The 115,236-nt window shown below is 37.1% G+C and overlaps 5 protein-coding genes across 6 annotated transcripts; 3 read left to right on the top strand and 2 right to left on the bottom strand.

Annotated features, from left to right (window-relative positions):
• Nucleotides 1-14,964: 14,964 nt before the first annotated feature.
• Nucleotides 14,965-41,177, top strand: LOC121427494 (beta,beta-carotene 15,15'-dioxygenase-like). The gene is made up of 8 exons (XM_041623916.1): nt 14,965-15,456; nt 29,540-29,943; nt 30,369-30,513; nt 32,953-33,497; nt 36,566-36,674; nt 37,455-37,552; nt 38,090-38,201; nt 38,468-41,177. Exons 1-8 carry the CDS (start codon nt 15,372-15,374, stop codon nt 38,614-38,616), a joined length of 1,647 nt encoding a protein of 548 aa, XP_041479850.1. The 5' UTR covers nt 14,965-15,371; the 3' UTR covers nt 38,617-41,177.
• A 1,732-nt stretch (nt 41,178-42,909) lies between these two features.
• Nucleotides 42,910-43,338, top strand: LOC121427917. Its single transcript, XM_041624494.1, has one exon. It carries the CDS (start codon nt 42,910-42,912, stop codon nt 43,336-43,338), a length of 429 nt encoding a protein of 142 aa, XP_041480428.1.
• Nucleotides 43,339-49,722: 6,384 nt separating this feature from the next.
• Nucleotides 49,723-74,307, top strand: LOC121427332 (solute carrier family 12 member 9-like). Its single transcript, XM_041623675.1, has 12 exons — nt 49,723-50,190; nt 53,818-53,952; nt 54,746-54,880; nt 61,048-61,350; nt 62,143-62,250; nt 66,934-67,045; nt 68,772-68,929; nt 69,976-70,061; nt 70,467-70,591; nt 71,550-71,742; nt 72,176-72,500; nt 72,978-74,307. The coding sequence occupies exons 1-12, from the start codon at nt 49,854-49,856 to the stop codon at nt 73,808-73,810; spliced, it is 2,850 nt and encodes a 949-aa protein (XP_041479609.1). The 5' UTR covers nt 49,723-49,853; the 3' UTR covers nt 73,811-74,307.
• Nucleotides 74,308-79,211: 4,904 nt separating this feature from the next.
• On the bottom strand, nt 79,212-88,018 carry LOC121427649 (signal recognition particle receptor subunit beta-like). The gene is made up of 5 exons (XM_041624157.1): nt 87,858-88,018; nt 84,182-84,276; nt 83,707-83,867; nt 82,741-82,932; nt 79,212-80,662 (listed from the first exon to the last, which is right to left on the bottom strand). Exons 1-5 carry the CDS (start codon nt 87,982-87,984, stop codon nt 80,449-80,451), a joined length of 789 nt encoding a protein of 262 aa, XP_041480091.1. The 5' UTR covers nt 87,985-88,018; the 3' UTR covers nt 79,212-80,448.
• A 5,283-nt stretch (nt 88,019-93,301) lies between these two features.
• Nucleotides 93,302-109,590, bottom strand: LOC121427540 (protein transport protein SFT2-like). Of its 2 annotated transcripts, none has more exons than XM_041623986.1 (6): nt 109,392-109,590; nt 100,316-100,598; nt 99,295-99,446; nt 98,128-98,245; nt 94,916-94,974; nt 93,302-94,497 (listed from the first exon to the last, which is right to left on the bottom strand). In XM_041623986.1, exons 2-6 carry the CDS (start codon nt 100,577-100,579, stop codon nt 94,392-94,394), a joined length of 699 nt encoding a protein of 232 aa, XP_041479920.1. In that variant the 5' UTR covers nt 100,580-100,598; nt 109,392-109,590; the 3' UTR covers nt 93,302-94,391. The 2 variants fall into 2 exon arrangements, with proteins under 2 accessions (XP_041479920.1, XP_041479919.1); XM_041623985.1 differs by having other exon boundaries at nt 109,467-109,588.
• Nucleotides 109,591-115,236: the final 5,646 nt, after the last annotated feature.

Consider the following 115,236-nt stretch of genomic DNA (forward strand, 5'->3'; position numbering starts at 1 on the left):
TCTTCTTCATCATTTCTTTACTGCGTTAAAATGCGAAAGCCGCTTAAAATGGTCATGCGGCTTTTGCCAAAATCCATATTACGCCCAGAGGAAACATTTGATGCATGTGGTACATGAGGTTTTATAAGTTGTATAAGATAACCCAGCCCCAAATGCTACATTTAATTCTGATTTTCACTTTTGGGGGCGGAAACAGCCGACCGGTTCGCTTGCAAAAACGCGATAAATCCAAAATGTTTAGAAAATAGCATTGCAGAATTGCATCTACATTTTCAATCTTCTTTTTAAAGATATTGGAGGGAAAGATAAAAAGAACGATTATTTATGCATGACGCATTTTCTAATCAATGTTTTATATTCAACTGCTGGTTTCCGAAGCATGAAAAGCCTCCATGTTATAGTCATTTGGGATATAGTTTTTAATAGAGCATGTATAAAGAGGTGTTTCTAATTGATGTCAATCGCTGCAAGATCTTAAAACTGACCTCATTTTTTTTTTCTGATAGATGTAAATACCTTCAAAGACTGTGGCAAAGAAATACATTTCAAAGCTGAGTATAATTTTGTCCAATATTGTCATGATTGTGGAAGATTGATGATGCAGGTTTGGTAAAAACGTTATGTAAAAGGCATGTTTAAGTGGTATTAAGTACTATTAAGTAGTTTGTTTAATTAGTAAAGTATTAAGTAAAAATAATCAATTAAAGTATAGGGTAAAACGCACATTTAATTGATAAATCACTATTAAAGCATGTTTAGTTGGTAAAGTAAAAAGTACAAACTGTGTTTCATTGGTAAGGTATAAGTAACAAGAAATATTATTAGGTAAAAAACATGTTTCCTTGGTAACATAATTATGAGGTGCAAAGTAATTTTATTTGGTAAAGTATTAGGTAAACGGCGTGTTCCATTGGTAAAAAGTAAGGTATAAAGTATGCTTGGTTGGTAAATCATCAGGTGCAAAGTATTTTAAGATGAAAATTTTGAGGTAAAAAGCATGTTCCATTGGTAAAATTTAAGATAATTTTATATTTGGTCGGTAAATCATGAGTAGCAAAGTATTTTAAGAGGAAAATTTGAGGTAAAAAGCATATTCCATTGGTAAAATATAAGATAATTTTATATTTGGTTGGTAAATCATGAGTAGCAAAATATTTTAAGAGGAAAATTTTGAGGTAAAAAGCATGTTCCATTGCTAAAATATTAGATAATTTCATATTTGGTTGGTAAATCATGAGTAGCAAAGTATTTTAAGAGGAAAATTTTGAGGTAAAAAGCATGTTCCATTGGTAAAATATAAGATAATTTTATATTTGGTTGGTAAATGAGTAGCAAAGTATTTTAAGAGGAAAATTTTGAGGTAAAAAGCATGTTCCATTGGTAAAATATAAGATAATTTTGTATTTGGTTGGTAAATCATGAGTAGCAAAGTATGTTTGAGTGGTAAAGTAAGAGGGAAAAGGCATGTGTAATTGGTAAGGTATATTTGGTAGCTCATGAGGTGAAAAGTATGTTTGAGTGATAAAGTATAGGTGAAAAGCATGTTTCATTATCAACGTGTAATAGGTAAAAGGCATATTTCATTTGTAATCTTTTAGGTAAAAGGCATATAGCATTGGTAGAATAATAGTTAAAAGGCATATTGCATTGGAAAAATGTTTGCTTCGTGAGCAAAGTTCACACCGCTTAAACGTTAAAGTTTACAATAAATCCGACGTTATTTCTTACAACAAATGTAATTTTTTTTAAACCAATATTGAGCATGTTAATTTTATAGTGTGTATGAGCCACAGGATCTCCTAGACTTTTACCCCTCTCTCTTCGCTGCCCCCGCCCTCCCCCTCTTTCTCTCTCTCTCTCTCCCTTTATGTCTCTCTCCCTTATCCCAACTTTCTGATTAATCCAAAGTGTTGTAAGATGACAACCGGTGCCAGATGTAGAACTTGAAATGGTTTTATGACCTTTGAGAATTTACAGGTGCCATCCCTTTTGAGTTCCCTCGATATCCAAACCAGGGGTTTCATTCAATAACTCAAGGCTTTTTAAAAGGAACGGTGTCTGGTCAAATTTACCGATATTTGGGGGATCAGATTCTCCAAGTTAGTGAAGTCCTCAGAGATCGATCTCCATTGCATAATGACTTTTGGTATATCTGTATAAACGACGCCAGACATTTAACGTTATCATTTTTATTCATTTTCCATGCGTGCAAGCCTGTTTGGTGCACTTAGGTGTTAATTGTCGATTAATTTGTTCAAAATCATGTATTGGTTAATTTATATACTATGTTTAAAACGTTGATAACCATTCAATTTAATTGATTGATTATTAGTCAATTGATTGGTTGGTAGGATGGTAAAGATGGTGTAAGAGTTTTGAAGAATTTTGTGAACAAATTTTCGGCATTACTCCTATAACTTTAAGATCGCATGCTCGATCTGTAATGATAATGATAAGTCAGAAAAAAAATTGAACCAGTGGGATTCGAACCTCCCATCTACTGCTTTCCGGGCAACTTGACCACCAGGCTATTCTCGTTTAACTGGAATTCAAATACCCTCGATCCTCTTCTTTCTAACTCATTGATATGCAAATGCAGTCCCCTGTTGACTATAGATAGTAAGTAAAGAGGCTTTAATAGGAGGAAATTATAATTTGTGAATAAATTTTCGGTAGTATTCCTATTAAAAAGTGTGTTGGGCCCTAAGCCAGTGCCCCGGGTTCAAATCCCAGTGGATTCAATTTTTTAAGCCTTCAGCTTTTAATGGGAAATAGATCTAAGTTATTTGTTGATGTATTAATGAAAATTTCACATTTTATTTCCCTCGATTTGGAGGTGCGAACAATAAAAAAATGAAATGACTTTCTTTAAAAAAAATGAGAAGTTTGATAACAAATTTCAGTGATTTGCCGTTTCATCTGTTCATTCCTAATCAATTCAAATTCAACTTTTTTTGAGAGTGGACTCTCCTTTTTTTTTTACCAAGATGAGTGTTCGTTCTTGTGTAAAATATTCCAAAGTATGTTTTCACTTTAAACAGATATGATTAAAGATTATATGATAAAACATGTGTGAAAAATAAAAATCAAATGTGGTATTACAGATTAATTGAGAATTAATAAAACAAAGAATAAATATTCAGGTCCACGTATTTTAAAGTGGTATTATACAAGGAAAATAGCACATGTCATTCCCTCCTTCTTCAGGGTTTTATTCATCAAGCTTTAAAAAAATATATATTATATATTATATTTGAAATAAAATAACATTACCGAGAAATTTTAGGAGTGGAAATTTAAACTTTCATTAAAAAATCAATAAGTTATTATTTTCGGGTGGAGGTTCAAGTATTTAAATTTTCGCTCAGTATAATTTCGAGATATTTGTAAAATATAGAATAACCATGATAACGGCGAAGTTAACTTTTCACCAAAAGTTTTGAAAGGTTTTAAGCGTCATACATGAAATTTGTAGAGAATGCTTCAAGCTTACTTGTGTAGATGGGTAGGGGACGCCTTATTACTGCTCTTACCCCCCCCCCCTTCCCTCTCATCTCCCCTTTCGCAGGTCCCCGATCCAATCTCCGCATCTGTCCCAATTAACGGGTTCTGCCAGCAGGAATTACCGAGTTGTTTCACCGCAAACCTCGGGTGCAGACAAACCCTGTAGTGGTAAGATGTGACAGAAGAACCGTCTTGACACAGACGTAAAAGGTCTTGGGAGGTCATAAAAGGTTAGCTTACAGCACAAATTTGTGTTTCATTAAAATGATATTTCGCAGGGATGCGCAGACATTCGAATTCAAGATTAGGGGATCCCTGGGAAAAAACACCTCAGCACACTGGCCTGGTCACTGTCGTACAGATGGGAGACTTGGCAGGCATGGACCCCCCCCCCCCAAAAAAAAAAATGGTAACTACCAAGAAAAAAGGGATTAAAAGAAAGAAAATGAAAAATAAATGGGTGAAATATATCATTTTTTATAAATATTTTAAAATCCATCACAACATTCAAGTTTTGTACAAATATGTTTTTAAAAAAATGGCTCGTACGCTCTGCTCCCTCGCTTTAAAAAAGTTTTGCCCCATACTCCATGTCTGCCCCCCCCCCCACCTATCTTTATTTCATGGGCGGGTGTTATCATGGGTATTACGCTACTGAGCCTAGGGTTTTTGAAAATCCAATTATTTTTTTTTTTTTATCACAACTATCCAACAATCACACACCTTAGTATGCCACGTCCATCCTTTTATAAAATATCAGCAGGTGGCAACTGAACGGCAACCCGAATTGAAGATTATACACTGATGTGAATGAATACACTCAGTTAGGTTTCTTTTTATTCATAGAATTAGATATAATGATAATATAGGTATATCAACCCAGGGAAGCCACTTCAGTTTTGAAAACTTCTCCAAGCGGGCCCTGCTTTTATTATTACCCCCAAATTTAGCTAGGCTGCGTAGGCGCTCAAGCATCCGAAGAATTTCTTCTCACCGGGTACCCATTCACCTCACCTGGGTTGAGTGCAGCACAATGTGGATACTGGAATTTACGCCATGGCTGGGATTCGAACCCACGACCCTCTGATTCAAAGTCAGAAGACTAATCCACTGGGCCACAAAGCTCTAGACGTTTACGGCAAGCCCATAATATAATTCAACATGCTGATATTTTACGATTTCTCATGATATATGCGTGATATAATGAGATATCGAGCTGAAGTAAATTATGAATGATAATATTCCGGTTTCATGTAATGCTAAATACATCTCTGTCAAATACGTCTCTAATAAACGTTTTACACACACTGTATATTAGGCAATTGTCGAGACATAACTATACTGAAGATATTAATTATTAAATAAGGATTGTCTTTTAGATAAGAGCTGCTAGATCGAATAAAGTAATGCAATAAGATATGGAAAATATTTAGGTTTTCTTCACCCCGTCGTGTAGAATTCCGTTTAATGCGTTGAATGCGATTCTAACTTTCCTACACCATTTTTGTATTTAAAGGGGAATGAAACCTTTGGAACAAGTAGGCTTGTGTCGAAACTGAAAAATCAAAAAATAAGAACAAAGAAAGTTTGAGAAATATCGGACAAATAATGAGAAAGTTATGAGCATTTGAATATTGCAATCACTAATGTTATGGAGATCCTCCCATTGACAATGCGACAAGGATGTGTGATGTCACATGTGAACAACTTTCCCTTTGATGGACTGCTTTTTTATGGTGATACAAACTCTTCATCCATGATGTATTCCTTAAAAATCTGTAATATATGCCCTCCTATAGAAAGAAGAGGCAGTTTAAGTGAAATATATACTAACGTAATGGGGAGAGTTGTTCACAAGTAACACCACACATCTTTGTCGCATTGCCAATGTGAGGATCTCCATAGCATTAGTGATCGCAACATTCAAATGCTCATAATTTTCTCATCATTTGTCCGATTTTTCTCAAACTTTGGTTGATCTGTTTCTTTGATTTTTTTTGTTTTTTTAACATAAATTATCTTGTTCCAAAGGTTTCATTCTCCTTTAAATCATGCTTTCCGGCTACTGGTTATTAATGAGACCCAAGACCATGACAACCATGATTATACCGTGATTAAACAGACTGAGAGTGCGTAATTGATCACAGGCAGACAGAGAGTTGAGTCGACACATATTCCGGAATCTGGACTAAAAGTGGGGCTAAAAGCAGCAAATCGAATCTCGCTATGTTTCCTCCAAGGCTTCTACAAACACTAAAAATGTTTTATTTCTTCTCAAACCGGGTCCTGTGATCTAGGCACCTCAGCACTTCATACTCATTTCCTTATTTTTCAAACAAATTTCCTTCAATATCCTTCTATGTCTAGATGTGTGTGTTTTCGACATCTTTCAACGTTTCTAGTCACCAACTACTCATTTCTTTTACAAATGTCTTTTTTTTTCATCTGTCTATCCTGTCTGATTCTCCCAGTGGCGTAAGGAGCAAATACATTTTAGAGGGCACAACATGGAATACGTGGGAAATTTTTTTAGAGACCGCAAGTGAAGCGAGCGAGCAAAGTAAAACTATAAGTTTGAGATAGATTTTGAGATAACATTAAAAAAATAACATCCCATTTCTCTCTTATCCTGTCGTTTTTCTTTCATTTTCATTTCTTTTCTTCTTTTTTTTGAGGGGGGGGGGGTTGGAGAACTTTTGGGGGCAGAACCCCCTCCCCCCAATTCTTTTTTTCGTTATTCCAATCGACTCTACGCATTAGGGATAACTTCTTGTATGAGTTCACCAGAATGGCCAATGAGCCTCTAACATTGTTTCGTTTGATAACGCACATGCACAAAATCATCATCTTAATCGTCCTGACATTTGACATTTTAGAATAAAATCCCGCTCTTTCTATATTTTCATTGATCGCCGCCCACAAAAAATATCGGTCAATGTTACCGCCCCGCTTCCACATAATCCACACTTGCTGTATGTGTCCAGACAGGTTTCCTTTCTCACTACCTTTATGATGTCATCACGTGTCTTTCAGTCAATTTACACGCTCTTAAAAATGATCACAATCTGTGGCTAACCGGCAAGGGGTAATGTCACTGGATTTCGGCAACTGCTCCGTTCAATCAGTGCTGATTTTAACGGGTATTTTTATACTGTTTTATAAAAGCTGAATGTCGACTAGTTTGTAAAAGCTATGACCGTGAAAATAAAAAGAAAATGAAATCACTCGAAAACTGCATTTTTTCCTAAATACGTAATTCATTAAAACTCCTATATAAAATGACTAATGCAGTTAAATGTGATTAACGTTGCATCGATATTCACAAGAGCCATATAATGTGTGAAGTACATCTAAAGGATGCAATAATAGAAAAAGAAGAAGAAAAAAAGGAGAAGAAAAAGAAGCAGAAGAAAAAGAAGCAGAAGAAGAAGATGCAGAAGAAGAAGGAGAAGAAGGAAGAGGAGGGGGAAGAGAATAAAGGGAAGAAGGAGGAGGAGAGGGTGGAGAAGGAGAAGAAGGAAACTAAAAGGAGAAGAAAGAAAAGGAAAACAAGAATTAAAGAATATTGAAAACACGAGAAAGAAAAATTACAATTATGTCAAGGGTGATATCGACTTGGTAAAGTGTTGCCAATAGAAGGAGATTGCCCACAGAAGCAGTGACATTCATAATTCGATAAAAAAATGTTTAACATAATGTGAAAATCCGCGAACTTGAGTGGGTTGGAGATATTACGACAATGACACAGAACACATTCACGTTATGTCAACAGGAACAATTTTTAGAAGCTGAATAGAAAGAGTGATATTTGATTTATTTAGCGTGGTTTTCTTTTTCGAGTGCTTAGTTATATAGGAACTGTCAAAATATTGCCAGTCAACACGCCCACTGAAGTGTGCGAAGCCTATCGTTTCCCTTTCAAGTGTGACAAAAAGCATAATATTTTTCCGAGAAATCTGTGATATTAGTGGGACACCTGTCACACATATAAAAAAAAAAATGTCTAGATACCCCTTCAAGGTATTTGTTCGACACACAGGAAATAATGGATTGGAAATATATGCATGCTGTTTGGATTTTCTGAATATAGTAACAAATTTATCAACACCAGGAGTCTGACTTATTCTATAGCCACCTGACACTGCGTGGGTTCAGTTTGGCATCCATTACTTGATTGAAAACTATATTGATGATTATCATGGTTATTGTTTGTGGTTGTAATGTTTTAGTTGTTGATTATAATCATCATCATTTCTATCATAATTGTTATCAGTATCAAATCATCATCTTCATTATCACGATATCATCATCGTCGTCGTCATATCATCACATGTATGAAAAAAGGTATGCCAGTCAAATTAACACTCAATCACTGTCATCATCCTCGATACCACCACTACCACCACCCCTATTCCCATCCTCATCATCATTATCATTTTCATCATCATCATCATCATCATCACCATCATCATAGTCATCATCGTGATCACCCTCATTACCTTTGCTCTGTCATTGGTTAAACAAATATTCCCTTTATCAAAACTCATCATCTTTTTTTTTATTTCATACTTAGAGAAAACTATACAGAATATGATCTTCTTCTTTTCGTTCTTCGAGCCCCCTTAGCCCCCCCCCCCCCCCCCTCTAATTTGAAGGATACCTTAATCGTCTTGCCTGCTACGCCGGCGAATGTGGTTATCATCAAAATATCCACTATTCCATTCGCTTTGTGTTCGTCTTCACAGGAGAGTCTTTTGGTAAGTGTGTCAAGGTCCGGACTTGGAAGCCAAACCTTTATCAGGGTCGCACGACGTAAACGACTGTGGTCTGAAAAGAAAAGGAGTAGTAGACGATGTCATATACCCACTTTCTAAATCGATCTCATTCATGCGATTGATGATCTAATCATTAGTAACGGTGGTTTAATGTACCTATTGAAGACGAAGACACGTGAGTGACGAAACACTGTAGGTATACAGTGGTGCCTGACCAAGTTGTGATAAAATAGATGTTTAAAGGGATGATCCGGGCTGAAAATATTTATATCTCAATCGAAAATTTTATGAAAATCGAATAACAAATGATAAAATTATTGAAGTTTAAAGTTTAGCAATATTTTGTGAAAACAGTCGTCATGAATATTCATTAGGTGGGCTGATGATGTCACATCCCCACTTTCCGTTTTCTTATGTTATTAGGAAAATCATGATTTTTTTTTCATTATTTCATACTTGTGTGAATAATATGTCTCCCTTATAATGAAATAAGTTGCAGCAATAAATATCTAATGCACTAAATCTGTTGTCAATCCAATTTTTCCAGTTCTTGAGGGAAAAAATTGAATAAACCTAATTTCATATAATAAAATACAAAAGAACAAGTGGGGATGTGACATCATCAGCCCTACTAATGAATATTCATGACTACTGTTTTCACAAAATATTCTTTCTATTCTTTCAAATTCAATAACTTTGTTATTTGTTATCCGATTTTGATGAAATTTTTGGTATTTTGCTCAGTGAATTCTTCTCTCTTTATTACGCTATAAATACTTACAGCCCGGACCATCCCTTTAACTGACGCATATCTTCATTTAAAAAAAAACCTGTTCAATTTTTTTTTCTCTCTTTGTATATGCTTCGTGTTCTAATTCAAAGAGAGTCGCCCACTCTTTAAAGGAGAAGTTCTCCCTGAAGAAAAGTTTGCGGTAGAAATAGCAGAAAAGGTGATAAAAACATTGGTGAAGGTTTTGAGGAAAATCTATTAAAGATTAATAAAGTTATTAGAATATTAAATTTTGGATATGTGACGTCATAACCTGGCAGCTGCCCTCTATGTCATGTGATATAAAATGCATAAATTTCGCTTTGTTAGTAGTTCGTCATGACTTACTTTTGTTTTCATTAAAGGAACGGGTCTGAAATAATTTGTCTATTGATATACTGAAAGTAAAGTAAAACCAGTTTCAATTTTCTGAGAAAATGACATTTCTTTTATTTTTTACCATCCGATATGTAGGAAAGCTGCTAATGTCGTCACACTGTAAAAAAAATGAAGTGCTAATTTAGCACTTACAGTGCTTGTATAGGGACTGCACCACGAGTGCTGATTTTTTAGTTTAAATTTAAACTACAAAATCAGCACTCGTAGTGCAGTCACCATACAAGCGCCTTAAGTGCTAAAACAGCACTTCATTTTTTACAATGCAGATATCAAATAAATAGAATTCTAATAACTTTTTTATCCTTTGATAGATTTTTCTCAAACCTTCGGCATCATTTCTGATTATTTTTTTTTTTACTTTTCTCACAATACAATTTTGGTCAGGGTGAACTTCCCCTTTAGTGGGTTAAGTCCACCCCAACATTAAGGTGAATGGAATGGCAATAGAAAATATAAAAAAAAACATCAAAATGAAAATTTCATCTACATCGGATGTAAAATAAGCAAGTTACGACATATTTCTATTTTGTTTAGTTTCTGAAACAGTAAGTAGCACATCCTCGTCGGTATGCACATAATGGAACCTATGGCGTCACCCACTCACTATTTCCTGTGAGTAATATATCAAATATCAAATATGAAATATCTATATAATATTTCCATAACAGGCCTACAGAACAAAGTTTTATTCTTCACTAAATGGTATGTTGTTATGGCCATCGTTGAAGCTATTATGAGTCACTCATCATGCTCTTGAAATTTATTGTCGATTCTGCAAAATTTGAAACATTGTATAATGAAACAATGAAATGCAAAAGAAAACTTCAGTATGTGACATCATTCTCGATTGCATATCATCGTTCTGAAAATAGGCGAAATTTCAGAAATGCCATACTCTCTTATTTTCATCAAATTATGTGAATATATATATGTATATGTATATATAATGAATAAAATCTACCAAAACTTTTTGGAGCATCTCATTATTTGGGTCAGACATATATTCAAGAATATATTTTAAGAATGTAAGTTGTCTCTTTCTTTTCTTTTCAACCAATGATTAAGCGATAACTCAGTATTCTTTTATTCCTTTTCATACATTTATTCCTTCGATGAAGTATATATTGGGAGGATAAATGACAACGAACTCAGAGCATAAAAATGATATTGATTTAATCTTTCATCCACACCCTCTAACAAATACAAGCTTTGGAAATAGGTGACAGATAATCTTCTTCAAATCGTGTTCAGCACCCTTCTATTGTTTGTCCCGATCTAGTTTTTTGTGTTTTATGTTTACCTTCACGGCTTCGTAAGTACACTGTTTCATACAGAAGTTCATGATTTTTTGACAAAAGTTATTGCACCTCATTGTGCGGTTTTAAGCTAAGAAATTATAACACACACCGAAAAGGTGTAAAATCGTGAAATCGCTTGCGCTTTGGCGCCAGCAGAAATGCTGGATCTTTCGAAAGGTAAAGCAAAGATAAAAAAGCAGGGCGGCATCGCGAGAGGGGTACTATCTTGTTCAATATTTATTCTTCTAAGTTTTCCCAGTTTTATTTATGTAATTCTTCCGATTGTAAGACTTTTTCGCAGTCCTGAAATTGAGAAATTTAGCATTTATGATTTATGATAATATTGGGCGTCATATCACAACTGCAAACTCGTTCTTCATTTCAAAAGTTCATGCAAACTCCGTTGTAATTACGGCATACAGTTAATCATTCGAAATACTATCTTTTCTTCACCCCCCTATCACCCCCCCCCCCCCCCACCAAAATCTATATTTACATATACATATCTCGCACATGACGATTGAATGCATGACGCGTGGGCCTGGCGCCACGCGTGCTCTATGTACAAAGCGTGCGTGCTGAACATTCCTCTGTGTTTGCTATCTACACCTTACCAAAACCAAGAATCGGAACGCACATGCATGGTGTATTCAGTGTATATCAAAATGATGACATATGCGGTTACAATACAAACATAACTGAGCCAATAATTCCAATCCAATCACAAAACGATGACTGCACACATTCGCCCCACCCCCACAGTCTCACACACACACCCACACCAAGCCCCACTCACACCATTAAACCCACCGAACGTACTAAACCTACGCGTACATTCGCCGATCGTGGGAGCGCAATGTGATCCCAGACAGAGCGGTTTAAAAAAAAAAGAGAGGAACGGAATCGAATGTTTAGTACTATTTACTTTTCGTGAACTTTCCCGCCTTTTTGCGGCTCTGTCTCTCTGTCGTCTGCAACAGAGAAAGGAGGTAAATCCATAGCACAAACGTTCAGCTGCCGGTAGGAATAACAGTCAATGGGAAACAAAGAGGTTGAAAAACAAATGTGTGTTTAGAGTGTTTTTCAATGCTTTGAAAACGGCCCCTCTTGGTTTCAGGTATGCATACAACCGAGGCGATGGAGGTTTTAGAAAAGAGAGCAATATCGTTGGTCATACATTGAAAGGGTTTTTTATTTCCTCCCTTATGATACGGGCTACGTACCCAAGAGCTTTATTGCGTAAATAAAAGACACTTTCAAACTCATATAGGGCAACGCAAGAACATTCGTCGAAAGCCTCGTTGGAATATGTATATTATACCATACACACCTAGCATCGTTAAACTCCTAATTCTATCATTTATACCATGGTCACATTTGTTCTACGGCGGCCGTACGGCGAGTCGAAAACAGCCGTTTTATCAATTTTGATTCAAACCACCTATATGTAGTTGGACAAAAAATGTTTAAACGGCTGTTTTCGACTCGCAGTACGGCCGCCGTAGAACAAATGTGACCATGGCATTAAACGTTTCATAAATCCTTAACCTCAAATATGAATACATACCTATATAAAAACTGGGTCATTCTTTTATCATAAGTTCACGAATTTCGGAAATAAATTCGGCAAAAGGATTATATACAACATAATTCAATCCTTTGGAAATTTCATCATTGAACATTCAAAAGGATATCCGTGTTCCGCAAAACAGTATATATATTCGTAAAATAGATATAGCTCTCCCGGTTCGTGCCTTTCCAAGAAATTACTTTTAAACAAGAAAATTGCATTTATAAATGGCAATGTACTTATTTTCGTCAATGCCCTTGATAATGCCATGCAAGAATATTGCTACTCTCATATAGACATTTTTTAAATATTCCTTAGTTTAATCTTAATTGATTTAAATCACTGAAAATGATTTTTTTTCTCTCTCCTAAACATGCATGGCGACGCTTTTATAATTGAGTTGACCCTGACTGTGGTCAGTGGCATTTTATTTTTAGCAATAACCTGCTCTACCCAACACATACCAGGAAGATATTTAAGAAGAATTATTTAACACATTTTCATCATGTTCACTAATCATATGGGGGGGGGTAACCATAAAAAAGATCACAATCAGATGGTCATTTTTACGGGGTGTTTTTTACACAGTTTGGGAAACAAAAGTGGGGACTGAAGCCCATCCAGCCTCCAAGCTAGTCTGCAGGCACAGACCCTCATTGGAACTTTGATCAACAAGTGCGCCTCCACGCGAAGACTAGCACATACAAAACTTGCTGAGCGAGAGAGCCTTCACTACACAAGGCATGAGTAGGCTGCACATTCAGACCCTTATTTCGAGTGAAAGGTTTTCCCAGCAGACTACCTCCAAGCAGTCATTATTCAAAGTTGGATTTCCACAAGTAAAAAGTTGCACTGTGAAGAGGCTTATTGTGAAATACTCCATTTGTTCTCTATTTTAGAATACCAATTTCCCAACCAATTTCAAAGGAATGCAAAGAAAAGTAGTTCAACATAAATTGGAATAATGTATTCATTCAATAACAATGATGCCAACAATACATTCTAAGAGAAATGCAATGAATATATATAGGTTGCAACATGTCATGGCATGCAAAATGAATCAGGCTAGTTCGATATGCTCTTTGTACACTGTGTTAACTGTAATAGTTGGACTATCCTTGGACTAACATAATCGATCCCCCATTTTCAAGTCGCTTTGAGACTTCTTTTCTCAATAAATCCATCACCAAAGAGGTCTATATCATTCAATACATTTCAAATGAAAACATTCTCCCCTCTTCTTTCTCCACACAGTGCCATAGATGCATGTCACAGGCATAATTGGCATGTTGTCAGTCTGACATGATGAGTTACCACGGCAACCGAGGACGCTCACTGTGTTCCTACTCCAAACAAAATCGATTTTCTATATATTCCATGAATCCAATTATCCCCTAAAGTGTATCAACAAAATGTTGCACATTAATGCACCGGTAATCTGACATGAAGGTCAATATTTTCTATGGACTATATGACAAGTATTGATTGGGGGCAAAATGATGGCGGGTAATGATGAATGTAACTGGAATGGAATATGAAAAGTCATTACGTCCCGCGCGATGCCCGTGACTGTTTTAGAGGAAGGGTCAGTTCAGCGACAGCATGGTGGGTAATTTTAATCACAAAATTTATCTTTGAACATGGACTGAAATTTAGAGTTGAAGGAACTCGACAATCCGGCTCGGAGTTTTAGTGTGTGTGTGATTTCAGATTCATTAATTTATTGTCCTCAATGGAAATTCACTCTGTTGGCATTACAAAATAAACAAACATGCATACATTTTTTACATAGATTATACTGCACTTACATTATTTGCATATATCATACTGCACATTAATATACATTATGCACACCATATAGATATCATTATTTCAGTCATATTGTTTCATTATTATATTACATGAATAATCACTCAGATTTTTTTTTTGTGTAGATATAAATATATATATATATATGTGAAATATGATTTTCAATGGAAGAAGATTCATCAAAATGCTGTGAAGGTTTCGGTCAAGTTTACACAGCGCAAGATGATCTATTGTTGTTATGGAAGTGTACCTGAAAGACACTTGTACAGTGAAACGTTTATTTGTTCGGTAGCTGTACGGCAACGCTATGGGTAAGCTGACCTGTTTGATCGCGGCAGACGAGAAGGGGAGATTTGTGATCCCACCATGGGTAAGGGTCAAGAAAACGACTTACATTGGGGAGTTTTAAGAAGTAGGTCAGGTAAAAAATCATAAGGAGCAATATGAAAATTATTGTTGGAGTCGAAATAGATGACAGAGCTTCTAGCCCCAGCAATAAGGTATCGTTGTGAATTATCATTTGGTGTCTGATGAATAAACTTATAGTTAGTCGCATCAATCTGAATAGTAGTAAGATGAACATAGGGTACATGTATGTTCAGTTGATGGGAGCATTGAACATACCTCTTTAAGAAGCATTGCCCGAATGACGTTGTGAGCTGGTCGTCTGCTACAAGAAACGCATGAGTTAGCTGTGTCGTTTTTACGTCACACTCTTTCTGGCCAATCAGAGTGATCCCCTAGATGGTGACCTTAAACGTCCAAGGCGCTTTTTCTGAGGGATTTTTTTGTACCCCTCTATTGCTGTCGTTCTCTCTCTCTCTCTCTCTCCCTCTCTACCTACTATTCTCAAGCGGTGCATGGGTCCGTTTGCAGTACGGTGTGTGCGTTGAAAGAGAGGGTGGTGCATGTGTGTGTATAATTTGTGTGTCTGTATACCCAAGGGGCTGCGGGCGAGACAGACCATTCATGAGTATGAATCGTATTATCGAGGATTCCCGCCTGGGCATTGCACGCGACGCTGGTTGGGAAGACTCACTACGAGCTAGCTACAAATATTCGACAGGCCAGCTGATCGAGCTCACACACCGTCCCGAACCCCCTAACGCACGGACCACTCGAGCAGTACTAACCGGGTTCCCTACTTCTTTCTTTATAAAAATCCATCATCGTATTTCCAACCCGGCAAATTTGAGCTCTGATCGCTCTCTGAAGTTAATATTTATTTTTTCACAAAGTGCTTCAGAATGGCTAATTCGGATCCCAATTTTGGATGTCTATTCACCTCTGTTCAAAGGGAATACCCCACACCGGTCGCCGCGCAAGTCAAAGGTAAGTGATCCACCCTTTCTTTTAAAAAGTTACAAAACTTCACCTCCTTAGGGTCGTGGCGTTTCCCAGGGCTTTGGTATTTTAGCATGGGAGTGTAGTAAGGACCGAAAGATAGAAATAGATTCAGGAGCATTCAATGGGGGCATTGTGCGTGGAAGAAGCCCAGAATCGGCTGATCAATTACTGACGAAGTCCCCAAGTGTTGTAAGGAGACTGAGGAGGATTGTCCGAAGATGCTCGTTTCAGACATCTATCTAGATGCAGGCAGACAGGCGAATGTGGTATGTCACACCTATGAAACAAGACAAGCTTTATCACGGTTTCCAACCAACTCAAACCAGGGAATACATTCCGAGCCCAAACTAACACTCCACATACTCTCAGCATTGCAGTTATTGTGTATTAAAAAAGTTGTGATTAAAAAGTTGGATTTTGGCTTTGCTCCTTATAATTTTATTCGGTCATTCCTATTTCCCTTTTCAAATCAATGATGACAAAGGGGGAATTATTATTCACAGGTAGTATCTGATAAGGATATAAAAGCTACTATTGGATATGCTAATAGATTCCCCCACTCATACTGATTTATTAATACAATCACTAAACTAAATACTAACTTAAAGTACTCGCGACAAAGTTTTTACATTTCAGAAAGGTGGGCTGGGTAGTTACAATCATCACATCTTTGACAGAATGTGGAGTGGTAGCCAGCACAGCCGTTACGTGATCCTAGACCTGCATTGGGTTTGAATTCTGTTCCAAATGACCTTCAGTACCCTATGCCATTCATTCATCATTACCATTCCACACCAGTCTGTCCGGAACAAGTGTGAAACTCAAACAAAGTCTACCTACAACAATGCTTTATTTCCCCTTTTACATTCCCCTTCTCTTTATGAAATATAGTTCAAATTATACCCCGACAACTTTCCTTGCATAAGCTATTACATTCCATTTCCACGTCTGAGTGTCGGTTTGAATCCGGTTTGAATTTGCCAATTCCAGACACCCAGAGTACAGTGTAGGCCTACATCGATGGCTATTACCCGGCGAATGCATATATTTCACATTATATAATAGAGCCGGTAAAAGGAGCTTCCACGTGGGAACTTGTTCGACTTCCAAATCCCTTCCAAATGTCTTTTGTTCCAATTACAGTTTTATTCATCGCTAGACGTGCTGACAATGGGTGCCTTTGCAGCACTCAGCTTGGCAGCCGGCCAGCCAGCGTATTTCAGATAATGATTAAATCAAATTACTCATTCTCGGGGTCTGTCTTGTACCTACACACCAAAAATCATGTCTTCTCCCGCACAGTGACGAGAAACGTCCCAACGAGTGTTTTTTTTAAGTATGTAGTTCCCTTTAATTAATCCATTGCCATGATGCCCCATATCCCCGAGACGCCTGGCGAAATTCTTTAAACTTGAAAAGTTCACTCTTCTTTTCAACCTTGACAACGCACACAGAATACAGCGGGTCATGTTTTAATCGCCGAATTATAGGTATCAGCTGTCAAAAACCATGAAATCGAGCCCAAACCCGCCTTTGGCAACGACACATTCATACACTTGATAGTGCCTTGCCGTGAGTAGGGTAATAGACTTTTTGATATTGTAATACACCTACTTGTCGCAAGTAGTAATGAACTTTTGAGGACATCATTGGCAAGCAAAGAGGAGTTGGTTTGGAATATTTCCACATATTTTCTGCGACATCAAGCATTTATTATTTTACCCTCTGATATGGTAGGTGTCCATGGGTAGGCCTCCCGTAAACGTGAGTCGACCATCACCTCATCATGGGCGAAACTCTTTGCACGATGAGAATAACTTGTTAACTAGATCAGAGATGATGGGCTTTGACAGGTCTTTACCGCTTTCGGCTGCTCGCCGCTCCCTGGGCCATCTATCGCAGAGTAAGGACTTTCGAGAGACATGGCAGGATAGGGAAAATATAAAGGACAAGGAAAGAAGGGATGAAAATCATATCATGGGGATGAAAATGTGATGACGTCATGGTTAGACAGACATTCCCGACTGACATAACTTGTCGATCATGACAGTTCTAGGTGCTCTTGTACCACACCCGAGCAGTAGAAAGTTACCGAGCACTTGTTGTACAAGGATATAAAACCAATGACCGTCTCGTAAAAAATTAACGTTTCGATCAATCACAATCAGTAATAAGACTATTCAATGCCAACAGATATTCAACGAATCAGAAGAGCGCATCAGTAACTTATGATATATTTTCAGGGCAGCTCCTTCTCCAACGGGCCCCAAGTACAAAATACTGTGGGATAGCGTTTACTATGTAAGGCCTTCAGCAGCCTAACCCTTGTATGCTTAAAGAGGAGAGGGGTAGAAGTTTTCTAACACGATCGTGAGAATCGATTATTCCTGCATGGGTTTTATTTTAAGCGTACGTGAAGGACCTACATAACACCATTCATGAAATATAATTCGTTTCGAGATTTTCACAAATTCACAAAGCAGTGCACAAAGCACCGTAATACTCACTTGCGAAACCAGACCGTGGCCAGCTGGACCTGGGGCGACCCTGGATATCCAGGGTTATGCCCAATGACTTATTCATGGGATAATCAGCTGACACTAAACCTCCCTGACTTCGCTTCGGTCTTATCTCCTCTTATCACTCGACATTATCGAACAATTCTGTAATGATTTTCTAATACAATTCATTGTGCTAATTTGACAATACTCTTTCAATTAATTTTAAACGCTTATTTATCCATTGTGTGTGATGTTAATCCATCAAGAACGGCAATATCGAGGTGAACTTCGGACTGTTCAGTCATAGGCCTTTATGTATACCGATTTGCTGATATCATCATCAAAGGTAGACCATTATTATAGTCTAAGCCATGATGGGTCCCGTTTGTGTTACCTTCCCATAGCTCCCTTGGACCCAATTACTGTTTTATGTCGGCCTGTCGTGGAATATAGATCTGTAATAGAATCTACCAATGGAGTGTTTGCTTTACTGCATTGAACACAAATTATCGTGGTAAAGTCGTTGAGCGATTTGATTCATACTGCTACACCCCAAGTGTAGGTAGTCAACCAATTACAATTGCGGTCCCTGGTAAACTCATGGCTGATAGACAGAGAGTCATCGAGTCTCGGGCATGGGGCATCGGCCATACACCGTCTGCTTCTGCTAAAGCCATAGCCTCCTGTTCGCCCCACCCTCATATGATCCCTTACCACCCTCAAAGCACATCGGGGATCTAAATCATCGATTTCAGACCCCATTTGGCAGAAATCTTGTCTGGTCCAGCTTTCATAAGTTCAAGCATGCCCGCCTTACCCAACACTATAGTAAGATGACTTTGTTGCAGAGCACGTTATAGATATGGCAAGATTTTGTATCAAAATTAGACCATGGATCTCTGTCTGTGATCACGCAGAAGTATGTAAGCCGATAAGCATTTTGATCCGGGGTCTTGATAATATTCATGTTTAACCCGTTCTTCCTCTTTCCCTCCTGTTTCTCTACCTACCTCTCTCTGTCTCTGTCAAGACCACCTCCTTGCTCTCGAGTCATTTCATCCACTGACATACCTAAGAAAAAAAAAACAGAGCGCAAAAAGACAATCGTAAGTTGTTGAAATTCAACCTTTGTGGTATGACCCGTAGGCGCGACTTTCTTCTCTTATCAAATCTCAGGAGGACGCGGCAATATAAATCGAGACGGCACCGTTAAATTCGCCCCAAATTCCACCGGTTATGTCTGTTCTTTCCAGCCCTCAAAGTTTATGCACTTCAACTTGGGCTTGCATGCAACATCCATTATTTTCCTATCACAAGACCCCGCCATAATAGAAGAAGGGTCATGCAAAGTCGAGACAAAACCGTTAAATTCTGCCCCAAATACCATTTCTTTATATTACCTGTGTGTCTGGGGCGGTATCTTCAGTCAGAAAGCGAATTGCCCTTTCACGCAGCCCTTGCCATCTTGAAGTTCAATTTTGAAAATCAGCAAGGGAGAAAAAAAAAAGTTTTGAACTTGTCCTAGCAGCCCATCATCCGTCTGATCATGCAGAATGATGCGCTCTGTCTCTTACCCAGTAAGAGGGGTTATTTGTTCCCCTGAAAAACTAGCATGAGTATCGAAATGGAGGTCGCAAATTTATTTCTCTGATCGTATAACGAGATGAAGTCAAGATCTTCAACATTCCCTCCTCGTATTGCTATCCTTGCTTCTTATAAATGAAAAAAAAAGTTGGACGTCGCATGTTTGGCGCGTTTGTGGTTTTCGCTCGACCTGATCCCTTGTACACGCGTCCGTGACAACACAAATAAAATGTGGCATGCATAGCCCAATTTTTCAGTTTGCCTCCCCATTCTGCCTTGGGTTTTATTTTGTATAATGATATATTTTACATCTCAAAGCCTATCCCCGTTAAAGCTGGCAATACAACCCTCGGGTATTCCTTTCATTTTTTTTTCTTCTTCACAACAGGGGTGATATTCTTGTGTAATTCTATGTAAAGTAAAATATATTTATATTTTAAAGGAATGAATGATTTTGCCAAAGTACAACTTTCTTAACCATGAATGGATCTTCCCCAAACTTTTCGATCATTTAGTTGCAGTATGATATATGTTTTTCAATGCTCAAATACCGTCATTTCATTTGTTTTTGGAAAGCATTTTAGATAAAATTAATGCTTTAATTAATGTGGGGATGTAAACCACGATTTTGACGAATGTAACTTCGGAATATTACATTTTAGATAGAATTCTTCATGAGTTGCCATTCAGTTATTTTTCATTTGGATGTGGCTATATCTAATCTTTTAGCTATATACTGTACTTTCAATCGAATGCAGCGAATTGAGCAGGGCAAGATTATGCAAAGATTTTAAAATTGAAAACCTTTTCGTCAAAAAGGGGGACATCAAAAAAAAATTGTGACCGTGTCTATTCCATTATGGTCCTACCATGGTCCATGATCCAACCCGTAAAGCTAGAAAATGTGAAAGTGACTTTGAGTTGGCGGTTTGTTGGTTTTTGTGCTTGATGACACCAAGTTTTCGAAACTATGAAAGTCGGACGCAGGTCAAGCTATCATTCCTTCCCTTGTATCTCGCAAGGATTTTAAGGGCAATATTAGGATCAATTGCCCTTGACGTCCAGCCGAAACTTTGTACTTTCTCGTCGACCCTTGTCTAAATATAGAATATCTTACCCGACCCTTCAGGAAGGGATCTATAAGCAGTTATCACAACGGCCATTTTCAAGAAGGCCTTTTTATACGCCGATCATTTTTTGGGGCCTTTTCGCACAATATTTAGAAGTATCATGAGTAACAGCAGCAAATATCAAGCCTAAGTTTTGGTTTTTGTTCTTTTTTTTTGGGGGGGGGGTAAATTCCAACACCCGTGAAAATAATGCTCGAATAATTGGAGCTCAATTAGGCAATTTTCATTAGAAAATTATTATGTTCTTCCTATTACTTTCTCTTATATATATATATATATATATATATATATATATATATATATATATATATATATATATGTATATGTATATATATATATATGTACTTAGAATTCAACAATAAACTGCACTGAGATATTTATTATTGGATGCTATGTCAGAGTAGGCCAAAAAGAGACTCGCTGATTTCTCTTTTACAAGAATGAAGCATTGATGCACAGCTACACGAGGGAAATACCCCCGATTTGGTATATACCTTTCTCCTAAGCCTCCAATATCCTCTAATTTAAATCGGGATGAGACTTGTATATCAATGAGATACCAGTGCATTAAAATGATTTGGATTGGACTAGTTTTGATCACGGGCATTCGTGCGCCATGTACTCGCAATTTCCTTTGTCCCCTTAAAATAATTTCTACTCATTTGTGGATGCATGGGCAAACTTAAAGGAGAGGGAATGCCAGCAAAGCCCTTTGTCCTCGTCTGTCGTATCTTACTTTCGTTTTCTCGTCACCCGGCGGAATCACAAACTGTCTCCACTCAATCACTTTATATTTCATGAGTCAAGAGTGACTCATTAATACACTGCACGAATTTGATGTTTCTTTTCCACTTTAACTTTTTTCATCATGTGCACTTTTAAAATATGACTCGATATCGTTGCGGTGTGTGCTTACGTGGAGGAATAGAGGCCCCCTTTCTTGCTGTTTCTCGAAAGGGTGTACTTCAAAACCTCCAGTGTTTACGCCAACATAACATTGGCTTTGGTGTATTTGTTCTTATATTTCTTTAGATTAAAGACAGTGGTTTGGTGAAAAGAAAGGAGTACGTTTATCCTTGCGGGAGCAGCGTGGAGGAATGATTGACAAAGTGATTGATATCACAACCAAGACAATATATCTTTGTATTGATATTATCACCCGATAGGCCTACTTGTTCTAGTTTATCATCGTATTATGTTGAATTAATTCGAAAAGGTGCTAGAAAAACGTAGTAGCCAGCAGGTTGAATGTGGTGAATTGTGTACTCTATAGATTCTACAATATTTCCGCAAGAAACACAGACCCATATGCATTGTTCTTTATCTTTCAAACAGGCGATCGATGTATCCACAGTGAACCATGCAACTGTTATCTTTTTGTGTACCTTCCTTTTTTTCTTTAATTTTGCGTGCCGAGGCTCAATGGGAAACCTGTATATATCTTCCTCTATGCCTTGATGTGATGTTTAGTCCACCCATCTCCCACATCGCTGCCTCTCTGTCGATCTCCCTTCCTAATATGATCCTCTTCTCCAATCCAATCTCATGGACTTTCTCCCTTCTTGCGTTTTGCGGTTTGAGGGATATGTCGAGTATTTGTCATCTCGTTGAATAAGTGAGGTCCTCCGAAAGATGATAAAACCGCATCTGAGATCACCAATCTCTTCCCCTGACGTAGAGCCGTCGTCTGAAATAGAGAGATTGTATACATGAGTATAGCCGCGGTTCCCACGCCATCTGAACAGGGCAGTCATCTTACGCCAAATCTCGTGGTTGAGGGAGCATTTATATGCATTCAGATGGTTAGCAGACTGTCTCGCGCACTTTCTTTTCAGTTTACCCACAATGCCGTGCGAGACGTGAACGAACTTTTTACCAATCAAATCACTGCATTATAATTATACACGGTGCGTTTCTTTCAATAGAGCGTAGTTCTTTGTGTAATCCTTTCAGTTTTATTAGATGTTACATGTTCGCCGAAAGAACACCCTATAGTTTACTTCGTTTTACCATAGAGCTATTATTATTAACAGAAATAGCTCCATGGTTTTACCATGATTTATATATAGTCTTAAAATCTATAAATAATGTACAGGATATGTCGGTGGTCAGGATCATTTTTAGCTGTGGTTTGACATTCAAAATGTGGGAGAAAGATAGATTTCCCCCAAAGAAATAAGTGGAGCCGTTCGATCTGTACTAGTCGACTTTGTGTCAATGTAATTATGTCATGGAGAGTCTGTGACATAGGAGATCTGCGCCGGCTTTCCTCAGAGTACTAGATGGAGGTGCTAATCCCACGGAATTAGGTAATGAGATCGCCTGATAATGGCGGTTAATGGTTGTTGAATCAGGGCAACTGTGCAGTGGATGAGACACGTTGATGTCAGTGAGAGGATATCTGACGGGATGCATGTTGTCTTTCCGTCTGGTACCTTGCAAGAGGATACCCCGGCGATTAAAGCAGCTCCAGAGATAGAGAAGGTAGCGTGGGCGATACAAAAACCATTCATGAAAGTTGAAGTGTTGGGCTGGTCCCATTAAAGCTTTTAAAGAAGCTATTAGGTTATGATATAGAGATCAAATAATGTGGATCATGATGAAAGAGTAAAAGGGAAGGATATGTGTGGATGAAGTAACAAGGTGAATGAGCTGTAAAAATAGTAGGATATAATTATTTGCTGCTTAACTTAAATAAATTTTCTTTCATATCAGAATATTACCAATTATATAGGTTGTTCCCATTCAATCCAATCCGTTGTTCCAAGACAGACGATGCTTCTCTGTTGAAATGAATAGACAAGACTTTAGAGTGATTAACCCTTTACTGATAAGTTATAGATTATGGAGGACCATTTTAAATTGTTTACACCTTATCCAGGAGTCGGTCATTATTTATTACTTACATGTGTATGCTTCATCATCAAACTCTTCGAATTTTATTACTACTTTGCAAAAAAACGAAATTGCCATCATCAATCTAATATCTTCAATCTAAATGAATGCCAATGAAAGATTGCTCCTGCAATTGTATACATCTCTGAATGTCCTTGCAAGCCTAATTGTGTGTTGGAAGTCAATCGCTTTTCAATCAGCTTGTTCGTTTGTAAGATATCTAATGGCAATAGCTGATTACCTGATGGAGGCTTCACCATCTCTCCAGATGGGTTGCCAACACACACCAACCCCGAACGACTCTCCTTCTTGTGTGGGGAGGGGACCGAGGGGGGGTGCAGGCCCACACCGCCTTGCAAACGTTGTGTCCGTGTCGCCGTTGCATCTTGGATATCACATTTGAACCATGTGATAAGGGTATAAATGGTTGGAGAGTGAACACCTGAGGTTCTTATATAGATAGACCATAGAGCTATACATAGCCTATTTTGCAAAGGTATTCCACAGGTCTGAAGGGCCATCTTTCTTGGGTATGATATTCGGTTAAGGCTCTGTGATGAGCTACATGGATCTCAGAAATGACTTAATTTACGAAAATGTATCAAGGTTAGGGTTGGTCACTGGTCTCACTTCAGTCCTGCATACCCAGAGCGGTGAAATGTGTAATCGCACCCATTCAGTACATGCTTGGGGTGCACAAAACAGACCCTTGCTCGCGGCTACCAGTCACTTTCCAGACGTGTGAGAGAAAGGGGGTGTCTGGGGACACAAAGAACCGCCCATAGGGGACTTCAAAGACATCATTGGGAGCCAAGGTCTTCCTACTTCGGACTGCTTTGAGTTCTGCGGTCCAGTGCTGTGATTGCGGTTCGAACCAATCTTGTCTGGATGTCTGCTCTATTTAGGTTGTAAAACACTTGTTGTTCATCGACCTGTGATTGATAACTTCAAAAGAAGAAAGACTGGTTCGTACAAATTGTAATGAAAAGTTATTTCTGAATTGGTAGTGTTCTTTCCTTGTTCGTCCAGTGAAGTGGTTTATTCGAGAACAACTATATGCCCTGTGGGATGAACATGTGGTTAAATTATAAACGCTAGACGTAACCACTATGACGAATGCATCCTTGAGACGCAGCATTGACCGTTCTGGATTAATATTAATTCTAGTTTGCACTCCTTATGAATTGTGACGAAATGACCCGAAAGCCGAAGGGAGCCAAATTTCCTTTTTGTCCTTTTCCGAAAAATGACGAAGTGACCTGATGGCAAAGAAGATACCAGAAATAGTAGAAGAAAACAAAGGAAACCCTATCCCGATCAGATGTTTTCCGAATCCTCACGAACTGACCCGAAGAGTCGAAGTAATCAAAATATCCTGTGTTTTTTGTTGTTATTCGATAATTTCCATAATGACGAAAGAATATCTGAGTGACCTAGAAAACAGTTGCGGAAGCTTTCGTAAACGGTTCGGTCATGCTCGGGAAGCGAATAGCTTATAAGTTTGCGGTGTGGCCTATATAAAATAGCAGGCGGTTTATCATAGACCTAAAAGAAATGGTAAAGTTAGGAAATTATGCGTTGATTGAGTCTGTTAGACCAAGGTAGTAAGGATTATGGTGAAATTGAATAGCAAAAAGGTCAAGTCGACTAAGGAAATCAGACATGACCTCGTTACAAATTTCATAAAACATGTAGTGCATTGCCCGAAATAATTGGCTTATTAAAAGGTGAGTGGTCGACAAACGAGACGGTAGTTAGAAGGATTCCATGGGTCCTCGTCAACGTAAACAATAAGGGAAGAAATCATCAACTTACCAGAAATAATTTTCAAAGTGAATGTTTCCAAGCATTGTCATTTTTCTCTAGACACCTAGAGACGATAGGAAAATATTGTGTCGAACAGACTAAGATATTCCATATCATTGTTACAATACTATTGTTCAATTAGATAGAAGTAGACATGACGGACTCATTAAAACGTCCTTTAGATCATAGGGGGTAGTTCATAATATTAAACTATATACTAGGTCCATGATTTAACATACCCTGGGGTTTAAAACCGAGGAAGGGGTAAACAGCCTTATTCGGAAATGTTGTTGCCGCTTTATATCATAATCCTGTACTTCCAATTAGTGTCTAAAATCCTAATTATATCTCAATTCTAATCAATTATTTCCAGACCCTTAAACTTCGTGATGATTACCAACTAAATGTAATAGTTCCGCCTTGCCTTCGAGTCGGAATTCGTGTCCCTGTTGTTTTTCGAGTTCTTCCATACAGGGACCAATCACGCCATTTCGATTAGAGATTTGTCGGCTTATCCCTCAAACAACTTCCTCACAAGTGCAGCGCAGTGACCGCAAGCGCATGCAAGAGAACATAATTATCTCGGAAATGCCTTGCGTGAAGTTCCTCGATACATTAACAGCAAAAATCCAAACTTTGTTTTCCGAACGAAAACTGTTGAAATGGATTATTGTAAGTGACAAAAGATGATATAATCCTGGACTACAGTTACCGAATTGGATTAAAGAAGACGATCCCCAAAGATTCCTCACTTTTCAGTGTGGCGCTGTTTTGACGTGATAGTAAAATGGTGTCTGTCTACTCAGTCTGATTTGATTAGCATTCTCTTCCCCTGAAACAGTTTCCGAAACAATACAACATCCACCTAGATTACAATGTTTCGTTTTATTAAAGCTCTAATACAGATAGCATAATTAGAAATGTAACAGTCCATTTTCTGCATTTTAGACCTCGTAAGATGTAGGCCCAAAAATAAGGCTAAAGTAACGATTTGTTCATTAAAAGCATTCAGCGCTTCTGATTTTGCGTGTCGAATAAGAGCAACAATCACACCGCACATAATGTGAATATGGTAAAGGAGAAAGTACTGATTTGCTTTGCATACGATAAGCATTCTATTTTATTTGGGAATTAAACAACACTAATTGCATACAAGTTTCTCTTGGGTTTGCGTTGTAGTAGGCGTGGTTTTACTCGTTTTACGTCTCCTCTGTCCATGGTGTGGAAGATCTCCTGCGGTTTTCTCGTTGTACTCGACGAGAAAATGTCCTGCCGAGATCAGAAACCACACAAAAGTAAGAGTTCTTCCCTTGTCAACTTTGGTGTACATCCAATGCCCATGAGACGTGTCACACGTTTTTCGCTCTCCTCTTGACCATTCTTCTTAATTTTTCTTCACCATATTTGTTCGGTCCTCCTTCATCTCGTGTCGACTATACCATTCCCTCATTCTTCAAATTGGCAGCGTTTTGTTGTACGACAGCTTTAGAGAATTATTATGTGACGGAAGAATAAAAATCACCATCATCAAATTCCCACGGAATAAACAATGGCCGAGATATACATTATTAACAAAATATGAAATATTTCGTACCTACCATAGAGGGACAAACTCCATGTTATGTCTAGAGGTGGGGGAATTGTTCTGGGGGTAAGGACTTGTCCTAGTTTTCGTAATAGACTGCAGGTGGGACGCTATCCGAGACGCAAAATTAGAACCGATTTCTGAGCTGTTTGTCCGATTTAAATGATTAGGAATTTCCTTACAACCTCGTGAGTGGTCCCAAGCCTGTGGCTCTTGTGTAGACCTTGTTTTCCATTTCTTATTTGTTGACCAGTTTTGGTCCTTACAGATGCATTTTTCTCTTTCCCCGTTTATTGTTTATCTTGAATATTTATAGAAAGAGAGAATTCAACCACCAGGTAGTGCTGCAGATATTTGATTCAGCAATGCATAGAATTACATGATCATGAAGTCATGAATGAAATGATGACGAGCAAAATTAGTTTTCCCTTTGCACTTTTAAGGAGTGTAACGTTACTAGAAAATACTTTTATTTTAATTTTATCCTTTATTTTCTTTCATTTTGACGTTGAACCATTTAGTAATTTTGGTAGGTTGGTCTGCGTATGCCCCGTTTGACTCTTAGTTATGAAAGTAAAGTATGGAGACAATTGATTGTGTTTTCACATTGGCGTCGTTCATAGACATATTGGCTACATGTACCTCTGTCGAAACTTTCAAAAATCTTCTAAAAACTTTGCTATTTAACTCTTAGTTCTTTATGCGCCTTGAGCACTCTACAGAGTGGATTTGGCGCTTTACAAGTCTCAATATTATTATTATTATATTACATTTCTGAAAGAACATTTCAACGAAATGTTGATATTTTTATCACATCCAAATTTGGGCTGAAAAGGCGCTGATGAAAAAAAAATCCTATACCCCTTGAGCATTGGTACCCCATTTGTGGGGGAAGAAAGGGTTGTTAAGGCATTGCTCACTTTCATCCAAAATAGACACTACCACCAATTTCAAGGGATTATTATGTGACAAAGCAATCAGACAAGTCAACGTGACAAATTGGAAACAATGTTACCTGCAACTTGAATACTAATCAACTCCGACATATCACATGATTTTTAACCATCTTGTATTTTCACTCTTGCTCTGAGGTGTACCGGGACAGAAATTCTTAGGCCTTCAACTGTCTGCTAAATAGGAGACCCACGCCTGTCTCATAATCTCGTTAGGCGGCATAGGTAATAGACGTGGATTAGTGGAGTCCATGATGAAGTCACTATGTAATGAACTATCGTGTGCCAGTTGAGTTAGCAGGTGTACGCTTCAGAAATTTGTACCGGTCCTTTGTTAAATAAAAAAACATCGCAATAATTTCAATCTATGGCTGGACTCTAGTTATTATTTAAAAGTCTGGCTTGTATAGACCCTTTAAAATGAGTCTTTGGTATATAATGTTTCACTTGACTGCATGGTCGATTTCTTCTTCATAAGCGATGCTAAAGAAATGTGTTTCATATTAGTATCGCATGCATTGAGTTGGTAAAGACTGTCTGGCCTAGCCGGACTAACCTTGACAATAGCAGACTACGCTGTGGGTCCAGAACTTCATTCTCTGTCTATGATTTAAACACCCTTCAGCCTTGACTCCGGATGTCCCCTGCGCAGTGGAGCTGATCACAAATTATGCCTCCACGAAATGAGCGAAGATGTTTCTATTAACCAGTAACGATTGAGGATCCATCGATTCTTAGGTCGCATTCTCATTTTTTGTTCATGATTAATCAAGGTATCTAGGTGCCTTTGGAGTGAAACCAAAATTTTAAACAACTCTTTGCCGTCCGAATACAACGTAACGTCTCCCTCTCGCCCTTCCTCTCCCCCTTTGCTATCTCTTTTTTAATACTGTAAGGTAGATTGATACTGTTTTGATCACTTTTACTTTGATTCATAAAGCTAACAGAATAAAACCTGAAAAATCAGCTCCTTGGGACATCTTCCATCATGCCGATTATCTTTTATCTATCCATTCACTGTTTTCGGATCCCATGAGAATACTTCACATGCTCTTGGCAGAACACATCTCCTCTCAGACCGTCTTGTAGTAAATTTGGAGTGGGTCTAGAAGATACCCTCTGTCACAACCTGATTCCGCCTTCAGTCCGACTTCATTGTGACGAGATTTATCTATGTTTGTAATTGCATGCCAATTCAAACTATGTCTCGCTTTTAATTATGTGTTACCTATAAGATCTTGGTTTTTACCAAACATATACTCCACCCCCCCCCCCCAAAAAAAAAAAAATGAAATCGATAAATCAATATTGCGAAGTTTCATCCTGGAAAGGGATGTATCAGTTATGCTTATCGTAGGCAGGTATGCTTGGGAAGCATGGTAAACATGGTAAATACGCCACTGCAATGTGACTCCAAGTACCACCACTAATCCCCCTATTCAAGCTCACCAGCAACTACGGGTCTGCGTCGAACCCATAGGCTATAAGGTCTATATACACTGGAACCTACCTTAAGTTCTTTGACAATAAAATGCTAGTTACATTTGCATCATTTTTAATATCGATTTTCAACTGACTGACAGCATTTCCCCCCTAATTTTGTTTTCTTGGCAGGTAAACTCCCGGGCTGGCTCCGGGGGTCCCTCGTGCGGATTGGTCCCGGTCTGTTCGAGGTAGGCGAAACAGAATACAAGCACTGGTTCGATGGTCTAGCCCTAATGCATAGGTTTGCGTTCCGGGACGGTAAGGTCAGCTACCAAAACCGGTTCCTCAGAAGTAATGCTTACAAGAAGGCCATGAAATACAACAAAATCATCCTCTCGGAGTTCGGCACAGTAGGAATACCAGACCCATGTAAGAACGTCCTCGAGCGGTTTGCCACCCATTTTTTACCGCTCAATGTTACAGACAATAATTTAATAAACGTGTATCAACTTGGGGATGAGGTATACACAGCAACGGAGACGCACACGCCGAGAAAGATCAACCTCGAAGACCTAAGCACAGAGGACCAAACGGTAGGTGGCGCCCCACAGAGTCATTCATTCAAATTTGCACCCTCTGATATGATGATCTGCCGAAGAACCAGGAGAGTGAGAAAATGTTTTGGTAGAAATAGACCATTGACCTTGTCACAAGACCCTGCGTTGAGCTCTCCCTCAAAGATATTTTGTAACAACAACACTTCAGGAAACAAATCTGCACAATTGTTTTCAATTCTTGCAATTGGACAAACTTATCAACGTTTCGTTTCTTCCATTTGCGACATCAGACATGTGTTATTCAAAGTGATATGCCTACCTACGGAAAAAAACTAAAAACATGTTAAACTTGACCCTTACGTTTAGTCATTCATTTTTATTTCATATCATGTTATTCACGCAATTATGCTATGAATTTAATTACACAGGATATTTTTTCAATTTCTTTCTTCATCATGCAGATTGATCTTTTAAAGATGTTCGGTATGATGACGGCGTCTGCGCATGCGCAAGTGGACAGAGACGGGTGCTCATATAACATGGGAACATCTTACCTCACTGGCTGCTATTACAATATTATCAAGTTCTTCCCTAAATCTTATTCAGGTAGGTCATGACTTTCCTTGATACATGTAATATGGAGGAAGAGATGAGGTTGATAGACTGGTGAGTCTATGCTCCCCCTCCAATATATGGGATAAAGTGACACTTGCACCCCAACGCTGTTACCGTTACCGTATTGTGCTCAACTATCAGCAAGTTGTTAGGAAACAACAATGAAGACATTAATAACGATTATGCGTGAAAGATCACCGTGAGAATCTCATATTAATGAGCACCTATGATATCGCTTACAGAGGACGCAAAACTTAGTGCCACAACCCATCACTTCCCAACCAAATAACCTCTACAAATTAAAACCATAAAGGGGTCAGCGTTATAGACGTTCAACTCGAGGGATATTTTATCGATGACCACTGTATAGAAGGGTGACATTGATGGGGATGCTGCAGGTTCGGCTGCAATATCACCGGAAATGAAAACATCGAGATGAATAAAATGGGTAACTCGCAAGGCATTGTTATTCCTTTAAAAAGGCATGATTCCTCATTTGTCAGTAGATCTATTCTTCACATAAAGCTTGGAATCATTCTCTCTTCCATACACTACTTTCCTAGTGAAGTTCATGGAGTCCTCCCCTAAACCCACCAGGGTTCCATCATGAGAAAATCAATCAACTTAACCTCTGGCATCGGGAAGAATCTTTTTAAAGATTTTTCTTTAAATTCCGCCTTATGTCTTCTTTATCTTCCGACCATCCTGGAGCGATACTCGTTCTTCTATTTTGAGTAGATAAATTGTTATCGCTGAATATTGGATGTCTTCGATTCAAGTGTACAATTACTTCGTCGACGATATCAATATGATATTAGTAAAACGTGCCCGAAAAGAATGCAGAATGGGACCAATCTCTTTTCTGCCAACAGTAATGTCATTGAATGCGGTATTAGTTAAACATGACAATTTTTACCCCATTTTGAACAAAATGTCTTAAAGCATTATTTTAGAGCGAGTTAGCATTAGTCTAATACGACGGTGAAGATTTCAAATACAGAGTCTGCTGGCACTTCCTAATAACTAATTGCCCAAATGGATTTTGCCATAGTCTCCCAAGTATTTTCATTTACAATACCTTTGAATATAAACGATGTTTTTGTGTCCATGATTTTGGTATGAACCCATGGAATACTGCATATCTCTTTTGGACATTTAGCACTAACTTATCTAAAAATGGTATTAATCATATTACAAAGTGCGTACAACTTGTGATAATTAATTGATGCGTTGATAATAAGATTGTGCCTCGTTGATCGGGGCAGAGCCATATGCACATCTTTCGCAGAATATTGGGAGCCTCTTTTAACATTCTGAATACATCAAAACTCCTCGTGCGGAACCTCCCTCTTCATCATAATTCACTCTTTATTTAATGGGTTTCTAAAACGGGAATAATTTCCTATTCCCTGGGGCGTTGGTGTATTGATTATTATGTAATGGGCAGACAATTGTGTCGTCATACTTAGTCTCGAATCCGACATGGTCGTGAAGACTTAGTCATGCGTCCCATATGGTCAGATTTTTATGTAAATTGGCGAGGGTTGCTTCAAATGTACTTTTTGGATTGACTGTATATAGAGACGTCTCCTACAAGTGCTACGTATACAATCATTGTTAAATTAGGTCATCATGATTATGGCGACAATTAATTAGAAGTATGATATTTGTAATTTCACTAAATGTCAAAAGTGTTTTGTTGACTCCAAGTAGACGCCCCGGGTAGACGCTTCACAATTTACGACGATGAGTTTGTCTACGCAGGCATTGTTCTGTTGCGTATCATCTGTAGATACGCAAGATAAAATTCATAAGCAAAATAAAATTAAAAATTTTATCTGAGAGATAAAATGTCATCTCAGAATACGAATTTCATTTTAAGAGATAAAATAAAATATTTTAAAGATAAAATGACCTCAGAATACCACCCCAGGTCTTTTAGCGGGCCCAGCAAACATAATCAAAATTTCTCCACCCTGGTAAATTATTGACAAAAATCACAAGGTTTTCAATGTCAAAGTAGGGGTTCGACTCGGCCCTGGATCAAACCCAAGGCTCCTGCTTGTTAGGCTACATTCTAAACTATCAAATCGAGCATGTTCGATTAAAATAAGTTGAGATCTTAAGTCATTTCAGACAAATCGTCAATTCCAAGACAGACATACTTCAAAGCTTCAAAATTTGTGTTAAAATGATTATTCAATGTGACGTTCTGGCCACAAGCAGATTAAATTTTGCTTGCATTTATCCGAGGGCATTACTGAGACACCTCCACGACTAGAAACTTTATCGTATTTCGAGAGAATGATTAACTTGATTGGTTTTCATTGATGATCATTCATTCATGTAAGTATTGATAGCTTCTTTGTACAAATTTGATTAATCGAATGTAACATTGTTTTATCGTTCTATTTTTTTTTGTTCTTATAGAATCATCATCATTATCGTCATCACCGTCGTCAACATCGTTAGAAAATAACTCGACGTTAACCAGCGAATCAAGTACGGACAGAAGTAGTCCCATGTCGGCTAAACTTCTCTGCAGTATCCGAGCACGGAATCCTCTGAAACCATCGTACTTTCACAGTTTTGGTATGACTGACAATTACATCGTTTTTTCGGAACAGACTCTTAACATCAACGTCGCCAAGCTGGCCACATCGCAGATGCTTGGCAAGCCGGTATCGTCGTGTTTCGAGTTCGACCACAACGGAACGACGCTCTTTCATCTCGTCGATAAGCAGACTGGAGAGCAGATGACCACGAGGTACGAGTCGGGTCCGCTCTTCGGTATGCACGTTATCAACTCGTACGAGGAAGATGACCACGTGATCTTTGATATCTGTTCGTACGATGACGACGAGCTTCTTAAGAAATTCTACCTTGACTACCTGAGACATGGGGATCAGGACGGCAAACGACATTTTCCTATCACAGAAGTTAGAAGATTTGTCTTACCTCTCAGAATAAATAAGGTAAATATTCAAATTTCTTCTTTTCCTCCTCTTCCACTTCTCTCTTGGTTTTTCTCCTACCCTTTTCTTCTCTCATTTATTCTCACTTCCTTCCCTTTACCTTTTCTTCGTCTTCATTTCCTTGATAAATTCCTTTTCCCCTCTATTTTTCTGTGATAATGATGAACTGATCGACTTGTTATGTCTTTTAAAAGAGTGATGAAATCAACAGAAAACATTAAATGAAATACATCTATGTGTTGATTGAACAAAGGATTGTTTCAGTAGAATATGTTGATAGGATCTTGACGATAGATATGAGCCAGAACAAATCTTTTGAGTTGATTTAGTCAGTGGCTATATGGGCTACTCGAAAAGTGATTATTTATATTATGCCTGATAAAATTGATAAGAAATCGAGTAAGCCTTTTATTTCAAGATGTATCTTGCTTGCTCAGAACCAATTTCCACCGTGTCCGTTACCTTATTTGCTCACTCAATATCGACAATATCGACAGGCAAAAACGTTTGAACATGATGAAAGAAAAGAATCCGCCCGTTCTTTGCATCAGAGCTATAGAAGTAAAATCCTGTCTGCAGCTCACTGGGTCGAAGAGCATTTACTTCTATTCTCTGCAAATAACGCCATGCTCTGTCAATAGTGCATGGTTATTAATGCGCGCATTCTTGTGACTGAAGCCAAAAAGCGTTTAAAATAGAAAGCAACAATTTAGCTTATCAGTGGTGTACTTCTTTTCAATTAGTACGCCTCTTAAATTCGTTTCCGTTGTGTGGATCGTTAACACAATCGATAATCAGGAAGAGATTGGTCATTCTTTGTATGGTGTGAAAGAGGATACACCAGACTTATTCAATCATAAGTCTGGTGTAACGGCCAAAATGCCCCCCTGCTGATTCGGGGTTTAGCTGGCCGGTCACATTTACCAGTTGAATCGAATGAAGCGTTTGATAACTTCGGGTCCTTTCACATTTTACCAAGTTCGGTTGAAGTCAGTTGGTTAACTACGGGTAGTAGAAATTAATGTAGCAAAACACCTGCTCAAGATTGAAGCTACAGTTGAATGATATTGCATTCCTTTCCCATTTCCCAAGATTCAAATAATAACATTTTTAAAAAGATCTGCACAGACATTGCAGCATAGTGCTAATTTCATATTCCTACCACTGACCTGGAAGCTTGAAGACCTCTGTAAACGTGAACCGGAGTGTAGCCTTCTTCTGGGAGTAGTGTAGTGTAGGTTTTACGCGTGGCGCCGTTTCAGCAGGGAAGTGGGAGTTCCCTGGTTTTAGTTGCTCTGTTTGAGGCATGACGTGGCCTGTAGGACATTTGGTTGGTCATAATTTTGAAACCTTGCTCTTGGAGAATAAAAAAAATGCAGTCTGAGAAGAGCACGTGTTTGAAGTACTGGCCACTGAGTAAATCAGAAACTTTGGGAGAATGTTCTTGAATTAGAATCAGGGGATTTGTTCTTAATCTGTTCATGATATTTCACGTCATACGCCGTAGTGCCAATTGAATCGAATGGTCAATACCGTTTTCCCAGACCCACGACATGACGTATATATCATTTCTGGATTGCCTGACTTATCATTAGCCGCCGTATCTCTAGGAGGTCAATGGTCAAACGCTCTTCAAATCTTGAGGTCCTGGCCGGGCATGACATGAAGCACGTGTTCTTAACCCACCACCGCTGCGTTGATCTCGGTCATCGCGAACAAGGCGAATCGATCGATGCATTCTGATTATTGTGTAAATGAACATCGACAATTACCGGAAGAAATTCGAGTGACAATGCCGACGGTTTGCCGACACAAACACAGTACCGCCAATTATAGGAAAGAATTTACTCGGCCCTATTGTTAGCATTGAAAGGGGCCTGTCAAATGTGAATGCCATGCAGGTAATCAGGCCAGACGCTTCGATCCGCCACTCACGTGGAGGTACAATTCTCGGGGACGGTGACATTTTGAAATTTTGATCCGGTTTTAATATCTCAGAGGACATAAGGTTAGAGTTAGTATTACAATAGAATTTTTGGTTCACAGGTTCAGAATAATATTAAGATGAGGATTAGGGTTTATTTCGTTTTAAGGGGTCAGGTTTTATGTTTGGCTTAACGTGCACATTTTCCATCAGAGCAATTGTCGCCGGAGCAAATGTCATTGAACCGTCGAGGATATATATTCTTTGAAAACTGATCTATTTCGTATTTATTTCAAAGTCAAACTCATGATAGCCTACATTGATCAAGTTGATCTATATTTCAGCAGTCTTCCTATTATCCTATCATTTGCCTGCTACCACAAGAATGATTTTTCAAGACTTGAAAAAGAAACGTGGGATATTTAGCACGTAGTGTCTCTCAAGTTATACATTTTTTATAACAACGAGAAAAATCGAGTTCCCCTAATTAGCTGTACCTTACGTGTCATGTTTAATTGATCTTTCGTAAGTGAGCGTCCTTATGCCCTGTCATTATCGGCCTTGCATATTCAATTTCAACATAATAGAAACATTACCTCCCCAGACAGTTCTTTGTATGTTGGTTATACGGATCGATGCAGAATTAGGCTAATGATCCGTGAATTCAAGACAAATATTATCGAAGCCTGTTCCAGTTCATTCCCATTTTTTAATTTTCCGTAAAATACCAGCACTCCCAAAGGTTAGTTATGTATGTCAAATTTGAAAGAAAAATTATGTTTATTCACTCTTTTACATGAAATGCGCGTAATGCAGTTGATTCGGTAGCGGTGGTGATGTTTTACCTGATTATTTGTCATAGCTATGTTGAGATTGATTGTTAGCTTTTGTGTTATGGGGTCCTCTGGAGGTTTTCTGTTGTTCAATGCTAGATTAAGAGCAGAATCCTTTAAGAACCATGAAGATGTCCATAATTTTTAAATCATTTGTTTTTTGGAGTCCCTTCTCTTTTTGTCCACTCCCCGGATTTAGGATTCGCCTTGCTCCCCCCCCCCCCCCGCCCCCTCCTCTCTCTCTCTCTTTCCACATTTCATGAAATCTAATACATTATTTTCCGTCAATTTTCCATCTTTTGCTTTCGTAGAGCACACCTGTTGGCACCAACCTCGTCACTCTAAATTATACATCAGCTTCTGCACAACTTCGACCAGACGGCGTCGTCGAACTCACCTATGAAGTCGCCTCCGATATTGGTAAGAATCTTTTCGATGGCCTCCGGCGGGGGAGGGGTGGTTGAGTGAAGTCAGCTCCCGTCAGGGAGGCACTTAATTGATTTTATATTAAAATAAAAATATATCTTGCCAAAAGTACACTAGTACTTTCTTGTCAGTAAAATTGATGGAATATTCATTTTAACAAGAATTATGTATCAAAAAATCTTTTGAGTACTCCTTTCAAGGCATCTATCTATTTGAATGTCAATTAACAAAAGAAAATAATGAGATTGATTATTCTAGACATTATTAAGTTTCACAGAAGTCATCGATTGGGTGTCCAGTTTTGAATAAAAAGCGTTAAGTCTGTATTTATTGTGATATGTGGTGGGATAATGCTCTTTATTCAAAAGATATGCTTCCAAAGAAATTATGATAAACAAGACTTGTGAATAAAAATGTAGTCACGAACCCTATGATTTTTTTACGATGATTGTGGTAGCCAAGGAAATATTTCTCATCAAGACATCGTCGCATATATTCCACTTAGTTATTATGTCTTCATTCGTATTTTTTGCCGAAATTCATTTCAAATTTAAATTCCTCATATTTTACTTATGATTTTGTGAGACAGCGGTAGAAAAGTATATCATATATTAACCTATATCTATCCAGTGTACTGGATTAAACATCAGAACGAAAGAGATGTTGATCTATCGCACATTTCACCTGAATGCCTGGCCCTTGAAATTCTGGACAATGTCGAACATCTGATCACAGAGGTTAATGACTTCTCTTTTCTTTCACTCTCTCTAACAGGAATCGATATGCCTTGCATAAACGGTCGAGTCAATGGAAGGCCCTACACTTATGCTTACGGAACTTCGGGGAAATGTAAAGGGGACTTCATGAACACGGTAAGAGGGTTTCTTTCTTTTGTAATGTCGACCTTCATTTGGTAATTAAAAACACCTGATGGCATGCATAAGTAAGTGGGCAATCAATCGACGTGATCCCTGGATAAAAGTCCACAAAATGAAAGTGCTTCAAACTTTACTCGCAAAATAGATTGATTTATCTTAGAATGTTTTGCGACTTATTGAATTTCATTGATACTGATACTTATTATTATTCAATACCGCGTATCAGTTTATTTTCAAGTTATATTACCTATGTTCAATTTTCTGCTTTTCATCAGTGGCCCGTTCTATTGGTCATGGTTGCATACGAAATTTCGATAGGGGTAGTTAGTTGATTTAGGAAGCGAAGAAAACATTGTTGCTCGTCTTCATCAAAATTTGATATGCCTGTAATATTGTTCTAATTCATTAGATTTGATTTCCGCTCAGATTAAAGTCATGTTAACGCATTTATGCAGCATGATAGTTGTCTTGAACATGATTATTCGTGAAGCAGAACAAAAATATTTTGTACTCTTTTCACTTTCTGTCCAGATTGTTAAGACCAACATGCGAACGAAATCATGTAAGACATGGCACAGGCCGAATCACTATCCGTCCGAACCGATTTTTGTTGGGGCACCAGATGCTTTGGACGAGGATGAGGGTAAGTCATCTAAGCATTTTCGGGATAGGTTCCATTTATTTGACGTATTCTTTATTCAAATATAATTATACAATTTGTGTGGTGATTTCCTCTCTTAAAATTACGATTTGTATTATTAGTATTTATTAGATTATAAGATACATTATTGAATATTCTTATCATGGTAACAAATTGATTTTAGGAGGGTTTTTTTCATATTTGAGTGATTGATTTTGATATTGGTATTCATTCTCTATTTCTGTCTTTTCTTTTCTTGACCGTGACAGGTGTATTAGTTTCAACTGTTATCAGCAGCGAGACGCAAAGGGCATTCCTACTGGTCCTCGATGCTAAGACGTTAGAAGAAATAGCACGGGCGGATATCCCCGAGACAATGTCCTGCCCCATCACCTTTCACGGTGGGTTCTTCCACTGATAGAGGGACATTAAACTTTCGTGGACACCTCTTTCCGTGACAAAAACGGCTATTTGAAATCGGCATCGTGTTATCTCGTTACCGGTGTATGAGACTTTTCTCGCAACGAATTGATATCGGTGACCCTTTCCAGTCTTTCTCCGCGAATCTCCGATTGCCTTGATGGTGTATCAAGCTCATCTCAATACTTAAAATACATTTTCCTCCTTCTTGTCTTCCGTAATGTGGTCAGTTTTTCATCCGTCTTGACTTAAGGAAGCGTCAGGATGGAAAAAAAAACTGCGCGAAGTGAGGGTTGCTTTGCGATCAAAATCAACGATCCACAATTCATGATGAAATGTATTTTGTGTGTGAAAGTGTGACGCCATCGCGCGGAGCACTCGATACATCACACGTCACGTGGTTGGCCATTCGAACCAATAGCATCGCTGGAACCTAGTTTTGGATACATACTTTAGAAAGAAGGTCTTGAGACCAGTGTTGATGCTTTCGAATCCTTGGAGGCACATAGGATAAGAGATATTTCTATTCTTATACGAATCCCAATGCAATTTAAGCATGAAAAGCTGCATAAATTTATTATTTATATACCTTAGCTGCAAAGGGACGCAGAAGCATTTTGATCACCTAAATGCTTGTGAAATAACTTAGTGTGTGAGGAAGGCCATTTAAGGTCATGATCAGTTATCTTAATGTCTTCCATTTAGTCTTTTAAAATAATTTCTAGGGTTGTTTTTCAAGGAAATGAGTGTAGTTCGTATTGGGATAAAAAAATATTAAGGATTGAGTATCGGTGCTGACTCTTCAGCCAACGCTGTCTGGTCTCTTTGTAAACTCCGATATCTAATTAATGTTTTATTTATGGCAATAATTCAAATAATTGTATTTAAAAAAAACCATGTCCCTGATTCCATGTACCGATTTTAATGTAACCCGTCCAATCAGTAATGATATGATTAAGATTAATCATGTAATGTAATGTGTATTCATTCCTTTCTACTTTAGAAAGTGTAATCGGAATTGTGATTTAATGTCCACTTCTTTTTCTTTCTTTCCATTAAAACGATTCCGTGCAATAGCAGTCGTCCGTATTTTTAAATCATCCTCTTTTTTTACTCAATCGAAGTACATTTTCAAAGGTTTTTAAAGTCTCTTAGATTATGAGATTCATTGTAATTTTTGTACCAAATTCGCAGCTGTTAAATATTTGGCAAAATGATTTGCCTTGTGTCACTTCTCTTTCGCGTCTACGTTTCTAAGAGACGCTTACCATTGAAGCCCTTGTGTTTTTATATTTAGGATTTGCATTCGATACCGTTTTTATTGTAGATTCTTTAATTGCAAGAACTCTCTCGCTTTTGTTTCAGATGATATGACATTGTGATATTATATTTTGTAAAATTAGCATACATTTCCCTACCTCAGTATATTTGGCCTCACATCCGAATGATTATTTTTGTGTTGGGGTCTCAATTTATGTATTTACCTTTTTGCTTGCTACGTGCTATTCATTATCGTGGAGTAACATCAGGAGCGACGATCTATCCAAGATAATTAATTTTGCGCCAAAGAATATGATTCAAGCCAATGAACAATTCATTTTTTTGCAATTTTATTGTTTCTGGTCGAGAATTATGCAGCGTTATTGATTAATCAGTGTAAAGCTGAGTTCGCGTTAACACTTGCTGAAATATTTCCCATGACCAATAATTTAGTCTTTGAACCTGGTTGAATAACTGATATCCCCGATATTACAAATAACACCTCTGAATAATTTCATCTTAAATGTGACCAAATATTTAGCATTATAATTTTGATATTAATGAGAAATCGTGTTTTTATTCTTCCATTTTCATGTCACTTATTAATTTCAGTCGGTCTTATATACTTAATAGGTATCGGGTCGCAATTTCAAATAAAACCTCATGGACCAATATGTGATAACTATTGTTTCGATTGTTACGAGATCTATTTAGTTGGTATGCTGTTTTTCAGAGGATTAACAGTTTATCCACACATACAATCAATTAATATCGGTTAGTACTGCCTATTATCCGGGTTAGGTGACCGGTTTAGAAACCGATTCTAGCTACACAGGTTTTGCTATAGATGAGATATGGATGTATACATTTTACGTATGTTTTTTGGTAGTGATACACCTTTCTGTTGAATGATATCAGGCGAACTGTTTCCGGACGGTTATTTGTATGTATATGATATTTTCCGGGATGCATTTTTTTTTCCTACGAACTTTTCGGACCATTTTCATATTGTACCACATTTTTACCCGATTTGGACTTTGAATCATATTACAAATTAAGGAAAATTGTCAATTTAGTAAGGATTAATGCAATTTTACATTTCCGATTCGTGCTTTTTAAACATTCATAAAATGTACTCTTCTTAACATTAAATCCTCATCTGACGCCATGAAGAAAATGTCGTAGGAAAAAAAATAATCATCCTAGATTATGGGCATTTTATGTAAAGTTTGATCGTGTTTTTATTGATGAGAAAAAGCGCAATTGGGCGCTTAATTTGAAGGCTTTTGTATCATCCATCCCAGTTTCATCGTTTTAAACAACTTTTTTTAAACCAACGCTTCCCCTTTCCGTTCCATAGCAGACCAAAATAATTTGTGTAATACTTGTTTTTTCTCGCTATTTATTGGCCAGTATCAAAAAAGCGCGCAATGAAAAAATACTGAAACCTTTCATGATAATTATTTGACAATATAAATTTTAGATCAGAGGTGACCTAAGAATGTGTTGGCGTATTTTTTTTTTATTTATCAAGTGTTATTATATTTTTTATTTGTTCATTGATAAATGTACATTTATTTCTTTATTTGTTGCTTATGATTTATTGATGACTATCATTTATTTGCAATTTTATTTGTCATAAATAATGCATCATGAATTTATTTATTTATTTGTTCTTTTCAAATTCTTGTAATCATTTGCTTAAGATGATGACTACGAAAGAAGGTGATCTACACAACTTTCGTTATTAAGTTAGTTCAAGTTGATTATCAAAATAACGTTTTGATATTATAATAAAGCGTTTAAGTGCACAAAAAACACCCCCCCCCCCCTCCTTCCCCATCACTTCTGTGCCGCCCCCTTTCATTGCTGCAGGCATGTTATCTACGTTTATTCACTTATTTCATCATATTCTATATTGTGTATCATCATTCTGCGAAAAAAAAATGTAAAATGTTATTTATGCATCGCCTTGCCGTCGTGACGTTTCATGCTGCGCATGAATTATGTTATAGAGTACTATGAGTGATGAATATAGACATAAATTATTTGCACGTCAACACTGCTATTCTCTTTATTATAATTCAGCAGTTTTTATCGGTTATTAGTCGGGTTATTTTGTTGTTTGTTGTATTCTGTATGGAAAAAATGAAAATGTGTTATTTCTCCCCACATTTGAAGACTTACTTACTATGCAAGTTGCTGCTCTGCAGAATATTTCGTCCAAATCTTCCGACGTGTTTTGTGAAGAATTGTCAACATGTTTTAAATAAAAAAAAAATTAAATGCATTTTTGTTACGCTAAGTTCACACCAACGGCGAATGCCGCGCTTTAAATCGGCGATCAATTCGGCGTCATTTTTTTTACTTTTAAAAAATCTCACGATCTAATCAGATATGTTATGTTCTGATAAGCTCTGATACGCTCTGATACGAAGTTCGTTCCCGCTTTGTGCGACAAATTATATCCCGAATCGCTACGGCTTCTCACGTTATGATGCCGATTGATCAGGATTTATTACGCTTTAAATTACGCTTTGATATGCTTTATTCCTCTTTGATAAGCTTTGATGCGCTTATCACGCTTTAAATAACGCTCTGATACGATTATCAAGATCTCTTGTGCATTGATAGGGTCTGTCAAGCTCTGTTACGCAATGACAAAATTCGAGATTCTGATTGCATCCCGCCTCTGATCCAGAGTATATAAAGATGCAGCAGATACACGAAATCATTGCATCTTTGGCAGAAGAACAAGATATGGAAGTTCAATATGCAGACTATGAATCATCTTATGATGTAGACATGACCTTTGTCTCCCTGCTATGTAACTACATCATAGCCCTCCAGGCAGAGGAGAGAGAAAGAACAGCAAAGACAAGAGATTGAACTACCAGCAGGAGGGAGAAGACCATTCATCAGGTGCTGCTGGACCAGGCCATAGGTCACTGAAGAAAGAAGACAGCAGTATGGCCAGTACACTATCCTCTTAGACACACAACTGCGGTTAGAGGACCCTGTTGCCCTCACAATGTTCACTAGAGTAACCCCTGAGGTGTTTGATGAGATCCTTGCTAGAGTTGAACCAGTCATCCAGAAGCAAGAGACTAACTACAGGCACCCTTTGTCAGCTGGCCTCAAACTGGCAATCACCTTGAGACATCTGGCCACTGGGGACAACTACAGATCACTGGCATATGGTTTCAGATGTGGTATCTCAACCATATCAGAGTTGATTCCAGGAGTGTGCACGGCCATTGTAGAGGCGTATAAAGATGATGTCTTCAACATACCTACCACCCCTGAAGCATGGAGCACCCTTGCCCAGCAGTTTGAACAGAGATGGAATATCCCCCATGCCATTGGTACCTTGGATGGAAAGCACATAGCCATTAAGAAGCCAGCAATCACAGACAGTCTCTACCACAACTATAAGGCTTCTTCTCTATACCACTGCTGACATTGGTAGATGCAGAGTACAAGTTCATCTGGATTGAGCTGGGAGGTAAATGACACATGTCTGACTCTGAGCTCTTCGAATGCCTAGAAGATGGGTTCATAGAGCTGCCCCCATCATGCCCCCTCCCTGGAGAAAATCAGCCTGATATTCCCTACTTCATCCTGGGTGACGATGCTTTTGCACTGAAGAGCTACATGATGAAGCCATACAGCAGAAGAGGGATGACAGATGAACAGAGGATCTGCAACTACACGATCTCAAGGGGGAAATGAGTGGTGGAGAATGCCTTTTGCATCATGACCAACAGGTTCCGGTGCCTGTTGGGAATACTGGAACAGAACGTAGATAACGTCACAGAGTTGGTGGAGACTGCTGTGGTGCTCTACAACCTGCTGAGGAAAAGGGTGGCGCTGGCAGCCATTGCCATGGACCACGAAGATGAAGAACACAGCTTCGCACTAGGGGCCAGGAAAGGCTGACCTCACTGGGAAGATGTTCCGCAACCACCTGCAAGGGGGAACCTCGCCAATGTGGATGCCAGACACCAGAGAGATCATCTCAGAGAATACTCTCCAGTGGGTGCTGTTGACTGGCAACAAAGAATGGCTGGGGTGGTACTTCCTGATTGAGTCAAGGAAGGAGTGGCTCAGATATCGTCAGAAGCAAATGATGAAGATAAAGACTATTGTGTCTGGAAATAAGAACATACTCCCATATGCACACTTCGTTTATATCTAATACATGTTCAAAATAATTTTTGTAGTGTGCTTACTTGTGAAGATGTTATTGTTGTTGTTATGTATTTAATCTGATTGTAAAATTATAAATTGAGACTTTATTGATTTCTTACCCATTAACAAGTGGAATGCCTCTGGCCGTCTCACCTGCATCACGCGGTTCAATATAGCAGCAGTGCTGACTTTGAATACTACTCTAACTCACACAAGATGTTCAGTGATACATGGTTACTCTTATGTCCACTTTTTATGAACGAGACCAATAAACTTACAGAGATATGATGGTTATTCAACAAAAAACCCAACATAGCCAAAGTTCATTGACCTTACATGACCTTTGACCTTGATCATGTGACCTGAAACTCGCACAGGATGTTCAGTGATACTTGATTACTCTTATGTACAAGTTTCATGAATCAGATCCATAAACTTTCAAAGTTATGATGGTAATTCAACAGATACCCCCGATTCGGCCAAAGTTCATTGACCCTAAATGACCTTTGACCTTAATCATGAGACCTGAAACTTGCACAAAATATTCAGTGATGCTTGATTACTATTATGTCCAAGTTTCATGAATCAGATCCATAAACTTTCAAAGTTATGATGGGAATTCTACAGATATCCCCAATTCGGCCAAAGTTCATTGACCCTAAATGACCTTTGACCTTGGTCATGTGACGTGAAACTCATGCAGGATGTTCAGTGATACTTGATTAACCTTATGTCCAAGTTTCATGAACTAGGACTATATATTTTCTAAGTTATGATGACATTTCAAAAACTTAACCTCGGGTTAAGATTTCGATGTTGATTCCTCCAACATGGTCTAAGTTCATTGACCCTAAATGACCTTTGACCTTGGTCATGTGACATGAAACTCTAATAGGATGTTCAGTAATACTTGATTAACCTTATGGCCAAGTTTCACGAACTAGGTCCATATACTTTCTAAGTTATGATGTCATTTCAAAAACTTAACCTCAGGTTAAGATTTGATGTTGACGCCGCCGCCGCCGTCGGAAAAGCGGCGCCTATAGTCTCACTCTGCTTCGCAGGTGAGACAAAAATCAGACAATACTACTATTGTACATTAGGAGTGAAAATTTAAAGGAATCAAGTTGCAGAATTCGAAATTTAGATATGCGCGATTAAAGATTTTTAAAATACGCATTTTTTTATTATTTCAAATTATTACAAATTGATTTTCTTACTAATAGAAAAATTAGTAAGAAAATCAATTTCATATGTGAGATAAATAACCCTTATTGTAAAAGAGAAAATAAAACAAAGGAAACAAAATATAAAACATTATAGAATTATAAAAATGAAACATAATAAAAAATAAATAGAAAAAACTGTGGAAAACTAGGAGTTTTCAACAGAGTTTTTCTATTTATTTATTTTTATTCTATTGCCTTTCCTATTTTATTATGTCTTATACAGGGTGTCCCATTAAAAAATGCCCGGTACACTTCTGGTCGGTTTTTTTTTCATTGAAAAGACCAACTTTTCATTTAGTAACTGATCCAAAAATACAAAAATCACATTCAGTTGTTTTGTGTTATATACTTCTTGCAAAGGTGTGTAAACGGTTAAAAATCAGGCTGAACGAATCCTTAACTGTAGGGTCTATGGGCCAAGTATCAAAAGTGGGGTCACCGCTTTGAACCAAGCTCTCTTAAACTCTGTTAAGCTTTCCTACGACTTTGTTAAGCTTTGTGACGCTTTGATGAGCTTTAATACGCTCTCCCCGCTTTACGCAATCCGTGACAGATCGCCTCAAATTTTTAAACAGTTTAAAAATTTTTGGCGCTCTTGCCGAATGTACCAAATTGCTCAAAGCTTTCTCATGCTCTATTACGGTCTTTACGCTTTAATTAAGCTTTGTTACGCTTTGCCGCCGCTTTGCACGCCGCTTTAAAGCGCCATCAAAGCGCCGTTGGTGTGAACCTAGCATTAGCAATGTTTTTTTATACCACAAACAGATGTATTCATCAATGTTGGCATTGGCAGAAATGAGTAAAGTGGCCTGTCACTTAAAATAACATGTTTTCAAATATCGAAAATTATTTCAGTTCGTCTTTTAGCAAAAAAATACCGCATGTGTGGACGAAGAGATTTGGCCTATCCGAAACATTTAATTTCTTCTCATGAGAAGCGATATTGTGCATACAGGTGTTGCCTTTATATCATATGACATGAATTAACTTATTTTTCATGAAATTCGAAATTGTAAATAGAAAGAATTGATATATTATAATACAAATCATTTGTACTGCCACTACTGTAGTCGTCATTGTTTTTAATTGATTTTTTTCTTATTTGTATAATACGGTTAAAAAAATTTAATGGTCATTGATAACCATGAGTGATGATGATGATGATAGTGTTGGGAGTGGTGGTGGAGATGATGGTGATGATGATGATGATGATGATGATGATGATGATGAAGATGATGGTGATGATAGTGATGATAGTGATGATGATGGTGATGATGATATGACGATATGATGATGATGATGATGATGAAGATGATGGAGATGGTGGTGATGATGATGATGCTGATTCTGCTGATGCTGCTGCTGATGATAGTGATGACGATGATGATGATGATGATGATGATGATGATAGTGATGATGATGATAATGATGATGATGATAATGATGATGATGATGATGATGATGATGATGATGATGATGATGATGATGATGATGATGATGATGATAATATGATGATGGTGATGATGATGATGATGGTGGTGGTGGTGGTAGTGTTGGTGGTGGTGGTGTTGGTTGTGGTGGTTGTGGTGGTCGTGATGCTTAGTATGCTTACATAAGATCATGTAAAAAAATAAGCCATGATAAGATTTAACAAAATAAATAAGACAAGATGTATGAATAGGCTTTCCTTTTACCTTTAGATCAGGTCGATGAATGACTCATTGCAGAAACTGACATTCAACCCCCATCCCCCAAGATTCGCGTTTCTGATTTTTTTTAATAACTCTACATAGAATAAGACAAGAACTGATGTAATGTATTGAAATATTATAGTAAAATTAAACAATATAAAGGGATAAAATATGATATACAAAATAGGCCTTTGATCATCCTCCGCACACATTGAGATTTTTGCCCTCAAACAAAGTTTTCAAAATAATAAAATACAGCTCTGAAGACAATTGTTTTTAAACTTGAAATAATGAATGAGTCCTATAAAATCTTAATTTTGCACCCAAACATAATACTGTGCTTTATTAATTAATTTATTGTTTATTTATATCTATTTATTTATTCATTTGTTTATTTATCTCTCTATCTATTTATGTATTTATATTAATTTCATTTATTCATTTACTGTACAGTGCGTCCCACAAAAAAAAACGAAACCGAGATTTATCGATGATTTTATCATAATAATAATAATAATAATAATATAATAATAATAGCCAATTTTTATAAAGCGCTTTTCCCAGAATGGCCCAAAGCGCGTGACAGCATATTATTACCCCGGTCATTGGATTCATTTCAATCAAGCACGAAAAGTGCACAATTTCCACTCCCTGGGGAGCATTCCTTGCATTCATCGCAGCCACATTATGGCGCTGGCAAAATCAAACATACAATATCTTTCGCATCCTACCGGGTACCCATTTAGCACCTGGGTCGAGAGTGGCAAAGTGTGGATTAACGCCTTGCCAAAGGACGCTAGACCGCGGTGGGATTCGAACACACGACCCTCTGTTTACAAGGCGAGAGTCAGAACCACTACACCACGGCTCTTCCATCATAGCTTAATCACAAACACAATAGACAAATAACCTACCATTGTAAAGCTTAGAATCTCCTTTTTCATCCGAAATTGCTTATTATTCACGCATGAGTGAGCAAAAACAATTTGAAGAGGGGATACCAAAAAATCATTTGGTGGGCTGTATCTGGGTTTCTAAAGGAAAACCACATTTTCGAAAAGTTCAATATCTGCTCTTTAATTTGATACCTAAATTACAGAAAATGGTCAAGACATAACAAAGTTCTGGTTATTTGAAATAAGGCTTGAATTTCAATAATTTCATAAAATTAAAAGGTTCTACAGGCTAGCGTTCAAACTCACTTGACACTCCGTTTTGTTGACGATCAGCCATGCATTAAAGTCTTTTGTCAACCATGCTATAGCTTTTGTGGGAAACCTGTGAAAACACGTTTATTTAATGAAATTATGAAAATACAAGCATTGTTTCGAGGGAACGTATCTTTTTTACTTCTTGACCATTTTTGTGATTAAGGTATCAAATAAAAAAGCAGATATTGAACTTTTTAGGCATGTGATGTTCTTTTTGAAATTCAGACACCCCCCCCCCGCCAAATGAGTTTTTGGTATCCTTTCTTAAATTGTTTTTGCTCAATCATGCGTGAATGGGGAATAATCTAAGTAATATCAGATGAAAGAGGAGATTCTAAGCTTTACATTGGTAGGTCATTTGTCTATTGTATTTGTGATTAAGTTATGGTAAATCATCGCTTAATCTCGGTTTCGTTTTTTCTGGGACGCACTGTATATATTTATTCATTCTATTTATTATTTTATTATCGGCAAATGGAATATATACAAAGAAAATTGGATTGGATTAGATATCCAAATGAAAGAAAAAAAATATCTGTATCTGGCCGTGGTGTATCACCAGCAACTAATTGTCGCGTACGTTACAGGGCTGAAGAAAAGTTTGTTGTAAAATTAGCAAACAAAATAACAAAATATTGGTGAAAGTTTGAGGAAAATCCAAATCCATTAAAGATGAAGAAAGTTATTACAATTTTACATTTTTGATTTGTGCCGGCATTAACCCCTTAGTGCCCCATATGTTATCAAATGCATCAATTTTTGTATTTTACTGGTTCGTGATGACTTATTTTTGTTATCTTTCTATTAACGGGTGTGAAATGGTTTATCTTTTGATATACTGAAAGTACAGTAAAAACCATTTTCATTTTCAGTTCTGAGAAAATAACATTTCATAGATTTTTTTTTACCATACAATATGAAGAAATCTGCTCGCATATGATGTCTCTAATCAAATATTGAAAATTCTAATAACTTTTTTTTTTATTCTTTGACAGATATTTCTCAAACCTTTAGCAATATATATGTATTTTTTTTCATTTTTATGCAGCTATTTTTACAATAAACACTGTGTCAATTCGAACTTCCCCGGTCAATGGTTTCTAGATATATAAAATGAAATTTATCAAAATGCATATACCTAAATGTCATCAAATACAAACAAAGTTTTCAACAACAAATTGAAAATTAGAACTTTTCGAAACAAACAAATTTGACAAGCCCCCAAAAAGTTTCTTAAAAAATCTGAGGGGGTTAAAACCCTTGTAGCCCCCCCCCCCTGCGTACGCGCCTGTAACAGGCATAATAGGAAAGATATAGTTATAAATCATAATCACATGATCACCTTTCAATTTGTAATCGCACGTGTATATGCAAAGAAATCGAGCTACATGCCAACATGGCAAAAGGGAAAGTAAGATCTGAAAAGAAATTAGATTTTATAAAGGTGCATGTTGTTGTTTTTCTTTATTAGTATTGCGCCAGCTAGCGTCCACTCTCTCACTGTACTTGATCAGGTGATCTTCAATGTGGTCACGATCACCACAAACACAGCCTTCGCCTTGAAAAAAGGTGACGTATGATTATTGACACGGTGTTGGACTTTGATATTTAGGGTCATTGTTTGTTACAAAAGCGAGGAAATAATCCAGCAATATGACAGACAGAAGTTCAAAATCAGTGTCATACGGCGGTGTGGAATCGCATTATACAACAAGAGACGAGATAAACGAAGTCGAAGCTGGATCGAGAGGCGGCAACAACATGACGGTGAGCGCAGAGATTTCCAACGGGGGCCGGGCGGCTACCACTACAGCTTCTGGTCCGACGAGCGGGACGTCTGGGGACGAGAGTACGCCACTGCTCCGATACGAATTGGACAGGAGTATTTCAAAAAATCCAATCAACAGTGCTCGAAATTTGTCCACCTTATTTGGCTGTTTTATGCCATGTGTTCTCTCTATTTTCAGTGCCATTCTCTTTTTGCGTGTTGGTGAGTTTAACTTTCCTGTTTATGGACTAGACTCTTCCGGTAATTCAGAGAATAGAATTTAAAATGAGTGATAGAGAGTTCTGTGGTAATGTTTAAATAAGAATTCATTGTTATTTCCGTCAGAGCTACATTATTGCTTTTGACATTTGTCCTTTATACCAGGTTTCTTAAAGGATCATTCATTTTTTCCCCCGAAGTGAAGGCAAAGCGCTGCCGTCTGGCAAAACGAATCATTCAGATTATTTTGAGCAAAAATGAAGGAGGGATTAAAATTTGTAGACCGATATTTCTATCAGGGATATGCTCCCCTAACAAAAAACTTGATTTGAATAAAAAGAGAAAAATCCAATAAGCATAACCGTAACACTGAGAAATTGATCAAAATCTGATATAAAATAAGAAAGTTATGACATTTTAAAGTTTTGCTTAATTTCACAAAAAGTCATATAGGTACATTCTGCGTGGTATGCAAATGAGGAGACAGATGACGTTATCTATAAACTACTCACCATTTCTTGTGTATTTCATTTTATATAATATGAAATCTTTCTTATTGTCAAGTGAAACAACAATTTCTCCCTTAACAAGCTGGTTCTTATTGTCAATAATATGTTTTAAAAAATGAAATATTGTATAATTCAAACAATATGAAACAAACGAAATAGTGAGTGATGGACATCATTGACCTAGGAATTTGCATGTCACTGAATGGTGCATATCACTGTTTTGTGAAAAATAAGCGAAACTCTATAAAATGTCATAACTTTCTTTAATATTTTACAGCCCATTTTGATGAAATTTTCAGCATTATGCTAGTTTGATTTTTTTTTCTATTCAAGTTTTTCTGGGGTTGACTTGACCTCTAAATAGAAAATAACTTTAAAAAAGAAAGATCAAAAAGGAAAGAGGAAAAAGGAGACATTTCATCAGGAGAAGAAGAAGAGAGAGGGGGGTACAAATAATAGTGCTCAGTATAAAAGAAGAATGAAGAAACGAAAAGAAGGGCAGAAGACTATTATTATTTGTAAATTATCCTTTTTCAAGTTCAGATTATCACTTTACATGACTGTGAACTCTAATTTGGTTTGGACAAATTATCACAACATTTTAGCCTCCAGTTTGTGTGTCCATGCCCCTGTCAAGGTGAAACATTGTATTGTTATTATGATCTTCCTGAATCCTTTATAACAATCCATGGTCGCTGACCCAAGACTTGCATCTTCAGGGAGTACATTTAAGTTTTAGGGGAGTGAGAGCGATCAGTCGCTACCGCTCGCCTTAATCCATTTTAGAAATTTTTAAGTAGAGTGATTTATCACTCACCTAAAAAGCGAAATTGATTTTTTGTGACATAAAGGGATAAATGAGGAAATGAAGAAAAACTAGAAATCAATCAACATCGTATTGTTTGTACAACACTTTACATCCACATCTCTATTCTGCCATCACCAAATGTAGAATAAGAGTGTCAGTCAATGAAATTGTCAAAGCTAACTTGAAAACCACATTCTCAGTCAAGGCTTTATAAATAACACATAATTCCAAATTACATGTACATTTCAGCAATGACACACATTAAAAATTAGATAAATATTGCACATGTATTCAGGGCATCTAATTTTTTTTTCTCCTTTAATTTTTGGTTGTAATGGAGGGTACATTCTTCCATCCATTTTGTTATCGGGGCAAAAAAAGCTCCCTTTTGTATGTCAAAGTAGAGCTTTTTACAGTGCTCCCCTGCTACCACTCCCCTTCAAAGTTTTAGGAGAACTTTTTATTGCTCCCCTCATGATTATAAAATTGAGTCCCTGCATCTTATCAAATACATGTAGCCTTGTGAGCAATACTGCTCCCTGTCTGCATTGGCCATCGCTCAAAGTCACCTGACATTTACATACACAGTACATGTACATGTAGCACTGTTTACCGGCCAAAGATCTGTGAATCATTTGTGATTCACGTTGACATTATTTATGGGGGGTTTTTTTTCGAAAGACATAATTGGACTTCGTATTCAGTGATTACCATCAAAATGATCTTTGATTCTTTGTAGTTACACAACTACATGAAGTGTGTGTTTGTTTGTCTAACCTATCATTTATTAAGGGTATATCATATGACCCAGTATTTATAAAATGACGACAAGATGTTATCATTCTTCTTCTTCTCCTTTTCTTTTCTACTAATCTCCTCCTGTCCTTTTCTTTCTTCCCTTGTTGTTTTTGCTTGATCTATATTTTTGTTATTTGTTACAATTTTGTAATGATTTTTTTATTTTTCAACATAATGTGGAGTGGAACTGAAATAGTCAATGTTCTATGTTCTTACCAGGAACTCAGTTTTGTAATTATGAGGGGAGCAATAAAAAGCTCTCCTAAAACTTTTTAAAGGGTAGTGGTAGGGGAGCACTGCAAAATGATTTCTTTGACAAACAAAGGGAACAAAATGGATGGAGGAGTAGGAATGTACAATAAGTTACAATCAAAACCAATGGAAACAAAAAATCAGATGTCCTGATTATATGCAATATTTATCTCATTTTAAATGTGTGTTATTGCTTAAATGTAATCAAACCTTGACTTAGAATGAGATTGTCAAAGTTAGCTCTAATAGTTTGATCATTGACTTACAATTGTTCTGAATGCAGGTTAAGTGATGTCAGAATAGAGACATAGACATGTAGGCCCAAATTCACAAAGGTGGTTTTGAAAACCCACGGTTTAAATTCAGATTTCCTGTATAAGTAATGCTTAATAATATAGCGCTTATCGGGCGCGTGTATAACAATTGTCCAATGCTGATGCGCGCTTTTGTCACAGTGCGCCAAATTGACGTCTGTTACCATGGTTAGATACTCTATTTAATGAGTCCATTGTTTTGAATTATTGAGTCCAGCGTATCTAACCATAGTAACAGGCGTCAATTTGCCGAACTGTGACAAAATGCATTATCAGCATTTTACATTGTTTAATATACGCGTTAAAATAAGCGTAACAGGAAATCTGCATAAAACATGGACTCAACCGTGGGTTTTCAAAACCACTTTTGTAAATTCGGGCCACACATGTACATGGAAGTGAAGTGTTGTACAAACAATACAAAAGTGTGTGATGTTGCCTGATTTCTGTTTTTTCTGCATTAATCATTTTACCTCACAAAAATTTATAGCGCTTTATAGGCAAGCGATAAATCCCTCTACCTGAAATAAAGGCGAGCGGTAGCGAATGATTGCTCTCGCTTCCCTTAAAACTGAGTCCCTGTCTTACATTTAGAGAAAATCATTTTTGTTTTTCTATGTTCTTTGACATTCCTGTGTTATTTATTGAGTGATTAATTATTTCAATTGAACCAAACCAAATTCCATTTCTCTATTTTACTGGATAACAAGAAATGTTGACTATTGCAATCATTTGCTTTCTATATTTTAAAGACTGTAATTGACTTGTCTGTACTGAATTAAAAAAAAAACAACTAGAAATAATATGAATGAAAACAGTTGAATTACGCCTCTTCCAGCTCTGTCAGTTGGTGAGAAGTCAAGTAATGAATAAAAAAAAGTTGCTGGCTTTGTATAATAAATGGAGTCATGTTATGGATTTGGACCTTCTTATAATCCCTTCTTTTCAGGTTTTGCCATTGGTCATGCTGGCCTGTTGGAGACAATTGGCATGTTCACACTAGGATATTTCATCGTTCTACTGACCGTTCTCTCTCTGTGTGCAATCTCAACAAATGGAGCTGTGGAAGGAGGTGGAGCATACTGTATCCTTGAAATGCAAAATAATAATAATAATAATATACCATTCTTGTATAGCGCATATCACATTATGAATAATGTCTCTATTAGATGCGCTTCAAAAGGACTTGGATATTATTACCCCAGCTGTAGCTTGGCAGCCGTAATTACTCAAATTACAGCGCACGCGCATTTCAAGGAATAAATTCCTACTAGGTACCCATTCACCTCACCTGGGTTGAGTGCAACACAATGTGGATGAATTTCTTGCTGAAGGAAATTATGCTATGGCTGGGATTCGAACCCATGACCCTCTGTTTCAAAGTCAGAAGACTTATCCATTATAAATAATGGGGAAATTAAGTTTGAAGACTCAGTATTACGTGTTTACCAACTTATGAATTTTAATGGGACTTGGTTATTCTGTTTAATGTTTGTATGTGTGTAGAGAGGGTGTAATTGCTCTGTATTTATTAGCATGAAAAAATATAAAATGCTGCGGCATCAAGTTTTGTTTTACTTTATTATTCATGTACATGTAGCTATTAAAGGTGGAAATGTTCTTGCTCTTTTAAGGGCCTTTTTCTTATACATAGTCCATCTTAATGTAGTTAAAGGGTCTGAAATTAGAAAACGTAGGATAGGTACACAAGTTCTGTAAGACAGATTTTGAAATTCTAACAAACATTTGAAATCAGTTAATTGGTAATTTTCACCCTCAAAACATTTTCCTTTTTTTTTAAACTTGTGTCAAGCTTAACCCTACTGTGCTCATTCAAACCAGATTTAGCCAAATCCTTAATAATGATATTTCATCAGTCATGATCAGCCGTGCATTGGGACCAGAGCTCGGCGGCAGTATCGGGTTCATATTTTACCTCGCTAATGTCTTCTCTTGTGCTTTCAACTCTAGTGCTTTCACTGAGATTCTAGAAGATAATTTTGGAGCGTCTGGTAAGTTGTCCTACATGTACGTAAAATAATGCAGGAACATGTAACACAAGTTCACTCTGAATGAAATTGGCATAATAGATTTTAAAGCCCCAGTCACATAAGCAAGGATCCTCAATGATCTACATTTGTACACAGCAATATAAGCATGATCCAGGGAGATACATGTAGGGGAAGGTTTTGCCCCAGATTGAGCATTGATGACTGAACACACAGGCCCGTATTCTGAAGTCAGGTTTAACTTAGACCATGGTCTAACTCTGCTAAAATAATAGGAAGCCAAAAATGTCAAATTTTTTATTAAGTCGTATGTTTCTTATGTATACTGTGCTCTTTTCTGATTCATCGATGGTGGAGATAATCATCTAGTCATACTTCCTAGACAATTATGAACGATTTGAGAGCCAAATGAGCTGAAATATAATGTCTCTACTGTTAGTGATTTATGTAACAATTGGCTATCCATACTTAAACCACAACTTTAAACCCGAGTTTAAGTTAAAATATGGGCCACAGCATCTAAAAAGCACCTGCACATGGATCTACACGGACAATGCTGTCAGAGAACAGCATCTACATACATGGATCTCTCCCCGGACCACCCAGATCAGATCCGGGGTGGTCCGGTGTCTACATGTACATGTATATCTGACTGTGGCTTAAGCAAACCATGTAGAGTTCATGCATGAAATGACTATCTCCTGTTGGGGATGGCACAACCGCACAGTAGGCGGGGCCGCATCAGCTCGAGTTTGCTCAGACTCGAGATTTTTGTCCGATTGGCCCTCTACGGGATTAATCTTGAGATTCAACAAACCCCGTCTCGACCATAGCAAGAAGAGCGATTCCTGCTCGGGAAGATGCATCGATGCATTATGGTCTGACGCCGTGCATAAATAATCTCCAGTACGTCTGCCCCTGTGAATTGGCAGAATAATTCTTAAAGGATAAGTCCACCCCAACAAAAACTTGATTTGAATAAAAAGAGAAAAATTCAACAAGCGTAACACTGAAAATTTCATCATAATCGGATGTAAAATAAGAAAGTTATGACATTTCAAAATTTCGCTTCATTTCACAAAAACAGTTATATGAACGAGCCAGCTACCGGTACATCCAAATGAGAGTCGATGACGTCATTCACTCACTATTTCTTTTGTTTTTTATTGTTTGAAATATGAAATATTTTTATTTTCTCGTCATTGTCATGTGAAATGAAGTTTCATTCCTCCCTAAACACGTGGAATTCCATTATTTTATCATTTTGTGCTTCAGGCAAGGAGGTCCTAATCGTCAAATTCGTAAAAATTGAAATATTGTATAATTCAAACAATAAAAAGCAAAAGAAATAGTGAGTGAGTGACATCATCAACTCTCTCATTTGGATGTAACTGGCTCGTTCATATAACTATTTTGTTAAAAATAAGAGAAACTTTGAAATGTCATAACTTTCTTATTTTACATCCGATTTTGATGAAATCTTCAGCATTGTGCTTGTCTGATTTTTCTCTATTGATTCAAATCAACATTTTTCTGAGGTGGACTTGACCTTTAAATAGCGCGCTACATGTATTTTGCAAATAATCCCAAGTTGAATTGGGATTGCAATCTCAAGATTAATCAAGCATCTTATTATTGCGTCTCCATTACAAATAATCTTGAGATTGTTCAGATCAAGATAATTTGCCGGATCAGAAACCAACACGGGTTGGTGCAGATGGCCCTTTTGATATTTTCATAGGGGGCAAAACAACATTTTTTTTTTAATGTGGCCATGCATAGCAAAAGACTGCAAACCCCCCAAAACTCATCAGAAATTATTTTTCAGATAAATATCCCCACCGAACGAGGGTGATCTTTGCTTTAAATTGGTATATAACTCACTACTATTGGATGTATCCCTAACCCTCATTACAAAGGGGGGAAAAATTGACGACCATAGAACTTTACTTTGGAGAACAGAGGGATTAGTCTATTCAACCACACTTTCCTTCGCTCTATTGTACAAATTGAAAAAAAGAGGATTAGAACTCATTCAAAATTATCCAAGAGGTAAATTGCCAATTCGTCCACTGACAACTCGTCCAATTACCACATTTAGTCTAATGGCATTTCGTCTGTCAACATCTTGTCTAACAACCATTTGGTCCTATCATCGCTTTGTCTAATCACCATTTCGTCTATTACCATTTTGTCTAATAACCAGTTGGTCTTATACCCATTTTCTTATCCTTCATTTTGCACAATTAAACTTAAGTTTAATTAGACTAAATGGTATGTACTAAATGGCTATTGGACCAACTGGTTATTAGACAGAATGGCATTAGAGTAAATGAAAGTAGACCATATGGTGAGTGGACGAACTGATTGTAGACCAAACGATAGAAGACGAGTTGGCAATTTGAATTGTACGAAATGGCATTAGATCGATTGGAAATAACCATCCAAGAAGGGTCATCGAATGAGCTCAACGTTTCCCTCACTAATTTATAGTTACATCCTGTTCATGATTTAAGAGAAGTGACTCCAAGTTTTATTTATTTACGAGTTAAATATACTTCCATTTTCAGGAAGAAGAACAAATAGCAAATATCAAAAAAGAAAGAATATGGGTCTTATGGAAACTTTCGAAAAAAACATTTTGGTTTTTATGACCAAATTTTGATTATACTACCATAAATAGAAAAAGTATACTCGTTTTTGAGAAATTCTAAAAAAACTGACATTTGACCATTCTGAGTGAAAACAACTCATAATGTCTTCTTACTGAAAAATGCAAAGTGCAACTTTTTGTGCCTGGTTACAAATTAAATCATTGAAAAAATATATTTTAATTTCCCCAAATTACTCTTTTGACATATTGAAAAGTGATAACTTGACATGTAAATGTTGTTCACTTTGAATATAAATGACTCCACAGATTAAATTATATGCAGTTGTTATTTTTCTCAAAACCATGCCTTTTTTATTTTATAGGAGGGGAAGGGGCTAAACAGGCAGCTGTATACTCAAGGTTGCTTAACCCAAATAGCTCTGGACGCTTAAGAAGACGGAGGGGGGGGGGTTCGGTCAGGCGGTCAGCCCCCCTCCCCAGTCTAATTAGGGTTAAGAGGAACAAAAATAGTGGCCCTTTTTGGAAGGTTTTATGAACATGTAGATACATAGATCTTTACCCCTTGGCAACAAGTCAACATTTTTTTATTTAGCCCAATAATAAAAAAGCCATAAATACCATGCAAGTACAGTAATAAGTTAATCAGAAGATGATACATGTATATGCCAATTTTTGTTGCATCCATGTCTTTTGTTCAATGATTAAAACGGGTTCAATGGAAAATAATCCCTTACATCTTTGAATTGGCAAGACATTTAATGTCAAAATCCCTGCATTTGTAGGAAATTTGACATTATTAATTCTCAGGACATTCCTTGTGTAATATCTATTCATCAATTATACACTTTACATAATCCTTTAAATGTACTTTCAAAGTGATTTAAAATTGTTGCTAATGTGATTTTTTTTTAAGGAAGATTACTATTTTTAAAGGCTCAATTATTAAATGCCGCAATCGTCCCAAAAGAATTTCCAATTACAACCAAATACATGAATTAAAAGAAATTAAAATGTTGCTTTGGATAGGTCCGCTTTCGTATGAGGTGGTTGCACCTTCAAGTCATGAAGTACTGTAGCTTTGAATATTGCTTTCTTTCCTTTTCAGACATTTGGGGTTTCCGTTTTCAGATTATGCTAAACAGGAAGCCTCCCCCCCCCCCATTCACAGCATGTATGTGAATTGTACAGCTGTTAACTTTGGCAATGACCAGAAACCAATTAGGGCTAGCCAAAGGTTTATTGTATCTTGTATTGATCATTTGTTCTTCTTCTTCCTTTGAGTACAGTCCTCTTTGTAGATTGTAGTCTGAGTAGAGAGATTGTTGATTCCATTGTTTGAATATTTTGAAGCAGGAAACCTTGTTGTTATGCTTGCATTATTAAACACAAAGGGTTTACAGTATATTCCTTTGGTCTTTATGCAGCTGGTTTCCTTCTCATATAGTCTAATACCATAGGCTTATAAATCTATTTGGTCGTCATCTATTTTGTTTATTGCTGTATGGTCTATACTACACTTGGTTTTTAAGTGTCAAGGCCTGGTCCCACGTATGGAAAGAGGAATTAAAACGTTTAAAAAAATCTTGCCCTCTGTTGGAAAACACTTTAATATGCAATGGTTGTGTACTCATTGCATATGTGTTTCCTAGGCTCTATCCACTCACTGTGATTTTCGTCCAAATTTTGTCAATTTCTGGAGCAGATGAAAACGGATGGGGGATACCCCCAAATTTTTCCTGTCCGTTCGTCCCTCATGAGATACGTTTTGGTCATCAGCCACTGGGACATGGCCTTTGTAGTGTGAAGCTCTTTTCCACTTCATCTTTTATATTTTGCCTTGTGTTGAATGAAAATTTGATTATTTGGATGCATAAGCAGTTCATCCAAATGATAGGGGAGACCGAGGTTAGTTGGAACATGGGGTAAGTTGAAGCATTGTAAGTTTCTTTAAAGCCTGTAAAATAAATTTATGCAATACTGCCCTCAATTTTATTGCAATAATAATTCAACACTATTGTAATAGCAATAGCAATAAATTGAGGGCAGTATTGCATAAATTTATTTTACAGGCTTTAAAGAAAATTACAATGTTTCAACTTACCCCATGTTCCAACTAACCCCGGTCTCCCCTATAGACTACATAAATTGGTATTACACCAAGTGAAGACTAGATGAAAATTACTTTGGCCTAACTGAAAAATAGAATGATTAGCGGGCTAAAAGCCAATTAGACAAAATGTTTAGTAGACGAATTGGCTGTAGACCAACTAGGATTAGACCATGTGTGATGGGGACAAAGAGAAAGTATATACAATTTAAAGAGAAATTCCAGTAGTTGCAGTAAACACTGATTTCATGAGAAAGTCTGTAAAACAAGGCTTAATTGTCAGTATATCATCGAGGATCTAGATATGGTACAGTTACATAAACTGAACTTTGTGAAATTTTGAAATCTACGCTGAAAAATGTTCACACAGAAGATCGCCAACACAGATAAGCGCACATGGGACAATGTATTATTATTGCTTTGAATGTCATGCCCGACGCTTGACCCGAATCCTGTGCTTATTTGCTAATTTCTCAGCAATTACACAATTTCTTCCAGATTCCCCTGGCATATATTCTTTATTTGTACAAACAGACACTTTGGTGGTCATTTCATTGGATTCTGTACAAACTCATTTTTATATTGTTACCAAAACTGGCATTTACCTTTAAACCACGGGCAGTTCCACGGTTACAGAGTGACATTCAAAAAAAGTTTTTTGCATTCAAACAGAGATATCACCCATATTTGAATAGTTATTTGCAAAGAAATGGTACCTGACAGTAGTTGCTGAAACCCACTTTTCAAAATGATGACATTTATTATTTTGATCCACTGAATTAATGAGATATGAATATTCATAAACATGGTTACAGAGTGACGTAAAATGGACATGGGTATTTGAGGAGAAAACATATTACTCAAACTCTGTGAACTTTAAATGGCTCTCACAAATGTTGAGTTATTGATTGGATTCTACATGTATGTTGTTCTAGCTTTAATATGCTGCATTACATTAAAAAAATTTGTGTATTTTTTCATTAATTACAACTTAAAACATCAACCCATACCTGGTTATGGAGTGACATCTGAAATATTCACACACAGGCTACGTTTAGTGAACTTATATTTTAACATTTTCTTTTGATATGATGTTAAATGATGACCTTCAGATTATCCAAAAGAAATTTTTACAAAATAAGCAATGGTTTTCTGTTGAATTGAAATTAAGTAAAAAAAAAAAAATATGTGTAGTCCCATGTATTGACTTTGTTGTATGGTTTAGATTCTCATATAAAGAGATGCATAAGAACAAAAATTTGGGGCTAATTATGTTCCCCTTTTGTATTTAAGAAATCCCATATGAGTTTTGATAGAAAATTTGATCCATATTTGAAATAGAGCCAATATATTTTTTGGGGAAAATGTTCACTTTTGCTTGGAATTGCCCCCACATAAAAATATAAAACAATCACAAAATTCACTACTCTTCTTTATATGTGTGTCCAGGGTCTCTAGTTCGTAATGGCATTCCAACTGGGGGACCAAACAAGCGCTGGTGGACCTTCCTTTACAGTTCTTCAGTCTTAATGTTCTGTTTCTTGGTGTGTCTCATCGGAGCAAAGATGTTCGCCCGGACCACGGGTATCATCTTCCTCACCGTCTTGGCCGCCATCGTCACCGTCATCGTCAACGCTTTTATCCAGGAACCGTTTGAGGTTCACTTGCCCACAGACAATCCACTGATTGCGGAGAATGCAACGGCCAACTATACAGGGCTCAGCCTTGAAACTCTAGAGGATAATCTGTTTGGTAAGATGGGATGTTTGATACTTGAGTATTAAAGGGCAATGCCAGCCTGAAAATAGTACAAGGCTATGAGCTGAACACGTTAACCTCTATAAGTAATGCGTAAAGTTGATGAAACAGTTGTTCTGTATTCAGTGAGCAAGCTAATGAAGTCTTATCGGGAAATTGGGGAAATCCCAATGATGTCACCAAATCGGTTAAAGAAATGGTCTTACATGTACATATGAAATATAATGTTGATCATGTTTTTTATTCGAAGGGCAGAAAGTTTGAACAATTTGTCATTTCGTATAATACAAGAGAAGATGGGGAGATGGTCTTGTGCTGGATATCAATATTCACAGATAGAATCCAATACTTAGAAAAATGCCATACCTTGATTGTTTATTTTTGCTTGCTTTATAGTTAAGTATTCTAATTGTATAAGACTCGAGTATCCCTTGAACTAATCTATATGTACTCAAAATAGTATTTGTGTATACAGGGAAGTTTTAGTTCTGATAGTTCTCATTCTCTTCTTCTTTTGATGTTTTTTTTTATTTTTCCTTTATTCTTTTCTTTTATCTACTTCTTCAAATACATCTTGATAATAGTCCATTATTTTTTCTTATTTCTTCCTCTTCCCCCTGTAATTCTTCTCAAAATCAACATGTGTTGATTCCAGCCATCTGGCTATACCCATGTTTCATGAATGCAATAGAGTAAACATTTGTATTCGTATATTATTTTTCATGTCCATGCATGTTGGATTTTATTCTAAACAAATTTTGTACTTTCCCATTTTTAAAAAAAAAGCTCATTATACAAAGGATTACACCACTCTCGAGCCCCAGACTTTCTTGACTGTCTTTGCTATCGTCTTCAATGGCATCACAGGAATAATGGCCGGGGCTAATATGTCAGGTAAGCAAATTATTTTGTTCAATTGTCTATCGATTTCTTCATGCATAGCTCTTTGTAAATTTTAATCAAGTCATCCAAGTATCTATTGTGTGCAAGGGTGGATCCAGGATATAGCAAATAAGGGAGGCCACATTTTAAAAGGAAATCGACAAGCCCCCCCCCCAAAAAAAAATAATAATAATACCTCCACACACAATGAGCAATTTCCCTGTAACTTGTTCTTCCAGTGCCCCCCCCCCCCCCCCCCGATCGACATCTGGGGAGTGTTTCATGAAAGGAATTGTGTCGGATGATTTCTCCGACGTGTCCTATGTTATCTGACAGTTGCCATAGTAACAGTGCTTCTGAGCCAATCAAAATCAAGGAAAGTTTGATGAAATGCTCCCCTGATTGTACTATGTACAAAATACATGTACAGCCTGTCTTATAGCAGCCACCTGCCTTTTCTAAAAACATGTCTTTAGTGGCCATGATAATCAGACCTGCCATTGAACCAGTACCTTCTTGGCATATTGAGTACGTTTTTGCAACCAAAATACGGCAGTAAGTTTTTTCTTTAAAAAATATGTCTAAAAAAAATAAAAATTGTAATTTATTGAGAAAAATCATCTCTTTATTTCATAAAACATACACAAATATGGTTATTAGATCAATGTAATTTCAGGTAACTTGTTTTTTTTTTCAAGCATTTTGTTAAAACCAGGGTGAGATATTTGCAAGAGCAGTGTGCATTTTGACTTGCATGCAGCTTGAGCACTGCGATGAGCGAGTGCACCACGCATTTTATTATGAAATACACTTTGGGTGGGAAAAATACATTTTTTTTAATCACAGAATACAATTTTACATTCCCAGAGGCTAGCAGGTCTAGATAATTATTGCCTCCCATTACGAAGGGAGATATGTTATAGAACCTGGCTACGAAAGCCACCTGTCTCCAGTAGGTACTTTTCTGTTTCCTTTCAATAGGTGACCTCGGATCCATGACATTTGCTCCAGCAACAATTGCCCCGCTCTGCATTCCACACACTAATGGAATGGTCAAATTCAACCCTGGGTTTAACACTATATCCCACCCTCAACCGGGGGCCTGTTGCAGAAAGAGTTGCGTTTAAACGCAAGCCAAGAAAGCAATCGCAAGTCCCAAATGCGTGCTGTTGATTGGTTGAAAATCAAGTTGCGCGTGATTTTTAGAGTTGCGATTGATTGCAACTCTTTCTGCAATGGGCCCCTGGTCCTAACATGAAAATCCATATTTCATTGTTCGAAATAGACATGAAATGAAATACTTTCACTTTCTTCTTGAAATGAAAATTTGTTTTGCCCAATTGATCGTGGGCCCGGCAGCCACTATGCAGCGCCAGATCGACGAGGCTCTATCCCTTCAATCGTCGGAACGCCAAACAGGGTAGCAGCAACTCCCGTCTTTTGGTCTGACGCGACCGGGGTTTGGACCCCGACCTCCCGGTTGTGAAGCGGACGCTCTACCAACTGAGCCAACACACCGGTTACATAAAACCCTATTGCAACCCTAACCCTACATCTTAGACGAAATTAAGCCCGGAGTAATTGTCGCAGGAGCAAATGTCGTGTCACCTGAGAGACGAGTTTGACTGCAGAGGCAAGAAATGGACAAATAAAGTTGAACTATGTGTTAAGATGTGATAAGATGTGACAGTTACAGTGTACAATCTGAACTAGAGCACATTCCTTCATAAGATCAGAAGTGAATCATTTATATCGAGAACCTGGAATTATGGTTCATTATGTCACATGAACTCTCACATGTTTTTTTTTCAATTTCAGTTTCTTTGCAGACAGTATACATACATGTACGTGTAAATATCCTGTCTTGAAGTCATTTGTCACATTTTAGTTTCACTCTTGATTGTTTAATTTTATCATTACATTTACATGTCTTGAAGTCATTTGTAATGTTTTAGTTTTACTCTTGATTGATTGATTTTAATATTAAAGCAATATTGACTGGCCTCGGGGCGATACGACATATATCGCCCAAACTAGATTTATATCGCCCGAGTCGTAGACGAGGGTGATATCAATTTAGTGAGGGCGATATATGTCCTTTCGCCCCCAGGCCAGTCAATATTGCTATTATTAACCAAATCAGACATCTAGAGCCAAATCGTTAAAATTTAGATATTTTAAATTTTTAGAATGAGAATCTAGTTTCTCATGTTGAGCAGACTGGGCTTCTGAACTTTACCATTGTGACGTAATTGAAATGACGCGTCCCTGGCCTAGGGATGCAGTATCCAGCGTTGTCTCAACTTCATTACCATTATGACGTATAGCACTGCGCGGTTCAAGGACGCGTACAAAACGCGTAGAATACCCGGATGTTAGAGCTGCCTTTTATTGCCCGCCACATTTCCACGCATTTTCTCATTGACTTTCTTGAGCGGGCAATAAATTGGGCCCGTGGATAAACAATTGGAATTTTATTGACCGGCCTTTCGATCCCAGTGTTAAGCAGGCAACAATGTTTCAAAGTTGCCCTGCTCAGATGTCTGATACGGTTAATAATACATTTTACATTCTGAAAAGTGATAATATTTTCTACCTTGAACTGAAAAAAGAACAAAATGACAAAAATAATACTCAGAGAGATGCAATATTTGGATAGGGGTAGATTTCTTTTAAGTATGTCTATTTTCTGTGCATTTTCTTATTTTGAATTCATTTTTTTCTATATATATATGTTATTTTACTACCTCCAGTATTAAAGACTACCAGTATAATACTTGAATAGATAAAAATTGGGTATTTGTATAGTGCACATATCCATCTTGTTAGATGCTCAAAGTACTCATTTACCTCACCTGGGTTGAGTGCAGTACATTGTGGATTGTTTTCTTGCTGAAGGAAATGATGCCATGGTTGGGATTCAAATGCTCAACCCACTGTTTCAGAGTCCGGATACTTATCCACTGAGCCACCATTACATGTGTATGCTGAAAGGGACAAATAAAATGTTGGAGAAGACTTTACAAAGCCAAGTGTTTTCCTCCCTGGTTATATACATGAGGGCCTATCTTCTACATTGGCAATGCATAGGGGAAGGCGGGGTAAGTTGTGACAGTTTTTGCTTTTTGCATGTTAGAATTGATATGATTAATAATCTTGTCGAAATAAGTACCTTGCCTTTAAATTTAATTCTTCTGAAATATTTTCCACCTATATATAACTTTCTATCCCCACACTGAAAGTCATCGTGACCTTTGAAAAAAACGATGTCAAATGGCTCAACTTGCCCCATAATGGGGTAAGTTTGAGCCACCTTCTGGGGTAAGTTGAGCCACAAAAACTATGTACAAAATGTATGAGGGGAGGACCAGCATGTCATTTTTTTGTTTAAAGTCTTTTCACTTGCTAATTCTCTATAAATACTAACATCCTTTAAAAGGAAAAGAGCAGTCATGTAAATTTGCTCCTTTCAGCCAGCATTTCAATCAATTTTTATGGTTTGTTTGTTTTTTAAGATACATTACCATAGGAATTACCATGGCTCAACTTGCCCCATGCTGTTTGGCTCAACTTACCCCAGTCTGAACTTAGTGCGATAATTTTGTATCCACACATTTATTATGCATCCATCATATAAAAGACTATGACAAGAATGAAGATCCATACCTGGACTAATAATGTTGTTATCATGTCTTTATTATATTTAAAGACGTGTGTGTTTATAAAGCACTTATCTATTTCACACTCTTTTTTACTTTTTTTGCTGAAATTCATATTTTTCCCTCTAAAAAACTACTTTTTGTTTCAAAGTTGAAAACAATATGGTGGGGTTAGGGGTTATGCTATGGGTCATCAATACATGAAACCACCACAATGTCTGACTCATTCATTATTGGCCTGGGGCTGGTGGCTCAACTTGCCCCTATGCTCAACTTACCCCGCCTTCCCCTACATATAAAGCTAGTCCCATGGCTCTACCCTTACATTTTGTAATCTGGGAAAATAAAAGGTACATGTATACATGTACATTGGAGTCATTTGAGTCAATAAACTGTCTATACAATGTACATAGCAGGATTTGAAATAAATCCTTTCCAAGGTTTATGAGAGTGAAACCCATTGTTGCAAAGAATTCATAATCCATGAGTGGTCTGACATGGATCAGTATTATATCTTGTGTAAAAAATCCTTTCTAGATGTAGTTAGACAATACATTTATTGATTGTCAATTATTGAATTGCAGTATGAACAATTTTCTACAAGAAAAGTACAGTGCTATTATTATTATTATTATTATTATTGTTGTTGTTGTTGTCATTATTATTATTATTGTTATTATTATTAGTAGTAGTATTATTATCATTATTATTATCATTATTATAATTATTTTGCCTCCAACGAAGATTCTGCTTGGATCGAAAGCTTAGGCCCCTTTTGACTCTCTAATTTACTCCATTGGCTTTTTTTTTAGATAAGCAGTTTTCAGCAGCTTCTTTTTGCCATTATTATAATTAATATTAATATTTAATATATCATCCTCCTCCTCATCATCATCATTAATATCATTATTGTTATTATCATTATTATCACCATTGTTGTTATTAATCTTGTTGTTCTCCTTGTTTTAAGTAGTAGTATTATCATCATTATTATTATCATTATCATCATCATCAATCTGATTCTTGCTTTATTCAGGTGAACTCCGCAACCCGGGACGAGCAATCCCCTTAGGAACCTTAGGAGGGTGTGCCTTTACAGCAATCATTTACATCATTGTATTTCTTCTCGTTGCTGCAACCTGTACCAGGTTAGTGGATGAATGTTCTCCTTTATATAGCTGTATGAAGTGAAACCAAATTAATTTATCTACTGTTAAAGGAATATGAAACCCAAAATCTAGCACAGCTTAATATCATTGATAAATACGGGACAATCTAAATGAATCCACTTATACCCCTATCCGATTTCCCAAGTATGGCGTACCACCTCTTCAAAGTTGGGCTTCTTCAGGTTCGAAGTCTCTGGATGGAGATTGTCATTTTCACAGGGTTAGTTCAAAATTGTGACGTCACAGACAAACTGCATATCTAAGTATATGTCTATGTTTTTATTGTTCCAAATGTGTTTGATATTATGTTATAGTTTTGAAAATACGATTTGATAAATTTTCATGATTAATTCTACACCCTTACATTTTCCAAATTGGTAAATTAATTATAATTTGCCAATTTGGTAATCGTAAATATGGGTGTTAATTTGATTACTAACCCTGCAAAAATGGCAACCCCCATCCAGAAATTTCAAACCTGAATAGGCCCAATTGTAAAGAGGTTGTACTCTATACTGGGAAATCAGAAAAAGAAAAAAGTGGATTCATTTTGAAGTCCTAGATATTTCTCAATGATATTATGTGGTATGTAGATTTTGGATTTCTTTTTCCTTTGAATACCTTTTTTTAGCCATATTTTTTATCCAAGGTGCATGTGTAAAAATTATAAATGAATGGTGGAGTTCACGTGATCAGGACTTCAAGAAGAAAGTCAAGAAATGATGCACTGCAAAATTGTTCGGAATGGTCTTAATGCTTGAAGCCTTAAGGACCCCCCCCCCCCCTGCCCTATTCATTAAACATTCTTGAGAGATACTGAATAATTAAAACTATTAACAAACAGTTGTATTGTTTTATAATTCACATTGTTGGCTTTCGGTATTCTTGAATTGAAACTGAAAGCACATTCTAACTGCCACCTGGTAGTCTACAGCTCACAGACTTTTGGTTTTTGCTTAGCATGATGCAGAGTCTGAAATATTGAAACTAGCTTCTCTTATGTACCATGGGTGCTCCTATCAATTTGACTTATTTGACACAGATACAGGGTTTGGAATCTAGTCTCTACCTCAGACATAATTTTAATGATTTGTTAAAATGTCAAATTTGAGTCTGTGCATGCAGACTAGCTGGCTTTACAGGAGCTCTTACAGTATATTTAGTTTCAGCTGTATCAGTATTATGGCTTCCTTTTACGATATAAATGTGGTCAGTTGTCTTTGTCATGCTAATGGGTGAACCAAGTGCAGAAACCACCTTGTCAGTTGTAACTGATTTTATTTTGTTAGTAATTGCTTTGTCATAATATTCCTGTTAATAGCTTAATGATCTATGCTGTGGTTTCTGTTGCTACTATAGGCATTGTCTTCAATATGTTGTAAATTTATGCACTGGTTTTTACATGAAGTAAATTGGTGATACTAGTATCATTGTTTACATGTAAATACCTTATGACATCTATCACATTATGAGCTAATATTAATATGCCCTTCCAAAGGTCTTCATATCATAATATCAGGAAGGAAATGTTTGGGAGGATCAAGCACTATTTTTATTCAAAATATTGGTTTACATTTCCTTGTTTCTAGCATTGAAAAATAAGATTAATTTAGAAAAAAAAGAATGAATAAATGATTTTATAAATAATACATAAATGAAATTTACCATGTTCAATGGCTTAAAATTCTTTTCTTTTTTTTCTCAGGGATCTGTTGATAAATGATTACAATTTCCTGCAGCATGTCAACGTAGTCGGTCCCCTGATTGCTGTAGGGGTCATCGCAGCAACCCTCTCTACCTCTCTCAGTACTCTGATCGGTGGATCAAGAGTCCTTGTTGCTCTGGCTAAGGATAGGGTTTTTGGTAAGTAAAAACATTTCTTTTAGTGTAAAAGGCCTGATATTAGGAGCATTCATTTGGGTAATACAGGATGCCAACTCTTTACCTCTCTCAGTACTCTTGATTGTTGGATCAAAAGTCCTTGTTGCTTTAGCGAAGGATAGGGGTTTTGATAAGTGAAAACAAAGTTCTTCCAGTGTAGAAAACTTTATTCAAGTATGAAAGAGCATTTGCATTTGGGAATAAAGGATGCTAGCTGATTTAGGGTGTTTGGTAAGCATTGAAGTATTCAGATAACGTCCTCTAGTGTAAAAGTTTCTGGTAAACTGCACTCACTAAAGGTATAATTGATGCAAGCTGCTTTAGGTAATAGGGATACATGTAGGGCTTTGGTATGTAAAAAGATAATTTGTCTAGAGTAAAAGGGTTTGATAATAACTGCATTTAATGGGAGATACAGGATGTTAGTTGATCTAGCTTTATACATCTCCTAGTACTCTGACTGGTGGATCAAGATTTTTTCTCGCTCCAGCTAATGATAGGGTTTTTGGTAATATAAGTAAAAAGATAATTTCTTCTAGTGTGAAAGGCCCAACCCATTGGAGAATATAGGAGGCTAGCTGATTAAGCTAAAGATTTGTTTTTTGGTAAAGTTTCAGTGAAAAGATAATTTCTTGTAGTGTAAAAAGGGCCAATATATTGAGGAATGCTGTATAGGATGCTAGCTGACTTGCTGAGAGGGTTTGGGGTAAAAAAAAAGAATTTCTTCTATCGTTAAAAAAACACTGTGCTTCTCTGTCAGTCAAAATTATGGAAATTTTTCGGATCTGAAAAAAGGTCAGATGATAAACATTGATAAAACACCCCAATGTAATATGTGGACAATTGTTGTATAATTTGTAAGCATGCTAAAATTTTAGCAATTTGGCTGAACTTGTAGAATAGATACCATTATTGAATTGAATTGTATTGAATTATAAAATTGAATTGAATTGAAGTGAAGTGAATGATGTTTAGTCAACTTTTGGAACCTCCCTTCCTAAAATTGACATTCCTTTTGCCTTCTGCAGGATCTGTGACCAACCCAATAGCTAGAGGAATTACTAAGGATGGCAATCCCATAGCAGCTCTCATTGTGTGTTGGTTTATGGTACAGGTGAGTATTGTCTTTGAAATGGGGTTGACATCCTGGAGAGAGTGCAGGATCTACAGCAATACTGCTTAAACTTGGAATAGGCTGAAAAGCACCACTGTCACACATTTTTCTATTCAAGACCACTGTTGCTAGACTAATTTTGAAGAAGTTAGAAAATATAATGATCTCTCTAGTCATGCAAATTTAAATGAATAATTTTGGAATTAATTCAGCTGTATATATGTTAGAAGGAAATTTTTGAGACAGGACAGGCTATCCTAGACAATTGTGAATAATCTGTGACTACTCTGGCTGCCTGTGAAGAAATAAAAACGTCTGTATAACTTTGCTATCCTTATGAATTTGTTATATCATGTGAAATCAGTCTCAATTGCTAATGTCATTACATTTTTGTTGCATAAACAGATGGTCCTCTTCATAGGAGAACTGAATGCCATAGGTCCCTTGGTATCAGTCTTCTTTCTTCTCTCCTATGCATGTGTCAACCTCGCCTGTCTAGCCTTGGAAGTTGCTTCCGCTCCAAATTTCAGGTAAGGGCAGTGTAGACTCTGCGTAGGTCCACCTTCTATTTATAGTTAAATCATGTTTTAAGTCCAGAAAATGCAAACATTGTTTATTTACATCCATGGGATAAGTTATTTCTACAGACCATGTCTTTCTTTAAAAAAGGTGGATTTTCTCCAAGAAAAAGATTTTTGTGGTCCCAAAAGAATTGACTGATTGGCAGATTCCCGTGAGAGATATTGATGTACTAGGACAGAATTTTACCACTGATGCATCTTTATGCCATGACTTGACCATAGTTTGCATGCGAAATCCTTTGGTTTGCTGAAGCATGTCACTGTGGTCAGAGTTTGAAGACTGGAAGAGAGGAAGGGGAATGTATCATTTAATAGCTGCTCCAACGCTGAGTTGACAAAGCAAATGATAACTTGTGTTAGAATTCACTCAAGACCCACTTGTATATCAAAGTGTCAAAAGAGGGTCTTTGTCTACAGACTAACTTGATCTCTCCTCACATGTACAAAACTATAGACTCCTTACATAATTATACAGGTCACTGTTAGTAAAAATATGTATAGCTCAAGTATAATTTCCCCAGTTAAGCCAGTCTACTGATTCTGGTGCTCACAGTTTTTTGAGGAATTACTTTCTGTCTGTACCCATTTAGGGTCGTGAAGTCCAGTGGTTAGAGCATTGGACTCAAAATCGCGAGGTTGTGAGTTCGAATCCCCAATCTATCATTGTCTCCACTTTGATAAATTGCCCGAGAGTAATGGCTGTTGTCTATATGGTCAGCCATTATGACTGATTAAACCTAGACGTAAAATGTTTCCCGGGTAATTGGTTATATACCGGCTTGGCGTTTACCAGCGGAATGCCGTCCTGCCGAGTTCCTAAGGGAGTAAACGCCACAAACAGAAAAAGCTCACCTGGGTTGAGTGCAGCACAATGTGGATCAATTTTATTTGTCAATTATTCCCTCAGGCCATCGTTCAAATACTTCTCCTGGCACACATCACTGCTTGGTATGATAGGCTGTATCGTCATGCTCTTCCTCATCGAGCCCATCTGGGCGTTCGCAGCCATAGGTCTCTTCATCTTCCTCCTCGTGGTCGTCATCATCTGGGGGCCTCACAACCAGTGGGGCTATGTCAGCCAGGCACTTATCTTCCATCAGGTAATAATTCTCATGTTTAGAAAATAAATATTCATGCAAAACTACCAGAATTTCATTTTGTAGTGGTTTCGAACATTTCTGTCCCACTTTGTGCAGTTAGATAGTTCGTGCCGTCACTGCCTTTACTTTTTTTCTCAAATGTCTGTAGCACCAGGAAGCAGTCTATTCGTGCACAGGAATTAAAAATATTGCCAAATTTTTTGGGGAAATGATTAGTTTTCAGTGTAGATATTGTAAATCTTTTTTGTAACAAATTTTTCAGGGGCCAGCAAAATAGGCTTATTAAGTGAAGGACATTTGTCTTTGTTCTCTTGAACATACATGTATTTTCCATAGTACAAGCTGAGGGAACATCACCAAATTTCACCCCTTTGTCTTAAATGAGGTAACTTAAATGTGGAATGCTTAATCCTCCTTCATATGATATATGTAGGTCAGGAAATACCTTCTCTTGCTAGATGTCCGCAAGGCCCATGTCAAGTTCTGGAGACCGCAGATCCTACTCCTTGTCTCCAACCCCCGTGCTTCCACCCAACTCATACGCTTCGTTAACGACATGAAGAAGAGCGGCCTCTACGTGATAGGGCACGTCAAGACAGGATTTCTTGACGAGTTTCCCTACGATCCCGTGCAGCAAGAATACCCAGCATGGCTCTATCTGGTGGAATCGCTAAAAGTGAAGGCTTTCGTCGAACTGACGCTGGCCCCTACTGTACGGGAGGGGGTCACACATTTGATGCGCATCTCTGGGCTAGGTGGTAAGTACAAATGACTTCTATTTCTAAGACAATACATGGGAGTAAATACTTGATATTCTGATAGTATTGATTCGGAGTACTAGAATACAATATTTTAATCATCGGGGGTTTGATTTCGTAGTTGTTTATTTAACATCACCTTTTCTTTAATGAGCCATTTCCTGGCAAATTAAAGTAGAATATAACTTAGTAATTCATGCAATATACATGTAACTAACCAATATAACTTTTTCATGTACTGGATATTGAATTAACATACATAAGAGATCCACATTGTAGATAAAATAAAAGTAATGTGAGAGATTGGGGGAGGGGGATAGGTATTTGAGTATATTAGAATGATTGTCACTATGAATACCTTTGAGAAATTCTAGAGTTTATCTCATGCTCTTGTTGAGAATACTAGTCCTAGTATTTTGCATTGCAATTTTCATCAATCTTTCTAAATGTGGGATTATCCCTCTATTCATTCACTAGGTATGAAACCAAACACAGTCGTAATGGGTTTCTATGACGACAAGATACCCGTCAACTCGCTCAGCCAGTCCCAGGCTGAGAAACAATCTCGCTTCCGCTTCAACACAGACGATGAAGAGGAGGAGATGGGGAATGTGCTGACCCAGTTCCCCAAGCTACGGGCAGAGACCGAGACCAAGGCTCTATCGGCCGACCAGTACGTCTTGATGATCTGCGACGCGATACGTCTGCGCAAGAACATCTGTCTGGCGCGTCACTTCTCATCCCTTGACATGGATGCTCTCCAGGACAGCTCTAGGGACTCTTATATTGATGTCTGGCCGATCAACTTCCTCAAGCCCGAGCTAGCCGGCTACCTAGACACTGCTTGCATATTCCTCCTCCAGCTGGCGTGCGTCCTGCACATGGTCCCCAAGTGGAACCGTCACACGCGACTCCGCGTCTTCCTATGCGTCGACTCAGACTACCAATCCACCCAGAAGAAGAAGGACAAGCTGAACAAGTTCCTGGTCGATCTCCGCATCTACGCAGAGGTTGTCACCGTCCCATGGAACCATATAACGTCACTGAATACCTACCAGATGAACCAGATGAACGGCGATGCTGCTCCAAGCCTAGTCAGGTCTATATCTGATGAGTATCTACTTGCATTGAATCAGATGGTGAGGGACCACACAGCGTCTACTGCTGTCGTCTTTGGTTATTTACCCCTCCCTCCAGCGGATCCGCAGTACCACATGACATATTTACACCATTTAAATCTCTTAACCAAAGACCTACCACCATCGGTGCTTGTGCACGGCTTCAGTGAAGTTACCTCAACTGTAATGTAATACTTCGAAATCAAACTAGTACTTCAAATTTTGGACAGTGTTTTTTAAAGTAAGAAATATAAGATGTATTTATATACTTTTTATGCATTTTCATATTTATGAACCAACTTTATACTCATTTGCTCGCTCACTGTAAGATTAATTGGGGATTGCTTTTAAATGCGCATAAATGATGTTTGTTCGGAAATTGAGTGCAATAATATGTGAAATTTTGATGACACAGCATATCAAAAGTGTTGGGAATAGTTTCACTGGCAAACCAGTTGGTAGGATTTATTCTCTATTTTAGCTGATATCTGCTCTTGCCTGTTGAGTTTGTATTTGGTTAGTTTGTTCCATATGTCTATGGTGGCAATACTTTGTGTGCACCAGCAGGTGAACAAATCAGTTTTATAATCAACCCCAACTAGGCCAGGCTATTTGGGTAGTTTATGATGCAGGGGAGAGAACTCCAAGGCCCCACCCTCTTATGTTCTCTGCTGTCGACTTCTCGATCATGCAAAAAAATGACAAGCGCGAAGTCTCTTTCGGCCGGGGTCCTTGAAGCTCTAGGCTTCTTAATGGTCTCTCATTCAATCTGAGTCTATTTCAGGGATCAAATCCATGGCACAATCTACATAATTGTATAGTGCACGTTTTGAAAAAATTGTATAATTTCATTGGAAATGCATGAAATCAGAATTCTGCAGTGAATCAAGGTCGGTCAGGTCCAAGTATCATAATTGAGGGTCCAATCCCATTTTGATACCTCTGTGTAAATTCCATAATTTTAAAAATGTGATATCAAAAGTACATATAATTCATGTGTGTATGTTGATTTATAAATTTCTCAATGTATTTCTTTGCCTAGTTAGGGTTAAAAGGGAAGTTTGTAACTTTATCGAAATACATTTACATGTTTGCAGGTACATGAAGTTTATTTGGGTTTTTCAGATATATTCACTCTCCTTATACATGTCTCTTATATTTCTTATATCTCTTACATATTTTTAATCAGCCATAAAGGTCAGCTGCATCAGTATTGTTGGAATACCATATTCAGAACCATAGAAAGTTATTACAGGAATGCAGCAGTTTTTTATTTAAATTCTAATTTGATTTTGTATACTTCAAAGATATGCAGACATTCTTTTATTTATGTGCCTTTTCTATGATTTTTACTTTCATATTTTGTGATTATTTATGAATTACTTCCTCCAATGTTAAAGGACAAGTCCACCCCAATTAAAAGTTGTTTTTAATAAAAAGAGAAAAATCAAACCAGCATCACACTGAAACTTTCGTAAAATTCGCTTAATTTCACAAAACACATCCTGGTCGGTATGCAAATGAGGATACTGATGACGTCATCCACTCACTATTTCTTTTAGAAATATTCTAATTTTCCCCTCATTGTCGAGTGAAACGATTAATTCCTCCCTGAACATGTAGAATAAGCACTGTTTAATGCTATATGGTTCAGTCAAGTTGGTCCTTATTGTCAAATCTGTAAATCTGACTCATTTGCATGTCACTGAGTTGTGCACATCACTGTTTTGTGAAGAAAAAGCAAAATTTTAAAATGCCATAACTTTCTTAGTCTACATCCGATTTTGATGATATTTTCAGTGAAATACTAGTTTGATTTTTCTCTATTCATTCAGATCCACATATTTCTGGGGTGTACTCGACCTTTAAGTAGCATCCTATGCATGTCCCGAGTGAGGGGAGGAAAATTTTTCTTTCTCATTCCTATTATTTTTCTCCTGTGGGGTGTTTCAGATTTAAGTATGATTTAAGTATGACTTAGGGTCGCACTTAAATACAGAGTTGCATACGGTATGAAAGGCTTGACCACATTGGTCAGATTGTGTCATGAGGACGCGCACTAATGCGTATCTATCAATAAGATTGCGCGTTGCATATCATGTATGCGTCAGGATTTTTTTGCGACTTTTTAAATCTTTGTGGAAAAAAAACCACCCCCACCCCCGGTTCTTCTCATTTTTACCCTATTTTTTCTTCTCATCCTTGCTTCTCTACATTTTCGTCCCCCTTCTCTGTCTTCTATTTTCTTTGACTTCTACTCTTCCTTCTGATATTGCTATTCCTTCCCCTTTTCTGTCTTCTTTTTCTTACTCTTCCACTCCTTCTACTTCCCCTTCTCCTTTTCCACTTTCAAACAAAAGATGATGATTCAAAAATTGTACTACACTGTAGCCCGTTACTAGCATTAACAGATCATATCACACACTTGAAACACACAAACATGTAAAAGACATGTCATAGAAAGTGATAATGATTTTGTAACACATTTGATGTGATTGTATATCAATAATATAACAGTATGAAGCTTCTTTTTAAAATGTTGATATATATGTTGAGGTGTACGATGAATTCAATAATGTAATATCGGTATGAGATTTTTTTTTAACAATGTTAGATATTGAGGTGTATGATATGTAATTTATATGTGTATACTGATCTGAAATCATATTGAGCAATCTATTTTTTACAAGTTAGGGCATATGTTCAAATTTCCTAAACAATATATTACAAAATATAGAGTATACTTTTCATCAATTATCACAAGGTTTCGATACAAGTCCCTACAAAAGTACAAAAAAATAATGAGCAGATTTGATTTTTTTTTCTCATACCACACACATGGTCATTTTTACCTAAATAATGTTGATATGTTACATTTTTATATTATTTACATATTAATATTTTAAGGACAAATTTTACTACAAACTAAAATCTCAATGGAAATATTGAAATGTCTTAAAATGTAAAATGCTTGCTGACATAAAATTTATTAAAGATTTTGCTTCTTATAAATGCACATCTAGTGAGAGTGTTCTGTATTCTTTGTACTGTAATTTGAATGTGGATATTTTCTTCTTTAGAAATGAAAAAAAAAAATGAAAAAAAGGTAAATTTATTTTTTAAATACACAAATATATAGTGATTTTGTGTAATATTTTCAGTGTAGTTTTGGGAAATTAAATAGCAATAGATTGCCATCAGTACCTGATGGTTCACAAAGTATGACATTAAGTCACAATGGAATGTACAGTTGCACGCCATTTACAAAAAGGCATCACGACATTGGTCATATTATTCAATCATTAACATTGCACATTATATATCGTCGCACGCACCACGAAAATGAAGAAAATATAAAGATACGGGATGAAACTTTGGAATCTGCACCGTCGAAAGAAGATGCCGGTAAATAATTTGCTCTCCTTGTAGGTTCACTTATTGCTGGTTTTAGAAAAGCTTTTCTTTAAATGCGTTTTATGCCAAACTAACTTTCGCATCGAAGTGCGCATAGAGGACGGTTCGTGGTGCGTGCGACGATATGTGCACTTACCATGACTTTAAGTCACACATGCACCTAACTCTTTGTGAGACCAAGTGTTGTTGCATCATGTCTGATCGAACCTTGACAAATCTCTTCAATGAACAGATGACAAACAAGGATACTTGTTTTGGCAAACAAATTGTGGAAAACATTGCACAGCTGGAATATACATCATGCAATTTTAATGAAAATTTTCAGAAAACAAAAGAAAAGCAATAGTCTTACATCACATTTTTCAACAATAAGTAGTTCTGGAACTATGAACAAAATACTAAATATGAAAAATTGCCATAAGTTCAAAGTAGACTTTCATTTCTTCCTATACAATATGTGTCTTATTAAGTAAAGTGTTTTTGTTACTTTAGAATTCAAAAGACTGAACTATGACTTGTAAACAGGCAAGATAATTGTACAACATAATACAGTGTGCACTTTTCGGAGTTGAAATTGTCAGATTTTGGTGGGGATAGCAATTTTTGTCAGCTCTCTTTCTTCCATATCAAAGAAGCTATTATACAGCACTTCTGTGTCACCTCATTAAGAATCCTCCACAGACACTGAACATTCTTGTCTTTACTTACATTCTGCTACAACTTGTAATAATAATATAAGATTTGTATAGCACACATATCCACCTTGCTAGGTGCTCAAGGCGCTCCTATATTACCCCAGCTAAGCTGGTCTACCGATTCTGGTGCGCACATCTTTTTGAGGAATTACTTCCTGCCGGTACCAATTTACCTCACCTGGGTCGAGTGCAGCAAAGTGTGGATAAATTTCTTGATAAAGGAAAACATGCCATGGCTAGGATTCAAACCCACAACCCTCTGTTTGAAAGGCGAAGAGTCAGAACCACTAGACCATGACGCGCCCGCTGGTGTAGATTTGAGCGGAAAACCTTGCGTGTTGGGGGGGTATTGTGTCATCACACCCCCCCCCCTGAATAGCATGATCACACGGTTCCATGATATTTGTTCCAGCGACAATTGCTTCGATGAAAAAACTGGATGTTAAGCAAAACATAAAACAACCTCCAAAACCTACATGTAATAATAATAATAATAATAGGCATTTATATAGCGCCATCTATCTAGAAGTATTCTATTCCGAGGCGCGTTGTTATTATTATTACCCCGGCTTTAGCTTGAGCTGCCTCTCAGCGCTCATGCATTCAAGGAATTAATCCTGCCGGGTACCCATTCACCTCACCTGGGTCGAGTGCAGCACAGTGTGGATAAATTTCTTGCTGAAGGAAATTACGCCATGGCTGGGATTCGAACCCACGACCCTCTGTTTCAAAGTCAGAAGACTTATCCACTGGGCCACAATGCTCCACACATCCCTATTGCATTATTCTGAACCAAAAACACCTATTACTGTATAATCCTAACTCTAACCCTATGCCCTCTGAGATATTAAGATCGCAGCAAATGTCGCAGAACATTTGTTGTGTCACCGATCACACATCTACATCAATGTCTCAAGATACATCATTCATTCTGCCAGTGATAGCATTGGTGCACTTGACAACACTTATTTCAAATTTTCTTTTGACAAATACTATTTACAGGGTAGTGCGTGTGAGGGAAACCATACTTGCATTCATATCATCGACAGTTTGTCTTTCAGTTATAAAAGAACATATGGATATCAAGAGTACAAATCTTCTTGAGTACATTGTCAATAGTCAGAGCCACATCTTTCCAGCAGGGAACCCACAAGCAGCTTTTAAAATTGGGCAATTTCATAAAATGATCAACCTTTTTGTACGTCCGACCCCCACTTTTCTCTCCATCCGTTTAAGAGGTTTTAAACATCAATGCAATTGGCATGGCAAGTTTCGGACGCAAGGAGATTAATAATAATAATATGCGACATTTATATAGCACTTAATACAAATGTTTCTAAGCGCTGCATACTATTACCCCAGCTTTAGCACGGCTACCCTGATCGGGCACAACAAGCATTCAAGGAATTCCTTCCTACCGGGTACCCATTTACTACACCTGGGTTGAGAGTGGCAAAGATAAACGCCTTGCCAAAGGACGATAGTGCTGCGGTGGGATTTGAACCCCGGACCTTGTGGTTCAAATTCCGAAGACTTATCCACTGAGCCACAACACCTCTACATTGGGGGAAGTGCCTCCAATAAAGGGACATCTCCGTGTGATGGTGGTACTTGGAGAATCTGATGAGATGATGGTCCGCTTTCAAGCTTTACTAATGAAGTTTGCAACAGAAGTATCTGTTGTAGAGGTTGCCGATGCAGGTAAAAATCAGACAAATACGTTTCTCTATGATTGAGAGTTTATTTGGTATTATGAGGAAGAAAGGATAGTCACATTGATGGAGCAAGGCAAGCAATGTGGTGCACACCCTATTCATTCATGTTATGTTTTATTTATGGACCAGTTGGGCAATTCCATAAATGATCAACATTTTTGTTCGTCCGACCCCTATTTTTCTCAAGTCTCACTTCACTCCATAAACTGACCAAGTCATGGTCCTTTGAGAACATTACAGACTGTCAAAAGAACAAGAAATCAGACAGAAAATTTCACGAAGGTCCCACATATAAGGAGTCAGACGTACATATATCATGGAACTGCCCACTTACATTTTATAATTAGAACAATGGGGAAATGCAGGAAAGCCGTTATGACAAGATGCAAAGCACCTTAAAAGCAGGGTTCATGCTTGATGCAGCACTGAACTTAGAAAAGATGCCTTAATCACTAACATGGGCATGTGGATGTGGTCAACAATCCTGGAACCACCACCCCCTGTTGGTTTAGATAAGGACACATGAATGTCAAGGGCACATCTTTTCTAAACAAAAATAGAGGCAATCAATGACAAATGTAGAACAGCCTTACAGTGTCAAGTACATGTACACTCTGCCTTACTTTGACAAAAGGAAGTGATAAAAGTGTAATTTCCTCTAAAGAGCAAACTGTATCTGTGACTGACACCAATGCACTGACAAGATGGATAACCAGCCACATACCATTGTAGGATCAATATTTTTGTATAAAAATTTGCCTGGAATAAGAAATCAATTTTAAATGTAACTAAACAGGTAATTGATTTCAATTAATTTGTCCCTTGCTTCCTTTTGTCAAAGAAGGAAGCATAAAACTCACAAAATCTCAATATCTGGGTCAGTGTTTTTCTATGAAATTTTGCCTGTAATAAGGAATAAATTTGTCGAACATGAACATGCTCAAAAGTCTATTTTTGTCAATATGGCTCTTGCTTCCGTTTGTCAAGAGTAGGAAGCATAGGCATATCAAACTAGATTTGAGATCCATTCTGAGACAGTGTTGAGCTCGCCTTCATCACTGGCTGAGCTTCCCCTAGCACTGCACTCCACAAAGTCAACAGGGTTGGAGAGGTAGGAGAAATCAAAGTCCTTTCCTTGCTTCCCAAGGAACTTGTTGGTGTCTCCGGCCGAGCCGTCTGTGCTGGATAAAGTGGCTGCTCTTGTTACCCTTAGAGTGGTCCTGCATTGAAATGAAGGAATAGGAAATTGGTAGAGCTGAGTCGGTATGGTATGTTACAGAATGCGCACTACAAGATTTGTTATGATCAGATTTTCAAGGATATCATAGCATTCTATGTGAACACTCCAACCCAACCCATTTCCCAAAGGCTTGTTAAAATAACAAATGCACTATATCTATAACAAGTTTACTATCAGTCAATCACATTGAATGCTTTTAGTAGCTTTTTGCTATTGCAATTTTTTTTTATTATAACAGGTTTTATGAAACAGGTCCCTAAACAATCAATGTTAGTTGATTATTGCCAGCAAAACATTGCCAACAGCACGATATATTGCCGTCTTAAAATTCATTATGAGCTTCAGTTCTGTGAGAGCAGGGAAGGGGAAAACGGAGTAGAGCTTTCACTGGTGATTTTTCTTGAAAAGCGGACATTTAGTACCAACTTACAAAGTTCAGATTTTTTTTAAAGCAATACAGAGCAGCATTTGTGATTAAATTTTTAACAATCAACAATATAGGCCCGAATTCACAAAGGTGGTTTTGAAAACCCACTGTTGAGTCCATGGTTTATGCAGATTTCCTATATAAATTGGAGCATTGTGGCCCAGTGGATTAGTCTTCGGACTTTGAAACAGAGGGTCGTGGGTTCGAATCCCAGCCATGGCGTAATTTCCTTCAGCAAGAAACTGATCCACGATGTGCTGCACTCGACCCAGGTGAGGTAAATGGGTACCGGTAGGAAGTAATTCCTTAAGAAGCTGTGTGCGCTATGAACGCCTAGCTTAGCCGGGTAATATAGGAGCGCCTTGAGCACCTAACAAGGTGGATATGTGCACAATATAAATATCCTATATTATAAATTACGCTTAATTTGGCGCGTATATTAAAAAATGTCCAATGCTCATGCGCGCCTTTGTCACAGTGTGCCATATTGATGCCTGTTGCTGTTTTTATTCATGAGTCCACTCTTCAAACAGTGGACTCATGAATAAAAAGAGCCTATAGATCTAACCATGGTAACAGGCATCAATTTGGTGGGATGTGACAAAAGAATCAGCATTGGAATTTTTAATATACATGCCCAATACGCGCTAAATTAAGCGTAATTCATACAGGAATTCTGCATAAACCATGGATTCAACTGTGGGTTTTTAAAACCACCTTTGTGAATTCGGGCCATTATGGTCAGACTGCATTACTATGATCATAAAAACCATTATCAAGTACTTTTTTCAATATCACATAATTTGCATAATATCAAAATATCGCCAAGCACTACATTGTACTTTAAACATGAATAACAAGTGGAATGCCTCTGGCAGTCTTGCCTGCATCACGCGATTCAATATAACAGCAGTGCTGACTTTGAAAACTACTTTAACTCGCACAAGATGTTTAGTGATACTTGGTTTAATACTCTTATGTCCACGTTTTATGAACTAGACCAATACATTTACAGAGATACATGTATGATGTAAATTCAACAAATACTCCCAACATGGCCAAAGTTCATTGACCTTACATGACTTTTGACCTTGCTCGAGTTACCTAAAACTCGCACAGGAGGTTCAGTGATACTTGATTACTATTATGCCCAAGCTTCATGAATCAGATCCATAAACTTTCAAAGTTATGATGGTAATTCAACAAATAACCCCAATACGGCCAAAGTTCATTGACCCTAAATAACCATTGACCTTGGTCACGTGACATGAAACTCATGTAGTATGTTCAGTGATACTGAACAGGTCCATACATTTTCTAAGTTATGATGAAATTTTAAACTTAACCTTAGGTTAAGATTTTGATGTTGATTCCCAACATGGTCTAAGTTCATTGACCCTAAATGATCTTTGACCTTAGTCATATTACATGAAACTCAGGCAGGATGTTCAGTAATACATGATTAACCTTATGGCCAAGTTTCATGAACTAGGTCCATATACTTTCTAAGTTAAACTATCATTTCAAAAACTTAAACCTTCGGTTAAGATTTGGTGTTGACGCTGCCGCCGTCGGAAAAGCGGCGCCTATAGTCTCACTCTGCTATGCAGGTGAGACAAAAATGAACTTACATTTCTTTCTCAAGGAGTGTCTGGATGATCCTCGCCGATTTCGCCATGGTGATGTCCTGTTTGTTACAAGCTATAAGGAATGGTGTGTTGAGGTTGGTGGTTGTTGAATCGCTCAGGAGCGTGTAGAGGAACTCTGCAACCTCCTTCAAATCTTTGGTTATGCTTGAACTATCCACAAGGAAGATCACTCCCCTAAAGTAATAAAATTATTCAAGTTTTAATTAATTTTATCTACTGCAACTTTGCCATGATGACAACTACCATGGTAACAGGGCTCAGCAGCCAATCGCAATGGTAGTTACAATACGAACCAAGTTACCATGGAGATGAAGGTGTTATGGTCTGGTGGTTCAGTCACATGACTCTTAAACCAAGGGTAAGGGTTCAATTCCCACCCAGTGCTAATGTCATTTGGCAAGGCACTTATCCACGTTTGTCACTCTCCACCCAGGTGTTAAATGGGTACCCGGTGGGATGTGAAAGTCAATGTGATTAGATTAGCACGTGTGCACCGATAAACGGTTGCCTGGCCACAATACTCCCCAGGGAGTGTATTAAACAATGACAATGTAAAGCGCTTAGAAACCAAATCTTGAAGCATAATAATTGTAACTATTATCATTATTATTATTATTACAATTATTGTAAATCTTTATGAAATGGGCCCCAGCGGGTGTGTTTCATAAAGCTGTTCGTAAGTTAAGAGCGACTTTAAGAACAACTGGAGATCCTTTCTTTTGGTAAATGGTATATCCATTGGCAATGGTTATGTGCGCAAGAAAGGATCACCAGTCGTTCTTAAAGTTGCTCTTAACTTACGAACAGCTTTATGAAACGGGAGTGGTGCCAGGCTATTTGATAGGTGGCAGAGACATCAATAAAGGTGAAATCACTTAAGATTTTTTCTCTGAATAGAACATGGGTAATAATGTAGACTCAAACACTAAATTGAAAATATTAATTCACCTTGCTTGGGTCTTGAATCGATTCCAGAACTGTATCCTTTGCCTGTCATTGCCAGGGATGTCAATGACCTCAAGTAACATTGAACTTTGACCTATGACCTGGTATGGCCCAGAATTCTCCTTGATTGATGTGTAGCTTTCGATGGCCTTTTTGTGAACGAGCTGGACAGAAAAAAAAAGATTGCTAAAGATTAAAAGCTAGGCATCTGCTCAAAACTATTTACAAAATTTCTAATCGAATTTACAATATAGTTGTTTGTACAAGAATGGAAATTAAAAAGAAACTTAGAATTAAGTTCCTGTCATTATCATAATGGATTTGTTATGGAAGTTCATGTAGGAAATTTCTCATGAACATAAGTTGACAACAAAATAGCTGAAACCAACTCAATATCTTGATATATCAGAAATAGCACATATTACAAAATAGTGAATATTAAATCATGTTCCATTATTGTGAGCTTACGTGGACTTACCCTGCTATAAAGAAGTGTTTTTCCTGACTCACACAGACCAAGCACAAGGACAGAACGGCGGTTGTTTCGACTTCCTCTGAACAATCTCAGCAAGACTGCAATGAGAAGAGAGGTAGACATTTTCGAAAATGGTAAAATTTTGAAAGGGTACACAAGAAGTATCAAAGAAGGTCAATGAGAGAGATTTCAGGCTGACCAATATTTCAATAGAGCATTCAAGGACCAATGCCATATGCCATGTTTACCTTGATTAATGTTTTAAGGTACAGGGGGGGTACTTAGTATAAATGTTTGCTACGTATATGCCGTGGTTGAGACTCTCATTTTCAGCCTAAATTTCCATTCCTAACAGTGAACAAACTGCTCATGATGCTGCAGGCGGATCTTTTTGGTGCTAACTTCAGTCCAAATCAAAATTACGGCAAAGGGTGTAGCGGTAGTGAAGTGTAGTGGGGTGGCTGGAGCCATGCGAAGTGATGAGGATTCGGACGATGTTGTCAAGATCGATCGAAGCTGAAATATCCAGCTGTTACCAATCGCGATATTCAGAAAAGCGGTGGGTAGACAAAATTGGCCTTGACTTGCTATGACATTTGTGAACATATTTTGGTTGGGAAATTTGCTCGTGTGTTATCGGCCCGTGCGAAACTGCTTAGCACCCTACTGCCCAACAGGGGCCTGTTGCATGAAAGGGTCTTTTGTAGAACCGTTCTACGTAAGAACATGATATCACTCAACTGTTTCACGAAGCCAATTTAGGGGGAAAGGAAGATTGGTCCTTGGTAAGACACCTCCTGACGTGTTCTACGTAGGTATGATCTTCTTTGCACATCGTCCGCCACCATCGGCATTGAGAAAAAATGTGCTTATGGCAAGCCACACCGACATTTCAACTTACAACATTTTGGGGGATCATTCGGTTGCATCATGCATTTCATCTTGGATGGGGCTTGGATGGCACCAAGTCATGGGGCTGGCATCAATTTTAAAACAGATGTATTAATTCTCTGGGGTCTAGGCCAAAATAATTAGTTTAAAATGTTTCCTTTTATTTTCTCACATTTTCTTCCTCTTTTCCCCACCCCTTTGCAATTTAAAAAAGCAAGAACAAACTTGAAATATTGAATTGGGCGGCAACCTCTCTGATCCCCATGCTTTATCATTAGATAAACATTATGAAAACAATTTTTTTAATCATGTAAATGGTAAAGGAAACATGTGTTTACAAAAAAAAACATGATAGGGGAGATTGGGTTAGTTGGAACGCAGGGTAAGTTGAAACATTTTTTTTTTTAATTTTATTAATGCCTGTAAAGTAAATTTATGCAATACTGCCCTCAATTTATTGCTATTACTGATACAACACTGTGGTATTATTGAGTCTTTAAGGCTCATACAATCACTAATTCAATGAACAAGGTTATGATATAACCTTGTTCTGTTACATCTCCATGTGTGGCAAAATAAGGGTGGCAATGTTTGGCTTATTTTCTCTTTTTCTTTTTTTTTTCTTTTTTTTGACACTGTCAGGTTCCATGGTATTACAGCTATTCATCATATAATTTGGCTCTTAAGTAAATTTGATTCTTTAAATTATTTTTTCTTAATTAAAAATAGAGATTGAAAAACTACAATTTTAGTGCCATATTCATTCTCCATCATTTGGGCGTACACAAAAATATGCCCAAAATTCAAGTTTTTGAGTGCCCTGGAGAATACAAAAATTCCCCCAAGTTACTAATGAATAATAAATTAAAACTGTAAGGAAATTAGGATTTTTGGTCACAAAAGTATATTTTCATCATTTCTAAAATTGTGTGCTGGAGCTGTGTACAGCATTGGCATACCATAGTCTAGACCAAAACCTTCGGTCTCTATTATGTTGGTTGTTCAGCTGAAATCCGTTGGCATCACTCACCAAATACAGAGACCGAAGTTCTAGCGCGATCTGTACAGGGGACCTTTTGCGTTCAGTAACCATATATTACGGTATATGGCATATGTTTATGTACTTAAGATCGGATAAGTGTCAGAGGGAAGTAAATTTGTGCTACAGGCCGAGGTCACTGTTTTTGTTCCTTTTAACTTAATTTTTCTCTTTTTTTGGCAATTAATGCCAAGAGGGAATATTAATTTGCATTATTTTGGTCGCTTTAATTTTCAAATATTCATTAACTCTTCATGTGTTCACCTGTAAATCCCGTGTGTGTTGCATTATTTTAGGGTCTCATTCACATTCGTGCCATGAGTCACAGACTCCTTACAATAAAACCTGGCCGTGTTATTGTTTGTGAGGAGGGTTTTATTAATTTTGTCCTCTCCTTTTTCAATGAACTTCCTGGCTGTGATCAGGATGTATTGATTTTGGGGGAAAACTCAACGATTCTGTAATTTGTAAACTGCGATAATCCGTCGATCGGTACACATGTACGGTATGCAATTGTTCGAAAAACAATGGGACAGGGAACGTCTATGGGAAATGTGTGGTTGTGCAAAAATGCGAACGAAACACGCCTACGGATGTGCAATAATGCGAACGTAACGCATGTAGAGTTAAAGACAAAAATTGAAGAGCCCCGAAGGGGGATTTTGCTTGCAAGTCCCCTAATCATGTAGGTATGTTGAAAAAGTGCCCTCTAGGTGCATTCTGAATGAGGCATTGAGTGTGCTGGCTAGAATTGCAGGGCGACTGTGAAGGCATTGCTTTGTAATTTTGTATTGTTTTTGTATGTCCAAGGACAAGTTATTCCCCATTGCATCATTGTTTTTACGTAGTTGAATGTTTATGGCAGCTATATAGACTTGAAAATTATTCTCACTTAGTAATCTTGCGACTCTGTGTGCTACTGGAACTTTGGCCTTGCTTTCAACCTCTTGCTATTCACATTTACAGGTATCATACCACTCTAAAATGTATTCATTCCGATAGAGCAACATTTAAACTATATTGTGGTGAAATTTGAATGAAATCTACTGACGCTAAAGATGTTTTTTATGTCCCTGTTTCGGCGGCGTCTGTTATTTTGGTGAGTGTTTTGGGGCACTTCCATATGCAAATGCATGCGCATTGCTGTTTTCTATTAGTGCACCTTGGTCCCAGTTAAGATCACAACTTCTGGCTTAAAAAACAAAGAAATACATAAGAATTGAATAAGCGATTTATATGACCTTAAAACTGCAATAACTTTCTTATTTCTGGAGCTATTGAGATAAATGAGGTGTTAAATTAAAGGTCTTGATGAGCTCTAAATGATGCCATGAAGAAAACACCTTATTTCTGAGATTTATTTTTTTGCAACATACCTCATGCCGGCGGCGATAGCGAGCCGTCTGTGTACGAGAATTTTTTTTTTTATGTTAAAAAATGTTAAAAAACTCCTCGAAACAGACGGCTGCCTGCTGTCTAACCATAGTCCTACCTGCAGATTCCCCACAGCCACAGGCAGGATGGTAAATGAACCCTTGGGTGCATGAAAACGGGCCCCGGGCCGAAAGTAAACCCGCTCTCCAACACAGTCGCTAATCATACAATTTACACAGGCTCATTACTCAATCTGCGCACACGACAACACATGCATAAAAAATAGCAATCGAAACACCTGGCATATGTCGGGAAGGCGAATTGAAACTTACCCACAAACTCATTAATTAATTCAACTCATCCCCTAAAACTTACCTATGGTGAAAAGAATGACAATGATTGCCACTGCAACACCCAAAATGATGGGATCTTGCTTTGAAACCTCCGATTTGACATTTTCAAAATACCCTTGCAACACGTCAACACCACTTGCAGCCGACATTTTTACAGAATGCTGCCCTCTGTGGTTATCAGCCTATAATTTGTCTTTTCTCTCTCCTTTGATTCTGTTCTTCCCCTTTTCTCCCCGGTGGGGTCACTCAGCCGCAGAGGGGGACACGTATGACCGTTACCACAAATGCAAGTGACCCCCTATTGCAGTCAATTTCAAGGACATTTTGTGAAATTTACCCCCCTATTTTCACACAAAACAAGGACAAAATTGCGGGAAAATGGTACCTTGAAACACCCCTAATTATAAGATTGTAAGGACACTTTTGCCCATTTCGCAAATTTACCCCTATTACCGTATTTCAAGGACAGGGCATTTAACACCCTTTCCTCATTAGAGCCAATTGCAACACAGGCGTCAGAGTGCTCAGTCCTTAAAGATGACCAAGAGCCAAGTCATACTGATACAATAAATCCAAGAGAACTTTATTTTTCTTAAAAAATAAGAAAAGTAGAATTCTTTGTAAAAATAAATGTAGAGTTGTCCATATAAAGATACAGAGCATGATGCCCGCGCCCCCTGCGGCTGGTGACTCGGCGACGGATTTTCTTCCCGTAATCGTTCTCCCCTTTTTCCTGACCCCTATTTCCATCAGATCGAGGCCAGTGAGCACCCCTATTTTCACTACTTCGAGGAGTGTTCTGTCCGCGGACGTTCCGTGAAATTGACCCCTTTTCCCGCGATTTTGGTAACGGTCATGCGGTCCCCAAGTCATATTGAGTGACCCCACCGGGCTTTTCTCTCCCTCTTACTTTGCTTCCCTCTTGGCCTTCAGTATAAACCTCTCATTATAGCTCCATTCCAGTGGCGTACCAAGGACCTTGCACGGGGGGGGGGGGCAAATTTGTCCGCCCACAAATTTGACAAGCAACAAAAAAAAAGTCTTCAACCACAAATACAAAAAGGTCTTCAAGCTCCAGGGGGGGGGGGGGTTGGGATACGTTTTTGCACGGGTTGTGACTCGTCAGGGGGGCAGACTGCCCCCCCCCCCCCCACTTACGCTAGTGCTCCATTCATATTTATCTCTACCGATTCCAGATTCCCTTATTTTTTTCTTCTTCTTTCTTTCCTTTTCTTTATTTCCTTTCTTCCCACCTTCCTTTTTTTCTTTCTTACTTTCCTTTATTTTTTTCCTCCTTCCCGTCTCTCTTTTCTTTTTGTTTCTTTCCTTTCTTCCCTCCTTTATTTCTTTCCTTTGCTCTCTCCCTCTCTCTTTCCACTTGTTTTTAACAAGAATTACTTCTACCATTCAGAAAAAAAAAATCTATGGGTCTAAAAAAATAAACTAATAAAATAATAGTAATAATAATAGGTTAGACTATTACAAACAACCTTAAAGGGCCCCAATGAAAACCAGATTTAAATCTGATTGGGTATATGTGAAATATATAATTAGCTGCAGTACTTCTTTTGCCTTCTTTGTTCTTTCCTTGTTTCTTCATTTCAATCTTAATTTCTTTGTTTCTCTTCCTTTAATCAATACTTTTTTTCCTTTCCTTCTTGCTTTTTTCTTTTTGTTTTGTTAAGACTCTATTTTGTATGTTTTTTTTTTTTTTTTGCTTTTAAAAAGAAAATAATTTTCAATCAAATTATACAGTGCGTCCCAAAATAAACGAAACCGAGATTTAGCGATCATTTATCATTACTTAATCATAAATAAAATAGACAAATGACCTACCAATTTAAAGCTTAGAATCTCCTCTTTCATCTGATATTACTTAGCTTATTTCTTATTCACGCATGAGTGAGCAAAAACAATTTGAAGAAAGGATACCAAAAGCTCATTTGGCGAGGGGTATCTGGGTTTCAAAAAGAAAACCACAATTCTGAAAAGTTCAAAATCTGCTCTTTAATTTGGTACCTCAGTTACAGAAAATGGTCAAGAAATAAAAAAGTTCTGGTCATTTGAAATAAGGCTTGTATTTCCATAATTTCATGAGATAAACGTGTTTTCACCGGTTTCCCACAGAAGCTTTCGCATAGTGAACAAAAGATTTAACGCATGGCTGATCGTCAACAAAACGGAGTGTTGAGTGAGTTTGAAAGCCAGCCTGGAGAACCTCTTCATTTTATGAAATTATTGAAATTCAAACCTCATTTCAAATGACCAGAACTTTGTTATTTCTTGACCATTTTCTGTAATTTAGGTATCAAATTAAAGAGGAGATATTGAACTTTTCAAAACTGTGGTTTTCTTTTTGAAACCCAGATACCCCCCGCCAAATGAGTTTTTGATATCCTTTCTTCAAATTGTATTTGCTCACTCATGCGTGAATGAGAAATAATGTAAGTAATGTCAGATGAAAGAGGAGATTCTAAGCTCTAAATTGGTAGGTCATTTGTCTATTTTATTTATGATTAAGTAATGATAAATGATCGGTAAATCTCGGTTTCGTTTTTTCTGGGACGCACTGTATAAAAAAATATCACTATAAAAGAGTGTTGATATAGTATTTTCATACAACATCAACATTTAAACATTCAAATTGGGACATACCGATGCCCCCCCCCCCCCTTACAGACACACACCAAACACCTTGTTAAATTTTAAGGCTTTTCTCAGAAAAAAAGGGAATTTGAAGACTCAAATGTAAATCAATAACACTGTAAAAGATATATTGTATTCATAACATTAAATTATTAAAATTTAATATTCTATTTTACTCGCAAAATATACACAGCCAGAGTCAAGGATACGCAATTTGATCACGCACACATCAAACATGTACTACATAATCATAAAATGTGATAATGATTTCAATTTGCTTTTCTTTTTTATTGAAAGATACCCAAAGGGCCCCATTGCATAAAAGTTTCTATTATGGTACAAGTTTGCCATCCAATTGTAACAACCATGTTAACAATGCTCAACAGACAATCAAAATCAAGGATCCATGCAAGTTACAATAGGAGAGCGGTATTGGCTCAGTCGGTAATGCGTCTGCTTTCGAACCAAAGAATGTGGGTGCGAGTCCACCCCGGGCGGATGACTGAAGCCAGTGCGTTGTGTGTAAACGTCTCTCCCATGTTTCATAGATGCAGGCTATGTTACAATGGAAAATACTCCGTCCCTCGGATAGGACGTTAAATGGAGGCCCGTGTAGAGGAGAGTCACCACCTTTGAACGTTAAGAACCCACTGCACTATTCCTATAAGAGTAGGTAGAAACCACGTTGTAGTGGTCCACCCGCATTCCCCCCAATCAGTAATATCCGGAGGAGAGACCTGCGGGTCATAGTTATTCAGTGTGCTTTTCGCCTCCAAGGCTCAAGTGACGTCAAACAAATAATAATAGGATGACAAGGTTACCATGATGGAAATTTTTATGCAATGGGGCCCTGGAGTCGAAACTGAAATTCTATTGAATTTTACAGGGGCGAACAGAGATAGGAACTCCTACTGTATACCATTTGCCTTTTGAAGTTTCATTGTCACAAAATGTTGAACATTGCACAAAATACAAACCAAAATATTGTTCATAAATAGAACTTTCACTGTCATACAGTAGTATTGGGCTTTCATTCCGTTACGAAAATGGGTACATTCATAATATCATATTTCAGCTTTGTTTCACTTTCACTAATGCATCATATGAACATATAAAAAAAAGATAGATAAATAAATAGTATGACATTAAATACAATTACTCTTTATTTTCATCAATTTAACTTTGTTGAACTCCAAAGGCCAATATTCTGAACTCTGGTGGGTGTTTCATAAAGCTGTTCGTAAGATACAAATGACTTTACGCACGACTGGTGATCCTTTCTTGTGCTATGTGATATCCCTATGTAATTGAGTTATGACCTAAGAATATGTTCCAGTCGTGCGTAAAGTCGTTCATAACTTTACGAACAGCTTTATGAAACACCCACCTGGTTCAATTCAAACTCTGGTCTATAAGTTGTGCTTAAAGGGGAAGTTCACCCTGACAAAAAGTTTATTGTAAAAATAGCAGAAAAAATAATAAAAAATATTGCCGAAGGTTTGAGAAATATTCATCAAATAATTAAAAAGTTATTAGAATTTCAATTATTTGATTTGTGATATCATATGCTAGCAGCATTCCTACAGAGCGAATGGTAAAATATCAATGAAATGTCATTTTCTCAGAAAATTCAAAATGGTTTTTACTGTAACTTTTGTATATCAATAGACAAATCATTTCATACCCGATCATGAAAAAAAAAATTAAGTCATCAGGAACCATACAAAATTTGAAATTCATACATTTTATATTACATAACACATGGGGCAGCTGCTCGTTTATGACGTCACAAATCCAAAATTTTGAACTCTAATAACTTTCTTACTCTTTAACGGATTTTCCTCAAACCTTCACCAATATTTTTTACTATTTTTTCTGCTATTTTCACATCAAAGTTTTCTTCAGGGTGAACTTTCCCTTTAAACTCTGGATAGCCCACTGCAACACAAAACTTTAAGTTTAGAAGTTTCAATTTATCCACTTACTTTGACACTCAAAATATTCAAATCTGTCTGGGAATAATAAGTAAAATAATTTTCTTCACCAAAACAGCACGAGGAAGGAGCACAGTAAACATGAAACATAAACCGTAAAAAAAAATTCATAATTGTAAAATGTGAGACATTTTTGGGGATAAAAAAAAAACCAACCAACATTGACAAGGTGCTTTGATACAGAGTCTCAATTATGCAGATGAAATCAATCAATGAAGATCAGGCATCTTCAATTTTCATTTCATTTTCGAGTTGTGTTTGACAGAGAATTGAAATAAAAAGAAACAAGCTCTGAATAACAAATCATAAACAATACCATATAAATAAGAAATACAGGTGGGTGGTTAGAGGAAGACGGGATGGCCAAAGAATTAGTGGAAAAAGCAATTGACGGAAGAGAGTAGGAGGGTCGGGCTGAAGACGAAGAAAGCAGTGCATCATGCAAATTGGAGGGAGGGGTAAGAAGGGACAAGATGAATCAGGCCACCCCCATTCAACAGGGACAAATCTGGGGGCCGATTCATAAAGCTGTTCGTAAGTTAAGAGCGACTTTAAGAACGACTTGTGATCCTTTCTTACGCGCTAAACCATCGACTACGGTGTATACCATTTACCAAAAGAAAGGATCACCAGTCGTTCTTATAGTCTTTCTTATCTTACGAACAGCTGTATGAAACACCCACCTGGATTTAAAATTATAGACTACTGGTGGGTATTTCATAAAGCTGTTCATAAGTTAAAAATGACTGGTGATCCTCTTTCTTATGGTAATTGGTATATTCATTGGCGATGGTTTAGCGCGTAAGAAAGGATCACGAGTCGTTCTTAAAGTCGCTCTTAACTTACGAACAGCTTTATGAAATGGCCCCCTGGTCCATAAATAAAACATAATAACATGAATAAATGGGGTGTGCACCTCTTTGCTTGCATGGCTCCATCAATGAGGCTATCCTTTCTTCCTCTTAACTCTTTGTCCGCCAAGTTCGCCGATTGGCACACTTGCTGCTTCGCCAAGTACACCGATCGGCACAAATCTCACGACAATCCGATTACATTGATTTACACAATGCTATCAATCACAAAAGCTAAGCTCCCTAAGCTGCACTTCCTGCCTTGCCATCGAAAAAAATAGCCTAGGCTTAGTGTATTGAGCCTGTACTATTATTATTTGACAAAGGGGTTATAAGTAGCTTGTTCTCATATTTTGTAAAAATCTGGGAATGAATAGCCTGTACACTTACAGTTTGCCAATTGAAATTTGAAGGTTTCCATTGATCAGAGATATATCTTCTAAACATGAGTAAATAATTATGGAATATACATCAATAGAAAGCTAATTTCATACTCTACAACTTTACTGAGAACATTTTTCTGTAGGAAAAAGCATAAAAAAGTTACAGCCATGTAAACTACTCATGCAAATCCAGAGCACCCATTTCTGGTGTCCACAGAACTAATCCGGCAATAGGGGATTCCGTGCACGGCGGACAAAGAGTTAATACCAAATGAACTCTCAATCATAGAGAAACATATTTGTCTCATTTTTACCAGCATCGACAACCACTTCAACAGATTCTTCTGAGGCAAAGGTCAGAAATAAAGCTTGAAAGCGAACCATCATCTCATCATCAGATTCTTCAAGTGCCACCATCACACATAGACATCCATCTGATGGGGAATTTCCCCTGAACTCTCCACATCCGGAAACTTGTCATGCCAACTGCTTGGATGTTCAAAACCTCCTTAACAGATGGAGAGGTACAGTGTCTGTGAAACTTTTAGCATGAACCGGTCCTTGACTTCCTCACGTATAACCACTCAAGAACAGAGGCCCCTCCCACTCATCCTAGTGGTCACAGGAGGTTGGGTGTATCTCTATTTTAGAGTAGTTTCTCTCATCTTGAATCTTTGCTTGATCAGACTGGTAATGAACTTGATACTGCTTTCCCTGCTAAAGAGGTGAACACTTTGGTGAAAAACTTGAGTCCAGTCTGACCACCAGGGATGTAGCTCATCACATACCTGTGAATCAAAGAATTAGAAATACTTTCACTCAAGGGGTCGTGTCAAAGTTTCTTTCAAATCATCTTCATTTTTTAAAATATTTTTTTAAAGAGTACACACTGTTACCAAGAACAGCATCTCCATTTTTTTGGATGTAGGATAAAAGAGCAATGTTGATTAGGCCAGGCATTAGACCACTCAGCCATGACACCTCCACAAAACTTGGCTTTATACTATAGATTTTATACAATTTTTCTCCAATATTGAAAAGGATTTATGTCTCAAGAGATTTGATAATGTATTAAGAGTTGTGAAATTTATCAAGAATAAGTTATAGTCACAAGAACTCAATATTTTTTGTACATTTTCTCTTAAAAGTTCAATCCAGACTCCATACTAATAAGTTCAATCATGGGAACTACATAAAAAAGCTCACCAAATTAGGGCTAACATTTGAAGAATTGCACAAACGATTGTCATAATGGTAACTTGTTTCTGAAAGAGAAGACAAAACAATGGATTATAAAAAGAATAATGGATTATCATGTCTATAGAGTTATACATATCAAATAATTAAAGACAAATTGATATCACTCATTGGTTGTTTTGTGAAGGAGGCATTTTCTATGCATGTTTGTTTTTTTTTTTGTTTTTTTTTGCTTCTCTCATTCTCTCTAAAGTGCATAGACTTATCACTGAGAAATGCACTAAATAATTTCATTATCATTATTATCCCCATACAGAAATTTATATGATAAACAGTGCTTCTTAACCCTAAAAAGACTGGGGGAGCTGATTCAGCCACCCCCTCAACATTTTTTGTGAAAAATCAGCCACATGAAATTTGTTGACCGCGTCGCTCACCGACGTCTAGCGCAACTTTTGAGACCAAATTTGCGACCCCGTGCATGCAGACCCAAAATTGCACAAAAACATGAATTTGTGTACAAATCCAATGCAAATAAGAGTTTTTAGCCAAAATTCATAAATGTATGATTTTTCTTTTTACTGATTGAAATCAATTAATTTCATCTTACTTATTGTCCAAAAAAATTCCCCAACAATTTCCATTGAAAAAAACAATTAAAAACAAAAAGTAAAAAAAAGAAACATATGTAAGAAATTTAGAAAACTATAAAATACATAAGAAAATAAATGTGATTTTTAATTTTTTCGTAGTACATTTGATCATCATAAGATTCATATAAAGTGTCTGTGTACCAAAAATTAGCATTTTAGTTGCATCATTTAGTTAGTTAAAGCAAAAATTTTGATTTTACGCATTAATTAGCAGTTAGCAATGAGATTTTTCGCACAATTTGATCTTGCAGTTTTGTAGATTATGCCATGGGTAATGTGCGTGCCAAGTTTTGTCGCGATCTGGCAGAGATCAGTCTTCTTAAGCGTCAAAATAGCCGAGTCTATTTAGGGTAAAGCATGGGATGGGTAATCAACACCATTCTTTTATTTTGTTTATGACAGTAGAATAAAAATAGATATTATCAGAAAAATTCATGTGAAAGATTTGTGTAAATTACAATAATACATAAAAAAAACCATAACAGACAGCTTTTTCCCCATTTAAAGAATCAGAAATCGATCTTTTTTTAAACCCATGAGCAACTTTACAAACAGCTTCATGTATCATGAAACACCATCCTGGGGTATGTTGCAAAAAAAAAGGTTAGAATAATAAATCTACAATAAAATTTAAAAGATCGGGGGAGGTGAATGGAGACACAAGTGATACCCCTCCCCTCATCATTGTAAAAAAATGTACCACCAGTTTTTCAAAAAGCCTTCCATATTTGAAGATTTGGATACCCTTTCTCAAGTTCCCTTTTACAAAATTATGGATGCACCAGTCAGTGTAAACAAAAAAAATGGCTAAAGCTGGTTCCTGCTAATTCATCTTTTAATCTGAATGCCTGACAGATAATTAATTATAAACTAGGCCCGTTTCGGGTACACGTGTACACGCACGGTCAAGTCAGTGCACGTGTACTAAATTCCATCACCGTGTACACGGTAGCATCTGCATAAACAAGCTCACAGCCTCACATTAAATCTTAGTTCTCAGACACTGCACATGTTTTAATTACTAATATGTCAACATATTTCAATTAATCCAGAGTGAGTTCACTTCCAAAATCGCCAATTTAATCCACATTCTTTCTGGAGACTCACGTTTTTGTACCACGAAATCGGCACGAAATGGGTCTGCTCCGGTCTCAAAAGCTCGAAAGCGTTGCTCAATCACACTCAGAGTCAATTTGAGAATCACCAATTGCGATAGCGATCATCGCTACAACTTACGTGTTATACGCTCGCACACAAGCCTACAAACAAACGCTCTTCAAATTGGCAACATAATGAAAATTAATCGATAACTTCAGTTACACTTATTCTGCAGCGATCTGTGCATGCATGTACGGTACAGTATACAAAATGCGCATCCACCGAGTGTCGGCGATAGCTAGGGCCCTGCACTGATTTTCTTTTGCATTCTTTATTAATTTAATGCGCTGCTAAGCCGAGTAAACTTTTAATTTGCACCAATTTTTGTGGATTGATACTTCAAACTTCTCAGGTAAGCTTTAAAACCATGACTTGGGCTATATAGACCCCTTTTTATGACATATTGATGCGGGTCCGTGTCGACATGAAAACAGAACTCGCTCTCACAGTGTTTACAACGTGTACACGTGTACACGACCGAAAAACACGCCGTGTACACGTGCATCAAAAATGGACTTTCAAAACGGGTTATAAACATCATGCATGTGTTATCATAACAAGTCTTTTATGCTTTTTGCACTGCACTTTTTGTCCTAAATTGGTGGGGCTAAGGGGGGGGTCTTAGCCCCACCAATTTCCCATGGTTAAGCTTAGCCCACTTCGTTTTCACACTACGTTTTAGCAAAGTGGGCTAGCATGGTAAATAGTACGGTACTATCTGGCCCTGCAAAAAAGCAGGGTAAGCCGGCTTATTGTGGTGCTAATTGCGGTGCTAAGAGATGCAGTGTGAAAACGAAACAGGGCTAAGAAAATGTGGTGCTAAGCATTAGCCAATCACGGAAGTCGAATTGCACATTAATCACGCTCTGTATGGTAAAATCAATAATATTCATGAGCTGAGGGAAAGTCCGGGGTTAAGGCATTAACCACGGTTGAGCAGATAGTATGGGGTTAAGAAAGACAGTGTGAATTGAAAAAAAGATAGTATGGGGTTAAGGATAGTATGGGGTTAAGGAAATGCAGTGTGAAAAGCATATTTATGACACTGAACCAAAGACCCCGAAACATGAAGGTGAGAAAGTACAGTAACTTATGCTTGGGTAAAGTACTTCAAAGAAAATGTACATGCAATAATGATCTTGATTGGACATTCAGGAATTGATTGCAATGCATGCCTTTGTGTAACAAGGTCCGGGTGGGTGTTTCATAAAGCTGTTCGTAAGTTAAGAGAAAACATGAGACCAACAGGTGATCCTTTCTTCTGGTAAATGATATTCACCATTAAATGTTCATTGGTGTTTAATCAGTATGTAAGAACGATTCACTAGTCATTCCTAAAGTTGCTCTTAACTTTACGAAACCGCCCCCTGGAGTTTGAATAAACCATAAAGAACATGAGATTTTACTTACAATCATGGAGAAGTAAAGAGTAGCAAACATTGTGCCAAAATATGTTGCTGTGAATGGGAACCTCTGAGCAGAACAAAGGTGTTTCAGATGATTCATTGGACCCCAAAGGAGAGAAAAACTGAAAGAAAGAAAAGATACGAACATATTAAATACAAATATTAAATTAACCAGACATTAATTTTCGATTCTTGTGGAGAGCACATCAAAAAATTGATCCCTAACATAAGACATAACAAAGCTATATGGAGACTACTAAAAAATTCTTTGTCAAACATGTATGGTTTGACATCTATACTTTCAGCTTCATCAGAAATCTGGAGAGCATTTTATAAACATTTTGTCCATCAACTAGTCAGAGCTGATAACTTTGATTAATTTTGACTAGTTTGAGAAGCAATATCACTGTGGTATCAGTCAGATAAATAAGGACTCGTCAAAAGAAGAAAAGGGGGATGATCCTGTATCTCTGGCTTGAGACATTGCAGGATCTTCTTCACTGATCTTCCTTTTAACTTGCCATAATAATCAACTTTTTATGATTTGGGGCAACAACGGGAAGAAAAGACATAACTTATGAAAAGCATGACCCAGGGGTCGTTTCATAACGCTATTCGTACAGAAGTTATGCATGATTCTGCAGTCTACACACGGCCCTTTCCTGAGCTATATACCCATGTCACAAACTTTGCACCAAAGAGTATGTTCCGGACGTGCATAAATTTACAAATTTATGAAACACCACTCTCCAAAGGTACATTTCCCTCGAGATAATACTTCCCGTCAGTGCTGTGCACTTCGGTAACATTATAATCCATTGGGAAAAATATAACTCCATCTGGGAAATGACCATTTGCGGCGGAAGCCAAACATTTTAGGAGGGGACAACAAAAAACTTTTTGACAAGCAAAAAAATAAAAAGGTTCTCAACCCAAAAATTTTAGGGGGGACATAGGAAAATAAATTGACAAGCAAAAAAAAAAAAGGTCATCAACAACAAATTTAGGGGGGGACCGTCCCCCCTCCTCAAATTTAGGGGGGGACACGTCCCCCCCCCCCCCCCGCTTCCGCCGCCTATGGAAATGACAACATGTTATATTCACACTAAAGGGAGACAATATATATATACACACACATATATATATATATATAGATATGTCTATTTTTTACCTGCTGACAGAGAAGAGGCTACCCAGTGTGTAGAGAAGAGCAAATTTTCTTGGTTTGACGACGATGAGAGGAGCAAAGGTCCAGGCCAATACAAAGCAGAACACACCAGCCAGAAGGCACCCAACAAATCCCATGATCCTCTGTTGCCGATTCTGTAAAAAAAATAACATTAAATTCTACTTTCATATCTTTTATGAATTACCTTTAGGCCTACCTATATTTATTTATTTATTTATTTATTGAATTTCAGGCAGCAGAAATAATTATTATAGTAGCTGCATAATAGAAATGCTGTGTTATTATTATTTATTCTTGAGAGGGGATGAGTTTTCCTTTCATATTTTCTTGAAATTCGTTTTCTGAGTATACATGTTTTTCCCTTTTGCAATTTATACTTGTTGCTACGTCTGGTAAGCACCTGGCAAGGAGTTTTCAGATATTCAAAAACTTGCGTCTCTCAAAGTAATGCACTATCCTTAAATCACAATAGAAATGTGAGCAACCTAAAATCCCTGTCTTTTAATGAAGCAAACTAATATCAATTGCAATTCGAGTTTGATTTGAAGCTACATGTATTACAACTCTTTGTATGGCAAGTCCTACTTGCCATCTTTTCAAGCTTGAGTGATGTTAGCCCCGTATGTCAGTAAATGGCAAACGATCGGGGAGCTGAAAGGAGTTAAGGGAAATGGAGACACAAAGGACATCTCCCCCTCCCCGCTCATCATTGTAAACAAATATACCACCCAGTTTTTAAAGGGCCTTCCTTATTTAAAGAAAAAGATACCCTTTCTCACGTTCCCTTTTACAAGATCATGGATGTACCAGTCAGTATAAAAAAATATGGCAAAAGCTTGTTCTTGCTTATTAATCCATTCCCATCTACGTCCCATTTTATACTTGCTATAGTAACAAATATATAATTTTATAACAAGTTTATCATCAGCCAATCAAATTGGATTATTAAAACAAGTTTTATGAAACAGGCCCCTGTTTTACATAGCATCCCCATAAATCTTACCAAAGATGGACAGAGTGGATCCTTTTCTGCCTGAGTGAACCACCCATTGGAGTCTCCCCCGTCTTTGGCAGCATCTTTTGGTGCACCCGTCAGAAGGTTTCCTGTTGCTTCCACATCATCCTGACTGTTCTTTGAGCCAGAGAACCATGAGGTCATAGAGTTCATGGTGTTCTTGGCTCCAGATGACAGAGAGCTGCTGGACTGGGAGAGGGACTTGGAGGAGGATGAGAGATACGACTGGAGATCCGATTTTAGATCCGCCATGTTGTATTTATTGATTATCCTTTTATGATAAAAAAAAATGTTTGAATAAGAATAGTTAAAGAAGTTCCCTCCCAACATGTGTGCAATTAAGAGAATTTGACTTGATAAGTTTAAAATTTATATATGGAAATGATTCCCATTTTTGTAAGTGTTCATTAAAGTGATTTTTAAACTGTCTCCAAATTTTAAGGTCAAGTAAGAGGCAATGACATCCATCCATCAAACTCCAGAAATTAGAACTTTACAATCAAAAGACAAATAAAAGAAGCATCACTTAGGGAAAGACAAACCAATTCTAAATGAATTTATACCAATGAATAGGGAAATTCGGTGTGGGTGATGATATATTTCAAAGATTTTTATAAAACTCAAGTTCAACTGACATTGTCATGATTGTCAGCATAAAACAACATTATTTCAAAGATTCATAAAACTAACTCAAGTTCAATTGACATTGTCATGAGGATTGTTGTAAATAATTTGGTAGGGCCTAATCATGAAATGCAATTTAGACAATCACAAAGTTTTCTTTTAACTTTAAGTGCAATGCAATGACTGGCTGCATTCCATTTTCAACAACATTTGAAAGAAATGAAGTAAAACTTATAGAGAATGAGTTGTCGGGTGTGGATGGGTTACTGCGATGGTACAAGACAGTGACAACAACTATAATACTCACCTGACACTTGCACAACGATGCCACAAGGTAGATACAGACAACAGGTTCAATTCTCAGACTTCTAATAAGTAATATTAACAGGTTGACCACGGCGCCGAGTGGGGAGCTTTTCTGGGATGCAGGTCCTCACTCGATGGCGTCTCGGGGTCTTCTCTCTATGATGTCTCCACGGTGTCTACTCTGGAACTCTTCTCAGCACCAGCTTGTGTACGTGCTGTGCAACGCACACACGTACGTAGCAGGCGTAGGAGCATATAACGGCTCCTCCAATGAGGAGTGCTCCTCGCCTACACACAGCACACACACACGGACTTAATACATACATTGTACGTAGCAGGCGTAGGAGCATATAAAGGCTTCTCCAATCAGGAGTGCTCCTCGCCAACACACAGCACACACGGACTTAATACATACATGAACATAGATCAATACATAGACTTATAGTTATACACATATTAATACATATAGGGTACTGCATGTACATGGCCCAATTACTACATTCCTCCCGGTTCCATCAGATTGCGACATATATTGTGCAATCTCAATAGATATAAACAGATATGAAGGAACCTGACAGAAGAATGTAATATATGCCTATATGATTAAAACTGATTAAATACACGACATCAATAAAATGCCTCCGATACCGTACACATAAAGTGTGATCTGAGCTGGACATAGAATTATTCAATAACAATCTTTCATTTAGAAAAAGATTGCTGGTCCAGCAAAAATAAATCTCATAATACTAGAGACCAACAAATATATACTTGTAGTTGCATGGAGGAACAAGAACAAATGGTGGTAAGTATTCATCTGGCCAGGCGGGCCCAGTCTGGTCTACAGTGTATGTATTGATCTTATTTCGTGCAAGTCTGAAAGAAGATGTTCAGCCTTGCCAGCAATTTACATAAAAGATTCTTTAAGTTGAGCTGTTAGTCTGTTCTTTATATTTAAGGCGTACATTTGGCTGGAGCTCTGTTACCAATTAATATAGGCCTTTACAATGTGACCTTTACAAATATGATATATGATTGGTAATATGTTTGAGCTCTTAAAAACATATGTAATGTAAGGATAATTCAACCAGATCTGATGCAAATTTATTATAGCAACCTGGACTTGACATACATACATAGTATTTTCCCTTGAGAAAAAACTACTTCTATAATAAAGTCCTGTATGACAATATTTCCAGGGTTGTATATAAAGCCTTATTTGCATACAAGGTAAAGGATCTATGGTTGAAATATCTATATCTTCATGAAGTATAAAATATATACAAATATGATAAAAGAATTATCTATTGCATAACCAGTGTTTGCACATATTACTTCATATGTCACCTGAAGAGGTAAAAACTATTAAAAAATAAGTGTGCCTTTACCTTCAGTGACCATTTAAAGGAAATACAATACAATGCATAACAGAAATTTCAATTGCAGGACTTTCAGCAACTGATCAAGGAGATACTACTCCATTCTTGGGGTGGTGGCCAGGGAGGAAGGAGCCATGGACAAGATAAATGAAATTGGCCATTACTTAAACTACAGACATATCTCTGGTTCCACCAGATGAGAGAACTGAGGAATTCAAGGATGGACAGCTTAGGAGGGGTACTTCCCCAAAGCAATTGCTCAAGATAACTCTGCCCATGCTTGGTATCCTCAGTAGAGGCTCGACTGTCCTCTGACACAGTTACAAGACTTACATTATCTACAACTATAGTATTTACAGTATCATCACTTACACATGTAGTATGTAGTGTTACATCATCTACACATGTGGTATTTACAGTTACTTCATCTACACTTAAGATATCTACATGTTTCACTGCTAAACGTTCTGGACAGTTCCTCTTAAAGTGTCCAGATTTGTTACATGCAAAACAAACATCACGACAAGACACCTGGGATTCAGTGTCTTCTGTCGAAGGAGAATGTGGATGCCTATTCAGCTCTGGAACAGCAATTACAGATCCCTGGACCGAGGACTGGAAGGACTTCATCTGTGCCCCTAGAGCAGATTGAATATTATCAACCTTCTCCAGATTGGGCACTCGGTCCTCCAGACTGTCCTTAAGGGAGGACTGCTGAGCATTAGAGGCAAGCCCAGAATCAACCGTATGGGTGTTTCCGGGATCCTCCTCGACAGTATCGTAAGACCTTTGTCTTGAATATTTTGGCCGATGCTGAAACCACCGAACTAAGTCAATGGCATGATCAAGATTTTGAGGACGTAATTGGATAGCGCATTTCCCCGCTTCTTGATCTAATGAACCCTGACAAAACTTGTGCACTATTTGCCTCTCAACAATCTCCTCAGGCAATCCGTCAAAGACGCGTGAAGCGTAGGATAGGACACGATCGGCCCATTCCCCCTTTGTTTCGGTTGTTGCCTGCTGCGCAAAATCGAATTGCAATTGTGCGACAGGAAATTCTTTAGAAGCAAATCTTTGCTCAAGCTTCTTGACAATATCTGTATAGGGAACGTTTATTTTGGAAGAAACAATAAGTGATGTAAAATATTTGATTGCGCTTCCCTCAAGACAAAAGCAAAGTTCACTGAGCTGTTGGGCTTGATCCCAACCGCGATCTTCCGAGTACAGCTGGAAATTACGTATGAAAGTGTGCCAACACCCTCTACCATCGAAGGTCACGGACTTGGGCAACGAGGACACTCGCGCACCAGGAGTATACCCACGAGAATAAGATCTCAGGGCATCGCAACCTCGATCTAAGAGCGGAAGCCTTGAATCCAAAGCAGATGAATGCCGAGATGATTTCAGTTCTTCTGACAATAATTTCATTTTAACAGCCAGACAGTGCATCATCATTGCCATATAACTATCATCAGCTTTGGAATGATCATTAGAAGTATGAGAGGAAGATTGTGGATATGAATCATGTTTATTTGTATTCTGAACCCTGCTGTTTGATCTGGATTCACATTGAGTATAAGGTGAATGCAGATGCAAATTATCAGCCTGAGGCTGTCTACCAGTATTGGGTTCAGCATATCTATATTGGCATTTATCAGCACATTCATATACAAGATCTGTTAAATCAAGATCAGATAAATAATGTATCCTTGAACAATCAAACTTCTCATAAACAAATTCATCTACAAAATTTCTTGAATAACCAAGCTTGTACAGATTATCTGCCAGTGAATACTCATATACGTATCCCCTACAAGTATTACGACTGTCTATAATGTCTTCAACTAATCTTTGTTTTGCTCTTGCAATGTCACTTTGCATCATTATGAATTCCAAATAAACTCAGAAAAGTATTATTGATGATCACCCTGGTGATTCAAAGGCATGTTCTTAAACATATTTTAAATGATACTTTCATAAATTCAAGTTCAATGATCTACAGTGTAAGTTATCCGAATATGGCTTGCAGATCAGTGAAAGAACTTAACTAAGTTTATAATCAATCTTGTGTCACTGAATACACTTAATGCCAAGGAAAGAGTGTAGTATGGCAATACTTGTATTGCAAGAACAATAATAATATAAGTATGTACACACTCCTGTAGCAATGGATGTATTCAGTGAAAGTATATTTACAAGTTACAGTGCAGCTTCAAGTTTCAGAAACTACACTTGTAGAATAGAATATCAAACTTCTACTTCTCTGAGTAATCGCAGAAGTGACAATAAGTTTTACTTACTCTACGACTACTAACAGAACCTAACAAGAATGCAACTTATTGAAACCTCAACAATCACAGGAGTAGCATTCAATGACACTTGTCTATTCCTGATGAATGCAATATATAAATGTCAAAACACACATTTATCCTACATCCGATTTTCTTTATTTTTCTTTTGTCTTTTTTTTTTTTAGAATGTGGATAATTAATTTAATTGGATAAGTTACCAAAATAAAAAAAAATGAAAGTGAATGGCAACAAGCCTAAAAATGACTCTACGGTATTTAAAAATCAACTTGCGCAAAATGACAGCAGTAAATTTTTAGTTTCACTGAAGGATTGAATTCTTGAACTAGAATAAAAATTTTGAAATTTTCAGCGCAAGAATGATGCTCCAAAAGTACAACAGAGCAAACCGTATGAACAAAAGTATTTTTTTTTCAAAGAAAATTGATATCAAACATTGATTCTGATATCAAAGATCGATAGTATCTGTACCTTTCACTTAAAATCAGAGTAAAGAGTTGGTTTAATTAAATTAAGTATCTTAAAGAGCTTATTAAAATTTAATTCAGTACTTCTTGTACCTTCAGTTGAGATCTAATTAAATTTACAAGAATTATTCCAAATAAAAATTCCTGATCCAACAATGCCTGTTAAAATTAATCAACTAAGAAAACCTGAATTTCAAACACAGAAAGACATTCCAGGATAACCTCCAAGAAAAATTTCCTACAATTTAAGAACTAAGGGCCCGAAATTAAATTCGAAGTCCTCGTTCAAGCAAGTGTACACCGAGTCAAAAGGCAAAGCAAAACAAAACAATTGCACTTATTGGCTCCAGGTATACACTGTCAGGAAATTACAAACACCTGAGAGATTAACAAGATTATCTGCAAAGGAAGAATCCCTAAACTATTTATATGAAGATACTAAATTTATTTGGGATCAATTAAATTCTCACGATGGATTTTTTTCTGATATGAGCTTACAAAAATCAGAAAAGACAGAACTCAGAAGCGTCAAAAATCTGAAATATATTTTAGGCATGAAAACCAATTCACAGCTCTAACTCAGCTGATAAGCTCAACTTCAAGAGGTTAAATGAATTCAAATAAATTCTTTTAATTTCCAGTAAGAGTCAAATTGATCTCAAAGACAAAAATGCAAAGTGCTACTGCACAGACACTCACGCAGGTACAGGTATACGGCTAACGTGAAGGTCGTTGGCTGGTGACTACTACTCGACACCAGACAAAGTTGGGGTGATAAAGTTAGATAGATCTAAAAACATGAAATATCAATATGGGAATATGGAATTTAGCTACACTTGCGTAAATATTGTGTCAAGAGACAATTGGCGGCTAAGTCCAGCAAATTGTCAGTAAAAACTGACGAAAAGAAAATTCATTCAGAATTTGCCTTCACGGAGACAATTACCGGCTCGTGAACGTTATCCCTGCCTGAAGTTACGGGCCAGACAGAAGTGCGTTGCGCTGGGGTTGGTTGAAAACCGCGCGACGTTCGATTAACTCAGATTAACTAATAAAGAATGATCTAATTACAAAATCGACTTCTACGAGTTCCTACTTAGAACTAATCTTCAAAATAAATCAACGGTCAATCACTATAATAGTATAAAATCAGAGTTTAGCAAATTCTAACTCTGATCGGCTGTGACTGTGTTCACGACTCTATCTCGATCGAGTGAACAATGTAGCAGTCACGTGATTGGCTCGGCAGTGATGACTCGAGCCAAGCAAGCGCAAGCGAGGCGATCGAGGGTAGATTTTTGGTCAAAAACAATCTCGAAAGATATTTCAATGATATTTGTTAATTAAGACAAATCTTTATTATCATCTAACTTTTGACCTGCTGATTTCTTGATCTCCAAGCAATATGGAAATCAAAATCAGCACATAGATCTATAAATAGCGATGATTCAATTTAGCTAGAATCAAATGACATATAAACATGCAACATGAAGAACATAGAGAATAATATATCTAAATTATCAAGAAATTAATAGCCTACCAGTTTCTCTGCAAAACCACACAATTTTGAAAAATTATGGAGCCTACACACAACCAGCCCAAACTACTAATTATTCGATATGGAAGATAAAATTATTCAGACTTCTCTTTCCCAGTCCCAACGGGTCTGACACTGGTATTGACAGAAGTCTATTCACATAAATATTTCAGACGTCTATTTTTCCAGTCCCAACGGGTCTGACACTGGAATATTTATAGAAGTCTTTTCACACAAATAATACAGACGTCTATTTTTTCCAGTCCCAACGGGTCTGACACTGGAATTATTTATAGAAGTCTATATATACACACACAAGTCTACCGAGTTGGTGAACAATTAGCAACAAGTGAATGACAATTGTAATTAGTGCAAGAAACAATCACAATATCAGATGTGATGAATGAAATGCTTTAAAGAAAATTCACAAGATGTGTATAAATCAAACAATAATCAAGAGTATATTTTTCAAGTTACAGGTAAGATCCGAAGCTCAGAAAACCCACCTATTTTTCTAGTAACAGGTAAGCTCTGAAGTTCAGAAAAAACCCACCTATAACCACCGACACAAATGTAATTTCAAGTTGGGTAAAAGTTTGAAGTAAATTCAGATTATTACTAAACTCGGCAACCAGGAGTATTAAAACTTCTAACACTCTTTCTGCCACTCAATGTGTATAGAACTGGTTGTAAAAACACTTGCTGAATGTCGATAGAAAAATATACTGGAAAATGTATAAAAATCTATGAACAGCAACTCTACGCCCTCAAAATATTGGTACACTGCCCGATATACAAGACTATGAAATTCTAGGAAACTAATACCATCTGGAATAATTACTGAGGATCGAGGGAAAATTGTAAGTTCAAATTAACTTTTCCAATCCAATAAATCCACCAAATACTCACACCCGACTTTTTTTTTGAAAGTGGTGTGGTGTGAATGTTCCGAATTCGGAAGAAATGTTAAAGACAATGGCGGACTACAAGGGGCGGACTAAAAATATCCAAGCCTAGTAGTAAATTCCAAAGAATTCTCAAACAAAAGCAGCGAGATGGTAAGCTACGCAAAAATATGCAAGGAACGAAATTCTTGACCGCGAGCCACACAATAGAAGAGACTCGCGAAGAATGCGATGAGAAATGCAAGTATAACCAAACAATGAATTGAAGGGCGCGTGCACCTTTGGTGTACTGTGCACAGAGAATACCACGTGCGTTGCAATGAAAATGCAACGTAGTGGACATGAAATAACTTCCTAGAAATTGCAAATATATATCAAAATCCACTTGTAACAAACAAGAAATGATATCATTTACGGAAAAATGATAAAACTAAAACTAATTGTGTGCGAGATGCATGAATATCCACGCAACCTCGGCACACAAATTAAAAATTCTCGAAAACTTCTCACTCACTCTCCGTTCGTTATTCATTTCAAAATCCCTCACAAATCAATCTCGTGAGCAGATATGAAATACGAACGTGTACGAGATGATGAAAATAAAAATGATAGGCGCACAGGACGATCCGAAATCTCGCAGCGCCAATGAAGTAAAACTTATAGAGAATGAGTTGTCGGGTGTGGATGGGTTACTGCGATGGTACAAGACAGTGACAACAACTATAATACTCACCTGACACTTGCACAACGATGCCACAAGGTAGATACAGACAACAGGTTCAATTCTCAGACTTCTAATAAGTAATATTAACAGGTTGACCACGGCGCCGAGTGGGGAGCTTTTCTGGGATGCAGGTCCTCACTCGATGGCGGTCTCGGGGTCTTCTCTCTATTCTATGTCTACACGGTGTCTCCTCTGGAACTCTTCTCAGCACCAGCTTGTGTACGTGCTGTGCAACGCACACACGTACGTAGCAGGCGTAGGAGCAAATAAAGGCTCCTCCAATCAGGAGTGCTCCTCGCCTACACACAGCACACACACACGGACTTAATACATACATTGTACATAGCAGGCGTAGGAGCATATAAAGGCTCCTCCAATCAGGAGTGCTCCTCGCCTACACACTGCACACATGGACTTAATACATACATGAACATAGCTCAATACATAAGACTTATAGCTATACACATATTAATACATATAGGGTACTGCATGTACATGGCCCAATTACTACAGAAAGTACTCTCTCAGCAATCCCGCACTGAATAATAATCAATATGATTGTGGGCATTAGACAAGACAAGACCACACACAAAACGGTACGGTGTCCACGGAACCGAACGCGCACAAAGAGCGCCCAGTATCTAGCGATTTTATCAACGTGCAATTCTGAAACGATTGTCACGGAAACATGATAACACTAGTACCAGTACCTACTTTACGCGTGCACATGACTCACACACGCCGGTCAACAAAACGACAGCAGATAATAGTCGAGGCAGACGTCATATGAATAAAATGATCATTATTTACAGTCACACATGCAGTGGAATTAATATCCTAACTCTCAGTCTCAATTATTAATGTACGATCCTGCAATGCACTCACTTAATAAACTGAAAAGGAAAAGAACAAACAGATTAGGTCTCAGACTCGGTCCAAAATATGGGAGAGGTTCCACGGGACTTCCACGTTCACACTATGAGCTGGATCTCCAGACGTTGAGATTATATATTTTGTTTCGAAAACCTAACAATGATTTAAAAAAATTGATTTAAAATCAAATTTGATTTCAATTTTACACGATTTTAGATGAGCTGTTTCATTCTAATATCAATAAGATATATTCGCGACAATGTAAACCTGGAATCGAAAATATCAAACCTTAACAAAGACTAATCTTCAAGATGTAAACAAAATAATGGCAAATGAAAATTCTGTCTCATTTTTGTAGTAGGCCTATCTTTATATGAATGAACGTCATCAAACGCAAAAAACACAACAGCAACAACAACGCCAAAACAACAGAAAGGGCAGAAGAAGACAGCAACATGAACGACCCCCCCCCCCCCATCAAAAAATAAATGAATAAAAAAAAATTGGAAAATGTAAAACTAAATATTAAAGTCAACTTTGAGCTAGTTACATATTAGATTAAGAGGAAAAGATTGAATCAGTGGAATTTTGAAAGTAGATAGATAGATAGATACACAAGGCCATACGCCCCAAGGGCAAGGAGAGCAGCCCCCTCCCCCCATGATATAAAAATTCTTCTGAAAATTTTCATAAAATTCATCAAAAGTGTGCACAGGATACTTCCATTTCACTTTAGAAAATACAAATAAGTGCCCCATGACAATCTTGGTCCCTTCCCTCTCTCGCTTTCAAGCTTTTTCAAAAATTGTGACGTATCTTCCCCTTAAAGATCTGAATTGACAAAAAAGGGGATTTCAATTGTACTATGGAACAAAGCCATCAATTTTTGGCAAAAGGCAGTATGGTAAATTTATGCTTGAATGGAGCAAGATATCTGCTTAGTTCCGGATGGGACGGTGAACTTTTCCTCAAGAGGTACTCTAGCTAGGCTGAAAATTATGTGACTTGAACAGAAAATCTGACCAACAAACCCCTGACAATTTCATCAAAATTGGACAAGGAATAATAAAAGAATTCAAAGTTTTGCATCTGCCGTGATCTTTGGTAAAACCATTAAATCATGGGGGTAAAAGGGGTTTATCAATGCATGTCCTCATGAATATTCAATGAGCAAGCTAACGGATTATGTCATCTCCCCTCTTATTCTTATGCATTTTATCAAATGGAAATATGCTTATTCAAATTATGTCCTCTAAGAATGAAAAACTAGGACTGATTATAGATTTTTTGTGTCAGTTGGCTGAAAACTGTATTTTTAAAAGGGAGACATATTTTTACACACTTCTACTCAGTATGATACCATGTACATGTAATAAAATACTAACAGGAAATGTGGGCCATTATATCCCACTGCATGCATCTAAAATGTTTCCACAAATATTGCAGAACTTGAAAATGCAACAACTTCACTGATTTATTTTTTATCAGACTTTGATGAAATTATCAGCGTTGTGCATGTTGAAAATTACTTTTTGATATATTTCATGTGAGATGTCTCTAAAAAAGAATATATGTGATGCATACCCATCCAACAAATTCATTCAGCATTACATGTGATAACAATAAATAAACAAACTCACAATTTGTTTCTTCTGAAATATATTTCATAATTAAAAAAGTGAAAGAAAAAAAATACAGGTGCAACAATCAATAGAGGAAGAACAATACATAAACATAAGATTACTGTGTTTCATATAGCTATTAATAAAGACCAAAACACTGGTGTACATCTGTGACATCGTACTAATCAGGTGGGGGGTAGATCACCCCCCCAAAAAAAAAAAATAATAGGTTTACCACATGGATTTACGCCAGTGGACCTACTTATTCTCTGACCTGGAATGTGGAGTGCCAAGCGTAAATTCTGGCAAATAGTTATATGAATTTGTGTGAGTATATTTTATCAGAATTTTGATGAACACCAACATATTTCAACTTAATCTGTAAATAAAAATCACTTCAATGAGTGAAAAACTGACTTAGCTTGCAATATAATTCCAGTTGTTCCAGTAAAGTTATTGGTCAAGTCATTTGCGACATTAAGAACAGTTTCATGAAATAGGACCCGGTAGTCAATGACCATTCAACTCAAAATTCTATAATTCATTTACAAACAAAATAAACAAACATAATAAACAGGTATATCATTATACCCAATGTTTTCTTTTACAAGTTTCTAAAAATATATAGTTTGATCATATTTCAAATGATTCCTTTATTTCCACACAAGATAATAATGATAGTTATCAAATACTATCAAAGAAAGTCTGACATGCTATCATCAACATAAATATTCAATAAATACCTTCCAAAAGTTTACGTTTTATCAATTGATAGTGTTAGTTCATAACTTGCTGCATTGAGACCAGGGCTAGTTTTTTTTTTCAAACAGAATAGCATCATTATAAAATGAAAGAAACATCTTTCTTCTGTTCCTTCTCTTGAGAATCAAATATATGATTATATATCTTCAGGAAATATATGACAAATGTATGGTATAGAAACACCACTATTAAGACAGAAATGCCATATAAATCCGAAAACAGCAAAGACATTTATCAGCCCCACATAAAAAAAATTATTAAAGGTCAAGTCCACCTCAGAAAAATCAAACAAGCACAATGCTGAAAATTTCATCAAAATCGGATGTAAAATAAGAAAGTTATGGCATCTCAAAGTTTCGCTTATTTTAAACAAAATATTTATATGAACGAGTCAGTTATATCCAAATGAGAGAGTCGATGATGTCACTCACTTACTATTTCTTTTGTTTTTTATTGTTTGAATTATACAATATTTCAATTTTTATGAATTTGATGATTAGGACCTCCTTGCCTGAAGCACAAAATGTTAAAATAATGGAATTCCACATGTTCAGGGAGGAATGAAACTTCATTTCACATGACAATGACATGAAAATCAAAATATTTCATATTTCATATAATAAAATACAAAAGAAATCGTGAGTGATGTCATCAGTTCCCTCATTTGCATACCGACCGAGATGTGCATATAACTGTTTTGTGAAATGAAGCGAAACTTCAAAATGTCATAGCTTTATTTTACATCCGTTTTTGATGAAATTTTCAGTGTTATGCTTGTTGGATTTTTTTTCTTTTTATTCAAATCAAGTTTTTCTTGGGTTGGACTTGTCCTTTAATTAGAGCTCAGAAACTTGTTCTGAGCTGCAAGAGCACCTGAAATGCTTGAAAAACACAATTTAAAAAGGGAAAGAAAAATATATAGAAAATCAATGGAAAAGACATGTTTTTAGTCTTAGTTTGAATGTTTCTACCGATGGAGAGGAGCTAATTACATATTGCAAGCAATTCCATAATTTTGGGGCTGCCCAGTCGAATGCACACACTAAAAATTGTGCAAAGCTTTCATGGAATTGAAGATACATGAAATAAATCGATGTCCAAATTCATAAACACTCTTGAGAGAAAGAAAAAAAATACATCCATAATGAAAGAAACAGCTGCCAAAAAATTTCCAGATTGTGTACATACATGTATCATAATTATGGCCATTCCAAAAAAACTCATGTACTTCCCCCATATATTGTGCATGGGGCATTATTTTACTACTTGTGATAATCTTGGTAAAATAAATATTTTCATTAGGAATATAGAACTTATAAACTAGAAATAATAAGGTTTCAGTAACATTTGCTACAAGAATGAATCTATTTGCAAATCAATACTTGGACTGTACAAATCAATTCAATAGGAAGTTCATCCTGAAAGCTACTCTATCTCTTGAATTGTTGAACACAAACAAGGTGGCACCAACTCCCATCTTTTAACGTCTTTTGGACCGACGCGGCCGGGGCTTGAACTCCCGACCGAGCCAACACACTGGGTGATACATGCCATTTTTACATTACAATTATAAAACATCAAATTAAAAAAATCTTCATACTTTTATTCATTCAAATAGGTGGGATGAAAAAAAAAATATGTGTATCATCGGTGAGGCCACGTACCTTAATCTTGCCATATTGCACCTTGTACTACCTGTGTAGTCTGCAGTAGCAGACCCTATTTGATATTTTAACCAACAATCAGACCTTGAGATAAGTCTAGAACTCGTTACAACCTGCTCATGTCAGACTACCCAGTACACAATTTCACCGATCGGCTTCAAATTCAGCCACATTAATTTGTCTTGATGAACCAAAGGCGTGTGCCTACATGTCTTAACTTATGCTGCACATATTGCTCCAAATATATATCTACCATTAAGCTTAAAGTTCTACATAAGAAAAATGAAAGCTTCAAAATCTGCACAAGAAAAAGAAAAATAAGAGCCTTCTGAAATACATGCATGTATGTAATGCTCTAGATGACAGCTAATTTATTACAAAAATGCTTGAAATATTTTCTACATTTTTTTTTTAAAATAAGATCGACAAAAGCTAATAAGCACTCCCGTGCAATCATACCTGCAACTTTGCAAGATGAATTGTTATTAATAGCACATTGTGTTAATTGGTTCAATTCATGGTGTATTACCACTAGCGTACCTGACGAGTCACAACTGATCCCTGACGAGCAACCAGTGGCCCCCTCCTTTGAAGTTGAAGCCCTTTTTTTTGCTTGTCAATTTTTTTTCTGGTGCAAAATGTCCTTTATTTGTGGTTGAAGACCTTTTTTTTTTGCTTGTCAAATTTTTTGAGGGCAATTTGGCCCCCCCCCCCCGTGGAAAATCCAAGGTACGCTACTGTGTATTACACATGTACATCACGCAGGAAGAATGTACCATACTGCAAATCTATTCCACAAAGCAAATTAATCTACATTGACTACTAGTACCACTGTCTTCTCAGCATAGTACTCTTTTTATGATTTCCATATGGTATTACTGTCAGGCATACTTTTCTAAAATAAAAAAAGGCATTTTAAGCAGCCAATACAAAAAGCAAAAGAATTACACATGATACACTCATAATTAGTAATCTCTCCCACCTGACTCCTCACCCCCCCCCCCCCCCCCCCCTCTCTCTTTCTCTCTCTCTATTCCTCACAAAAGCATGAGCACTCTTAAATGTAATTCGCGAACTACATTTTACACAATATATAATAGTTATCTGTACAAAAACAGATAAAAAAAATCTTCACACCATTTCTACAAATGATAATAAATAAAGAAGTTTGCAAAAGTTTAGGAGCAGTTCATCAGATGCTCTTTGAATTGCCAGCTATGAACTGGAATTGATGATTACGAACATATATTTGGCAAAGTGCAAGCCTTCTCATTCTCTTCTGCTCATATATTACTTCTATAACTTATATTATGATGAATATATACATGCTTCAATATATTTAAAAACAAAACCATGTACATTCAAACTTGTCTTTGTAGCAAACTCTAACTGCGATCTTTTGAAAAGCTAGCACAGGATACACAAATTATTCACTTGCTGAGGCTTAAATCTATAAATTAGGATAATATCAGTAGCATAAAACACAAGATCCTGTTTCCTTGGTGTTACAAAAAAAAACACTTTTTTTATTGTACTGATAATTAGAAGCACAAATCATTTGAAAATGAACCTGAATTTCACAATAAATATACAAAAAAGGATAATGTAATAATGATATTAATATTGACTTTAAAATATTTAGCAGAAAATACTGCCATCAATGAATTCATACAAACATCACCTTTGACACATGCGTTAAAGCTTCAGAGAGGGCAATATTTTCTACCATCTCTC

The sequence above is a fragment of the Lytechinus variegatus genome, chromosome 14 (assembly GCF_018143015.1).
Source record: "Lytechinus variegatus isolate NC3 chromosome 14, Lvar_3.0, whole genome shotgun sequence".
Taxonomy (NCBI): domain Eukaryota; kingdom Metazoa; phylum Echinodermata; class Echinoidea; order Temnopleuroida; family Toxopneustidae; genus Lytechinus; species Lytechinus variegatus.

Excerpts from the sequence above, each read along its gene's own strand:
- LOC121427494 (XM_041623916.1), top strand. The coding sequence starts at position 15,372 with ATGGCTAATTCGGATCCCAATTTTGGATGTCTATTCACCTCTGTTCAA. Across the intron at positions 36,675-37,454 it reads TGAAGTCGCCTCCGATATTG|GAATCGATATGCCTTGCATA; the intron begins GTAAGAATCTTT and ends TCTCTCTAACAG. Across the intron at positions 37,553-38,089 it reads AAGGGGACTTCATGAACACG|ATTGTTAAGACCAACATGCG; the intron begins GTAAGAGGGTTT and ends CTTTCTGTCCAG.
- LOC121427917 (XM_041624494.1), top strand. The coding sequence starts at position 42,910 with ATGTTCACTAGAGTAACCCCTGAGGTGTTTGATGAGATCCTTGCTAGA.
- LOC121427332 (XM_041623675.1), top strand. The coding sequence starts at position 49,854 with ATGACAGACAGAAGTTCAAAATCAGTGTCATACGGCGGTGTGGAATCG. Across the intron at positions 53,953-54,745 it reads GGAAGGAGGTGGAGCATACT|TCATGATCAGCCGTGCATTG; the intron begins GTATCCTTGAAA and ends ATATTTCATCAG. Across the intron at positions 71,743-72,175 it reads AGGCACTTATCTTCCATCAG|GTCAGGAAATACCTTCTCTT; the intron begins GTAATAATTCTC and ends TGATATATGTAG.
- LOC121427649 (XM_041624157.1), bottom strand. The coding sequence starts at position 87,984 with ATGTCGGCTGCAAGTGGTGTTGACGTGTTGCAAGGGTATTTTGAAAAT. Across the intron at positions 83,868-84,181 it reads AAACACTTCTTTATAGCAGG|CTCGTTCACAAAAAGGCCAT; the intron begins GTAAGTCCACGT and ends TTTTCTGTCCAG. Across the intron at positions 82,933-83,706 it reads CGATTCAAGACCCAAGCAAG|GGGAGTGATCTTCCTTGTGG; the intron begins GTGAATTAATAT and ends TTATTACTTTAG.
- LOC121427540 (XM_041623986.1), bottom strand. The coding sequence starts at position 100,579 with ATGGCGGATCTAAAATCGGATCTCCAGTCGTATCTCTCATCCTCCTCC. Across the intron at positions 99,447-100,315 it reads ATCCACTCTGTCCATCTTTG|AATCGGCAACAGAGGATCAT; the intron begins GTAAGATTTATG and ends TTTTTTTTACAG. Across the intron at positions 94,498-94,915 it reads CAAATGTTAGCCCTAATTTG|GTATGTGATGAGCTACATCC; the intron begins GTGAGCTTTTTT and ends TTTGATTCACAG.